This window comes from Chelonoidis abingdonii, chromosome 5, assembly GCF_003597395.2.
Source record: "Chelonoidis abingdonii isolate Lonesome George chromosome 5, CheloAbing_2.0, whole genome shotgun sequence".
Classification (NCBI taxonomy): domain Eukaryota; kingdom Metazoa; phylum Chordata; order Testudines; family Testudinidae; genus Chelonoidis; species Chelonoidis abingdonii.
This window is the reverse complement of record NC_133773.1, coordinates 3,798,822-3,942,449: the sequence shown is the minus strand read 5'-3', so window position 1 is coordinate 3,942,449 and position 143,628 is coordinate 3,798,822. Positions and strand designations below refer to the sequence as shown.

Below are 143,628 nucleotides of genomic sequence, written 5' to 3'. Positions count from 1 at the left end.
ACAGCATCCCCGCCCCCATCCTGATTTCTGGGTTGAGAGCCAATCCTGAATGGTGGCAAAAATTTGTCGCGAGTGGTTTTGGTAACTGTCGTCAGTCATCTCTTCCCTTCGTGAAAGCAATCGCAAGTCAAATCATTTCCGCACGCCTTTTTCTCTGGATTGTCCTGGGCAGACCAGCCATTAGCACGGCAAACCAATGCAGCCCGTTTGTCAGCCTTTTTTCACAGGTCACCGATATAGATCTACCTGAGTAAATGTGTAAAAACGCGGTACTAAGCAGCGCTTACATTGGGCAGTAGCCATCTCATTGCCTTTTCAAGTCAGCAAAGATGGTTATTCCAGCTCTTGTACCGTCGCTGCCGGGTTGCAAGTTGACAATGACGTTACGCAGTCATACTGTATTGTCTGCTGCTGTCGTGGGTGCTCTTTGGCTTTTGGCCTCCGGTGAGGTTGGCTGGGGTGCATGACAAATGGGAAATGACTCCCAGGGTCATTTCTCCTCTTTAGTTTGTCTAATGGAGAGTAAGATCCTAGCCTGCACACTAGAATATCAGGCAATCTACCCCTAAAAAATCCAGAGAGGCATAACCCATTGCTATCCCATGCTCCCTCACCCTATTCTCTGGGTTACCATGGCATTATCCCCTAATTTGAGTGTGATGAAGTGAATAAAGAAATGCATGAATGAGAACAACACCCCTTGAGAAATTATGGAGCAGAGATCAAAGGGAAGAGGAGCGGAGAGGTGGTTGGATATACAGCGAAAGTCAGAGTCCGCACCACCATTGAACTAGTTCAGCCTTGCTCGCCCTATACGCTGAAAATGGGAATCTTGTGAACAAGCACGGGAGGAAAAAAAGACAAACAAGGAAGGATCTGACTTCCATTCAGTGTGGTGGGCCTATACCATGGTTGACACTAGGGTAAAATACCAAAAATGCACCAGAGAGATGTAATTGTTGGGACAGTTCTAAACAACATAGCTTAAATTTTCTATTTGCAGCGTCATAATGTAGAGGTCTAAACTCGATTAGTGACCCCACGGTAGCTAAAGAAGCGTAGGCTGGGTAGGCGAACGACCCCTGTCAGTGCGTTGACTGGGAGGACGCAGCCTGAGGGCAGAAAAGCCTCCACTGCCCATGATATTCAGGCAGGACTGAATCTCATTAGACAAACTTAAAGAAGAGAATGCCTGGAGGCAATTTCCTTTTTGCCCGAGGCGCCCCCGGCTGACCCGTCACCAAAGGCCAAGCCAGGAAAAGCACCCATGGGATGACGATGACGGATATCAGTCCTATAGTAACCGTCTGCAAGGCAGGCATAGGGGATGCCCGCCGTATAGTGCCTGCAGCACCGAGCCGTCTGCCAAGCAGCCATCCAGTAGAAATACGGCTGACATTTTAAAAAGGCGAAGAAACATTTTTTCCCTTTGCTTTCACGGGGGGGGGGCTGATGACATATACCCTGAACCACCCACGACAATGTTTTTGACCCTTGAGGCTTTGGGAGCTCACCCCAGAATTCAAATGGTTTTCGGAGAGTGCGGGAACTGTGGGATAGCTACAATCGTCAGTTGCCCCTCCCTCCGTGAGCGTCCCTTTGATTCTTTGGCTTTCTGGTACGCTTGTCTCCGCTCCTTAAGTTTCACGCAACACTGTGGTGAGCCCCTGTTGTGGCCTCTGTCCATCATGGCCTTGGAGATTTTTTCAAATGTTTTGACATTTCGTCTTTTGGAACGAAGTTCTGATAGAACAGATTCATCTCCTCATACAGAGATCAGATTCAGTATCTCCTGTACGGTCCATGCTGGAGCTCTTTTTTGATTCTGGGACTGCATGGTAACCTGTGCTTATCAGCTCTCCACGCTGGGTAAACAGGAAATGAAATTCAAAAGTTCTCGGGGCTTTTCCTGTCTACCTGGCCAGTGCATCTGAGTTCAGATTGCTGTCCAGAGCGGTCACAATGGTGCACTGTGGGGTAGCTCCCGGAGGCCAATACTGTCAAATTGCGGCCATAGTAACCCTAATTCGAAATGGCAATACAATTTCAGCACTACTCCCCTCGTCAGGGAGGAGTACAGATATCGGTATTAAGAGCCCTTTATGTCAAAGTAAAGGACTTCGTTGTGTGGATGGGTGCATGGTTAATTCGGTTTAACGCTGCTAAATTCGAGATAAACTCGTAGTGTAGACCAGGCCTATGGGTATGTCTACACTGGCAGAGCTTCTTCACCGGCAGCTACGTCGCCACTCAGAGCACTGAATGGAAACCTCTGTTGTGTCTTTACATTGTCAGCTGCCTGCACAATAGCATGTTCACACTTGCATTGGCATTCGGAGCAGTGCACTCTGGGCAGCTATCCCACAGAGCATCTCTTCCTCTTCTGCTGCTAAGAGTTGTGGGAAGGCAGAGGGGTCGTGGGACTTCCTGGGTCCTGCCCCAATGCCCCGTGATGCATTGCTTCACATCCCAGCAATCCCTGTGCTTTCATCCGCATTTGGCTCCATCTTTCAACGGTTTGTGTAGTGCGCACTCTGCCTCTTTGGTCTGCAGGAATGGATCCCACATTGTTGACCAATATGCTGCTCGCTCTCACTAACATGTCACAAGTGGCAGTGAAGTTATTCCTTAAACTACAAAGGCCCTGCACACTTCCGTCAACACGAGTCCAATGGTCAACTTTCCCACTCCCGGACCAGAAAAATCATTGTAGGGAAAATCAAAATACCCATTGTCATCCTGGGAGACCCTGCCTACCCCTTAATGCCGTGGCTTATGAATCAGCAAGGAGTGGTTCAACAACAGGTTGAGCAAGTGCAGAATGACTGTTGAGTGTGCTTTTGGCTGTGTAAAGGCCTGCTGGCGCTGCCTATATGGGAGGCTGGACCTAGCTAATGACAGTATTCCTACGGTTATAGCTGCGTGCTGTACACTCCATATTTGTGAAGAGAAGGGTGAAAGCTTCACTCAGGGCTGGACCGTTGAGTCTCAGCACCTGGAGACTGAATTTTAACAGCCAGAGGCCATGACTGTTAGAGGGGCACAGCGTGGAGCCAAAAGGATCAGGGATGCCTTCAGGGAGCAATTTGAAGCTGAAAGCCACTAATATTTGTTGCTATGCTCAGAAGTGCAGTGCTTGTAATGCTTGGAGACAGGGTGGCAGGTTTGTAGAAAATTAGGTAGTCCCCAGAAACTGCCCCCCAAACTCCACCCCCACCTGTCTGAGGCTCTGGGAGGGAGTTTGGGTAGGGGGAGAAGGTCTGGGGATTAGGGTACAGGATGCAGGCTCTGGGATGGAGTTTGGGTGCAAGGGGTGGGTGTGCAGGAGGGGGTGAGGGGTGCAGGCTCTGGGACGGAGTTTGGGTGCAGGCTCTGGGAGGGAGTTTGGGAGTGGGAGGGGGTGCAGAGGGAGGGGTGCAGGCTCTAGGAGGGAGTTTGTGGATAGGAGGAGGTGCAGGGGTGAGGGCTGTGGGGCTGAGGATGAGAAGTTTGGAGTTTGGGGGGGGCTCAGGGCTAGGGCAGAGGTTTGGGGTGTGGGTGAGGGCTGTGGATGAGGGGTTCATGATGCAGAAGGGGGCTCAGGGCTGTGGCAGAGGATTAGGGTGCGGGAGGATGAGAGGTCTGGCTGGGGTTGAGGGGTTTGGAGCGTTGGAGAGACTCAGGGCTAGGGCGGCAGGGAAGGGTAAGAGCAGCCTCCTGGTGCTCCATGGACCATGGTTAGAACTAATTAATCCTCACAATGCACCCCCAGTGAGGAGGATAAATAAATATTGCTACCCCCATTTACTGCTGGAGAAAATAAACCACAATGAAGTTAAGCCCAAGGCCACAGAAGATGATGGTGCTGGAGCCAAGATAAGAACCTGGACATTCTTAGCGGTGAGTGCTGTGCTCCAACGATGCATCTCCTTTTAGATGAGCCCCATGAAACCAGGAAGTGCATAAATGAGCCAATTGTTTCTTTTTTAAAGATTGCTGAACCTTTTTTGATCTTGAGGTCTTCAAACCACAATTTGAGGACTTCAGTAACTCAGACATAAGTTAGGGGTTTGTTACAGTAGTGGGTGGGTGAGATTCTGTGACCTGTGTTGTGCAGGAGGTCAGACTAGATGATCATAATGATCCCTTCTGACCTTAAAGTCTATGAGTCTATGAGCCTGCCCTGCCATTAGGGTATGGGGGGCACTAGGACCCTGCAGCAGCAGTTGATGCCAGGAGCTGGCAGAGCAGAGTCAGCGTGAGCTGCAGGCTCCAGGGCCGGGGGAGGTGAGCGGGGGCAGCAAGTAAGGTCCAGGGGACACTCAAGGGAGGCGCATGGGGGCGGCAGGCAGGGCCAGGGGAGAGACCTGGCACCAAACATTGGTGGAGCCGGGCCTCTGGACCTTGAATATTGGTGGAGCCCAGGCACCACGAGTGTATATAACTCACCGCCCCTGCTAGGAGGTGACTGTGACTGGTGCGGACGATGCACTGTGAAGGTTTAAGAAAATTGCCTGTTACTTTTCAGAGATCTGTCTGTTTTCAGTTAATAGAATAAAGGTTGCTTTCAAACCAAACAATTATTTTATTAAAAAACAACAACCAGAGGGGAGAGAGAGCCAAAAAACACATCAGCACTGTGGGTGATGGTGGAAAGGAGGGTCCTAAGAGGAGGTGGGGTCCCAAGATGATTAAAGATTTGTGTCTGTCCAGGTATCATATGCAACCTTGTCCTTTGGAGTACAGTGCAGCAGGTACTGTACTTCAGCAGGGCTAAACTGCAGAGGAATTGGTGTTGAGTGCAGTGGGTACTGGGAGTCAGCAAGGCTGGACTGTGACAGGGCAGGAGTGGAATGCAGCGGGTACAGATTGGAGCCAGGAGGTTGATAAGAGTGTGTTGGCAGTGTCTGGGGGGCGCATGGGAAAAAGTTTTGCGACAGCAGCTGCAAGGGAGGGTGGGCGTGGAGGTGCTTGGTTTGCAGTGCTAGAAGTGCCTGGATCATGTCTGCTTGCCACTCCATAACATTTAAGAGCTGCTCCATGGCTTCGTTCTGGCATGCCGCATTCTCCTTTTGTTCCCTCTTCTTACTGTCCTGCTACTCCTTCAATTCTTGTTTTTCTGCCATGGAGTGCAGCATGACATCACGCAGAAGGTCCTCTCTACTTTTTCGTGGCCGCTTTCTAATCCTGCGCAGCCGTTCAGCCGTCTATAACAAAGAAGGAGGCTGGGCTCTCAAGGCCATATCTGTGAAGCCAAAATGCAACATTTTACAGAAGCTCTGTTGTTTCCAACACAGAGATCACTGTATCAGTGTTTTAAAACGCAACCGCTGTTCACACACCTGTCACTAACTGGCTGCCCCAGGCAAGCACACATGAGCCACAAGACCCCCATAATGGTGAGTAACCACAAGGGCAGGGGAAATCAGTGTCAGGGGAAATCGCCTGGCACACGGAGCAACCATGGTCACCTGGAAAGATGCCCGGAGACCACTGCACACATTGCCAAGCAAACAGGAAGGGGACTTTCAAAATTTCCAAGGAATTCAAAGGGTGGTGCTGATGGTTGGTCACATGAGGGCAGGGCAGTAGATTTCAAACCGATAGCCAGAGAGGTAAGAACAGGCATTGTGGGACATCTCCCGTAGGCCAATCATAGCACTGCAATCGACCACGGTTTCTATACTGGCACCGCAGCACTGTAGCCATGGCGCAGAAAGCTGTCCGCCTCTCGTCGGAGTGGTTTTTTTACAGCGTTGCAACTGCGCCGTTTCTGCGCACAAAGTGCCTTGGCAGTGTGTACACCTCAGGAGTTACACCGCAGAAAGCTGCTTTACTGTGCAGAAACTTGCCAATGTAGACAAGGCCTAAGTTGCAGGTCTAAGCAATCATGAGCGTGTTACGCCCACGCTGTGTTCTTCACACCAGCCGCTAGGAAAGAGGCAGATTGACTGATTGTAAACTTCATGGTGTAGGCTCTGGCTGCATTCCATCCCTCTTGGAGACTGTTTCTGATGTGGATCTGTGGACACCGCCTGAGGTTGACATGCCATTGTGTTTTTGCTGTGACGAGCCCTAGGGTGGGGCACTTCCTTCCCCACCCCCAAAATCCATTTCAATCCACCTGAACCACTTTGAACAGCTTTCTTCAATGATGAATGAGCATTCTTTGCCACCACTCTAGATTTATTGCATCTACCTCCCATGTCTTTTCCTCCTCCTCTTGTGGTGGACCTTCTAGTTTGACCCTTTGAAAATTCAACCCTTTTCATTGCTGGTGCCTGGTTGAGGGCTAGGGGCAGGGAAGGTTTTCTACATAAATTATGGCTAATGATTTTGCTTCTGGACAATGGGGGCATAAACGAGTGCTCCAAAAAGTGGGTTTGTACTTTGACCGATGGGTCAGTCATCCTTAGTTAAAACAGATTTTATTTCCATCTTCCCCAGTTGTGGCACAGGGTCCTTCTGAGCTGGCTATTAAAGAGACACCAGTGTTGAAAATTGCTTTTCCATCTGAAAACGTTGGAGCTGATATTGTTAGAAGCAATCCCCAGAGTACTAGAACAAAGCACAGTACGTGCTGTTAATGTGTTTTCTTCCCATATGTTGGTGCATATTGGCAATATGGACAACGCTTTAATTAGTGAGAGTTGGATTAAGGGTTGGAAAACAAAACCACCTTCTATTTTTCTACAAATAAACTTACCTTTGCTTAGTTACTGGGCCAGATTTCCCCCCACCCCCACCTCCAAGCTGGTGTAAAATGGCATAGCTCCACTGAAATTAATGGAGCTATGCTAATTTAGTCAATAAAGATACTTTTCTCTTAACACAGAACAGCTTGTGTTGAGTTAAGCTTTCTAGATGATTGAGTCCTTAACTTTCCTTTTCTCTGAATGACTGTGGTGCTCCCTTTTTTTGTTCTTTGACCTGATTTTATCACCCCTTGTTACACTGCCCCTAGAACAGATTAAAATCCACCTTCTCCCCGTGTTGGACTGTCAAACCACTGTGACAAACTAGACGAGGGGAAGAGAGAGGGGAGGGTATCCGGAAGTTCAGCAGCTCAGAAGGCAGTTTTCCAGATCAGAAAACAACTAGAATATGGAGAGAGTTAAATAAGAAATGATTAAATATACAGGTGAAAAAGGCTGACAGGATCTCAGTACCAAGCCACCTAAATCAGCATTAGGCCCTGATTCTGCTCTTGGATGCACACAGACTTACTCACCCACTCATTGCATGGAGCTATCTTGAGATAAAACCAGCATGAAGATATATTTTTCTTTCATCCAACATAGAGGTCTCCATTATAGATGCCCATGCAAGTTAAGCAGCTAGCCCAGAATTAATCAGACACAACAGAAGTGTTGCTGGTGGCAGGAGGGAGAAGGCTGCAGTGTGAGTGTGAGTGACTCGAGCTGTTCTGGGATTGTACCCCCAGACACTGTCAGCAGGCATGGCTTGTCTATGCAAAGTGCATTACTTAGCATTTATCAGTGCTGAATTTCATCTGGCATTTTGTTGCCCAGTCACCCAGTTTTGTGAGATCCCTTTGTAACTCTTCATAGTCAGGTTTGGACTATCTTCTCCTGGGGGAATTCTGAACCACTGTGCAATGCAGAATTTTGCAGAAATTAACATTGTGCGCACAGAATTTCTTTTCCCCCACAGAGGCTGGAATGCTGCTAGCCACCACTAGGGCCCACTGGCCTCAGCAGAGCCCAGCTTGCACATAGAAGACACTGCTGGCAGAATGGAGAGGGAGCTAGAGGGTTCCTGGCAGCTGCAGTTCCCAGCATGCCCTGAGAGAGGGAGAGGGTGACATGCAGGAAACTCCCTGCAAGCCTGGGACCCAGCATCAGGCTCTTTCTCCCTCTGGATCCCTTGGCTCTGTGAGAGAGGGGGACAGGTGTCTGGGCAAGGGGAGGGGTGCAACTGGGCTCTGGGGTGGAAGGGGATGCAGGTATCTGGACTGGGGGGGCCCACGGCTGGGCTCTGGAGAGGAGGGAGTTTGGGTGTATTGGCTGGGCGAGGCGGGCTCGGGGTGCAGGGGTTGTGGGTGTCTGGCCCCCTGGCTGGGCTCTGAGAGGAAAAGGGGGCAGAGAAACAGAAACTGGGTTGTCATAGGGGTTTCTTTAACTCTCTACTCCTGGGGGAATTTTTGTGTGTCTGTATTGTTAGACACACTTGCTGACAGGTATTTTGAAATAAATTACCAAAATAATTGAAACTGGCATGATTATGTAATGTTGTTTTGACAAATACAATGTGGAGAATTTTGCAGAATTTTAAAATATTATGCACAGAATTTTTATTATATTGGTGCAGAATGCCCCCAGGAGGAACTATCTTGAGTCATTTAGTATTGTCCGCAAACTTTGCCACCTAAACCACTGTCTACCCCTTTCTCCAAATCATGTATGCATATGTTGAACAGCACAGACTCTGCTATTTACCTCTTCCCATTGTGAAAACTAACCACTTATTCCTATCCTTTGTTTCCTATCATTTATAATCAGTTACTGATCCATGAGAGGACCTTTCCTCTTATCTCATGACTCCTTAAGTTCAGCCTTTGATGAGGCACCTTGTCAAAGGATTTCTGAAAGTCCAAGTATGCTATATCTACTGGATCCCCCTTGTCCACGTTTGTTGACCCCCTCAAAGAATTTGAATAGGTTTCCCATTACAAACGCTATGTTGACTCTTCCCCAACAAATAATGTTCCTCTGTGTCTCTAATTCTGTTCTTTACTATAGTTTCAACCAATTTGCCTGGTACTGAAGTTAGGCTTACTTGCCTGTAATTGCAAGGATAGCCTCTAGAGCCTTTTTTTAAAAATGGCGTTACATTAGCTATCCTCCGTTCACCTGGTACAGGGACTGATTTAAGCCATAGGGTCTTACCACAGTTAGTAGTTCTGCGATTTCATATATGAGTCCCTTCAGAACTCTTGGATGAATAATCTCTGCTGGTCATGGTGATTTATTACTGTTGAATTGATAAATTATGTTCCAAAATCTCTTCTACTGACACCTCCGTCTGCGACGGTTCCTCAGATTTGTCATCTAAAAAGAATGGCTCAGGGATGGGAATCTCTGTCATATCCTCTCCAGTAAAGACTGGTGCAAAGAATTCATTTAGCTTCTTTGCACTGGCCTTGTCTTCCTTGAGTGCTCCTTTAGCACCTCAATTGTCCAGTGACCCCCTGATTGTTTGGCAGGCTTCCAGCTTCTGATATTCTTAAAAAAATTTGGCTGTTAGTTTTTGAGTCTTTTGCTAGTTGCTCTTCAAATTCTATTTTTGGCCTGCCTAATTATATTTTTACACTTGACTTACAGAGTTATGTTCCTTGCTATTTTCCTCAGTAGGATTTGACTTCCAATTTTTCCAGGATGCCTTTTTGCCTCTAGCTGCCTTTTTTATTCCATTGTTTAGCCACAGGGGCATGGGTTTTTTGGTCATCCTACTCTTTTTTTTCTTTTTTTCTTTATGTAAGGTATATATTTAATTTGAACCTCTATTAAAAAAGCTTCCATGCAGCTTGCAGGCATTTCACTCTTGTGACTATTCCTTTTAATTTTCATTTAGCTAACTTCCTCATTTTTGTGTAGTTCCCTTTTTTGAAGTTAAATGGTATTTGGTATTCCACCCCCGTACACACACACCAGTATGTTAAATTCCGATGCAAAGAATTCAGTTAGCTTCTCTGCAGTGGCCTTGTCTTCCTCGAGTGCTCCTTTAGCACCTCAATTGTCCAGTGACCCCCTACACACACACCAGTATGTTAAATTCCATTACATTATGGTCACTGTTATCTAGGATGACCAGATAGCAAGTGTGAAAAATTGGGACAGGAGGTGGGGGGTAATAGGTACCTATATAAGAAAAAGCCCCCAAAATCAGGACTGCCCCTATAAAATCGGGACATCTGGTCACTCCACTATTATCAAGTGGTTCACCCATATTTACCTCTTAGACCAGATCCTCTGCGCCACTTAAAACTAAATCTGGTATTGTCTCTTCCCTTGTGGGTTCCAGGACAAGCTGCACCAAGAAGTAATCATTAATGGTGTCTAGAAGTTTTATCTCTGCATCCTGTCCTGAGGTGACATGTACCCAGTGAAAATGGGGTAGTCGAAATCCCCCATTTTTATTGAGTTTTCTATTTTTGTAGTCACTCTAATCTCCCTGAGCATTTCATAGTCCCCATCACCATCCTGGTCAGGTGGTTGGCAATATATTCCTACTGCTATACTCTTATTATTCAGGCAGGAAATTTCTATCCACAGAGATTCTATGGCACAGTTTTATTCATTTAAGATTTTGCTATATTCAACTCTCTCTGCTTTCTTTCACATATAATACCACTCCCCCACTAGCATGATCTACTCTGTTATTCCTATATATTTTATACTCGTATTACCATGTCCCATTGATTGTCATCATTCCACCAAGTTTCTGTGATGTCTATTAGATCAATATCCTCATTGACTACTAAGCACTCAAGTTCACGCATCTTAGTATTTAGACTTCTACATATGTATATAAGCACATATAAAATTTGTCAATATTTAGTTTGTCTGCCTTCATGTGATGTGATTGAATGGGACTCTTTCATCTGACTTTCTCTTCCACTCCTACCTGTACTTTATTAACTTCTATCCTCTGCTCCATAGGCACCGACTTCCTCTGTTCCCAGGGGGTGCTTGACACCCCCCCGCCTCTGCCCAAGGCCCAGCCCCCACTCCACCCCTTCCTCCAAGCCTCCACCCCTGTCTCTTCCTGCCCCACCGCTAAACAGGTGATCCATGGTGGGCGGGAGGTGCTGGGAGGGAGGGGGAGAAGCTGATGGACGGGGCTGCTGGTGGGCAAGAGGCGCTGGGGGGGAGGAGGAGAAGCTGATCCGAGGGGCTGCCGGTGGGTGCTGAGCACTCGCTATATTTTTCTGTAGCTGCTCCAGCCCCAGAGCACCCGTGGGGTCAGCACCTATGCTCTGCTCTTTACTAGGATATAGAGAATCCCGTTAATAGATTCTCCCCTAAGGGATGTTTGTCTGAACCATGTGCTCCTCTGCATTTATTGGCTTTCCCCCTGCCCTTTAGTTCAAAGACTCCTCTACAACCCTTTTAATTTTACATGCCAGCAATCTGGTGCCATTTTGGATTAGGTGGAGCCTGTGCTTCCTGTACAGCTCCTCTTTTCCCAAAAGCTTCCCCAGTTCCTAATAAACCTAAAACCCTCGTCCCTAGACCATCGTCTCATCTGTCCATTGAGACCCTGCAGCATAGGCGCCGACTCAGTGGGTGCTCCGGGGCTGGCGCACCCACTGGGAAATACTGATGGGTGCTTAGCACCCACCGGCACCTCCCCGCCCCAGCTCACCTCCGCTCCTCTCTGCCTCCGCCTCCTCCCCTGAGCGTGTCGCCTGCCTGCTTTTTCTCCCAGTGCTTGCGCTGCGAAACAGCTGTTTCATGTGGCAAGTGCTGGGAGGGAGGGGAAGTGGGAGGAGAGGGAACACAGCACACTCGGGGAAGAGGTGGGGCCAGGGCAGGGATTGGGGGAAGGGGTCCAATAGGGGCAGGCAGGGGACGGAGTTGGGGCGCGAACTTTGGAGAAGGGGTTGAAATGGGGGTAGGGGCAGGGAAATGGTGGAGTCGAGGCAGGGCCAGGGCCGGGTGGCATGAGTGCCCACTGGCGCCAGGGAAAGTTGGCGCCTATGCCCTGCAGTTCTGCCTGTTTACCTGGCACTGGACATGGAACTGGAAGCATTTCAGAGAATGCTACCATTGAGGTCCTGGACTTTAATCTCTTAGCTAGCTGCCTAAATTTGGCCTCTAAGACCTCTCTCCGATCCTTCCCTACATGTACCACGACCACCAGCTTCTCCCTACCGCTGCATATAAGTCTGTCTAGATGTCTTTAGTGATCTGCAGCTTCTCACCTGGTAAGCAATTTACCATGCAGTTCTCCTGGTCATCACAAACCCAACTATTTACACTTCTAATAATCAAGTCTCCCATAGCTATTGCCTGTCTCTTGCTAATCACTAGGGCTCCCCCCCCACTGCCCCGAGGAGTAGCCTCCGTGCGAGAGGATACCATGGCATCATCTGGAAGGAGAGTCCCAATTATGGGATCATTTCCCTCCTCTCCAGCTTGATGTTTTCCTTCCCAAAGACTTTCATCCTCCTCAGCAGCACAGAAGCTCCCAGATTGGGGGTGGGACTGTTCTACTGCATCCCAGAACATCTCCTCTGTCTATGTCTCTGTCTCCCTTGTCTCCTCCAGTTCAGCCACTCTGGTCTTAAGAGCCAGAACTCAGTCTTGGAGGGCCATGAGTTGCTTCCCCTGGTTTCACACACACATGCCACCTGCCCGCAAGGTAGGTAATCATACTGCTACATTCAGTGCAAAAAAGTGGAAAGCCCCCAGTCTGCTGCTGGGCTTCTGCCTGCAGTATTGTTACTCTTCATGTTTTTTTTATTTATTGGGGGGCAGGGAGGTTATTGACCTAAGTTTAGAGTATGTTTGTTTGTCTGTCTATGGGGTGTACGTGGCTTTCACGCTCCCTTTTTAAACTCCCTCACAAATCCTGCCTGTTTGCTGCTCCTGCTTGCTAGCCCTCTGGTTGCTTAGGAGCTGGCTTCTTAAACTCCTGTTCTCTCCAAGTAGTCCCCACCTGCCCCCCCATCAAAGGGTCCTGATGGGATTAGGGATCAAAGGAGAGGGAGGAATCCATCCTGGGAGGAGAAAGAACTTTTTATTTCTTGACCACATCTTGGCAAAATTAAGAGTGATCCAAAAACATAAATCAGATCAGACCTCTGCTGATATGGAAGCTCCAGCCTTGATGACTGTGCAAGCTATCTACCCTCAAGCTGCTGAACCAGGATTCAGCTTGTGTGGGGAGGAAGAGGATGGCAGAGGAGTGTCATTCTAGATTCATAGTGGCCCCCAAACATCCATTATTTTTCGCCTGTGACTGGAAAGGTCTTAATTAGTCACTTCACCTTAAATGATCCCTTGAAATATGTGTTAACTATTTATGCTAAACAATCTATTCTATCTTGTATTTAGCTGTGACACTCTGACTTCCTTTCCCGGACCTGAAGAAGAGCTCTGTGAATGCTTGTCTCTCTTACCAACAGAAGTTGATCCAATAAAAGATATTACCTCCTCGGCCTTGTCTCTTTAATATCCTGTGACTGACATACCTACAACAACACTGCATGAACCTTCAGAGACTGAGCCAAGCCTTTCCAACCAGCAAAACTACCTTCTCTAAGCCATTCCAGCTAATTGATTTGCTTACTTAGCATCCCAGGCAAGAGACCGGATTCCTTATCTCATTTTTTCAGCTTATCAAGTGTCTGTCCAAAGCAGCAGGAATTATACACCACTGCAATTAATTAAGCACGTTTTCTCTTTTTTGCACCATGCCTCTCACTCTGCAATATTGCGGTGCAGGAATGAATGATCCTCGTGCGAAATGGCAAAATACACATATGAAACTGGCGTTAATTTCAGCCATCACTGCAGTACCTCTACAGCTTGGCAAGGAGAAACAGGGCTGCTTCCACGTCAGCAGAGGTCTTATTTACATATTCTGATCACTCTTAATTTTGCCAGGCTGTGGTCAAGAAATAAAAAGCTTTCTCCTCACAGGATCAATTTCTCCTTATGCATGAGAACTTGGACACTCCCATATATTCATGAAAGAATCATTGTCCCTCCTGCAATTCCTTTTTCATCTGATCTCCTCCAGAATACTCGGTAGTTTTGCTTAACACAAACGATTGTTTAATTATGTTAAAATACAGCCACTTTCTAAAGATTCCATCCCACTGGATTCTCGTGCTTGGGCCTTAGTTTCTCAATGCCAGGCCAGCAGAACCGCTACAGCTCTTAGCATTTTGACATCTGCTAGCAGCGGTGGAAGGACTGAATGCAGCCATACCCATTACTGTATTTCATGCATGTCACCATCATAGTTATAAACTCTGCCCTCCCAATGTCCTGGTCAGTTTCCTCTTGACTGTCTTCAGCAAAGAAGCTCCCATGCTGCACTTCTGCCTGGTTCCAGCTCCTTTCTGGCCCCTCCTTCCAGTCGGTTCTGAGCTTTGCTGAAAACGTGAGGCATTTGCTGGTGTTCAGCCCTCTTCTTTGCACCCTGTAAGCAGGTACTATTTGCTGCTCTAGCGCTTTGGGAGCCCCACATCCTCCCTCCAGCACCCATTTGGCATCTAATTGTTCTCCCTGCTTTGAGATTTTCCTTTTGAGGCAAGTCTTTAAAGGAAGAAAGAGGACAACACAGCAACTTCAAGCCATGGCCATGCAGCTGGACTGTGTCTATGACCAACAATCTTGTCATCTGACTGGACATGATCATAGAATATCAGGGTTGGAAGGGACCTCAGGAGGTCATCTAGTCCAACCCCCTGCTCAAAGCAGGACCAATCTCCAGACACATTTTTGCCTCAGACCCTCTCAAGGATTGAACTCACATCCCTGGGTTTAGTAGGCCAATACTCAAACCACAGAGCTATCCCTCTCCCCAGGAGATGATGGGAGAAGACCACAGTCACATTCAAAAGCATGTGCCATAAGCAAAACTTGATCCCACCATGCATTGGGCAGTGTCCTTTGCCTCAGTTTCCCACTTTGAGAATGAGCGAATGTCCCTTTAACACATCACTCCCCTCTCCCATTGGCTGTCCTTGTTAGTGAACTCCTAGAAGGGCATTCATGAGGGATCATCTCTAACCCCTGGGAGGGAGCATCAAGCAATGCCCGTACTGCTGCCACTGCAACTGGCTGCCGGTGTCCTCCTGCTGTGGCTGACCTCCACTGGCTGCAGTATCTCTGCTGCCCCCACCACTGCTTGCTGCTCCCATGACATCCCATTCTGAGGTTCCACCACTTCACCCAGCTCTCAGTGATTTCAGCAGGTCGTGGGGAACCTCACAGCCAGTGCAGTCTTGGTATTCACTGTCCCCAGACTAAGGCTTAGCCCCTAGCCCTGATCAGCATTGGTGCCAGCTCTTGGAATCACCAGCCAGAAGCAAAGACTCTCAATTTAGCCTAGTCAGCTCTGGTACACACTGGAGAGGGGCAGGTCAGGTAGTGTCTAGGGCTCTCTAGGCAGCGTCCATACCGTCAGGTAGAAACACTTGTCCTCAGCCAATCTCCGCATCACTGAGGTTTGGCATCCCTACCCACTGCTTAGCAAGTGAATTTCAGTTTAATGGGAACACCTCAATCAGGGCAGGCTAAGCACAGTTCTGCTGCCCTTTACTCGTACAGTAAGAATAACAACGTTTCATTACCCCTGCATTCAAATATTAAAGTGATTTGTAACCCCAAACCAGCCAAAATTGATCATTTTGGCAAAGCAGCTCCATCAGCTGTGCACCTAGGCAGAGTAGATGTGTCTGTGCAAACACGGTCTGTGGCTGAAGTCTCTTCCGCTAGTGCACCACTGCATGGCGGGGAGAGCTCATTCAGACCTCACTTACATCTAGTTAGAAAGGTTTTTTTCCTAATGTCTAACCAAATTCTCCCTTGCTGCAAATAAAACAATGAACCTGAGCATCATATGTACTGCATATGCGCCTTTGACCCGGGGGACCTGTTGCATTTGACATAGTTTTCCTGTTGCAGAGTGATGTGTGCATTTGTAATTCGAATTTGTGCCGAATAGAGGGGAATAATCACTTCCCTCGATCTGCTGGCAATGCTTCTACTAATACAACCCAATATGCCGTTGGCCTTCTTGGCAACAAGGGCACACTGTTGACTCATATCCAGCTTCTCATCTACTGTAATACCCCTAGGTCCTTTTCTGCAGAAATGCTACTTAGCCAGTCAGTCCCCAGCCTGTAGCAGTGCATGGGATTCTTCCGTCCTATGTGCAGGACTCTGCACTTGTCCTTGTTGAACCTCATCAGATTTCTTTTGGCCCAATCCTCCAATTTGTCTAGGTCATTCTGGACCCTATCCCTACCCTCCAACATATCTACCTCTCCCCCTAGCTTAGTGTCATCTGCGAACTTGCTGAGGGTACAATTCATCCCATCCATTAGCCGCTTCCTGTCCTGCGTGGTGTGGATGATGCATACTCCATCACATGCTATATCCTCAATTCTAGTAGCCTTTCTTTGCACTTTCTAAGAGTAAAGGACATTTACAAAAATGGCTGCCGATAGGAAGGCACCTTTAGTCATCAAAGGGGTCTGGTTTTCAGAGGTGCTGGGTGTTTGCAGCTCACATTGAAGTCTGCAGGAACTGTAGGAGCTCAGCACCTCCGCAAATGAGGCCATGTATTTAGGTTCTTGTGTCAGCCAGCAGAGAAGCATGGAGGTCACACCCAGAGTTTTTGTGTGCTGTACATCCCTGGATCAGCAACTCGGATGCTCAGGGTGTGATCTGCATGCTTGTCTTGTGAGCCCTAGCAGCAGAGCATTTCAGGCACCCAGGGTGACATGGCAGGTGGTGACACAAATGTCTCACTGGGCTGGATTGCATCCCAGAAGATGACAACCTGTAAGCCGGTAGGGTCCCCACCCAGCTCCCAGACAAAGCTGAGTACTCAGAGAATCAAGTGACTACTCCTGGGATATGATTTGATTAACACAAAGGTGATTCTAAAATAATACTATATGCCCCCCACCTAAGCCTTTCCCAGGGCTGGCTGCTCCTATGGTTCCTTCTGTCAAGGCCTGCCTGGTGCAGATATCTGGACCTATTAATAGCAGGAAAATTCTGCTTACGTAGCCAAAATAGGAGTCTTGAAAAATGTCCTAGGTGCCCAACCCTGCCCCTAATATTCTAGGGGAGGGTTAACTTAATTGTTCTGTCCTTCACACTATTGTAATGCCCCATTATTCCTCCCGTATGGTTCTCCTTCCTGCAGAAACTGCCCTGCCTCACTTTCCTGATATTGCGCAGGAAGTCCTCTGCCTCTACAAATTAGGTGCCAGATTGTGCCACTCCACTGCCTTCCCGCTAGCGTCTTAACCTGCAGGCATGCCTAGATGGAGTGCTCTCAGAGGATGACATTACTCTACAAAAGTCAGGGAGGTAGAATCTGGCCTCAGATTTGAATTCTCTTTTGTCATTAGTTCTTCCCAAGCACATGAGTTAAACTGCATGGGCATCCCACAACAATGAATTCCATTTATTCATTAGCCTACTTCCCCCATCTCTCTCTAGCCCACCTGGTTGTCTGCCTACATCCTCAGCTATATCAGTTGTCTCCCCTATCATGAGATTATCCGTGACTATCACACAAAGCAATTTGTATCTGCTTCAAGATAAAGATGTCAGTTAACTCGGGTCTGGGCACTTTTCCCCTTGATATTCTTTGTGTTGTATAAGACAGTGCCTCTATTCCGCAGCCACATTTTAACATTACAGCGTTAGAGTTTTAAAAGGGAAAATTTTGAAGGGAAGGACATTCAGTTGCCCATTCCCTTGATATTCTTTCCCACTTTCCCATCTCCTCTCTATCACTGTATTCCACACCTTTCAGTCTACGCTTTCCCCTCCTATCTCCACTTACTAGTAAGAAGAGAAGCTGTTTTCTGCAGGGCCGCCTAGAGGATTCAGGGGGCCTGAGGTCTTCGGCAGTGAGTCCCAGAGCGGAAGGACCCCCCGCTGCCGAATTGCCGCCGAAGACTCATAGTGGAAGAGGCTCTGGGGAACCGCTCCAGGGCCCCTGAAAAACTCTCATGGTGGCCCCTGCGGTGCCCAGGGCCTGGGACATATTGCCCCACTTGCCCCCCCAGGTGGCCCTGGTTTTCTGATTCATAGTAGAGGTCAAGTGGTTTGACCAGTAACAACCTATAACCTAGCTTGAAGTGTAAGTGAGCAAAAGGAAACCCTTGCTTGGAGTCTCTAAATTAAATTTTACTGCAATCTTAAAAAAATTATGTTTAGGGGAATGAAAACCTCATAGGCTAGATTCTGATACCCTAACTCACATTGAATGGAAGTTTAGTTCATGCTTCGGTGTATTTGTATTCCAGCGTTACTGAGACTGGGGTCCCATTGTGCTAGGCACTGCACAAACACAGAGCAATAGATGGTCCCTGCTTGAAAGGGCTTACAGTCTAAATTGACAAGACTGACAGCGTGAGAGGGAAGACACAGAGGTCAAATGACTTGCCCAGGGTCACACGGCAGGTGACAACCCAGTCTTATGTTTCCATCCATAGACAATGCTGCCTTTCATTGAAGTGAGTGGGACTACCTGCAGAGCAGAGAACGGTGCACTGGGAACAAGTATGGCAGAATCTGCCCCTATGCTTGTACAGGGACAAATTTAATTAGCCATCTGTTTGTATTAGACTCTTTTCTCTTTTGCTCTTTTATATCCATGATTGCTTTTACTGGAATACGCCATGTACTGCAGTTCTAACTACTACTCAAAGTGGTTCTATTTTTAGCCATGTAATAATGGATAAATGCATGACTCTTCAGCTAACAAGCCGCTTGTTAGCTTAGATTACTGTCTAATTTGAATTGAATATTACTTTATATATGGAATCAATGATAAATATTAACTAATGTATAAGGTTTTGGATGTAGCAGGCTTATAAAATCAAATCAGGAAGAACTTTTTCCATTTCTTTTCTTGTCTTCTCTTCCCTCTCCTGTCTTTGTGTTTTTACTGTAATGGGTTATTCCTGTTTCAATGGAAGCCAGCTATCTTCTGAACAAAACCACAGCTTACAGTTGCTGAAGTACTGCATGTAACGTATTGCTCCTGCTTTGTGTTGTGCCAAGGGGCTAGCCAGTGACTTCAGGCACAGCCCTGAGTAAGTGGCGGAGTGTGAGCTGTGTCACCCCAGGAGTTACACAGCACTTACACACACCCCCAGAAGAACCAATGATGCAAATACGAGAATGGACATTTTTAACAGGCTACAGAATCCAGTCACATTTTTTGCTTATTGTTTAGAAAGTAGGCAAACCAGCGAGCAGATGAAATCGTTGAACTGATGTGAAAAGAGAACAGCTCTTAGCTGTATCATTCTCTGACTTAAATTGGACTGGGTTTGCTTTGGAAATGGGGTGATTTTACATTCTTCAGAAAGACTGTATTAAACCGAGGGGAAAATCTATCATGGTGATTGCTTCTTTTCGACTCCTCTAACATGCATAGCGGTGCCAGCACACATCCTAGCCAATCCTTGTTAAAATAAAAAACATGCTGTCATTCGCAGGCAGGTTTCCATATGAACAGAAACAAAAAACTTGCTAGCATAATCCTCCACATTGTTAAGAAATCTCTTTCTCTCAACAATTCTGGTAGGCAGTACTTATTTTTCTGCTTTTCATCTATGTCGGAGTTTTGGCAATACTAACTTACGTATATTTTATTTCAGGAAACTCTTTGTTTTAGAAGGATAACTGCTCTAAAAATGTTGTCTTTGTGTCCACTTTGAGTCTGACTTGCTATATAGAAAAGTCAGGTACCTTTATGGTGGAATTACAAATGCTGTGGCACTTTAGCTTGTTACCGAAGTGTGTGTTCGCAACTTTGCATGTAATGCTAAGCATACATTTTTGTTTGTAATTTAAAGTTGCTGTGAGATGCTGTATTCTTAGGAACCTTTCAGGAAATGTTGATTTGATTGCGGGTCATATTTGTCCTGTTTTCCACAGTAAAAAAATAAATAAATCCAGCTGTTACTGGAGAAGGGAAGTTGACTCTCTTCCTTTGGGAAAGGAAGTCTTGATTAGTAAAGCAAGATGTCACCTGGCTGAACTGCTGATATTTCACTCCGATTCTATGCTGAATCATTAACAGTTTCAGGAATTTTTTAAAATTCTTTTGTGTAAACTACAGTTATAGATTTGGTGTTTTTTTTTAAATCTGGAGACAGATGAAAGCCAGTAACTTAGGGAATTACCAAAATCTTGGTGCTCTGCTAGAATTTAAGACATTTAGGTGACTATTATTGGTACAGTGGGTTATGCAAGGTTGATCTTGGGTAAAATTTTCAAAAGTACATAAATGACTTAGCAGCCTAAATCCCGTTTTCAAAAGTGACTTAGACCCCTAGGGAGGTCTAAATACCATTGGCTTCCAGTGATACTTAGACTGCCAAGGGCCAGATATTTAGGTGCCTAACTTCCATTGAAATCAATGGACTTAGGTGCCTAAACACCTGTAAAAATCAGGCTCCTACTAAGTCTGTTTTGAAAATGAGACTTAGACACTTAAGTCTAGCTGGTTGAAAATGTCATTGAAATATTTTTCCACCGGAAAATGCCATTTTGTTAAAAAATAAAGATTTTTCCATGAGAACATGTGGATTCAGAAATGGAACATTTTGACATCAGAATGGAGCATTTTAATTTTTCATTTTGAAATATTTTTCATTTAGAAATTTATTTTATATTATATTATTGTAGTTTATCAAATAAAAAATTGAAATTGGAAAGAACGTTTCAATTGCCTCAAAGCAATTTTTTTTTTTAAAAAAAAATTGTTTTATGGGCAATTTTTGGAATTGTTGGTTTTCTGATTCGAAATAAAAACAAGTTTTGAAGAGTCAGAATTTCTGATAGTATGGAAATTCCAAGTTTTGACCAGTTACACTCCTAAATCACTTACATGCTTTTGAAAACTTTACCTCTAGTCATGCTCTTTGTTGGAAGTGAACTATCAAAGATTTCCTAAGGCTGTGTGGTGGCGGGAGCAGGGAGGGAGAGAAAGAAGGAACAGTTTCTTATATATAGTGGAAGTGAGAATATCCTTTTGGAACAAAAAAACTCAAAATGGATAGATACACAAATACACAATTTTAAATGGAGAAAACTTCTCTCTCTCCTCCAAACCAACCTTTGCTGATCAGCATTCTCTGGCCACCTCTGTGGTTCATCTGTTTTTTCTCCAACAGTTACAAACTAGTTAGTACAGCTTTCCTGTTTCAGCATTGTCATGAAAGTGAGCAGACAATATCTGATTATTATATGAGCTTTAAAAATAATGTAGAAAAATGAACCAGATGTCTGAGAATTAGAGCACTCAAGAAAAAGATTCTGCTGAGCTAAAATAATGACAAGAAGTTACTAAATATCAGAGCTTTTTATGGCTTCTGCCCTGCCCCTCCCCAACACCTTCCCCTTCCTGCTTACAGTGGGACTGGTGCAGGGAGGCATAGAAGATAGCTACACTCCCTCTAGTGGCTTTGCACCAGCAGAAACTCCCACTGTACAGGGGAATCTCCAACTCGTGGAAGCATCCTGGAGAACCCAGCCCTGTATCACTATCCTCACTCCTCTATTGTTCTTTAAGGATTGTTTGTTAAAAGGATTTTTAATGAGTATCTAATATAGAAAAACAATGCAAAATCTTTTTTCAAGGCAGTTATTTTAATTCTCTGTCTTCGGCTCCAGCTAAAATGTTGATATGGTGGCATATAATTGAGCGCTATCTGTCACTTCTCTAAACGCACTCCAGAAGTGTACTCAGCATTCCACTCTGCATAGAGGGATGGTTCGGTTTTCCTGCTTCTGGGCATGGCTTATGATACAAGATCTATTCTTTTCCATGTGCTGTGTGTGCCTTGTTCATCCAAGTATGCAGAAAGGCTTAGATGTTTCTTCTGTAGTTTATCTTCCATCCCAAAGTGCACTGAAGTCAATTAGAATACTCACAGGCTTAAAGTTATGTGTGTGCTTAAGTACCTTGCTGAATCAGGGCCTAAACCCTGGCCTTATACGTATACTCAAGGTCTATATTTCATCCATGTTCTGGCATAGAACCTTGAACATTTATCTTCTGGTACATTATGATGTAAAGTTGGCAGAATCCCTAGAACCTCTGGCATAAAATGCACTGATTCAGTATATGCAATTTTTAAAACAATTCTAATTTATTAGTAGTTACAAAAACACACACTACAAAGAGAAAAATTGGCTATAAACCATGAACAACAAACCTGCTTTCCCAGATGGACTTTAAGTCCTTCATTTTCTACAGATCCTATCTCTACCAGGCTTTGCTATTTCTGGTAAGATTAGTTGTTCCACCCTGAATACTGGGTTTCCATCATGCCTGGCTCTTAAAGGAGCCACAAATTTCCTTCCTTGATGGAGTTCATCCAGTCTTTCCCTGTCCCGAATCTCACCATAGAGGCAAATAGAGTAGAACATTTTGTGATTGATAGCTGGGGGGAGGGAAACCACGCCATGGTTGTACCTTTCTCAAGGCAAAGGGCCACCTCCCCATCGGAGACCAAACTAAATATATACCTAAAACCTGCCCCAGGATGATTCCTTCCTTTAACAAGCAGAGGTAAAAGAATTTTGTCTTGTTTTTAAGGTGCCCTATTGCAGCTTCATCCACAATGACCATCCAAGAAACTCAATTTAGCTTGACTTCAACCCTTTTGTAGATGGGTGGCCCTGACTTATAGATTCATAGACTCTAGGACTGGAAGGGACCTCGAGAAGTCATCAAGTCCAGTCCCCTGCCCTCATGGCAGGACCAAATACTGTCTAGACCATCCCTGTGTCCCAAAAGAAATTAGATAACTGTGTATTCTCTTTTAACAGAGCAAGAATGATGAAAACCCATCTTTAAGCTTCGGGGTTCTCCTTAAGGTCATTGATATGGTTGATATTGTTACAGAAATATTGCTGTGTGCTCTTCCTTTTTTGGGGTGGGAGTTACATTGGACTGGGGGTTCAGCTCTTCTCCGTGGCACAGAGATGAATTGAGGTAGCACCCATGCATTGGCTCCACCATGTGAAATCTAATGAAGGGGTTGGCTCTGCAGTTTTCCAACAAGACAGATGTCAGTCAGCGATATCAAACTGCAACAAATCAGCCAAATAGTTTGTTAAATTTGGCACCTGCCAGAAGTTTATTAAAATTTACTCTGGGAACAACGCCAGCCAAGTGATTGACTGACTTGGAATTTAGCCCAAAATCCAGATTGTGAAAAGTTAAGGTGATAAATAATGGTTTGCAACAGTTTGGGAACAATCTAGTTATTAGACCCTCTGATGAGACGTTGTTAATCAGAAATAGGCATTTTATAGAGAGGCACCGTCATTGTTCCATTCCCATATTTGCTAAGGGCTACAGCATGATAGGCATCTCTGAGGCAACCAGCCGCACTTTTTATATGTTGTACACATGTTCCTTGGAGTTGCGGAGAAGATGTGCTCTCACACACTACAGAGTGGGAATGAATGAAGAAAGTGGCTGAAACTTCCTGAAAATTTTTTTGACAAGTTTGGTGTAATGATGTAATGCCACATGTGTTGACTGTGCGTATTGAACCTGAGACCTTTGGATCTTTAGGCATGAGCCTCCACTTCTTGAACTAAAATAGCCACCTCTGTTAGCCAACACAGGAGCAGACTTATTAACCTCTGTCTGTGGCTTGGCCTGCACCTGAAGGAAACAGGGAACTACATGAAGTGTGCTGTTTTGGGATTCTCTGGTGTTCAGCTGTCCATAGCTTACGAGGTGGGAGAAAGCTGGCCAGGGCTTAATTTTTCCAGTGTGAGCAATGTTCCTCCTAGCCTCCTCCATGTTGCAAACGCAGCTTGGAAATGGTGCAAATGCCAGGCAATTCCTATGAAACACTCTAGGGAATTGGGAGTTTCCTAGAGAGTGGTGGGAGTTTGACCTCTTCCACCCACAATTCTCTTAAAAGAACGCCTTAAAATGATGCCTGTTGAAAATCTTCCAAAATACAGCTGGCAAGGAGAGGTGCTGAGACTTATGGGGGACATATCGGGGGGCACTGAAGCTCAGTGAGTTTAGCAGAGCGATAGTGTATCCAGGTGCCTTGATCACAGTTCAACCTGACAATTGTGGATGTGCCCACCTGTTTGTGCTTTGAGCTGTGAAAAACAGCTGAATCCTTTACAAACAGCAGCATTGTGGTGTGAAGGTTGTAATTTAGAGGGTGTCATTAAGATAAAATAATAGCTCATTTTGTAAAGTAAAGCTCATGTTGAATTATATGGGGTGGAGGGACCACACACAGCATCTAAATGGAGATACCTTCTGTTTTGGAGGGGTCTGATTAGGATTTGAATCATCTCCCCCTAAGCATTTGTTTTTCTTAGCCTTAATTTTGAATGGCTTGACTTTCACACTTCTTTGCCTTTCAACATTCTAATAATGTTATTTTATCCGAACAGAGTAAATGCTGCAAACAAAAATCTCCCTGGATTGTAAGATCACTGAGACAGGGTCTGTCTTTTTTGTTAACTACCTGTAGGGTGCCTAGCACACAGAAGGCCTGACCTTTCATTGATGTTTTGTAATAGAAAGAGTAACAAAGCTTTTTTTTTCTGGGAATAGTATTTTTTGCTTTTCTTGTGAAAAATGTTTTTGATATTAAAACCAACTTGTTTATTGAAGGACGTCCAGAATGGTAGCACGTTTGCCCCTTTGCTGCCTGTGTCAGAGAATTGCTTTAAGAAACATTTAGGCTGTATCTCATCTGAGCAGAGTATGCACCTGGCCTCAGAACTATAATCTCCTCTGCAACTCTGCAGCAGACAATGTAGTCAAGATAAAGTTACAGCCCTATCTCGCTAATGGGAAACCAATTAAATTAGTAGCACAAGAATATAGAGTATTGATGGAAGGAAAAGCAGCGTGTTCTACACTGACTTGTTGTGCCTCTCAGAATTAGAAACCCATTACAGTATGTTGAATTTAAAACCATTGTGTTGACTTCCAGTTTCCTCCCTGGACAAAACTCCACGATAATACTTCCATGGTCAACGACACACTTGTGGGGATTTTTTTATTGTTTTAAGAACCGCATTATATCTTTCTTTGGGAGGAAAAGACCCGACCTTAACTGTTACTTTGTTTTCTTCCTATAAGTAATTGTCTCTCTGTGGGAGGAGTCAGCTACAGAGCATTTTAACACACAGCCACAAGCAGCGACTTCTCCTTCTCCTTGGGGTTAGGAAGGGCAGTGCATAGTTTGTCTTTGGTGAAGAACTCTGGCTCCAGAGGTTAAGAAGTCTCTGTACAGTAAGTTTTTCTCTTTTCTCCAAGGGTATGGCATGTGCTATTTATACTTCGATTCTGGACAGGCAATTTTCATAACTAGCCTTTATCTGCATTTCAGTGCTCTGTTGATTCCAAACCAAGTGTGGTAGAGTTTGAAGTGTCCAGGGGATCAGGGCTGCGTGTCACTGTGAGAGATCAGTATTCTTGTGCATAATTTATTTTAATAACTTTTTATCCCTTATCTAACTTGTCCTACTGCGTTGTGAATAGAGCAAATATTGTTCTAGGGACAAACCTCTCAGAAAATGAAATATGGGACAGAAAAGAGACTTCTTACTTTTTTTTTAATTATTGCCTGCAGTCAGACCCAAAACCAAAAAAGCTGGAACAACGGAGAAAACACTTTTTAAAGGTATGGGGGTGCTTTCATTTTACATTGTGATGGCAAATGTTCTGTTCTGTGTGTTCATGTTACTCAAACTAACCATATTATCTGTATAGTTTCATGAATGCATTTGGGGCTTTTATGGATTGCACACTAGGAGAAAGGGCCGAGTACGGTGAGGGTACAGTAAATTTATCAAAGAGTTACCTTCTTTCCCCTGCCTTCTGTTCAAATTCCTACCCCTCACCTCTGGACAGACAATTTAGACAAGAAAGACAGGACTCCCTTGGAAGAGACTTGGAGGGAAAATCCCTGGCCAGCCAGTTAGAAAAAGTCTGTAAAGATTTTCGGAAGGTTTTCTCACCTAGTGAAGGTACGTTTATGTTCTTTGCTCCCAGCGGGTCTGATTCTGGACCCGTTACTCATAGTGGGTAGCACCTCACTCCATAGAAGCCCAACCGGCTCCATTTTTCACGTGGGCACTGTGCATCGAACTGCTGCATTTTGTTAGAATGTTTTAAAAGTTCAAGCAAAATGCCAAGTGCTTCAGGGTACAGTACAGTCCTAGCCTCTGGAGGTTTGGCTGAGTGACATGAGCTGAGAGTTGGGAGGCATTATCACTTCCTCACTGATCTTTTTACTCAGAGATACTGATGTGTGCCGTTCATCAGTCGAGGTCTCTCAAACACCTTGCCCCCCTCCCCCATATTAATCACAGCTTCTCTCATCCTGAGTCCTTTTACCAGGATTTCAGAAGCTTTAGGGGGATAAAGTGAGAGACTAGCAGTGGTCACTTGGGGCAGTGGCAGAGCTGCCAGGGCCCGAGAGCTGTGGTGTGAGCAGCAGTCACTGTAGGAATTACTCTGCTGAGCCCGTTAAAATATTTAGCATTCTCTGTGTCCCAAGGGCTGGGAGTCTGCCCTGCCCTGCAGATAGCATTCCATATGTCATTGGATCTTCAGTGGAACAGCTACAGTTTCACTGATAGCATTTTCCTCTGGGCTGACAACGACTTCACAGTGATAACACTAGGTCATGTGATAAATTAGTATTCTTTATACTATAGTAATCAGGGGCGGCTTCAGACCCCAGCACGCCAAGCACGTGTTTGGGGCGGCATGCCTTGGGGGGCGCTCTTCCGGTCACCGGGAGGGCAGCAGGCGGCTCCGATGGACCTCCCGCAGGCCCCGTGGCTCCGGTGGTCAACCAAAGCCATGGGACCAGCGGAGCCTCCGCAGGCACGCCTGCGGGAGGTCCACTGGAGCTGCCTGTCGCCCTCCCTGCGACCGGCAGAGCGCCCCCTGCAGCATGCCACCCTGCTTGGGGTGGCGAAATTTCTAGAGCCGCCCCTGGCAGTAGTACCTAAAGACCCTGATCAAGGCCCCTTCGTGCTAGGGGCTGTACGCCATAATGAGAAGGAGGTCTCTGCCCCAAAGAGCTCACAGTCTAAACTGAGGGGAACCTGCTCACTAGAAGGCACAACTTTGGGAATTAGAGGCATTTGTACCTCTCATGGAAAAGTTGTTGTAGAGAGAGTGGAGAGGTTGTGGACAGTCCCAGTATATCTGCTGGGAAAGCCATGCACAGTCTCACAGCCCCCAGCCTGTTCCCAGGGATAGCCATCGGCTCTGTGTGGACCTCTGACCCTCTTGGGAGCTTCCATTGACTCTGTTCCATGCTCCTGAGACCTAGCTGTCCCCTCCAAGCAGTGAGTCCCACTCAGATTTCCACTGGGAATCCTGCTTTCTGTGGAGGGAAGGAAGCCAAGCCGCCCTCCTATTTCCATCCCTAGAACACCCCTCTGGGTCCACAGAACCATGCAGAAGGTTCCTGCACTGTTTGGGGACAGCAGGACTGTGGCTGCCCACTCTACCCCGTAGCAGAGGGTTTGGCCTGCAGTTCTCAGTTTGTTTTTCTTTCTGTGATTCCGTGGTTGGTATTTGGAGCCAAAATTCTGATCTGAAATGCATGACTCTCTACATCATTTTTAACCTCCTGAGACAAATCCCTTGTCATTTGAAATGCTTCTAAAACGCCACATGCTGGAAGGAAGCAGCAGGGGGTGTGTGTGTATTACCCAGAATTCCATGGAAACAAAATGTGGCCCAGATTCCGCTGCTGAGCAGTGCCTTGTGCTATGAACAGACCCATTGATTATAGTGAGGCTATTCGCAATATAAGGCCCTACTCACGTGGGTCAGGGTGGCTGCATCTGGCCCTATGCTGAGAGCAGTGCTGTGCACTGCTCTGTGTATGGTATGCAAAGTATATGAAAAACACAGGGGACTACCTGATTCCGTGGTAAGACTGTCACAGTGATCCAGGAGTTCACATTTGTTACTGGCTTGGTGATATCTAATCAGAGAGTACACCATCAGTTGGGGGTGTCTGTCCTGTTTCTGGCAGTCTGCCCTGAGACAGGCAGTCTCAGTGGTGAGCCACTCCACACAGCACGATGGTAGTATTAGTCTATCTGAAGCAAGCAGCACTAATGAAATCTCATTGATCATGACTAGCGAATGAAAGTGTTGATGCTCTAATTTAATTTCACCCAGTATATGCAGGAACATTTCCCCTATTACTCTGTGCTGTTAACTGAGACCTGGAAGATCAGCATTTTGGTACCCTAGATCTTACACCGAAGGCAATGCTGGTAGCCAATCCTATAGTAAAGTAACTAAAGGTTTATTAGCTAAGAAAAGAAAAGGAAGGTTTATTAGCTAAGAGTTATTGAGAGGTTAAAGCAGGTAAAATATATATATGGGTGACTCACAATCCATAATTCCAAATGGTAGCAGAGATGTAGTAATCTGCCAGTTTCCCAAAAGTCTCTCAGGGCTACCCAGAATAATCCTGTGGATCTCTGTCTTCTCGTTCAGTTAGAATCCAAACTGTCCCGAGATGAAGCATCTTTCCCTGAATCCATACTTATAGCTTCTTCTCGCAGAAAACAAGCTGCCAGGGTCACTACCCATGTGGGCTCTTCCTTTGATGATGAAGAGTGAGGAATGGATTTAGTCTTTGACCTCCAATCCTCTCTTGTTTTGAAATTAGCACTTTTCTGTTAAAATTCTTCATTTGCATTCCACAAGGCTTCTTTCTTGCTTGGTGGGTTATTTAGTTGCAGGGACGTACACAATGTAAATGTTTGCTATTATATTATAATGAGATATAGATAAATGAAAATAAAGCCAGTAACATCTCATTAGTTTTCTTGAAGTTTAAACACTAAATACACTCTTATACATTTAACAATCACTTTGAACTATGCTAATACACAAGTAAATTGGCCTGGGGCTTTGGCATGAGCTGGTACCCGGTTTGCTGGAATCACAAGTATACGGACCCTTGCTAGAATGCACGTCTATATAGCGCAAATGTGCATATAACGCGGTCATGGCCATGGATCCCAAATTTAATTACTTTAATTACAATTCATTTTAACGTGGTCCCCGCGCTAACGTGGTACTGCGCATGGCTCCCAAATCTCGTATTAAGTACACCAGACCCTCGCTAGAACATAATTAGATATCGAGCACCGCAAAACACACATTTTATGGAAAACCTGAGACTGCAGTGCATGTGTGCTGCAGCCCAGGCCCCCAGCTGGTGCAAATTTGCATAGCGCCAATGAAATCAGTGGAGCTCTTCTAATTTACACCTGCTGAGGATCTGGCCCTACAGGTCTAAGGGTATGTCTACACTGCCGTCAGAGGTGTGATTGCAGGGGTGAGGAGGACTGGCTACCCTCTGTGTTCCTCCTGTCCATATGTGGGTGTTATCACTGGAGACATTGCTGCTCCTGTTAGTGAGAGAGGGTAACACTTCCCTGATTGATTTCTGGGGGCCTTGAGGTCTGCACTCAGGGTTGCCTGACTGTTTCCCCAGCTAGAGTCTCTCCATGTTCTGTAATCTGCTACACGTCTTGTCCTCCTAGAGATCCCCCCACAGTTCCTGCTCTAAGCTTGAGGGCTGCTGCCCAGAAAATGGTACCCTGTCACAGAGACAAGTGAGCAGGGCCAGCTCCAGGCACCAACATTCCAAGCTGGTGCTTGGGGCGGCAATCTGCAAGGGGCGGCAGTCCCTGTGTTTTTGTCCGCAGGCAGCGCGCCGAATTGCCGCCGGACGGTGGGGGCAGTCTGTGCGCTGTTAGGGTGGCATGTGCGTTTCTGCGGTGGCAACAATTCGGTGGCAGCTTCTATGTTTAGCTGTCCACGGCGGCGCAGCTTCTGTCTTGCGGCTGAAGACAGAAGCTGCCGCCGAACTGGCGCCGCCACGGAAACGCGCGTGCCACCCTAACCGCACACGGACTGCCCCCTCCAGTCCGCGGCGGCAATTCAGCGTGCTGCTTGGGGCGGTGAAAACAGTAGAGCCGGCCCTGCAAGTGGATGGATGCTCCTTTCATTTCCTCCTGCCAGCTGTGCAAGGAAGGCAGCAGAAATAGCGCTTGTAGCCTGCAGCCCTTGACTGATATAATAGGACTGCTCAAAAAGTTGGGCTAATCAAGGAAGCCGATACGTTTAAATGAGCAGATATGACATGTTGTGGGCGATAGGGGACAGATGTGTCCTGTCTGTCTTCCCCACACGCTCTCTCTCCCATACAGCATAGGTCAGCGTGATACCATGATGGAATTCCGGCAGCATCCATTTCTCTCTTGCTATTGCAATGCTGGTTCAGTGAACAAATCAGTCAGACGACAGTATCCGTGAAGTGCATTTAAAGATAGATGTCTAACAAATGGATTAAAAAATCCACAAGAAGGAGACCAGGGAGCAGGCCTATTCCACCAGTTCCCCCGAACTGGGGCCTGCGCCTAAGAGGGCCCCATGCCCAGTGAGAATCACTTCCCTGGATAGACGTGCCTTTTTAATTTTTACTCACCTGGTGGCGCTTCGGGTCTTCGGCGGCACTTCAGTGACAGGTCTTTCAGTGCCGCTGAAGACCTGGAGCAAGTTAAGGACCCACCACTGAAGTGCTGCCAAAGACTTGGAGCACCACCCGGTGAGTACAAGCCCCACGTGTTGTTTTACATGTGTGGTTTTGTTTTTTTTTAAGTCATCCCTTCCGGGGCCCCTCGAAACTGTTCGAATTGGGCCCCGCATTTCCTAAAGCCAGCCCTGCCAGGGAGGAGGGGACGCCCTAGACAAAGAGCTGTATGTTTGAGCAAGCATAGCCATAGATAGGTATTGGAGGGTCAACCAAAACCCTAGGCCGATGCCTCTTTGCAAACTAAAATGGTGTGTTTATCTAAGACATGGAGATGTAATTTCGGTTTATGCTCTGTTAGCACAACTAATCCTTTCACTGAAGTTCAGCGTATGCCAATGCAGTCAATGGACTGATTGTGCGAAGTGAAGCATACGTACACAGCGGTTTTTTATGTACTACATCCAACCATTTCCTGCCCTTGCCTCACTGCCCACTCCCTTCTTTCAGTCCTTTGGCCACATACGTTCGAGAGTTAAAAATGCCCAAATTAATTCCTGTGCTTTGAATAGCTCCCTTGCATTTCAGGAGACCTGCTTTCATAGCGCATCTGTAGGAAGCAGCTGCGCTACAGCCTTTCGCAGAACAAAAGGCAAATTGAAGAGGTAGGCAGTTGACAAATGTGAAAGGAATGAAGAGGTGTTACCATGTTGACAGCACCAAGTACACTATGTGCATTTTCAGTGTGAGTGACGGGAAGTCAATTACAGAAGAGATGATTATGACCAAGGAAGGATTAGCTGGAGCTGGGTGAGCGACTCTTGAGAAAAGATCATTGAGAAAAGGCAAGGAGAGTTGGATCCACAAGCTCCTCTGCACTCTCTTCCTGCTGCTCTGAATATTTTCATCTATTGCAACAATTCTCCACTGGAAATCACTGGCATTTTGTGGGAAATCTTATAAATATTTTATCAGCAGTTCAGTGTCACTGAAAAAGTAGAGCTGTATTTTTACAACCTTTCCCGCAAACAAACCCACACACCTAAGTGACACCGCACAGCTGTTAAATACTGGTTAAAAACTTAAGGGCCAGTCATTTCAGTGGAGAATCACTGTTGCACAAGGCACCAGGGACAAGAGAGAGATGGCAAGCCAAGGTTAATACTACAGGTAGCTTTTGTGTATTTTCTTTGTGGCTGTGCTTGCAAGACAATTTCACAACCTTCCCATCTGCTTTCTGTCGAGGAATGATCATGTGGGAGATGGCTTGAGCAAACAATCCATGAACTCACCTGCTGAAAGTCATCTTGAACTGATAGCTTCTTCCTCCATGATTTAAGAGAAGAATGGTTTGTACCTAGCTCTTTAAGGTGACCCCCTCGAGTCAGATTGGCAGGAACCTTTGGGGTTTTTTTCCCCTCCTTCCTCGGTGGCACGGGGTATGGATCCCCTGCTGGCATCTTCTGGGCATATCTCACCTAATCTATTCGACCTTGGGCCTTGGTGGCACCTTGAGCCCGCCTGTTCTCTGTCTGCGGCACACAGTTTAGTTTCCTGAGGACTGAAATGTTTTGGTCTAACTAAATTGTTTGGGTTCAATATAGAGATATGAGGATGAATGTTAATGGCCTATAGGCTGTGATATGCAGGAGGTTATACTAGGAACCTCCTGACTAGATGATCTGATGGTCCCTTTTGGTCTTAAACTTTATGAGCTATGAAACTCACATCCACAACTTTTTACTCATTGTCCCTTAAAGTCTGCTCCTACCTCCCTGTCTCCCTCCATTATATGTATTGGCCTGATCCAAAGCCCGTTGAAGTCCATAGAAAGAACCCCATTGTTTACAATTGGCTTTGGGTCAAGACCCAGCAATGGCCCCAGAAGTTTTATTATTCTCAGGAGTAAAATATGTTTCTCAGGACCTGTCATTGTGGGGATATTTGTAGCTAGACTGATGCAGCTGCAAGTAACTGAAGACCATACCACAAGACAGACATGCAAGGGGATAGAGTTAAGACTGACTCTGATTTCATGACTTCTGAGAGCTTAGCAAAGCAAATGTAGAGTGGAATTTTCAGTAGCTCTCAGCTCTGCTCCCAGTGAAGTCAATGGTAAAATACTTCAGTAGCAGCAGAGTTAGGCCAACACTGAATGAGTTGGAAAGTCCCATCCATAATCTTTTCTTCACATAATTTTTTGTATAGCATTTCCTAGGATTATTTTTTTTAAAGAACAAAATAATCAAAAGATACCTCCTTTATTTACTTAGACAATTTTATTTAGACACTACAGAATGCCACAAGAGAAACTGGGGCTGCAAGCCTTGCTGTTGAAAATGCTATGTACCTTGCACATAAAATCTGGCCAGACACATCACAGTGGGATTGGCTAAGTGCTGAGCTCCTTTGAAAATCTTAATTAGGAACCTGTGTAGAAGCAGAGCTTGCTTGGAAATCTGGTGCTGATTGTGGGTACTGAGGACCTGAAAATGTGAATTTGTGCTCTTTTGAAAATCTGGTCATGAGATGGCAGCTGCAGGCTTCCTGAAGTGTTTGTAGGATTTAGCAGACTTTTAGGCCTGGGGCGGCTCCAGGCCCCAGCATGCCAAGCACGTGCTTGGGCAGCTAGCTGCGGGGGGCGCTCTGCCGGCGCCGCGAGGGCGGCAGGCAGGCTGCCTTCAACGGCCTGTCTGCGGAGGGTCCACTGGTCCTGCGGCTGTGGAGGACCTCCTGCAGGCTGAAGCCGCGGGACCAGCAGACCCTCCTCAGGGAAGCCACCAAAGGCAGCCTGCCTGCCATGCTTGGGGCGGCAAAATGCCTAGAGCCACCCCTGTTTAGGCCCATACCTTTTGTCCATAGTCAGTGGGCTTGTCTCCATGGCACAGCAAGGTGCACTGCTGAAGAGCAGCAATGTGTTGGAATCACAGAAGATTAGGATTGGAAGGGAACTCAGGAGGTCATCTAGTCCAACCCCCTGCTCAAAGCAGGAGCAATCCCCAACTATTTCTTTGCCCCAGATCCCTGAATGGCCCCCTCAAGGATTGAACTCGCAACACTAGATTTAGTGGGCCCATGCTCAAACCATTGAGCTATCCCTCCCCGCAACATAGACCCTGCTAGCAGGCAGTAAGAGTTCCCTAGTGTGCTTTAACTGGGACTACTCAGTGTGTCTAAAGCAGGGGTAGGCAACCTATGGCACACGTGCTGAAGGCGGCACTCGAGCTGATTTTCAGTGGCACTCACACTGCCCGGGTCCTGGCCACCGGTCCGGGGGGCTTTGCATTTTAATTTAAATGAAGCTTCTTAAACATTTTAAAAACCTCATTTTCTTTACATACAACAATAGTTTAGTTATATATTATAGACTTATAGAAAGAGACCTTCTAAAAACATTCAAATATATTACTGGCACGCGAAACCTTAAATTAGAGTGAATAAATGAAGACTCGGCACACCACTGCTGAAAGGTTGCCATCTCTTGGTCTAAAGTTTCATAGAGGTTAATGCGAAAAGGGGCCTCGAGCTCATTAGCTCATCTACTCTGACCTGCACATCATGGGCCATTGCATTTCACCCAGCTAACCCTGTGTTGAGCCCAATGACTTTGGTTAAAATAAAGCAATTTAGTCTTTAGGAGACAGAGAACAGGAGAGACCAAGGTGCAACGAGTGCCCGAGGCCCCTGGATGGCAGGGAACTCATGAGGTGAGGCCTGCTCAGATAATCCTAGAAGGCGATCCATTCCTATGGTGACCAGACAGCAAATGTGAAAAATCGGGACAGGGGATGGGAATAATAGGAGCCTATATAAGAAAAAGACCCAAAAATTGGGACTGTTCCTGTAAAATCAGGACATCTGGTCACCCTATCCATGCCCCATGCTGCAGAGAAGGCAGGGGGGAATCCCAAGATACCACACGTGTGTGCGATTTCCAAGGCCAGTGCCTTAGCGCCTCACAGATTTAGCATTGTCCACAGCTGACGAGTACTTCACAGCATTCTGCACTGCTTAGGCAGCTGTACAAGGCACAGCAGGAAACACAGCTACTGCACATGTGCAGGCTTACAGCCCTCGTCCCTTCTCGCCACTGCCCAGACTATGTAGCATATGGATCCATAACTGGCCTTTGTTGCTTGTCTTTCAGGGTCACCCTTTGCCGACTGCTGCAAGCTGATAAGATAACAATGGGAGTGACTGTGGGGAGTGGCGGGTGTCACTTGGCTCACAGCTTCTCCTTTGCAGCTGGGCTCTTAGCACTGCCGAGTACATGTGAGGCTGCACCTGATACCCGAGCGGAGCGTGCACTTTAGAAGGAAGCTGCCAAACCCACTCGTGCACATACATGCATCTGTTTCGGGGCTCTATTTGGACACACACAGCAATGTAGGAGCTGATGTACCCACTCCTGCCCCCGGAGAGATGATGGTTCGGCGAGGGCTGAGTCCCTGGCTTCCTCGGATGGTCGTTCTGCTTGTGGTGCTCTGCTCTGCCTTGTCCGTCCTCTACATGTTGGCCTGTACGCCGAAGGGCATCGATGAGCAGCTTGCATTCCCCAGGGCCAACAGCCCAACAGGAAAGGAGGGGTACCAGGCCATTCTGCAGGAGCGGGAGGAGCAGCACCGCAATTACATCAACAGCCTCAAGAAGCAAATTGCGCAGCTGAAGGACGAGCTGCAGGAGCGGAGCGAGCAGCTGAAAAGCCTGCAGGACCACTACACTGACTCGCTGGGTCCAGGGCTGGAGCGCAGCAACCCAGAGAAGACCCCTGCCGACCTGCTGGAGTTCCTGCGCTCCCAAATCGACAGAGCTGAGGTGCACGCCGGCGCCAAGTTGCCCACGGAGTACGCGGCTGTGCCCTTTGAGAGCTTCACCCTGCAGAAAGTATATCAGCTGGAGACGGGGCTGACACGCCACCCCGAGGAGAAACCCGTGAGGAAGGATAAGCGGGACGAGCTGGCGGAGGCTATTGAGTTGGCCCTGGAGACTTTAAACAGCCCAGACAGTGACAGCAACGCAAATCATCACATGTACACAGCCTCAGACTTCAGAGAAGGTTTGTACCTGTGGGAACAAGACTCCTTGTTAATTAGGGAGTTTGGTGCTGGTGAAGGTCTCTGGTGTTGCCATCTGGGTGTCTGTCTACCCTCTGTCTATCCATAGAACACACACAGTTCAGGCAGCTTCAGCCACAGCTTCCCAGTGCTATCCCCAGCCAAAGTGCCTCACCCCTGCCCTGAAGGGCTACCTCTAGAGACCACGGGTAATGTAAAGGGCATTTCTACTCTGAAAGGTGACTTCATAAAAATTGCACCTTCCCCCCCCATGACAGATCTGCTGTCTGTGTGTATTCCCAGGCTTTTACTCCTGCTAGCACCTCAGAGCCAGTGCAGCAAGGGTGAGTGAGCTGGACTCACTCCTGGCTTGTACATAATCAATAACAGAATTGATAGCTAAATTTCAGAGTTTAAGGCCAGGAGGGACCACCAGATCATCCAGCTTGACCTTCTGTACATCACAGGCGGCCACCACCACCCAACACCCAAACAGCAAACCCAGCAACTGAAAATCAGACCAAAGCATTACAGCCCCCAGGAGACTAAACTATTGTGTGGCACAGGCAGAGAATAGGAGGAACAAAGGTGCACCAATGCCTTAGCTTAGCCCTTAGATCCCAGGTTGAGTTTTCAGGGCTGGCAGTTAGAAACCAGCTTTTTACTCATTAATTTGAGATGGTGACTGTGACGGGTTTCCCCCCAGGGTGCCACCTGGAACTAGGGTACCACTGAGCCCCCCTGACTCACCAGCCTGGGCTCCCTTTATACTGTATTGTTGTGACCAGCCTGCACGTTCACCAGCACACATACAGGTAGGGGCACACCCAGCTCCAGTTACATGCAGATGCTGTGATCAGCCCTTCATGGGAAGGCTCCAGCTCGGGAACTTTCCAGCTACCCAGGCATGCACCCCCTCTGGAGTATAAACCCAAAACTATACCATGTTGCGCGGCACAGGGAACTGTACAGTGTAAGCTCATGAAATTCGCCCCTCCCTCAATGTGGAGAAGAAAATAGAACAGCTTTCTGCCCCGAATTATGATTCCCACACACTGGTTTTAGACAAAGCAAAAACAAGTTTATGAACTACAAAAGATAGATTTTAAGTGACTATAAGGGATAGCAAACACATCAAAGCAGATTACCTAGCAAATAAACAAACATGCAAACTAAGCTTAATATACTACAGAGATTGGATCTGAATAACAAATTCTCACCCTAAGTGATGATACAAGCAGGCTGCAGATTCTGAAGGGGCAAGCTGCACTTGCTTACAGCTTGGAATCCCCAGGTGTTCCATTCACAGACTAAAAATCCCTTTAACTTGGTTCCAACACTTCCCCCAGTTCAGTCCTTGTTCCTCGGGTGTTTCCAGAAGTTTTCTTGGGTGGAGGCAACTGTGAAGAACCAGGATGATGTCACTCCCCTGCCTTATATAACTTTTGCATATAGTGGGAACCCTTTTGTTTCAAAGTTTGGTTCCTATGCCAGTCAGCGGAAAAATACTGATATCCCAAGATGGAGTCCAGCACCAGGTTACCTGGTCACACGTCCCTGTAGTGTGACAGCATCCATAACTCGAAGGCTGTCTGCAGCCTCCTCAGGAAGGCCCCCAGGTAGGAGATAAGCTTCTCCTAAGACCTATTGTTTTCCTAATAGTGCTTCCCCACCCAGCTATTCAAAACAAAAGCATCTTGTCTAGTGGGTGTTCCCCAGATGTAAACACATTTGTAATGCAGATACATAGTCAATATTCCTAACTTTGGATTAAAAAAAAAAGATACATGCATACAAATAGGATAATCATATTCAGCAAATTGTAACCTTTCCAATGACATCTCACATGTCACATTTTATCTTGCATAAAATACATCATAACAATGTCTTAATCATATCATAATAATATCACCATGAAGAACAGGGGTTGCAGTGTCACAGTGAGTATTGAAAGCAAATGGTGCCATGGTTAGCCGAATTTCATGGTGCATTTGTCTGAATGTCTCCACCCATTTGGTCTCGGGCCTCTTTGCTGACTTTGCCAACAAGGGTGCCTGTTCTGGTGGCAGAAGTTTTGTGATGAGCATACTTGTTGTTTGTATTGTGGAAGTGGCCAGGAGCTCAATCAGGATCAAGGACACATTGTTGCTACTTAGCTGCCGCAGAAAGAGCTAGCTGAATATGCTCCCTGCCCTGACGCAGTTCCATTCAGCTAGAGGAATGTGACATATGAACTCTGATTATGATCAAGTACAAAAAATGATATTGACTTTGAGATGTTCAAAGGAGTCTAAGGGAGTTAGGCACCCATCTCCCATGGAGCTAGGCCCCTAATGCCCCTGGTCTCCTTTGAAAATCTCAGCCTTTATTTACCATGCAAATGAAGATACGTAATAAAACCCATCTGCTTTCCCCCAACTGCCTCTCAAGCTCTTCTTGGTGTAGCGGTCAGAGGAGAGGGTAGCAGCCATATAGATGAGTCTGGGCAGCGTGTACCATGCGTGCGCAGGAAGGAACGGAGAAGCAGCCAAGTCGGTGGTTGAGTGTCGTGTCAATTATGGAGTTATAGGGTGACCTGAAAATGAAGAAGGGCAAGCTGAGTAGTAAGGGACAGAGCTGTGAATGTCAGACTTGCCATACTAAGTGAGACCAGTATCCTGTCTCCAGTAGGGGCCTGTACCAGAGCTTCAGAGGCAATGTACAGAACAGGACAGTTGGAGTGATCCACCTCTGTCTTCCCCGCTAGGCTTTGGGCAGGTGGAGGTTTAGGGTCACCCCAAGCATGGGATTGTGTCCCTGACCGTCTTGGCTAATAACCGTTGATGGGTCCATCCTCCATGAATTTATCTAGTTCTTTTTTTGAACCCAGTTATACTTTTGGCCTTCACAACATCCCCTTGCAACAAGTTGAACAGGTTAATTGTATGTTGTGTGGAAAAGTACTTCCACTCATTTGTATTAAACCTACTGCCTTTTAATTTCATTGGGTGAGCCTTGGCTTTTGTATTGTTGGAAAGGGTAAACAACACTACTCTGTTCATTTTTCCATCCATTCATGGTTTTATAGAAGGGCCCTGAAGTCAAATAAAAGATCTATGGCTAATGTGCCAAGTCCATTCCCCAGCCATTACATCGCTAGGGTCATTTAAAACTAGGGCGTGACCTATGCAGCTGTGACTTGATCTCTAGGATCTATAGTGCTTACGTTCGGAGTGGGATCCAGCTAGCATGACAAGATCTGTTCATTACTAGAACTGACTGGGCTCTATAGGTGTTGTTTGATATTATTTAGAGGTCCAACCAGTTTTTGCAGTTGCAGTATTAACACACAGCACATGTAAACACACAGATGTCCTCTGTCAGCCTCCTTTCCATCTGTGCTCTGCTGAAGACTTTCCATCATCTGGATTACATCCCTATCTGTATCTGTATCTTAGGATGACATTTTAGGTCCCTCTACACTACAAACATAGTTATGTGGGAGGAACTGCTTATAACAGCATTGACCCAGCAGAAGCATCATTCTGTTCTCCAATACAAATGGCATCTATCAGGTTTCAGAATCATGCTGAAGTGAGGTCCTGGGTAGCTCCCATCTGCACTGAAAACCAGAACAAGGCTTTTACTCCTGCCCTTCTTTCCTTCAGGCCAAATCCTGGTCTCTTCTACAGTGTCACAACCCTGGAGTCACCCCTCTTCAGTCAGTGGAATTATTCCAGCCTTACACTGATGTAAATGGCAGCAGACTGGTGTCCCGTAACAGTGAACTTTGCTGGAGCATGCCTGAATGTACAGGAGGGACATGTAGAGCAGTGCCCGTGCCGTGGTGCACAAACCTGATTAGAAAGCCTGCCGGAGAGCACAGCATATCTCAGAACAGGAAGTTGCACCTGCCAAGGATCTGTATTAGTGCTCTGGGCTGTGTTGCAGCCAGCTGAGTGTCACTGCATGTCATGTTGACAGTGAGGCATGGTAGAAAAAGGAAGAATTGGCAGTGCTAGAAAGCAACCTCAACACTGGTAATACAGAAGCCCTGGATTCACTTCATTTGTGTGCCTGCATTCCCCTTTTTCTGTTTGATGCCAGTAGCTGTAAAGGAGATTTAAGATGCATGGCTAATTAATCCAGCTGAATGTAAGATAAAGGAGGAAATTTATCTCCTTGCTCTTCTGGTAGTTCGGCTGCAGGCTTCTAGCTGACATTTGGCGAGAGTGCTACATGCCTGCCTTTTCCAGCAGGACCACTCTGTCCCTGCATCTTGCAGGACAGGAATGCAGATTCAAGAGCACCTTTGTGGGGTCCCTGCCTCTCGGTTGAATAGCTTATGAACCCTACAGCCTTTGGATACTAAGGGATGTTTTCTTCATCTGATCTCGATTAACAAAGGCAGGGCTAACACATTCTCTGGGGTGGTGGAGGCAAACCATCTCTGCTTTAGTCATTGGTCAGTTGTTAATTTCCCAGCTGCCTCCCCACTGCCGGAGCCTTTCCCCACTACTGGAGCTTTTCCCCACTGCCTTCCCCCAGCCAGAGCTTTTCCCCACTGCCTAAGTCTTTCTGCACTGCCTTCCCCCAGTCTCTCACTGCCAGAGTCTCTCATTGCAACAGGGAAAGGCTCCAGCAGCAGAGAGGCAGTGAGATGCTACACTGCTACAATAGCAATGTAGCTGTTGGAGGCACTGTTTGGGCGTGTAGAGCACTGTACAGGATATATACCCTGGGGTTCAGGCAAGTAGGGCACTCTGCTCTACTCACGTAAGCCATAGCTCACGGTCTACAGTGCTATTTATACCCATGCTCGCTGGGAGTGCGATGTCTAGAACAAAATGTCATGAAACTGTTTGGCCCAAACCCACTATCGGTATAAAAATTCAGAGTGGCTGCTAGAGATGATCCAGGCCAGAGTCTCTGCTAATGTGAACAGGTGCAGCTCCACTGATATCCTGGGAAGGAAACCCATTTGTGCCTGCTGAGGATCAGTTGGCTGGCTTATTTATGGCATATCAGTGGTTACCTTAAATTCCAGAGCATGCTAAAGCTGCAGGGGAACTGCCTCTCTATTGGGGAGGGGAAGATGATTAGTAATGATTATTGATTATTTATTTGTATTACCAGAGCACCCAAGAATCCCAGCCCTGGGCCAGGACCCCATCGTGCTAGGCAGAGCAATGGTATAAGGCCACTGGCTCCCTGAAGTCACCTCAGAGGGCCAGGGCCAGGTGTAGGGGTCTAAAGTGAAGTGAGACTCAGCCAGGTCTAGGTTTGTGCTGGCTCCCTGCTCAGAGGTGGATTTCCCCCCTTTGGGCTGTGTCATGTTTGGTTGGTACCAGTTTGCTTGGTCTCTCTGCAGGCTGTGCAAGGCTCCCTCTCCCACATTGCAGGGCGGCGGAAGGGCAGAGCAGACTCAAACCCACAGCAAGTAACGGGAGCTACTGTACTGGTAGCATCATTCATTGGCCTAGCTAAGCCATGAATGAGCCCATTGGCCATGCCATTTCTCAGTGGCAGGAGCCCAGGGGTGAAAAAACCCGCTTCTTCCTGCTTCCTAGCAAGACAGGAGCATGTTAGCTTGCATCTCCAGCACCAAATCACTGCTCCAGGTTAGTTCTGGGGCCTGGCTTAGCTGCGCAAAAGAAGCACTCAGGGCTGACTGAGGAGCATATTTGGGGCAGAACTACTTGGAAAGTCCCTGATTCTCTCTCTTTTTTCCCATCCTTCAAGAATGAAAAAATGTAATTCATGCTGCCCAAAAATCAGTGGCCCTATATCTCTTAAAGGGGGCAGAGGAGGGGAGCTGGTGTGCCACTTTTCCATTTCAAGTGCCGATTAGAGTGCCGTGCTGCAGCCCACAGGAGACGTTAGTAACCAGCTAGATTCACCTGTATGTTCTGCTCTGTGCCACTCTGGCTGCACAGAGCACGGGTGAACAGGGTTTACGTGGCCAGTTAAGTCAGGTTTATAGCTGCTTTGTGTCTCTGGAGCAGTTCAAAGCAGCTGGAACCTGCCAGTGAATCCAGGGCTGCCCAGGGGTGGGGGCAAGTGGGACAATTTTCCCCAGGCCCCCATGAGAATATAATATTCTATAGTATTACAACTTTTTTTTATGGCAGGGCCCTCCGAAATTGCTTCGCCCCAGGCCCCCTGAGTGAATCTGACCCACTATTGTATTGATAATGACATTTAATGCTTTTTGTCTTCAAACTGCTTCAAAACCACCACGGAACGAACCATCTCAGCACCCTCTGTGGCGGCGTAGAAGAGGTTCTTCTCCCTGCCTGACAGCGGGGCAAATGGAGGCAGATAGTTCAACATGTCCAAGGTGGAAGGGTGAATTGGTGTCAGATCCAGGGTTAGAATTCAGGGGTTCCTGAGTCTGACTCTTGTGCTCGGGCCTCTTGATGCCATGGGGGAAATCCTGCCCTTATTGAAGTCAGTGGGAATTTTGCCATTTGTTTCAGTAGGGCCAGGGTTTCACCCTTTGACTTTCTCTAGGTTATATAGGCCCAGATTCAGCAAAGCACATGCTTGAATCCTACTGATTTAGACACTTTGCTGAATCTGGGCCTTAATGACACATCAGATGATCTAAAGAAACCTGGACTCTTTGGAGCTGTATTTACGGCTGGTATCTGTCACCTTTGTTGGCCACACAGGACCCAATCAATGATTTACAGCAATCGCTTGCCTTGTGTGGTGAAAGGTGATAACTTCATCAGGATGGCTCTCTTGTTCATTCCCTCTCTTCTCTTTCATCTTTCATGTGCTGTTACTGAAGGAGAGTTTGTCCAAGCAGCTCATTAAATTAAAACGTTTGATGGAAATGTTTCTGCTGCGTGGTTTGGATGTTTTAAAATAAATTAGTACAGCCTCCTCCTCAGTTCCTAGAGAGAACCACTTGTGTTTGGAGTCTGCATGCAACACTACTTCCTGGTGTTTCGGAGTTAAACTCCTTCTCTGCAGCTTCACTGTAGCCCGAGAATACTTTCCAAAAGTCCAGCCAGTTTGACTTCAGTAGTGATATTTGGCAGCGGTTGGAATTTTCCATTTTTCTTGTTCAAAAATGAAAGAGAACCATACCTCCTCTCGTCTGTTAGTAATTTAGCCTTTGTAGTTGCTGTCTGCTATCTTCATCTTTTCACACAGAGACTCATATTGTCTGCTTGTTACAATTCTCTATCTTTTTCTATTGTGTTCATTGGTTTTCTGCCATGTTTTGGAGTGCTAAGACGTGACAGTGAAAATTACCATATGGATCATAAACCTTTAATGTGTGTAGCATAAGCATGCAAAGGCATCTTCCCGTAAGGCCATAGTGAGTCCAGCCAATATGCGTTAATGAGAAACCTGTTGCTCAGTAGGGCAGGGCAAAATTCAGGGTCAGCTTGTTAATTTGCACAGTGGGTAGTGAAACTGAAAATATTTATATATCATTCACCTTCCTGGAGGACGTAGCTAAGAATAGCTATGACACCATCCTAAAACAGTGTGAGCACTTTGGCCCAAAAGAAAAAGTACTAACTCACTGGCCATGCTTTTATTAAAGGGGGCAGAGACCCACAAAAAGCCTGGAACCCCTTAAAAATGCACTTGCTGAATGAGCAGAGCATTGTGACTTTGTCCTCAGGGAGAAAGGACATGAGTGATTGTCTAGTAGTTGGGATTTTAAACAAGAAAGTCTCCAGCAAGTCCGATTAACATCTGTGCTCACTCTAGAGCAGGTGAGAAGGCAGGGTGAGCTAGTGAAAATGCATCACAAAAACCCTGGGACTCTTATAAAGGAATGAGTTTCTGCCTGAAGGGAGTGGAATCTTCTCTGACTAGCACTGAGTCGAGGGAACGTGTGAAGAAGAACATATGTAAGGTTAATATACATTCTGAAAACATTTGAGATTGTAGGGAGAAATGTAAACTACAACAAACCCAGTTATGGCTCCAAGGGCACGTGACAGTAAAAGAGGAGTAAGCTTAGGTCCAGAGAAAGCTAAAGCCAAGTACAGTATGTTTCCATTGACATCAGTAGAGCGTAAGCCCATTTTTAAGTGCTTTGCTGAACTGGGGTGTAACTTTCTTGCGCTGAAGTTATTTTGCTGGGATTCTGTGATTGTATTAGCCCTGGAAGGCAGCACCTTGACTATTAGCTATTATAACGAAAGCAAGTTTGTCTGAGCTGCAGTACAGAGAGCAGGTCCTTTCCACTTCCACAGCATGTCTGCACAGTTAGTTCACATAAACACTGATATTTTTCTTCACAGTCCTAGCTTCTCACAACCCACTCTTCCAATTTATTTTTCATCTTCCATCTGTTTCTGATTAGATTCCAGTTTCTCTTCCCGCACACCCAAGCTTCTATTTGTCCAGTCCAAATGAGGCTTCCAAGACTCCTCCCTGAGCCCCTATTTTTAACAAAGTGGCAAATCCTTTGTCTTGAAAAACCTGGGACTAATTTGCTTTGGCAGATTACTCCAAGCATTCTGGCAAATCTCAAACATGCTGCTTTGGAAACCAGCAGACATACTGAAACTAGTTAATGCATTAACAGCAGCAAAAATAACGGATTATCCTGTTCGGATATCATAGCTGCTGTCTAAGTTTTACAAAACTCGGTACTTTCTTGGAGAAACTTCTAAAGCAATGTTTTTTTAGCAATACTTTTTCGTAGGCACGGCTCATTTTCAGTAAATTCAAACCCACTTGACGTACACTTTTGAGTCACAGAACTTGTTAAAAAGGTTTTTGATGGTTTTAGGCATGGTAATGGCAATGAAGGAATTCCTCAGGGAATTGACTTCAACAGAACTACACTCATGCATAACTTAGCCCTACCATCAGAGCTTGAGAAGCCAGTGGCCCTTTGACCTATTGGAATTGATGCAGGAATCTTTGATAGAAGCATAAGCATGAGAGCGCCTTCTGGGATAGTTGTGCAGCTCAAAATTCCCCAGTGGCACTTCTGCAGAGCCTAAACTCCCAACCATGAGCTTGCACTACTAACAGGGCTACTCTCTGGTTTGCAGTATCCCTCCCCATCACTATTAAGGCTGATCCTGCTTCAAGGGTAAACACCGTGGCTAGAACAAACTGTGTTCCAACTGTTGCTGGGTCTGCACTTCCCTTCTTCATCTCAGTGATAACAACCATAATCAGAACAAATTAAACACAACTGCCAGGGTTGGAGATCTGCCTTCCTGTCTCACTCCTACATTAAGTGAGCTAGGCTAGGCTTAGGCAAAAGGAAAAGCTTTCAGTTTACTCTGGTTGCCACATTTTCCACTGGGTAAAGAGGCTGCCAACAGCAATGGGTGCACTGCATTTACTCTAGTTACTTCATTTACCTGCAGAAGGCAAGGGGGAAGAGACAGTTAAATGGAGAGATCTCAGTACAGACCCACAGTGATAAAAGTTTAACTGGATCTATATCGAGAGACCTCAGTGGGTGCTGAATGAATACATGTGTCTGAGACACTTGCCAATCCAAAGAGAAAAACAAGCCACAGCCTGGCCTTTGAGTACAGAAGTGGAAACAAACACGCACTTGAATTCCATCTCCCTTTGCAACTTGGTATATCTTGCCCATTCTAAGCCAGCCTCCCCCTGACTGTACTGAAGCAGAAGGTTGCTCTTGTGTTTACATCACTAGATTGTGACTCAGGAGAGGTAGGTTCAACTCCCAGCCCTCCCACTGTGTGACCGTGGGTAAATTACTTAATCTCCCTGTGACTCAGTTTCCCAGCTATAAAGTGGGAATCATATTTCCTTCATCTATTTATGGGCTTAATTTAACACACTCTGATTAGTGCCATTGACTTCAACAGAACTACACTCATGCATAATTTTTGCAGGACGGGGAAGCTCGGATTGTAAACTCCTTGATAGCAGGATGTGTTTTACTGTGTACAGCGCCTAACACAATGGGGCCCTGGTCTCTGTTGGGGCCTGTAAGTTCTACTGTAATACAAGTCATCAACAACAACAATAATGAGATATGAAAATTCGCATCTAGTTGCATGATAAAGCACCCTTCTTTCCGTATTAGTGAACTGCTTATCCAGGGAAAACAAATAGCAGGAGGGCTAAATTGTATTAAATGATCTAATTTCAGCCTTCTTTTCTATTAGAAGTATCTATTTTTCAAATGTATGCAATGTGCTATCAGCATCTCACTAGATACACAGTCAAGATTAAAAAAAGAAACTAATTAAATTAACATAATGTTTAAAAGCTAAAGAAAAAAACAGACACTAAAGGACCACCTTCCCTCTGATTCCAAATTAAAGTCTTCTTTCTCAAGCTATCCCTTCAGAAAAAGCCTAAATAAATAGATGCACCTTGCAGCATACTCAAAACATCAACAAACTCTGCATCAGAATAAGGGAGGAAGGAAATTCCAAAGCCACAGAACCTCCATTGATTCTACCTGAATCCCACCCCCTAGACATATATATTCAAGAACTATAAATTCAAGCCATTCAGGTGATCTCAGCTGGTCAGCTAAAGCACTGAGAGAGAAGAGAGGCAGTTTCTAAGCTATCCAGAGCCCAAATTATACAAGACTTTATAGATCAAAACTCACCTTGAAATGATTAACTTAATGAAGTGGCTGAGCTGTTAACAAAAACATGAAACTTCTCACTGAAATCAGCTACCACCTGGGACGGGAGCAAATGCTGAAACTCTTTATTTCTAAAAAGGGTCTGGGATGATCTAGGGTATTATAGGCCAGTAAATCATTCTTTTGTACCCAATAAGCTAGTCGAGATTATAATTAAAAATATATTGATAAAACACCTAGACGATGATGATACAGTGGGGATAACCCAGCGCAGCGCCTGCCACAGAAAATCACGCTTCACTAATATATTAGAATTCTCTGAACATGTCCATAAAATCAGAGATAAAGGACAAGAAGCTGCCATCATTTATTAGGGCTTTTAAAAAAAACTGTAACAAAATCTCTCACAAGAGGGTATCAAGGAAACTAAGTAAGCATGGGGGCGAGAGGCAAAAATACCATTTGTTAAGGATCAGACATTGGCTAGGAGACAGAAAACAAAGAATGCTAAGAAATGGTCATTTGGATAAGGTCATTCATACCAAGATTAAAAAAGAAGGAAACCCCTTTTCCTTGATCTCTTGCAGACCTCCATTTAATGGTGCATTCTGCTAGCTCCTGGAGTTCCTGAGAGAGAGGCAGAGAAATCCAACTATACTCTTCTGTGGATTATAATTGCTAGCATATTTGTTGAGGCTTTCAAAGTGAATTTAAGAAGTGGGTCTGAGAGAGAATAATTGAAATGCCAGTGAACCTGGGTAGGACAAAGTGGTTTGCTCAAACACCCAATGTGGGGGTGGGGGCGTCATTCTCAACGGATGAATTCTAAGGCCCGTGGGCCACCTACCATCCACAAATCCTTGAAACAGGCCTTTGAGTGGTGCACTGGCTTTGTGCTGGCTCCTCGGCATAGGCTGAATTTCACCCATTAAGTACGTAAAAAGTAACTTTCCTGCAGGAACCTAATAATACACCCCGAGCATTGGGAAATTGCCATATGATATTCGGATGCTGTTAGGAATGAGACAGGTGCTTCGGCACCATATGTAATGGTTTATTGAGACAACTCAGGTGAGGAATTAGTTCAGCAGTGCCACCTTGTGGTTCAGCAAAAATTACACTCCAGCTTCATGAGTTTGGTGCTACATGCCCCAGTGTATGGCGTAAAGAGAGGAAATTCACCACAGCAAAGTAATGCAACTAACGCCCCCCAATGGTATATGGAGACCCACCCAACTCATCCACAGGAACCTGTCCTGATGTGTCCAGGCCATTAACAGCCTCAGTGACAAGGCCCAAGGGTTCATCCATATAGGGGCTAAACCCACAGAACCCCTGTCCAGACCTGTCTGAGTTCACTCATGGGATGTGACCACCTACTAAACTCTAGCTTCTGGACTATCCCTTCAAGGGACCTAAGCAATTAGGGGGCACTCGGCCTTTGAGCCTGAAACAATCCTGACAGAAAAACACTTTTTTCCCTGCTCCAGCCAAAGAGTTGAAGGCCTACTACAATACAAATAAGCTGGAATTTTCCAAGAAGCCTAAGGATATAATACACCCGGCTTTGGTTGCATTTCAGTGGGACTTGGGCTTCCAACTCCCCTAGGCTTCTTTGAAAATCTCAGCCATAATCAATCTTGAAAGTACTTCCTAGCCCCAAGGAAAACTGGGTGTTTTAGGTTTATCCTAGATGTAAAGTGGCTCAAACAGTTTTTGAATTAGCCTCAAGAAAGAGTCCCTGAAATCAATTCTGGCACCTGTCCACACCCAGAGATTTCCTGGCCTCCATTGTTTTGAAGCTCATTACTGTCATACCAGAGATGTCTCAGATTCACAGCTGGTTCCTTGCACTCCAGCGCAGCCAGGCATATGCACCATGGATGGTTTCAGAAGCCAAAGTGGTGATCGCTGCAGCTGTGTGGCAACAAGGGGGTCTTCATGATGACATGCCTGGTCACCTTGCTTACCAGGGTGAAATCCCCTCAGTGAGCATCCCAAGCAATCTCCAGGTCTCTGCTGCACCTAAGCAAAGGGCAGGGTTCTGTAACATCCTCGTAGACCCAATGGACATTACTACCCTAGAGGGATAAACCTTCCACGTCTCTAGAGAGCATCTCAAAAATGAGAGCTCACCATAGTCACTTCCTCACTCTCTGGTTTTGCAATTTAATAATGAAGAAGATGGTGTCTACCAGGACCTTGGACACTTTCTGTATAGGATTTTTCATCTGTGCCTAATAAAAACTCTCCAGAGTGGAGGAAACCTGGTAATGTTGCTTCAGATACTTGTTAGTATCCAGAACGTGCTTCTCTGTGGGCTAGATGAATCAAATGTGTGGGGAGAGCTCCTTTCCCAAATCCTCCTGCCTTTTCCATCCCTTTGGACCCAGTGTTTTGGGGTATGGCTGGCAGCTGTGTGCATTTGGAACATCCTGAAAATTAAGGAGCAGGCATCTAACAAGTTCTACTGTGGATGTGCAAATGGTGATTCTCAGAGACTTGAAATCTGGGTGGATTTTTATGGGGATACAAAAGTCATCTTCCTAAAACCTGGGACTGTCCCCCGTCAGATTTTGAGTTCTGGTTTTAAACTATGGAAGAGCTGGTGCACATACTAATTTTTTGTCTCATTTATTTGCTGCTAAGTCTAAGTTACAAAAGCCACCTAATGTTAGAACTTCTTCCTGGGGAATCTAGTTTCATGCTAATGTTTCCCTTCTTTCATACTCTTCTGACAGGCATGTACCGAACAGAAAAAGACAAAGGCACGTTGTATGAGCTTACTTTCAAAGGAGACAGACCACACAAATTCAGACGAATCGTTTTATTCAGACCATTTGGTCCCATCATGAAAGTGAAGAATGAGAACCTCAACATGGCCAACACGCTCATTAACATTGTAGTTCCATTAGCCAAGAGAGCCAGCAAGTTTCGACAATTTATGGAAAATTTCAGGTTTGTTTCCTTTTATGGATCTATAGCTATCTTGATACTTTTATGCAGTATGATGCAATTTCTGCAAGCACCAGGGATTTTCCCACTAGAAAAAAAATTATCTTTACATGAAACCATCAATTTATCATTTAAAAAAATCCATTTGCGTTTGCTTGGATCAACAGATATTTCACATGAACAGCAATTAGCTTTAGCAGTGGAGACCAAGGGAAAAGGTTATTTTGCAGTCATCAGTGTTTCTGAAGTTGATGCATCATGTACTAGGTATTTAGTTCTATCGAAAACTTGCTATTTCCATCTTTGAGAGAGCAGGTGTCAGAACCACTTCAATGAGTGTGTCAGTTTCACTCCCTAAGTAGCACAGGAAGGTTTCTAGAAAATAAGAGTCATTGTATTATCTCTGGACTGCTTGTCAAGTTCTCATCAAAAGGATAGATAGTGACCAAATGGCAATAAGAAATGTGCCTGAACTCAAGAGTGTTCTCACCTTGTTACTTTTGATCAAAGCTCTTTCTTTATGCTCTTCTTCCCCAGCATGGCTGTAGTAATTGCAGGAATGGATTTAATCAAGATGTAGCTCCCAGTCAGAACTAAGAATAACCTGCCCAGCGGTGGGCCTTGGATTTTGATAAGAAAATTGAGAGATACTCCTATAACTTAGCTGTATAGCTGCCCAAGAAGGACACACGTCTTGACAGATACACATATTCTTAGGCTACGTGATTTGCTTTCTCTTAGAGATATGGAGGTGGGTCAGATGAGGTAATATCTTTCATCGGACTAACTTCTGTTGGTGAAAGACAAGCTTTCGAGCCACAGAGAACTCTTCTTAGGTCTATCTTGAGAGTTTAGTCTGAGTGAATACTCCTCACACATTTTTCAGGTACATAACTAGACATGCCAGTCCAGGGGTAGGCAACCTATGGCACACGTGCCAAAGGCGGCACGCAAGCTGATTTTCAGTGGCATTCACACTGCCTGGGCCTGGCCGCTGGTCCAGGAGGCTCTGCATTTTAATTTAATTTTAAATGAAGCTTCTTAAACATTTTAAAAACCTTATTTGCTTTATATACAACAGTAATCTAGTTATATAATATAGACTTATAGAGAGAGACCTTCTAAAAACATTAATGTATTACTGGCATGCGAAACCTTAAATTAGCGTGAATAAATGAAGGCTCGGCACAGCACTTCTGAAAGGTTTCTGACCCTTGCGCTAGTATATAGAAGAAATAGAAATGAGGGTACAGGATTTTATTTCCCTCTTTGAATTCCTCCTTCTCTCACAGCCTCCTGGGTGCTAAGGTAGCACCTGCTGGCTTTAGTAGTTTGCCACACAATTGCTGGCTTTTCTACAGTGGCTTTCTGTCCATCCTCCAGGTGACTGGATGGGCTATTCCAATAATGCTCTGCTGCCATAATTCAGGTAACTACTAGATGACAATTTATAGCCTGCTAATGCAGAACTATGAAGTATCTTAGGCCCCATCCTGCAAGCTCATTCGAATGGAGCCAATGTAGCTCTGGATGGGTTCAAGGATCTCAATGAAGTGCAGCAAGGATCTCACTGGAGTGGTGCAAGGATCTCAGTGGAGTGGTACCAGCAGAGAATTTGGTATGCAGAGTCCAGCACTATCCTGGATTCCCAGCTAGAGATGGCAGGTGTTTGGGAAAGCAAACTTCCAAGGGCAATGAATGACTTGTATTGATGTCTGTTCTAGGGAAATGGGCATTGAGCAGGATGGGAGAATTCACCTCACTGTAGTTTACTTTGGAAAAGAACAAATGAATGAAGTGAAAGCAATACTTGAAAACACCTCCAGGTGAGTATGGGTCTACATTGCTGCCTAGTGAGGCATTCTCCTCTCACGCACTGACAGCCCGAGAAGCCAGATTGCCTTTCTCTAGCACTGTCAGTAGGGGGATAGATCATCCTCCCTCTCCTTGTGTCAGTCAGAAATTACATTACCCTAATGCTCCCTGATCTGCACTTGTGAATATTGATATTTAGAGCCATGGACTTAGGTCAGCGTAACTCCCACTCAACATCTGTCACTATGATCAGGCCTGAATTCCTCTAACCTTTGCATGAGCACCTTCTATCTGTTAGCACTGAAGCTTAACTTGGAGAAATGTAGGTAGGCTGGGCTTTTCAATAGTGCCTAAGGGCATTAGATGCCTAAATCTCCTTGAATTTCAAAGGGATTTGGGCACCTAACCCCTTTAGACCTTTTGAAAATCCCAGTCTGAAATATTTCCTGCACATAGTGAACTGTCTCTTTCCTTTTCTCCACCTTCATTATGACATGATATTTTTATAAGCAAATGATGTAATATGGTCTAGATGAAATTACTATCAGGTGGATACACAACTGGTTGAAAAACTTCCTCAAAGAGTTGTTATCAATGGTTTCCTGTCAAACTAGGAGGAAGTATCTAGTGGGGCCTGACAGGGGCTGTCCTACGTTTAGTACTATTCAGGGCTTAAATTCAGCCGGAGGTGTCCGGAGCAGAGCTCTAGTACATATTGTTAAACCCGCAAGGCTGACACCCCAAGCCCTGCCGCCTCCTGTGGGGCACTCTGGGAAATACTCGTTCAGAATTTAAGCCCTCATACTAGTCAATATTTTCACGAATGACTTGGATAATGAAGTAGAGAGTGCATGTTTCAAACTTGCGGATGGCACCAAGCTGAGAGAGGTCTCTAGCACTTGGGAGGACAGGGATAGAATTCACACTGACCTTGATAAATTAGAGAATTGGTCTGAAATCTACAAGATGAAATTCATTAAAGACGTGCAAAGTACTATGCTTCAGAAGGAAAAATTAAATGCATAACTACAAAATGGGGAATAACTGGCTAGGTGATAGCACTGCTGATAGGAATCTGGGGATTATCATGGATCATACACTGAATAACTCAAGTGTGTGATGCTGTTGTGGAAAAAGCAAATCATTCTGGGATATATTCACAGGAGTGTCATATATCAAACATAGGAGGTAACTGTCCTGCTCTGTTCAGCACCGGTGAGGCCTCAGCTGGAGTACTGTGACCGTTTTGGGGCACTCTTCTTTAAGAAAGATGGGAACAAATTGGAGCGAGGCCAGAGGAGAGCAACGAAAATAAGAGATTTTTGAAAACAAGACCTAGGAGGAAAGTTTGAAAGAATTAGGCATGTTTAGTCTAGAGAAGGGAAGGCTGAGGGGAGTCTGTATCCATTTGAATGGAATAAATGGGCCCAACGAGTCAAAGGTCTGTAACATGACCCTGTCACTGACTGTCCAACATTAAACCATATTAAACAAGGTTTGGGATTGGATATACAGAGACTTTAGCCTGCTTAGTACCATGGCAAACACGCCATTAAACATTTTTAGCCTTTTATTAAAATACAGGAAAGGAAACAGCTAACGCATTTGAAATATAAAGTATTATGTTGAGCTTTCATTTTAACCATATCCCATGTTTCTTTCCCTTTAGCTGGAGAGAGTTTTTAGAAGGCAAAAAAAGCCTTATTTGACAGCCTTTTAGACGATAATGACAGTCTTCTTTGGAGAGAAGAGATGAAATTCACTGGAGTGGCCTGGAGCTGTCTTTGATGCTGTTGTTGTTAAAGTCTCATTCTGTTTCTTAAAAGACCAAACACGACAAACACATGCAAAGGGAAAAGGAAAGAACTGCAAAGATAGAATGTGCAGCTTCTGTCCTTGAGTTATTTCAGGAGGCCTTTTTGTTTGGACAAATTCAGTCTTCCTATTTCCTTTTGCTCCCTTTTCCCATCAACGTTTGTTGTTCTAGGTTACAGTGACATTTTGTGAACTGTTTCTCACTTTTCACAGCTGAGCTCACAGTGAGGGCAAATTTGTAGGGCCTGTTATCACGAGACCTGAGAATAACCTTCAAATATGCAAAGGGTTGTTATAAAGAGGACTGCAATCAATTGTACTCCATGTCCACTGAGGGTAGGACAAGAAGTAATCAGCTTAATTTGCAGCAAGGAAGATTTAGGCTGGATATTAGGAAAAATTTTGTAACTATAAGGACAGTTAAGAACTGGAACAGGTGATGCAGAGAGGCTGTAGAATCCCTGTCATTGAAGGTTTTTAAGAACAGGTTGGACAAACACTTATCAGAGATGGTCTAGATTTACTTAATCTTACCCCAGCCTGGCAGGCTGGACTAGATGGCTTCTCAAAGTCCCTTCCAGTGCTACATTTCTCTGGTTCTATCATTAAGAGCTATAACGAATTACAGAGAAGAAAAGGAGAGAGAGAGAGAGACTGCTGAACCAGGATCAAAGTTAAAACCTGGGGTGCTAGCCCAACTCAGAGCTTTATGCTTCTTCACACTGTTTCTGTTATGTGAACGAAACAGAGAAAACAAAATTATTGTGCCTTTTGAAAATCTGGCAGAAGTCACAGTGGGACTGATTCTTTCTGAAAATCTAGCCTTATCTCAGCAACCTGAGCTGTGTAGCTTGACAGTAGGCTGCCTCCCTACTGCTTCTTTTTTTCTTGTGCTAGAGATGCATTCAGCTAGTGCTGCTTTGGAAAATACCCGGCAGAAATACATGTGTATAATTCTGAACATTAGTGACTTCTATCTATTTTGCATTTGCAGTTCTAAGGAGAAAAAGTGTGTAGAGGCCTAGCTTGAAGTAATGGATCTATTAAGTTAACCCTATGCTGTTGTCAAAGGGCAGTTCAGTTTGGTAGTTGATTATTTCTCTGTTATTATGTTGTTCTTATGCTCAAATGGCAAGAAATGGGATTTCAGGAAAAGTTCACAGAGTCATTAGCTTGACTCAAACTGTTGCACTGTTCCACAGCCTCAGCTGTACCTAGGTTTCAGATTTCTGTCCTATTCAGTTCTTAGTGCAATAACATCCATTGATGGCATGGAGGGTGGGGCAAGGTGGGCATTTACTAGACAGTTAGGCTGTATGAGACATTCACACTCAGGAGTGATGTTAACAAACTCCTCTGTGGCCCATGTTGGCACGGACAGTTGGTTTAACAATGCGTTAGCGAGTCGTGGTTAACGCTGTTTTCCAACAGGTTTTTAACTATATCCAGGTGACATGATGGAAAACACAATGGTCCCTTTCTGTGCTGACAGCTGAGTTGTGTTTGCCATGGGGTCTGTTACCATGACTCCTCCAACACAACCTAATTTTCTAGTGGTAACCAGCTCTGGGAGAAAGCGCTCTCTCTTAACGCCCCCTGCATGTGATATGGCTTTTCATAGGGAAGCTAGAAAGGCCTTGGAAAATTCACCTCAGCGTTACTTGCTCTTGTAGATTATCACCTTCCTAGCCAGATGACTGTTTCTGGGCAGGTCTCAGGATTCTTAGAACAAGTCTGGCCAGAAAGTGGTACCTGAAGGTACATGAGAGATGTAACTGGAGAGCGCATTCATACGGCGTTACACTAGAACATGGCAGAGGAGGCCGGTAGGGGGACTGTGGATGCTGGGCCAGATGTAAACATACGCAGGACCCCTGGAAAGGGCACAAGCAGTGTGGCTGGGTCTGCCACTAAATGATCACTCACATGGCTTGTCGTTAGGCATATCCTAGGAAGACAGAATGCGCCTCTCTGTTACTGTTGTTAGCAGCAGGATGATACAGCAGTGCACGTGGCTTCATGCTCAGATAGACTAGCCTTCAGGTTTGGTAGCAGCAGCAAAGGCAGGCTGGAGATGCCAGGAAATCTGAGTTGGGTAGAATTCATCAGTGGCACAGCCTGGGTCTGCACTCTCCTGATCAGAAAGCTGCTCGTGCATCCTTAAGGGCCAGCCCTGCTGTTCAGGAGTCTGTGGTTCCCACTTCACTGCCAGCATACAATGCTGGTAGGACAGGGCTGGGCGTGCAGGGAGCCAGGGGCCTGCAGGAGTCAGAGAAAACAGTGCTAATGACCCCAGTGTGTGGCCCTGCCCATACCTCAGTCGTGTCAGTGTTCCATTTCAGTAGGCTAAGCAGCAATTGGAACGTGATGAGACGGCAGTGGAAAAGGGCTGGTTTATAAATACCTGCTCAGCGTCATGACCAAGCTACAACAGCTTCTACCTCAGCTGGTGCTGCTGCTGGGAGTTCCTGGCAGAGTGCTGCTGCTGCTGGGGTGATATGTCTGGCCAAGGGGCAGGGACAACGTTAGACCCATCTGCACATGCCAAAAGGGAAGTTCAGAGCAATGGGATGGAAGACAATGGGCAAATCACCTTCTCTGAGCGAGAAGTACAGCCCCCCACCCATTACTGAGCCCCCACTTAGGTACAACCTCCTCCAGAGCACAGCCTCCAATCATCGCTCTGTGGCTGGGTGGGGCAAGGGACTGACAGAGGTCAATGGAATGCCAGGAAGCGCTTAGCCTTTGTCTCTCATGGGAGCGGAATGGGGCCGTTCTCCATCACAAGAGGAAGGATGTGGTGAGAGCCCTAATCTGGGATGACTCCTGTGTGATGTCAGACCAGTCACTTAGGCTTGGATCTTCAAAGGTATTTAGGCACCCGCTTTCCATTGATTTCAGTGGGTGTTACATGCCTACATAACTTTGAGAACCAGGGTCTCAGTCTTTGTGTGCCTCGGTTTCCCACCTGTACAATGGGGATAATAACATCTTCCTACCTCACAGGGGTGTTGAGGGATCAGTACTTTAAAGATTGTGAGGTGCTCAGATTGTAGGTGATGAGGGTGATCATTGTCAGCAGAATTAATTCCTTATTTCTAATGGGTTTGTTAGTTTAACAGAATACTTGTCTTAAACATACTGCCTGTTCAGGCCAACTGAAGTGAAAGCACCGTGTTCTTCCAGATTGTATTCCACAGGCATAATGTGTCAAAAATGCCTTCTAATGCTCCTTTCAGTCCCTCAGTAAGGCTTTGTCTACACTACACAGCTTTTAGCGACATGGCCGTCTCGCTAAAAGTGTAAATGCTGTTTTGTTGACAAAATACTTCCCCCCTCTATGAGTGGGGTTTGCGTTGTTGACAGGAGAGCGCCCCTGCCGACAACGAGCCATTTACACTGCCATTTGCCGCGCAAAACTTTTGTCTGGGGGGGGGGGTGTGGCTTTTTTACGCACCTGTGAACTACAAAAGTTTTGTCATTCAATTGGCAGAGTAGACAAAGCCTAAAAAGTGATTCCATTTGTTTGCCTATTTTGTAAGCTCCTTGGGACAGACACTACAAAACTTGTCTGCATCTCATACAGCTCCAGCTACACCGTGCTTAACAAATCCTAAGTGATAATAATTAAAAGGAAAATCCCGCCATTTGCAATTAGCAGATACATTTATAATCAGAGAATGATGATGCAGTAGCTTTGCTGTCAAACACAAATAGGATGACAAAGCAGCTGACTTGTGATTTAGCAGCTTGTTGGGTTCTTCCATCTAATGAGATCAGTCACTCCCCACCTTGTGTATCCTGATCGCTAATTAGCCTGAGGATTTAACCAATGTGCACCATCAAAGTGCTGTTTAATGGTCCTAAAATAATTGAAGATGATCACTTTTGGCATCTTTCCAGGAACTTCAGAGCAGACTGCTAGCGCTTCAGTTAGTTTGGATCATGCCAGGTTTTAGCACAGAAGCTTCAGGAAAAATAGAAAAATGGCTTATGGACCTGGAGTTGCAGCAAATAGTCATGTCCAGCCTGTCCATGTGGCTGTGTGATGAATTCATATGCAGAGGTGCCTTGGTTTTCTGGGGGGGATTAGAGAGTTCTGAGCTTGATTATTCTTTCATGTGCTTTGACTGTGAGCTGGCCCATGGCAGGTCAACCAGATATAGGGATGATGGGATTCTTTCAGCACGGGCACACGCTACAGCAGTCTAAAGTGTCAGGCTTCCAGCTCGCTGAAAACCCTTGCAGGGCTAGATGGGTTCCCTGCCTGTGTGTGTTCTGGTTCTGTAAATTCAGAGCTAGACTTTGCTGCTTTTGCATCACGCGGCATTCCCCCAGCTCATATTTACATTTACTTGGGTGAACTTTTTACCTTTCCTGTGTTTCCCTTTCAGACTTCACTACCAGCCTGCTGAGTACCATTGCTAGCTTACCTGATGGCTTAGCGTGGCATAGTTATTGCTTCATGAGCCTTTACATTTACCATTTAAGGGCAAGGACTTCAGACGGTTTCAGCATCCAGAAGAGCTCATTGTTCTCAGTGGGAACTGCTGGGTGCTGAGCATATTTGAATATCCAGCTACTTCAGTCAGGTGCCTCAGTGGGAGCTGAGCGCTTTTGAAAATCTGGCCCCTAACCTCCTGTCTAATTTAGTATGGCATAAAGGCCTCATTTGCAGAAGTGCTGAGCATTCGCAACTCCTACTTGTGTCAGTGGGAGCTGAGTGTTCCCTGAAGATCAAACTCTGAGGCTACATCTATACTGCGATCACAGACCAGCGGCATGGAGTCTCAGAGCTTGGGTCAACTGACTTGGGCTCATAGGGCTTGGGCTCCCCAGCTAAAAACAACCCTTTGGACTCAGGTCAGAATCTGGGCTCAAACCCGGTGAAGGGGGAGAGTCTCAGAGCCCAGGTTCCAGTCTGAGCCCAAATGTCTACAGTGCTATTTTTAGCACTGCCTGCAGCCCAAGCCCTGCTAGCCTGAGTCAATTGACCTGAGCTCTGAAACTCAGGTCTTTTATTGCAATGTAGTTGTATTCTGAGTCTCTCCGTATTGTTATCCTTGGCTAAGCATGTTACCAAGAGCTCAGTTTACCCATCACACACTTATCCTCTTTTTCACACACGAGCTGTTTGAAATAATCTGTTTTTCTGCACTAAACTGAGGACTATCGGACCACAAGCAGTAAATCCACATTAGGTTTCTCAAGATGGTTGGATTTAATCCAGGAGCCGTTTTAAGGAATACAGAGTATGTAAAATGGATGTGTTTATCTGGAGGCTGATCCAGAGTCCATAGACAGCAGTGAAAGGACTCCCAGTGACTTCTGTGCGCTTTTGTTCTTTTGTTAGTTTTTCAATCCAGCTCGGTACACTTTATTTTATTTTAGGCAATGGTACTTAGCATTAATGCACAATGATTTCTCTAAAAATATGAGTGAATATCTCTTTAAAATCTTAGTTTTCAAATTTACAACTTGGACATAAAATAGCTAGATGATTGTTTTATTAAAATGGGACCGAACTCCTTCTCTCTTACTACTGTTTGCTGGTTTCCTTCACAGCCTATGAATATTATCCCAGATATATTAAAAAAAAAAAAAAAAAGACCTGCAAAGTATAAGATCTGAGTTACAGATTCCACTCCTATTTTGCCTCGTGTGTCATGGAAATACACCCCCCATTCCTTTTTTAAAATATGTTGTTCAGTAAATACAATGACATTAATGACGACTTGACTGCCCCTTTTATTTCTTAAACCTCATCTCACATACTGCTGCTCCTCCTAGATCAGCTAACTTCAAGAATTTCACCTTTATCCAGCTGAATGAAGAATTTTCGAGAGGGAAAGGATTAGACATAGGTGCTCGCATTTGGAAAGGAAACAACGTCGTTCTCTTTTTTTGTGATGTAGATATCTACTTCACTGCTGAATTCCTGAACACCTGTAGATTGAACACACAGCCAGGTATGGCTACCCAGGGCATTTACTCCTTTAAACAGACTTCTCTTTGTTGTGCAATAACCTTCACTAACATGTTCCCTCTTTCAGGTGGGTAAGGCATTCTTAACATTCAGCTTAACTAAGGCTTGTCTGAGGGCTGGTCTATACTGGGGGGAGGGGCAGGGTGGATGTCGATGTAAGATACGCAACTTCAGCTATGGGAATACCGTAGCTGAAGTCGACATATCTTATTTTGACTTACCTTCCATCCTCACGGTGCGGGATCAACGGCCACGGCTCCCCTGTCAACTCCGTTTCCGCCTCTCGCCCTGGTGGAGTTCCGGAGTCGACGGGAGCACGTTCGGGGATCAATTTATTGCGTCTAGACGAGACGCGATATATCAATCCCCAATAGATCGATCGCTACCTGCCGATCCGGTGGGTAGTGTGGACGTAGCCTAAGAGTAAAGACGTATATTGCTGATTGTCACATTTTAGATAGAGTGAAAAGAAAAACAAATTGTCGGCTTCCACTATGATTGAATTCCTTGCCTTTGTCACCTTGTTTTCTGGGGCCCATCTGGGTCATTTTATCAAACTACATCCACATGTTCACATTCTCCATCTAAACCACAACACTCTGAGACTGTGGGCCTTCTCTAAAACCCAGGGAAGGCAATGGAAGTCTTTCTATAGATTTGAATGGCATTTGGATCAAGCCCTAAGTCTGTTTCCAGTTTCACAGAGAAGCACAAGTTTAATCTAGTTTTAGAGCATCAAACAACTTTATCGGTAATAACTTTCTTTTTTAATCCATTTTGATTTCTAGGGAAGAAAGTATTTTACCCAGTTCTTTTCAGCCAGTATAACCCAGGTATAATATACGGGCATCATGGTTCCATCCCGCCCTTAGAACAGCAGCTGGTAAGTAACTGGCTCTAAAAATGCATGCTTTGAACTGTGCATAAAACTTCCCCTTGAGGAAGACATCTGTGCTTGCGAATAGAATTTCACCATCTCGGGTCCATTGAGATGGGGTGTGCGGAATATGTAACTTATTGTGTGGCACGTTCTGTAATAATGTTTCACACTCTAGCAGCTTAGCAAACAGCTTTATCTTAAAGCATATTTGATATTTACATTTGTAAATTAAGAATTTAAATGTAGGCTGTTTGTCTGCCAGAAGAGACATTATGTTGACCAGATCCCACTTCAGGGAGAGTACAGCTCTGGGGCTAATGAACCCTGTACTTTTCTTAGCTTCCTCGTCTGTCTAAGGTAACAAGACTGTTTCCCTACCTTGTGTTTTGTGAGGCCAAATGATGTCCATAAAGAGTTTGGAGCTCATTGGACTGATGGTGCAGGGAAGGTAATTAATCATTTGAACAGACTCCCACAGGCAGTAGTGTGGATTCTCCATCACTTGAGGTTTAAGTTGAAACTGGATGTTTTTCTAAAAGCTAGGCTCTAACTCAGGGGTCAGCAACCTGCAGCATACGTGCCAAAGGCAACCGGGGTCCCGGCCACCGGCCCTGCTCAGCCCGCTGCCGGCCACTCAGCCCACTGCTGGTCTGGGGTTCCGGCTGCCACCCGCACTGCCGGGCTGGCACGTGAAACCTTTTCTCGGCATGTGAAACCTAAATTAATGAAGACTTGGCACACCACTTCCGACAAGTTGCTGGCCCCTGATCTAGCTCAACCCCAAGGTGTTCGACTCAGTGCAACAATGGCTGGGTGCTATGCAGGAGATCAGACTAGATATGATCCTTATGGTCCCTTTTTGCCTTAAAATGTATGGGCCAGAATGTTCACAGGTGTAAATCATTGTAGCCCCATTGACTTCAATCCGGCCCCATGCATGAATAAGGACAAAGAGTTGCTATTTTAAAATGCTGTAGTGAGGCATGCAGTGTGAGTTAAGGCCAGACATCTCTGGCGGGCCAGAGGGAAGGTGGGGGGGAGTGATAGCTCAGTGGTTTGAGCATTGGTGTGCTAAACCCAGTCTTGTGAGTTCAATCCCTGAGGGGGGCATTTAGGGATCTGGGGTAAAAAAAATAGTTGTTGTTTGATCCTGCTTTGAGCAGGGGGTTAGACTAGATGACCTCCCGAGGTCCCTTCCAACCCTAATAAAAAAAAAAACCAGTTGGGGAGGAGTCAGAGTGAATCCCCTCTCCAGAGAAGTTACTTTACTCGGGACAGAAAAGTTGCTTTGCAGCACTGTTCTGGAAGCAGGCGGCAGAGGTCCAGCTCCTTCACGCTCTTGCTCTGTCATGTGCTGATGTTATAGGAGGTGCTTGAGAATTTGCTCCATTTGCACACACAGTCACTGCACTCCTGCTTCTCCCTAAAGACCCTGCTCATCCAACTGGGTCTCCACCCGTGGGCCCACACACGTGCCCCGGCTATGGTGACCCTTGGAACTCATAAACCCAGAGCTGTAGAATCCAGGAATTAAGAAGCCTTGTGGCTTCAGGTAGGTTCCCCTCTGCTCAGGTCCGTTCTGACCACAGCCAGTAAAGAAGCCTCCAGGGCTTGCCAGAGCTCATCCCACCTCTGTGTCAGGGTTCAGTGTACCCCCGCACCCCAAGGGCCCAACAAAAGCTATAAGGTGGGATTTTGAAAAGGACCAAAAGGCCAGATCTGCGAAGGCATGTAGGCATTGCTGCACTCAGCATTGCAATGGCTAACAGATTTAGATGCCTCATTCTCATTTTCAAAAGTGATTTAGGCACTCACAAGCCTAAATCCCATCAATTGTCAATGAGATGTTGGCTCTTAGGTGCCTAAATCCTATTTGGAAAATGTGTTAGGCTCCTAAATACATTAGGCACTGCACTGCAGCAACACCTTTACAAATCTGGGCTAAATAACCGAGGCGCACACGCCCCATTGACTTTGCCTGTTGAAAACACCATCCCAGGTGTTTTAAAATCCTTTCCTGCTGTTACCATACTTATCCTATCTGAGACATTATACAGTGGCTGGCCATATTCATCTCAGATAGAAGCAGGAGACTCTCCTATCAGATGAGGGGGAGAAAATACAAAATAGGGCTTGTTTACAAAGCAGACGATTTGTATGGTGAACAGGAAAAAGCTTTTTCCTCATTTACAGTGGGATCAGTGAACAGACAACAGATTCGCGAAACTATTCCGTGTGAAATATCCTCTGTGTTATTAAAATGAGAGCTTGGAAAAATCCATTGAACTGTTTATTCCAAACAAAACCTTTCCTGATACCACCACTGAATTCACACTAGCGCTTATCTTTCTGCTGCAGCCTGGCCAGAGAACCCCAAGCTTGTCAACACTTTGTATAGGGAAGGAAACAAAAATGTCATTATAAAACTAAAGTTACACCCCACTGTTCACTTTGTCAGGACTGCACAAATATTTATAGCTAACATCAGAATTGCACAGTGTGATGCCTGCCTCAGAGAATGATCTTGCTATAAAGAAGAGACATTGCCAATATCATTTTTATGTAGTTAATCATATTTTCATTCCAGCTTTCTTCCTGGGCAAATGGCCAGATCAGTGCCATTAAAATAAGAACACTGTTGGCCGCCTACCGTGCTGCTTGCGCAGCTGAGGAAGTTGCCCTCACAAAGCTTTGAAAGAAATTGATTTGTGCTGTAGCGGCTAGTTCTAATGGGAAATTATAGTGCTAATGCAGACAAAGAATGTGCTGTAAAGCTACTGCTATGGCCATTTCCTGTTCCAGTGCAGGCTTGTAACAGATGGCTTCTTAGTGCCTATTAATGGATTTGCAGTTTATGGCTATTACAGGGGAAGAAGTGAGATCAGAGATGGATGCAGTAGTGGCAGAAAAGCAAAAGAAGCAGACTGAAATAAGACCAGGCTAGTACTGAAAATGGAGATATGAAAAGAACCAGAAGGGTGGTCAGTGGGCTACAGGGGGGCTTGCCATCAGGGGTGAATTCCCAGCTCTGACACAAACATGTGTAACCTTGGGCAAGGCACTTAGGCCAAGATTTCCAAAAATAGGTGCCTAATGCCAGGACCCAACACCCATATTTAGGTGGCCATGTAGGTGGCTTGATTTTTCAATAGTACTGAGCACCTGGCAGCTCTGCTTGATGTCATTGGGTGCTGCTGGATGCTCAGCACTTGAGAAGATCAGGCAACTTACTTAGACACCACAATACAAACTTAGGCCCAAAACTCTAGATCCCTGTTTTTGGAGATCTTGGTCTTCACCTCACTGTGCCTCAGTTTGTCATCTATAAAATCAGGACAATGGCACCTCTGTTGTCTGTCTCACCAATGTAGATGGTTAGCTCCTTGGGGGCTGTGTATTACTACGTCTCAGTGCAGCGCCTAGCACCATAACGCCCTGAACTTGGTTAGCTCCTCTGGTCCCTGCTGTATTTCAAATAATATTTCACTCTCACAGGCTCTCCTCATTTTTTATCTCAATTTGTAGGAGGTCTTAAGTCATTTTGTTCCACCAGCCAAATTGCGTCTGTAAACAGTGTCACATTAGTACTGAGTCATTTTAGAAGAGCCCTGAAGTCATTTTGCTAGTGCAGCATTTTTGTAAACTGTAATCAAAAGGTGCCACCCACCTGTCCCATGCATGAGACTGGCGCACTTCATGATGTATGAATACATCCCCAAGAAAGATTCGGATCTTGTGGAAAATAAACTGTCATTTAGAATAACAACCTTCCTGGTTATGAAAATAATCTTCAGAAGGTGACTGTTGTGATGCAGTGTTTTCCTGAGTCTGTAGCCAGCCAGCCTGCAGTTAATTTTAGCAGAAACTTTCAGCGGAAGTCTGCCACTATTGAAGTCAGTTAGAGCTGGGTCAGGCCCTTATCCACTGATAGGGTATAATGTAGTAAGGGATAGAAGAAGGTGGGGTGGCTGTCCCCATTCCCAGCCACCCTGTAGGAGTGTCCCTCTTTTGCTCAGGTTACAAATTCTGCTGCTCTGATATAAATGTTCCTTTCCCCCCCAGGTTATAAAAAAGGAAACTGGATTCTGGAGAGACTTTGGCTTTGGAATGACATGTCAGTACAGGTCTGATTTTATCAACATAGGTAAGAACGTGCACTTAACTAAACCTGCTTCAGAGATGCTAGCTCAGATCCTCTTCCCCAGCGCAGCCCCTTTGTGCAGGGCTGGCTGACAACATTTTGGCACCTGAGGCAGGGAGCTCAAATGACACTTGGGCCAAAACTTTGAAAGGTCTCAATTCTGCCTTCTTTCTGTTCTACTCCTCTCATGGTGCTGCTCTGCTACCTACCCCAATAAAGGAGAACTAACACCTTAAAATGCCTTGTTCAAAAATTGAAAGTAACGCTTACATTTGCTGTTCAGGCGTTTGAAAGTTAACTTTTCTTGTCTGCATAGTAAACACTGGCATTTTTATCTGTTTGAATAATCAAAGTGGTGCTTTCCGTGTCTTCTTGGTTGCAAAGATTTTAACTGCTTCCTGCTGAAGGTCCACCGTCTGGGCCAGCTCATGCTCTATTGAGATGGTTGCAAGGCTGACCAGCCTCTCCTGTGCGTTGTGGAGTGTAGATGTGTTTTTATTAACTTCAGTTTGGAGAAGCTGCATCCACTGGGAACTGTTACAGGAAGTGTTAGAAGTATGCGCAGAGCAACAAAAGCATTTGGAAATAGGGTGGTCATCTTATTTGTGCGCATATATTCCAGAACAGCCTTTGGAGTTGATCCTCCTGAAATGTATCTTGAAAGTTCAGTTCATCACCTAAATCACTCGCATCAATATCATGCACGTCATCATGTGTCAACACTGTCTCTAGTGCCCTGCATTGCTGGTGTAGGACTTCTTCAGGTAGAGTGAGGAGTTTTGGAATATCATATAACATCCCAAATATACTGCTGTGTTCCTTGAGCTGCATGAAATGTTCTTCAACTGACTGTATTGCACAATCTAGCACCTAGTTAAAGAATTCAACTTTGAATTGTTGTTTGGGGTCTCTTATGGGATTATCCTGTGCCTCGTCATCAAAATGTCATCTTCGGTGACTCTTGTATTCTTGAATGGGTGGGAAAATAGCTTCGGTGTGAAGTTCCTCTGCCAACTTCTGTGCACTCTTCAGAACGTTTTGAAATCCCTCATCTGACCAATAAGACTGTAGGTAGGACTTTGCTTTGTCCAGTTATCATAGAATCTCAGGGTTGGAAGGGAACTCAGGAAGCCATCTAGTCCAACCCCCTGCTCAAAGGGAGACCCATCCCCAGACAGATTTTTGCCCCAGATCCCTAAATGCCCCCACAAGGATTGAGCTCACAACCTTGGGTTTAGCAGGTCAATGCTCAAACCACTGAGCTATCCCTCCCCCCAAAAATCAAGGAGGGTACTTAAGAGCTGCCTCTTGAAGTTCTTGGGGGATTCCACAGAGGGAAATGATCCCCCCTATACCTGCTCAGGGACTTGAACCCTGGACCCTCAAAAACAATTGAGTCCAGCCCCCTGCCTTCACTAGCATTAGTTGATATATCTGGAGCAATGGAACAAGGCCAACACCTTGGAGTCTCTTGCTTACAACATTTATTTCAAACAGTATGTGATGCCACAACATTAAGCCACACAGAAATTTGAAGTTATGTATGTTTCTGGTGATTCCATTTCCCTCTGCCACTGTTCTCCCACAAACAGTCCCTGTCATAGCATTATCCTCCATAATGGCAACTATGGCATCATCTGTCTTCCCAATTTGGTGTTTGATAGGCTTTATCGCCTCCATGTGACTTTCCCATTGTGTGGCACTCAGTGGTTTCAGTGTCAAAGAGGATGTTCCCAGGTGTTGCTTCAAAATTTGCCATTGATGAGTTGATGCAGAGAAAAATACATAGATGCTTTGAATTACATTAAAAAATTCAGCAGCCTCACTAGAAGCTGATGCTGCATCACTGGCCGCCAAGTTCAATGGATGAGAACTGCATGGGACAAAAAAGCTTGAGGGTTTAACAATCAGATCCGTGTCTGCACTCTGCTGTTCTTTCCTCTTGTGTTGGCAACATTATCGTAGCCCTGACCTCTCACGTCAGCTATTGCAATTCCTGTATCCTCCAGCTTTTTAAGAAGCATATTTGTCATACCAGCTCCTGTAGTATCATCAACGTCAATAAATTCTAGAAAATGCTCTGTGACAGTCACCATTGCAGGGACATTTTAACTAGATTCTGTTGTTGTTACAAAACGCACCATTAAAGTCATTTGTTCCGTATGGCTGATGTCAGGTGTGCAGTCCAGAAAAGCAGAGTAATATCTTGCTGACTTCAGATCTGCCATAATCTTCTGTTTGACTTTTGTTGCCAGTAACTGTATGATCTCATTTTGAATTGTTTTTCCAAGGTAGTGGTGTGTGCACATTTCTTGGGTGGTGACTCTTCTTAGATGCTCCTGGAGTACGGCATCAAACTCGGCCATCAGCTCCACAATTTTAAGGAAGTTTCCATTGTTTGGCACGTACAGCTGATCTGAAGTGTCATGCAGTGCTAGGTTTTGGGTAGCAAGCATTCTCACAATGGCAATGAGCCTTTTCAGAACATTTTGCCAGCAAAGAGACTCTGGTGCAATTTTCTTTTGATACTGATCATCTATAGTAGCCTTTAACCTTAGTCGCATCTCAAGCTCTTTCCACCTATGAAATCATAGAATCCTAGAATATCAGGGTTGGAAGGGATCTCAGGAGGTCATCTAGTCCAACTCCCTGCTCAAAGCAGGACCAATTCCCAGCTAAATCACTGAAATGCTCTCTGGTGATTTGCTGCCTTCTCATGGCATGCCAGATTTCTAGCCAGATTTTTCCAATCATTTGTTCCTGTAGAACCCATTGTGGCTGGAACATTAGACTGGAAGAGTTTGCAACAAAAGCAGTGTGCAGCATTCTGGGTTTTTGAGTACATAAGCCATGGCCTCTCCACTTTGTCACCATTGGGGATTTCATGCCCGTAATGTGTTGGATGGAAACTTCTATTTTCATTGTCTTTGGGGAACATGAAGTTTTTCACTTGCTGTGGCCCATGCAGTACAAGGAAGTCCCTCAGGCTACTGCTCAAGTGAGTCCATGGTCCTGGATCATCTAGACTTAAGGAACTAAACTCAGCAGCAGCTGTTTCTTGTGCCTCTACCACACTCTTCTCTGATCTACACTTTTCTTCAGGAATGTGCATGGTTCCATCCATTTGAGGTCAAGCTATGGATGCTGCAGTAGCTGCCAGGTCACCTGCACTCTGACTAACTGGAAGATCAGGCATCTCCTCACCACTCACATCCTCACTGTGGCTGGAAGGCTCACCATGAACATCTGTCTCTATGTATCTCAGGAGAGCTCCTTCCTGCTTAGATAGAAAAGCTTCCTTTGCTTACTTGCTTTTTCTGAATGCTGCCCCAGAGGGGTGTTTTCTTCTTTCGCTCATGACTGCTGTTCCGTGCCAGCTATAGTGGCTCTCAACACTCAACTGAAGGGGACCGATAAGCAGGCTGGTAGCAGGGCCTGAGTGAGGGAAGGTATCAGCGTCTTAAGGGCCTAACTGGCTCCTACTACTTCAGCTGTCTGCCTGTTCGCCTCAGGTGGGTTCAGGGAAGCAGCAGTAAACAGGAAGCTCCCTGAGAAATTGGTATGAATCAGTCCAGGCTCCTGGGGGTGCTAGAAAGGTACATAAGAGGCTCCTCCACACTCTCTCTCCCTGCAGCTCCTGCTTTTTTCTGTTATTCCCTCTCACCTTTTCTCCTGCCTGCCTGTTATGTCTCTTGTGCCCTCCTTCCTCCAGCATAGCACCCCACCATCTCTGTGCATCTAGAGCAGAGAGAATACATATGCACCAGCAGCAGACACAGTTTTCTACACTCTGGGTCCTATCGGCACCCCCTCACAGTCTGGAACCTGGGGTGCCCGCCTCAATTCACCTCATGGTAAGGCCAGCCCTGCCTTTGCGCCACTCCCCTGTGAAGGGGTCGTGGCCTACCACTACTGTACTATGGCTATTCCTACCTGCCATATGGGGCCCTAGGGGCTGTATCCAGCTGGCACACTTTAGAGCAGCCCCAAAGCTACTCTAAACTACTCCAGGACCCTTTGGTCTCCCCAGCCAACTATTAGTTGTGCCCAGTCGCTATTGGGCACAGCTGAGAATCTAGTTCATTTACACTATTCAGGGCTAATTCCGACTGGGTATCAGAAATGTATTATGATGAAACAGCTGTTTCCAATATAGTCCTTTTAAAATTCTCTATTTAAAATGGCCCTTGGGCCCAGGGCCAGTGCAACCATTTAGGCGAACTAGGTGGTTGCCTAGGGCGACAAGATTTGGGGGCGCCAAAAAGTGGCACCCCCAAAAAATTTTTTAAATGGTTGCAGCCGCTGCTGCTGGAGGGGTTGAGCTGCCGGCGGCAGCAGCTGCCTGCCGCCGGCAGCCCAAGGTGTCCCCCGGGTCAGTGGCGCCGCCGCCGCAGCACGGGCAGCCCAAGGTGTCCCCTCCGGTCAGTGCGCGCGTCGCGCGCAAGCCCGGCCAGCCAGTGCCGCCCCTACCGCCCCCGGGGTCAGTGCCGCGCCGCCGCGCCGGCAGCCCCAGGGGCACCCCCTCCCGGGATCAGGGCAGCCCCTGGGTCAGTGCGCTTGCCGCCGCAGCCCGGCAGCCAGGGCGCCCTTGCCCCCGGGTCAGCGAGCCGCAGCGGCACACCAGGCACCCCCCCCCTCGGAGTCAGGGTAGGCCCCCTAGGGTCAGTGCGCCGCTGCATAGCGCATGGCAGCCAGGGCGCACCGCCCGCCCCCATGGTGTCAGCACAGGCCGCTGCCGCAGCCGGCAACCAAAGGGGGTCCCTGGCCCAGGTGAAAGCCCGGTCTGCGGCATGCCTGCGAGGCGCTCTAAACCCTGGGTCAGGGTGCCGCCAGCAGCCCGGGGTTTCCCTGGGTCAGGGCACCGCCGGAGGGGGCAGCAGGCAGCTCCCGTGGAGCTGCCGTAGTGGTGCCTGCGGATGGTCGGCTGCTCGGGCGGCTCCGGTGGACCGCCCGCAGGCACCACTGCGGCAGCTCCACCAGAGCCGGGACCAGCACGGGGGGGGGCGGCGAAATTGCCGTCTGCCTAGGGAGCTCAAAATCCTAGCGCCGGTCCTGCTTGGGCCTTTGCATTTGGAAGAACTGAGGACAGAGTTGTTGATGGAGAAATCTCATTAAGTATAACAGAACTTCCCTCCTTGACATCTTCAAAGACAGAGGGTGAAGAAACAGTGCCTGAACTCACTTCTTTCTGCACTGTTTGCAGTCAGAGCGAGCGGCCAGTGCTTGGTTAACTGGGGTGTGGGGAGAGGGATGGGAGCTCCTGGAGAGCCTAGTGAATATTTTATAGTGAATAGTGGGACCCAGTGACTGTTCCTGGCCCTCGTGCACAGGAGTCCCCTCTCCATCAGATGGGCATTCAGCTGCAGCTGGCGGGAAGAGTAAGGCATAGCTGCTATTTATGCCTGTGAATGGCCCATGGGTCCTCTGCTCTCTGTAGGCATGCACAGCAGGTACCACGCAGCCTCTCAGACCATTATCTTTACCCTGCCAGCCACCAGCTGCACCACTGACAAATCCTGCACCATTGGCTGCAACTGCAAAACACCCATTGGCTTCATCCCCAACGGCACAAACTCAGCAGCATCACCTTCAGCTAGTAGCCCAGAGCTTTCCTTATAGACAACACCCAATTGCCGCCCTGCGACCAGTGCAGGTGCTGAGAGAGGAGCTGCATATGCTGCCCTGATGGCAACCCAACTCTGACTGTGCAAGGCCTATTTCAGAGCTCAGGGCTCTCCCAGTCCTTCCACCTCTCTAGTCTCCCATCCCAATTCATAAACCAGAGTCAGAGTGTGCTCACCTATATACTCTCATCCTGCAACCAGTAGAGACAGGCCCAAAGATGTTAGGGGAGTCCAGAGAGCCCCAGTCAGCCACGTCAGCATTTCACAGGACAGTAAGCCTGGCCCACACCAGCCTCAAGCTCTTAGTCAACACTCCCCTTCCCACCCCAGAGCTGCTGTGAGTCCAGAAGAGGCAGGGACAGGTGCCTCCTTCCTGCCTCCCCCCCTCAACTTCTCCCATTTCATCTTTCTTCTCTCCCCCAACCCGCAAATCGAATGGGCTACCAAGTTCCCAACAGCTGCAGGAGGTGGGTGACATCAAGCGAGCAGGATGGCTGCTGCTTGGCTAGAGCTCTCCTGAAATACTTTATGGCCTTAGAGAATCAGGAGCCACCAGAAACTCAAGTATCTGGAGCTCTCCAAGCTCTGGGTGCTCTGACATTTCCTTCTGGTACCAAGAGCGCCTCTGCAAGCTGCCAGAAGGGTGCAGAACTGCCCAGGGGGCCTGGCTGTCAGAATATGGTGGAGAGGGGGAGCCCTCTGCTTGCCCCTGATGAGCCCTTCCAGAATGACCGTCTGCAACCCAATCAGCAAGGTCAGAGCCTGAGCCGCCACCCAGGAGCAGCCGCGGAGGCAGAACTGGGAGATTTGGGGTTGATTCAGGCATTCCAATCTGCTGGCTGCTTTAGCAGCTGAGAGCAGGCACTAAAAAAAGTGCAGGAGACTGGGGAAGAGAAGAAATAACATTAGAGTCCCAGGCTATTGAGTTTATGCATACATAGGAAGGAGTGTCATCTGGCCAAAGCTCTAACATACCATTACACTAATAAGCAGCTTCCTTCCTGACAGCTAGCAGAACTAAATCACTCCCCTCTACCACAACCCCCCAGCTCTATCCCTCTCCTCCATACCAGCCCACACAAACAGATGCACTTTGCAGGGTACCCTGAAGGTCAACACACCTTGGCTAGTTTAGCCCAGGTAGGGAAGCTTGTTCACCAGCCCTGCATGGAGGATGTTCTGCCTTTGACTCCAGCAGGAGCTTTTGAAAATGAGAAATGCAAATCACAGGCAGTAATTTTTTCTTCTTGGCTTCCAGTGGCTGACTTGCTTTCTGGCTCTGCTTTGCTTTGCAGAGGTCAAGGCTTATAAAGGAAACGCAATTGCAACCTTAAGCTGAGCTCTCATTTAGGAAACGGAGCATGCACGTAAGAACTGCTCGATGCAAACACAGAGCAGTTTGGTCTGCGGTGGCAGGTCAAGGGAAACAGACGTCTACAAATGTAGGAATTTTTGGCATTTCACGCTGTTTGCTGAAATTGGTCTAAATGTAAAGTGCACCAAAGCTGACAGCCACAGAGAAGAGCTGGGGTGTAATATGACAGCAGAACCTCTGTTTTACGAACTAATTGGGGACTGAGGCATTCATAAAGCTCCAAACGTTCATAAAATTGAACAGCTCAAAATAATAGTAGGCGCAGAGCACAAATTGCTGTGGGGTGCATGACACTGCTTTCTTTTTGTCCTTCAAACCACTGCCAAGTGAATTCCAAATGTACTGGGGGCATCAGAATATGATGGGCTGGCAACTTGTTCTTCACTGACCTCACTTTCATGATGTGATCTTTTTTCTTCTGGTCAGGAAAATGGTTCATGTAACTGCTCATTTGTAAGACTGGTGTTGGAGGGATGATTTTCCTGGTTGCAGTTTCCATGTACAGCCCATATATTTCTAGCATTATGTCTAATTTTCTTTGCATTAGGTGGCTTTGATCTGGACATTAAAGGCTGGGGAGGAGAAGATGTTCATCTCTACCGCAAATACCTTCACAGTAACCTTATCGTGGTCAGGACGCCTGTCCGAGGCCTCTTCCATCTCTGGCATGAAAAGCGCTGCCTGGATGAGCTGACCCCGGAGCAGTACAAGATGTGCATGCAATCCAAAGCCATGAATGAGGCTTCTCACAGCCAGCTGGGGATGCTCGTCTTCAGGCATGAGATTGAGGCTCACCTACGCAAACAGAAAACCAGCAGCAAAAAGACGTGAAGCCAAAACCCAACTAGTTGGTTGTATTTTCAAAAAGACTATAGCTGCTTAAAGAGAGTGTGGGAACCGGAGCAGAAAAGCGGGAGCTGGCAGGAAAAGGAAGACAAAAGGAAACGCTTGCGCTCCCTTTTCTTACCTTCCTTAGCAGAGCTTTTGAATATGCCGTTTAGCCTGCTGTCCCCCACTGGCTCATGCCACGAAATTGGAGGCAAAGGCAGAGCAAGATGGAAGATGGCAGAAACTAGTACCTTGTGTTTGATACTTGTGCGCCCTAACAAAGGGTTTGTTGCGGTTCATTGAAATATCCACGTGTGATGACAGCTGTCCTGATCCCGCAAAGACTTCTGGCCATCTTTCATATACTCCAGTGGGGTTGCTCATACACGTAAGTGTTGGCAGGACCAGGCCTCCCATGGCCTATGTATTCAAAAGTGAGGAGTGATTTTAGGGGTCCACTTTGACACACCTAAAAGGGGCCTGATTTTCAAAAAGCATAGAGCACCCGCCCTTCAAAAAACACTCGTTACAGGTGGCTCAAATAATATCCACAATCAGTAGTCACATTTGAAAATCTGGGCCAGTCTTTAATAGTTAGACACATTCACATTGAGTTTTCTAGAGATAAGCGCCTAAGAAAAGGCTTTCTGGAATCTAGAAAGCTAAAGATCAAGTAAAATATGAAATTCCAAAATGCTGGATAATGGTGTTATACTCCATTCTGTACATTAAACCAAAAATGAAAAGCCAGAGCTTGGAGCTTTCTTTGGACTAGCCTGTTGTTCTAGAGAACTTTAAGTATCTGGGTTGGTTTGTTCTAAAGTGAACATTTTTTTGCTTGTGAGTTATTTTGTGCCGATGTAAGTTTCCTACTTCAGGCCTTACTGAGAAATAGCACAACCTTCCTGTACGTTTTGAAAATGGTTTGCAGTTTAGATCATAGATCCATTTCTCTCACCAGTCAGGTCTCTATCCTGAAACTGGTTACCAGGTTGAAATGCACACCTTCTTTCTACTGGAGACAGAGCAAAGAGAATTCACTTATCTGAAGGAGAACACAAATACTGAAATGGAGAAACTTTTTTATTCCAATAGAAAAGGGAACATAATCTGCAATCCTGATTTAATGAGAGACTCTAAATAATGAATGTTGTACATAAGAGCAGCCATTCTGGGTCAGACCAAAGGCCCACCTAGCCCAGTAGCCTGTCTACTGACTGTGGCCAATGCCAGGTGCCCCTGAGGGAGTGAACAGAACAGGTAAATCATCAAGTGATCCATTCCCTGCCGCCCCTTCTCAGCTTCTGGCAAACAGAGGCTAGGGACACCATCCCTGCCCAGCCTGTCTAATAGCCATTGATGGACCTAATAGACACCAAAATGAATGAAGGACCTCTTTGTGACTTGTTTAGACCAAAGTATTCAGTATAAACCAAATCTAGCATTATACCCAATGCATAGTGGAGTTTTTTGTAAGAAATATATTTCTATGAAGGATAATTGGAGCCGCTAAGACTTGATATGCTGACAACGTTCCTAAGTGCTTCCCAGAAATTGATCTGCTTTTTAATTTTAAGAGTTTTCTTTGACATGTCTTATTGCTATCATAAAATATGTTCTTTTCATGCTGACTGTTGTTTCGTTCATCATTTTAGATTTTATTAACCAACAACAGAGGCATGGGCTGGCTGGCTGCTTTCCTAGCTTGATCTCATTGTTCAATAGCTTCAGAGTCTTTCAAGCCATTTGAGATACAAACTTGTATTGTCATTATTTCTGCATTTACCAGGTGGGAAGGCAGAGTGTAGGACAGCAGTGTAGCAATGACTAAGAGAGGGTTTATATGGCCATTGTACGGTAGGCGAACTACCCCCCTACCTCTTTGAAAGCGTGCTTTTGCAGGGGGGGGACATACTGAAAACACCCTATCATAAGTACCTTTTTTTACTTGACATTTTGAGTTATAGAAAGTGTGCTCGGTTTTCTTTAAAACTTGGTAGAAACGAGTACTAGGTTTTGTGAGACAAGACGTCAGAACACACCGTCGGCCTATTGAGTTAAAGGGACACCATTCAAAAACTTTATCCCTAGACCCTCAGTGTGCTGGAGAAATACCGAATGGATTCTAATGAGCTCTTTTACAAAGGGGTAGCACTGTAATGCTTAGAGGAAGAATTTCAGAGACGGTTGTAGGACCTACCAAAACTGTTTATCTAAGCCTGCTAACACTGCATTACCAGCTGCGCAAGACATCTGTTTTCAAACCTATGAAAATACGATAGCTAAATCAGTGCACCAGTAGAGGGGAAAGCAACAGGCTTATTTAAATCACACCCTTTGTACACAACCGATGTCTCCACAGCCCCTGTGAAGTGACTTGAGACTAGGTGCAGTGTCTGAGAGAGTGTGCCTCAAGCTCCCGCCCCCCAAAATGTGATTTGCCTGACAATCCTACTCTGCTTGTGCCCTGTATGTAGGATGGAGCTGAGCACTTTAAGTCTTAATCTGTCCTTGCCCCTGCAGGGGCATCTTCATCCATCCCCTTTTGTGCCCTTGCAAGCAGAGCTTTAAATTGACTGTGCTGTAATCCTGCTGCACCTTGGCCACAGCACCACTGTTTCAATCCCTCTGCTGCTCACTGCGGTGCCCCCTTAATGCAGACGCAGCTTTGGAGAGCAATGGCACTGCATGAATGAGGAGGGAAGGAAGGCAGCCGGCACGTAGGGCCTGTGCTGTTCTCTGGACAGTGTGATTGATTACAGCAGCTGGAAATTGCAGCTTGCACCTCCCTGGAAGTTAGACAAGGCAAGGACAGGAGCAGGGTGGGGAAGGGGGAAGAGAGAGCACGATCCTTATTAATTACACTCCTCCAGAACAGGACATAAAACTGGCTCTCAGAACAAGCTACAGTGAGACACAATACAGAAAGCATCTGCACCACAGGGGAAAATTGGTGGGTGCTCTGCACCCACTGGCAGCTCACTGCCCCATTCACCTCCGCCGCTGCTCCACCTCCTCCCCTAAGCACGCTGCTGAGTCCTGCTTCTCCCCCTCCCAGCGCTTGCGCTGTGAAACAACTGTTTCACACTGCGAAGTAGGGGGAGGAACAGGGCGTGCTTAGGGAAGAGACGTGGCCAGGGTGGGGATTTGGGAAGGGGTCCAAGAGGGGCAGGGAGGAGGGGGGCGCGAGCACCCAGCGGCACCAAGGAACGTTGGCACCTGTGACAGGAAGTATCCACACTAACTCTACAATGCTAGCTGTGCCCATCCTCCTACTGGGAACTCCTGCTCCTGATCCTGCGGAGCTGAGTCCCTGACCCTTTCACCTGGGTGCGCTACTGAGGCCTGGTCTACACTACGCTGTTAAACCGATTTTAACAGCGTTAAATCGATTTAACGCTGCACCCATCCACACTACACTGCTCTTTATATCAATTTAAAGGGCTCTTTAAATCGATTTCTGTACTCCTACAAAACGAGAGGAGTAATGCTAAAATCGATATTACTATATCGGAATAGTGTTAGTGTGGACAGAAATCGACATTATTGGCCTCATTATTTTACAGTAGCTACCCCCAGTGCACTGCTCCAGAAATCGATGCTAGCCTCGGCCCATGGACGCACACCACCGAATTAATGTGCCTAGTGTGGATGCGCACAATCGACTTTATAATATCTGTTTTATAAGATCGGTTTAAGCTAATTCGAATTTATCCTGTAGTGTAGACGTAGCCTGAGAGTACACAAATCGCCAAAGCAAGAATAGAGCTGGAGCTGCCTGGCCTCCCTGCACAGATGCTGGCACATCCTTGGGCTCTGCAAAGGGGCAAAAGGCTCTGAGGGGAAACACCACCTCAAACACCTGGAGCAGCTGCCACACTCATCCTGAGGGCGCAGCGAGGACCCAGGCTTGTACCTTGCACAGGAAGCCCGTGGTTATGGATATGATTTTGTCACAGTAAAATTAGGCAAAATTCACAGAACATCCATGGCAACAATGTACAAAATCAGGGTGTAGTGATAGCAACAAACAATGTGACACTTTAACAAAGTCTGACAGTAACATTTACACACAACAACATTAATGCACTTCTTTTCTTTGCCCTATCAAAGTAAACTGTGTTGAGTTTACATATGCATATCGTGCAATCATTTTTCAACCAAAAATAATGAAAAGCTATATACTAAAAATCAGTTATTTTTGTCCAATCCCTTTTGCAAAGTGTTGCCATTTTGGTCTGACAAGTTATACCTAGACAGCTTGTCATTTAGGCGGCGTCTGTTGTCCCCAAGCACATTTTTACAAGATGAGAAGGAGGGTTCATCGCCCACACTGTAGCCTGGTACTGCTAAGCATCACAGGCGACTCCTGCCAGAGCTAGGAATCTGGCCACCATGCTGCTCCAGAACTGGAAAACATCCTTGTTCCGTAATTCTTGACCGGCTCCAGTCAGCTAGATACTCACTCTGTGCTGGAATGCTGGCTTCAAGCAGTGATGTATTTTCAAATCCTGTGGACTCACAAATGTCAAGGTGTTTTGCTTGATTTGGCTCAAATACACATCCTGCACTGAAGTAACTGGCAGGTTGGTAAAAGCAGGCAGTTGAGTCAGTGGCCACGTATGACTTTTTTTTTATTAAGTTTTGTGAGAGGGCTGTTTTTGCTGGTGCATGTTGGCAGGTTTCAGAGTGGCTCTCTGCCCAAACCACAAGCTCAGGCAGGTCATTTTTCACTTGATGAGTATGAACTGTGGGATCTCCATAAGCTGTAAGCCTGTTTATGAGTCGGGATGCAAACTTTTAGAGCCTGGAGTGCGTCAGTAACTGCTGAGGATTGGTAAAGAGCAACAATCTCTTAAACACTTGTACTGGTACGACCATTCTCCTCTGTAAAACATGAAACGTAATCCTAAGCGTGTTCAGTGTGATAGAGGTTGGAACGCAGGCTCCCCTCTACCGTGTGGCAAGTGGTTATGCAGCATATACATTTTAAGACCAGAAGTGCCCCATGGTGATCATCTAATTTGCCCTCCTGCTTAGCACAGGACATAAAAACTTCACCCAGTCCTTCCTGCTTCAAGCCCATCTCTTGTTGCTGGGCTACAGTGCATTATTTTTAGAACGACATCGTCCCTTGATTTGAAGACTTCAAGTGATGGCGAATCCACCCCATTCCATAGGACACAGAATAGGAGTAAGGCGCCAGATACTCTTTTCAAAATGATCTGAAGGACTTTGTGTTGATGGCTTTCTTAAGTTGTGCAGAACAACCCCAAGCCACATGGAAGAAGAGAAATGAACTGGTAATTTAAACTGAAACTGGACTGATTTTTTGTTCACAATTTTGAAGATTGTGGAGCTTGCAAGTTGTCATTAGTGGAGGGGAGGGAGATAATTTATCTGATTTTCATAATATGCACCACCAATCCTGGTACTGATGCTAAGACACGTTTTAGCATCTCCTCAAGTCTATGCCTTGATATTTCATAGTGCAGCCCTCTGGAACAAATACTACAAGCTCAGCTGTTATGTCAAAGAAAAAGTAGAAGGCCCAGCTACGTTCAGCATGAGTAGTTAGCTCGGAAATGTGCCTTTAATAAACAGTTACATTAGGGTAAAGAGACTGGGTACTTTATTGGCAGGCATCTCTCATTTTTCACGTCCACACTGGAGTTGAGTAATACTGATGATTAACAGTAAAAGGCTGCCCAGGAGGCTGGATGTAAAATAGCCCAGGCTCTGTGTGCAAGAGTTAAAACTTCTCAGCCAGATTCCAACTTGGTTTCTTTATTTAACAAACTTGCAGTTTCCCTCCATCTCCAAAGGGCATCATTCCTCCTCCCCCGATGCAGAGGGGCCAGCACAAAGCTTAGTCACCGAGTAAGCCCCACTGAAGCCCTATATTACGGGATTATGTGGGTTCATGCACTGCACAGGTCTTGTGCTGGCCCCTATGCATGGGGTGGATTTTATAGTGGACCCAATGCTACAGCACATTGACTGACCTCTACTCCCACTGACTCCAGAGTATTCAGCCTCTTGCAGGACTGATCTGCAATTATGCACCTTACCACTAGGGGCCAAGTCCCCTTCTTGATGTGGCTTCACCCCCTTTGAACAGAGGCGACCCCTTTCTGAGTTTAAAATACCAATTTCACTGCATCTCTGGCAAACATCCCACAACATCCCTTTAATGGCAATTTGTGCTGCAGCAGTTGAGGGCAAAATGCAGCTTAATCAGAGACAGCCCAGAGTCATTTATACAAACTATCACTCTAACACGTGGCAGTATCTTCCTTCAACAGGTTCATTCCTGAGCTAACCCTACAACAATAAGGTTGAAGCTGCTAGCGCTCCTTCATGGCTTGCTAGGCTGCTGAATGCTGCGGCCTGCTGCTGCGAACAGAGAGCAGCGCCCAGCAGTAATCGCCTTTTCGCTGCTTTGCTGCGAAACATTTTCAGATATGGACACTTGTGCGGAGGAGGGGGTCCGTTCATCTGTTCGTTCAGGGGAAGGCCCGGGTGTGTGCCACAAGGTGGGAACAGAGGCTTTCACTCAAAGAGATCAAGGTAGTCAGGTTCCGGGCCCTGTTGGCCACATGGGTAAAGCAGCAGTTCCTTCCCCAAAGAAGTGATGGGCTCCTCCTGTTGGCCAAAGGACATTGGTTAAATGCCACAGTCTGAAATTAACACAGCTGCACTTAGGGGCTGATTGACAGCCTGTTAGGGGCAAGAGACGTCTTTCCATGGACTCTGAGCCAGCACAATTGTGACTTAGGCCAATCATCTTTCATTGATACGGTTCGGGCTCAGTTCAAAGCCTGCCAGAGTCAATGCAAGGTTCCCAGCGATTTCTGCAGGCTTTGGATCTGGGCCTGTATTGCCTTGAGCGGGGCCTCACATCACACTTTAAATGACAAAATCCAACACCCTCAGATTGAGAGGAGCTTTAACACTTGGCTCTGCCTCTTTCTGGGCAGCAGCCTCCTGCCAGCCGGTCACCACTTTGGAGAGGGACTGTCTTCTCCCTCTGCTGCCCCATAGGTACCGCAAGGCACCAAGCCAGCCATGATCCACCTCCCCTTGCTTACCAAGGAGATACAAAAGTGAGCCAATTAACCCAATTACACTGCCCCCCACTTCCCTTCACATGCCACAGTGTCTCATTCTTCCCCACTTGCTGCTGCTGCTGCTCTGTCTTGCTCTGCTCTCATGAACTAGTAGCAGCAAATGGATTCTCATCTGTTAAAGCACCGTGCTGGGGCGGAGGAGAATCCAAAGACACCAAGGTTTCTCTTTGCTACCAGTGCTGGCTTAGCTAGCAGGAGTGTCTTTTTGAGAAGGGTGGTGTTATTTAAGGGAGTTTCATGCACATCTCATTTAATGTGGGGTGAAATTCACGCCAGGAAGAGGGACCGGATGAGGCCCAAGCAGCATTTAAGTGCCCTGTTCTGAGAATGTAGGTGGAACAAGCACGTTGGTTTTGTGCCAGCTCTCTGCCCAGTGGTGAGCTTCCCTGAACACCAACAAATTATTTCTCACTGAAATGGGCTTGAAAACAAGTTTTAATATATTCAGTGAGTTGGCGCTGTCAGTAGGAGCTGTACCCTCACCAAGTGACTCCAGCGACCTGGGAGGCCCGTGGAGACAAGATCTGCTTCCATTCTTGCTTTGAACACCAGGCAAACGAATGGCTTTACAAGTTGGCTGTCTAGTCTGATTATCGCAAGCCAGGAACCAGACTGTTGTGCCCCAGGAAACACCTTCTCAGAGCAGCTGAATGTTTTAGAAGCGCTCAGCTGGTGAAATCCAGTCCTGTGCAGAGAGGCACCACAAGGCCAGTGGCCCAATAAGTGCCACCTATGTCTTCACGCTAGGACTGATATGCTGCATGACCTGGGTGCTGCACCTGGGCATCCCCCACCCCAAACACACATTCCTTCCAACTGGCCCTCTGCTGACCACAAATGACCTTCATTATCTCCACTAACTGAGACCCTCGGGTGGAGCCTGGCACATGAGAAATGCCGACTCCTGAATCCGAAGCAACGGGAAACTATATTGAAGAGAGGCCCGGCTCGCTTCACTCCACGCTGCTCTGCGCTACCTTTGCTGCATGCAGTGCCTCGCTTTTATCAAATGGAAGGTGATTTATTGGTCTGTAACCCTACAGTTCCCAGCACACAGTTGGTTCACGGAAGGGAAAATGTAGGGACAGTCCCAAATCATGTACCAAGGTTACCAGAAAAGCTGGTTTGCTGATAAACTTGCCTCTGCCTACTGGTGGCTTTCATTTGCATTATGGTAGCCTGTGCTGGGTGTTGTGCAATCAAAGAGACAGCCTCCACCCCAAAGAGCTTTAGGCCAATGACAAAGATGAATTGTCACTACAAGCATTGAGAGGGGCTCACCTTGTGGTAGTCGACAAGGTCGGCCAGTGTCGAATGCTGCAACTGGTCCACTCCCAGGAAGCTGTAGGAGTTCCTGGAGGCATCTATTAGGAAGTGCTTGCAGCCCTCCGGGGACAGAAGGGAGAGTGCGTAGCCTTTGATTTTCTCACTGACCCGGACCAGAAAGCTCCCGGGCACCGATTTGCTCAGGAGCTCCTCTGCTTGCCTGAGGGTTACGATACCTGCCAAAAGCAAACCAAAGAGCTTATAGGGGAGAAACAGTTTGGGGGCAGTGGAGAGCTGAATGTAGTAATGCTAAGACGGATTCTGTTTTAACCCTCTAAACTAATCCGTAGCACTTACATCATGCTGTACATCTCAGAAGCATTTCACAACCTAACCACTTTGCTCCAGGCCAGATTGCGGCCCAGCTCACACGGCTAGGCTAGCAGGAGCTACACGGCAGTCCAGCTTGCATGGCCAGGTAAGGGGAATAAGAAGGGAGGCAGATAAGTACCTTAGCCAGGGCCAGCTTTATGAACGGCAGAGCCCGATTCAAATACCCGGCAGCGGTCTGGGGCTTCAGCGGGACTTCGGCAGTGGGGAGTCCGCTCTGAGTCTTCCACGGTACCGAAGGACCCCCCCCCACTGCCGAAGCCCCGGAGTGGACCCCCGCCCCCCGCCGCCAAAGCCCTGGAGCAGACCCCCTCCCCACCACCGGGTGAGTAAACAAAATTAAAAAGATGCCTAAAGTGCAGAGCCCTCTTAGGCGCGGGGCCCAATTCCGGGGAATCGGCTTAAAGCCGGCCCTGACCTTAGCTAGCTAGATGAGGCTTCTGTTAAAGCCTGCACATACTGAAGGACATTGGAATTACAGAAGCCCTCACTTACCTATGGTTTATACTTTCTTTTAACTGCTTACTCCTCTCCCAGAAACGCACTGACAGGCCAAGCCAAGTAAAGAGACCGAGCGCACGGCTAGGAGAGATGCTCGCGCCTATTCTGTTGTGTATGGAGCTCATTTGTCTAACATTCTTGTTGCACCTGCAGAGTCTTTCATTGCACGTTAGTTGGTCCTGTTAGCGCTGGCTGTCCCATCAGCCCAGAGAACAACTCCACTCATGCCCATGTGCGGTGAGTGCACGATGTGTGGGATCTAGTGACTCGGGAAATGTCTGTACTGCAGTGAGAGGTGTGACGGCCGCTCGGGCAGGCCGCTAGTTTAAATCCAGTTAGCATGACTCAAAGCAGTGACGTCACAGCAATGCAGGCCACGAGCAGGTAGTCAGGGTTCCCCCCTTCACTACTATTTTTAGCCACGCTGCCTAGATTATAGCTAGTGCAGGTAGGGCTGCCCAACTGCAGTGTGAACGTACCCGTAGGTGCAACGTGCATTAATATTACATGATTGCAGATATGCTCTACCGAGCAAACGCTCCTCACTGAAGTGACCCAATGATATTAACATTGTTACGGTTTGTTGCTTTTGCTTGGTCTAGAATTGCTGGATTAGCTTCTGCATGGCCACCCCACCCACCTCCTTAAGCCAGGACATGTGCTTGGGCTCACTTGTTCCCTTAGCGGTACAATAAATACAACCCTTGGCTCTTTTCAGCTGCAGATCTCAAAGTAGTTAACGGAGAAGAGCTGGGAACTTTAACCCCATTTTACTGGCGGGAGATGGAGGCAAAGAGGGGAGATATCACTTCCCCAGGTCAGTGGCAGAGGAACAGAACCCAGGTCTGCTGAGTCCTATGCTAGCTCCCTACTCTTGATGGCACTGCCACCTGCCAAGCGCCCTGCTGATGCTTAGCTTAGAAAGCAGCACCTTGTGTACAGAATGTGGAAGGTCTTTTAGGCCAGAAGTATCAAGCTGTGAATTACATTTGCAGTTTGGGCACAAGTTTCCTTCCAGAAGAAAGGACTAACTGGGAATGCCCTCCTGGTGGGGTAGGAAACATACCCCTCCTTTTCTGATAGGCTGTCTCCTTGCTTGGCTTTGTCGCATTAGCAGAGGGGGGCACTGCAGACCCACGGAGCCTGTGTGATTGGCACAACATTTACAAAACAGCTGGCCAGGCCTGACGCTCTTGGTTTGAAATCATTTTCCTTCTCCCACGTGGCTTGCCTGCCAAGGCTGATGAGCCCCGTCTGCCTGATTAGAGGGGCAGAGAGAGGAAGTGACTTGGCCAAGGCCCCCTCAGCAGGGCTCCCGAGTGCCAGGCCTGCACCCTCTGCACTGTACCATGCTGCCTTGCTGACTAGATCTCCTTGCTGACTGGGACTATTAGCAAAGCACTCTACAGTCACTTTCTTTAATGGAGTGGAAGAGGTTGGTCAAATTTGTTCCTACCCACTCTGGGTCATCGCTCTACCCCACGTGCCTCTTGTGCCCTGACACTCTCTTTACGTGGTGTCTATTATTTGTATTGTGGTAGGGCCTAAGTGCCCCAGTCATGGACCAGCGCACCAGGTGCTGCACAAACACAGAATTAGCAGGCAGTCCCTACCCCAAAGAGCTTGCAGCCCAAGTGTCCGCACCACATGACAAATGATCTTTTAGGCCCTGATCCAGCAAGGCACTTAGCACATGGCTTTAAACATGTAGCTGCTCCACAGATTTCAAGTGAAGTTGAGGATCCAGCTGAAGATTTTCCACTAGCGGGAAGCTGGTCATGATGGGCACAGGTGAAGGGAAAGGTGCTATCCATGGGTCTGGCAGTGAAGATTTGGCAAAGGGACCCTCAATATGATGTGTGAGATGCAGTTTGTATGTGCTCAGCGTGGGTTACCATTGTGCTGTTGGGGCACATGCTGTCTGGAGACGTTTCTCAGACCAAGAATGGACTACCTGGAATGGCTTTCCTAAGGGCAGGAGAGGGGCTGGGAAGCTGTGGCACTCACCATGGAACCAGGGTGCTATCCTGTCTGTGGATTTCTCATAACCAGCCCGAAGAGGAAACTGCTCTTCTTTAAACCACCTGATGATGCTCTCCTGGGTGGAAGTGGAGATGGTCCTCTGCACGCCTGGATTCCTGCGGTTCCAAGAGACTTGTGGTTTGTATAGTGAGGTCACACCCCAGAATTCAAGTTCTGCTCTCTACAGGTTCTTCTACGGTGCTCATCACGGCAATGTCCAAGGCCCAGAGGCCCAAAGTATGTAGGCAACTAACTCCCATCAAAACCAATTGCAGTTAGACACCTAAATACCTCTGAGAGTCCAGGCCTGAGGACCTAAGTTAGCTTTGCCAAAGAGCAGCTGCTTAGATCTTGGGGCATGGATGCTCTCTGGTTAGATGGATTACAGCTAGCCTAATACGCCGGGAATCATTTGAAATCGTTGTGTTATTGGAGCTCCCACATCCATTGAAAGGGGCACTTCTGCCTGGCTCTAGGAGCACATGGAGAATTCTTAACTACACAGCTGGGACATGGACCTGCAGCTAGAGCCGGCTAGGAGAGGATTTATTCCCTCTCCCCTGGGGAAAACTCTGCTGAACACACAAGTTTGCCAGAATTTCTCTTTGAAATTCCCCAGATTTTTTGCCAAACCCCCAAGAACTTCATTTTTTAAAATCAAACTTAAAATTGACAAAGATGGAGAGAAACATTGTGAAGATTTCCACTTCATCACAAAGCCATTTTACACAGAGAAAAAAAGCCGAGGATAATTGTTGGCTGGCTCTATATATCCCTCACTCTCAATTGTTAATCAACATGCCCACTGACCTTCCCCCAGGGCCATCGCACTCACACAGCCTGGAGAGCATGGGGCTTTTGCAGCATGGCTGGCAGGTCAGTGATTGGGACTATTTCAAACTAAGGGGAGGACAAGTTCCCAAACCCAGGGGGCACCCTTCCAGCTGTTCCTGTCTTGTGGGGCCCCAGCAGATCTCAGCTGCAAGGGGGATCTCTCAGAGGAGATGGTCCCAGGCCATATAAGGCCTGAAAGGTTCAAAGCAATTCTGCCAGTGCAGATCCAGGAGCCCCTGGGGTCAAATGCTCCCATAACAAATGACTGGCCAAATTCTGCACCAGCTGGAGTTTCCAGGTAGGTTCCAGTGGTGGCCCTGGGCAGTGCACACTTCAGTCGCACATTAGCTGGGAGACGGTACATAAAAATGGCAGGGAATCCTGATACTGTCGGGAGAACACGCACCCTTCTGTGCAGCCCCAAAACAAATCCCTATTCGAGATGGCGGCTGCTAACCCAGCTCTCCCCAGAGGCGAGCTTACAGGGCGGGAGAGGGTCAGGGGGCAGTATTTCCCACCAAATGGAACGTGGAGGGAGCAGACGAGGTCCCAGCAGAGCAGTCCGCAATGCTGGGGGAGGCTGCCCATTTCAAGTGAGAAGAAGTGCAGGGCTGGGTGTCTGGGATCTCAGAACAAAAAAGAACCTAGACCGATGGTTCTCAGTGGCTGTGGTCCCAGAATCCTGTGGCATTTTGGTACCAAGTAGTGAAGTCAGCAAGAGTGTACCATGCACCCATCGGCCAAGTTCCATGGAAGTCAAAGATCCTTTCAGTTCACTGGGCTGCCTTTTACAGAACTTGCTGTGGATCTGGCCCAACGTGTTGTGCAGCCCCAAAATCTGGGGCTGCCTGTGGAATCTGAGGGAATATGCTGGAGTCACTTCAGGGGGAATATTGCCAGGGGAGCCCAAAGCATTCACTTTACTGAGACAGGCTGCTGGAATCATGGGGTTTATGCCAGCTGGCACTGATTTGTATCCTTAATTAAATACTTCAAAGAGATGAAGTCATTATCTTTGCTAATAAGGAATAGATCTGTCATGTCCATAGCACCTTGCCTTGGAAGAGCATGCAGCGCAGACAGATCATGTCTGATGAAAGGTGTCATGGTAGTGTATGACGGTTACTAATCTAAGTCGTAGGAACACCCCTACCACCCCGTCCCACAACAGAAAGATCCCAGACCCGTTCATCACCGGGGGCAGTTCTTACCTGTGGGGCCTCCCATTGGCTACCCCAGAGTTTAGGGTTTTAGGCTTGGGTGGAAGGGAAGGACGGGGGGGCAAGCTGCACTCCTTGCTCCCAAAATTCTTGGAAACTTCAGCTACCTTCCCTTTGCAGATCCCTTGTAGCGACAGCCTGTTGTAGTCCTCCCTGGCCTGCTTTGCCATGGAGCGTCTCCTCTCATCAGCGGCTTTGGATTTCCTCACTGGAACAGAAGGGAAGGGAAGCTTTGAAATCCCTTTACACACCCCCAGGCTCGCTGAAGCTAAGTAGTTGCCTATTTCATATGGGCTAGATCGTGCCCTGAGGCCACCTCTAGACCCAGCTCCTCCATCATCCCCAGTTCTCTCCTGAGGACACCTTGGCTGTGCAGTAATCGGCGGGGGGGTGCAGACAGATTTCATTACTGGTAAGGGAGGGAATGACAGGAAAAGTTTGTGCACCACTGCTGTATAGTCTGTCTTTCTCACATACACACGCACACACACACACACGCACACACACGCACGCGGGGGATTTAAGGGCTGTTGTAGGCTCTCAAACTACTTTTGAAACTGACTAGTTTCCAGGGCGACGATGACCTTGGTAGCAGTCCACTGCTGCGTAGCGCTGACGCCAGAGGTGGTGGAACGTAGGGTGAAAAGTGCCAAGCCGGGGTACGGTGGCATAAGGCTGGCATAAAATGCCCTGGCATAGGACTGATGTCAATGGGTATGCTACCGGGGAAGGGTGAGGGCCAGTGCAGGCACCTCCTGGGGGTTTTTAGTCACCTAAGTGGCACCTGATTTTCACAAATATGACACACCCAGTTGGGAGCTGCTAGAAGCTCAGTACTTTGACAATCAGACCAGTTATTTAGTTCCCTTGGTATGGCCTAACTTTAGGGACCTGGTTTTTAAAAATCCTAGCTTGAAGTGAGACATATTTGTAATACACCATCACCATCTCCTGGACACCCAGGGACACCGCAGCTTCTGGCCCTCAACCACTAACTGTAGGGCAATGCCCCCTCGCAAGGCACAGCAGGACACACCTGCCCCAGAGCACTAGCAGAGTTCAGGAATCATTATGGAACCACAATCCTAGACAGAGGGGGCAGCTCTGCCCTGCCCTACCCTACAGAGCCAGCCCCCCAGACACACTGCAGGGCTGAAAGTATCCAAGCACCTTCCCAGCCAAAACTTCTCAGAAATTTTTGTTCCATTAAATTTTTTGACAATTTTTACCGTCTGCTTCAGTTCTGACTAGAAACTAAATTTCAAAACATCCATATTTCCCATGGGACAAAAACCCCCTTTCCTAACCACCTGTAGTCTTCATGCTACAGAGCCGGGTGACACTGGGCCAGCTTAGCTATCTAGTGACGTTGCATTAATCAAGAGAGGCCCCGTACATCAGCCAAGTGACCAGCTCCGATTCCACAGAAGAATCAGAGCAGTTAAAGGAAGGGGAGACACAAGCATCTCTTACAGGATTCCTGCCACTCGGGATCGTCCTTGTCCGATTTCTGCCCTGACTCCTGGGCCTCCTTCCGGACAGTGTTAGTGTGCAGCGCCCTCTCCGCAGATGCTCTCATCCCTCCTGGACTCCTCCTTGCTAAATCCTTCCCCTGTTAGGAGACAATGTGTGTAGTGCCTGGTGCCCGGCTTGGTTTCTGCTGACTGCCTTTAGCAGTCTCTGGACTCCAAGGATTCATTTCTTAAGGGTCTCCTGTGAAATAAGTGGGGTTCCCCAACACACCGACCCTCCCTCCTCCCCGCTACATAGGAGCCCAGGGCTTCTGGGGTCCATTCATGGGCGCAGGCTACGCAGATCATCAGGCCAGGGCAGGCTGAGCTTGAGGGTTAGGAAGTGACATGAAGTGACTCTGAAGGCCAGATCCTGAGCTGTGGCCAAGGAACGCTCCGGGACGGACGGGAGGGGGCTGTTTTATCCTCGGCTGGCTCAGGACCAGCCCACTCCTCCACACAGACCAGAGCAGCTGCCAAAGACCTGCGAGGCCCCATTCTGGGGCTCACTGAGACCTTACAATATCCTATTGATTCTTGTTTCACTCACACCCCGTGACATTGCCAGCTTTGCTTTAAGATCCTCCTGCAACAGGTTCAGAGCAGCTTGTGGAGAAGAGAGAGTCTGGAGTCAGCCTGGAAAAGCTCTTTGGCTGTATCTGCCCTGAGGACAGCTGGACACAGGAAATCTATGAAGTGTTAACATGCTGCAATGGCCTGTTGGACAACAGTGCGTCCCCTGCTACCGTCCTGAGTCCCAGTCTTGGAAAGCGGAGATCGGAGGAGGCCAGCGAAGGGCAGGAGCTACTTTATAGCATGACTGTCTGGCAAAACTGTAATTCTGCAAAAAGTGGGGTTATTTAGCTTGGAGAGGAGAATTAGAGGGGACTCTGCTGACATGATGGGTGTGCCCCTCCTTTGCTAGCCTGAAACCTGGGCTGCTAGCTGCAGCGTGAGGCCAGCAGTTTGAGCATAAAAGGCATTCTGATGCAGCGTAGAACTCACTGCTGCAGGATGGGGCACGGGGTTTCAATCATGGTGGGCTCAGACGCTGTCTTTTCCTTTTCCCCGAGGGTGCTCAACCCCCGCTTGCCCCAATACCTGGCCCCCATTCTGCCCCTTCCCCCAAGGCCCCATCTTTGCTCTGCCTCTTCCCACCCCCCACTCCGCATCCTCCCCAAGGCCACCACTCACCCACCTCCCCTAAATCCCTCCCTGAGCCACCAGACAGCTGTTTGGTAGTGGTTCCACCCCCTATTGACTGTTGGGAGGTGTCGCGCAACAGCTGATGAATGGGGTGGGGAACAGCTGTGGGTGGTGGGTGCTGAGCATACACTATCATTTTTCCAGAGCACCCATGGAGGTGGTGCCCTGCATGGTGGAGGGCAGAGACATTATGTCTGTCTGGGATGGGACAATGGTTCTTGCTACCTAGCTTTTAAGAGAGCTATTATGCCAGCTGTGGGTCCCAAGGAGCCACCTAGGCTGGGTGAACGTCCCTGGCCAGCTCTGCCTGCTTGAAGGGCTGCAGAGCAGAATCTAGCCCCCTGCCTGGGCATGTGAAAAGGATGCGGGCTCACTGCTTACCTGCTGAAAGTTGTACTTCCTCGTCTGAGCCTTGGAATCAGCCAACATCTGCTGCACGTCTCTGCCTTTACTGGGAGCAGCCTAGACGTTCAATGGCAAACAAACCCAGCGTTAGCGTTGGAGCTCTTCCCATTCCTCCACGGTTCATATACACGTCGGCCCAGCTCTGGCCCCCGTGTTGAAACATCATGCTGGAGGTTTCGTTTAAAATCACATTCTTTTTAATATCTCCAGATAGTAAGAATGCAGTGGCCCTTTTAATGCCCATCTCATGGCTGGTCCCTGGATGCACTGCTTCCCTCTTGGTAATCTCACACCCGTCATTTATTCCAGACCCTGCAGTTCATCATCACATGGGATTGGTCCCCACTCAAGACCGAGGTCTGATTGTGCTAGGAGCTGCACGAAGTGAGAGACAGTCCCTGCGCTGCTGAGTTTACAGCGTAAAGCGACAAGAGAGGCAAAGGGTGGCTGACAGACAGAACCAGCATCCCGATCTCAGAGATGAGGAATTGAGACAGGCAGATTAGGTGACTCCAACTGGGACACACACGGACTGTGTGGCAAAGATGGGACCAGGCCACAGCTCTCGTGAGCCTCATTCCAGTGCCTGAGCCCCAAGCCCAGCCTTCGTTTCTACTGCATCTCACTGAGACTGGGGCAACCCTTAGTCCCTACACCATGTGTGGTGGTGGTGGTGGTGGTGGAGTTTGAGGACCTCACAACTAGAGCCTTGGACACCCCTGACTTCTGACTTAGAGAGATAAGGAAGAAGGCACCCCTGTAGCCTGAAAGAGCGCTGCACATATGTGAATGAACTCCCTTCTGCATTCTAGAGCCCTTCCCTCTGAATACAACTCTCCTGCAATAGTCTCTATAACCAAGGCCTGCCCATGTCAAGGCCTGGCCCTCCTAAAGGCAGTGGCTCTGAATGGAGAGGAAGGAAGGTCTCGGGGTTAGGACTCGGGAGACCCAGAGTCAAGTGTCTGCTCTGCCACCGACTCCCTATGTGAGCTTGGGCAATTCACTTAGCCCCTCTGTGCCTCAGCCCCCCAGTCACGCAATGGGATAACAGCAGTGTCCTACCGCACGAGCTACTAGGAGGATTAGTGTGTTGAAGAGTGCGAGGTGCTTGGATCCTGTGGTGACAGGGACCATGTCAGTCCTATGGATCGATAATTGGAAACCGTTGTCTCTGCTTGCTGAGAGAGTTTGCCAGCGGCCAGAATCCCGGTTATCGAGCTGCGTTATCGTGGGTTTCTTGCACTTTGAGACAAACACAGCTGAGCTTATCTCTGAACCCTCCTGCACACAACTGAATGTGCAGGTCAGAGCCAGCTCTGTCAGCGTGGGAGATAATGCTCTTCCGGAACTCCACAGTGGGACCTCCTCAGAACCATTATTCCCCCTTAAATATTGACCCAAGCGCCTCTCCCTGCTCTGCTCAGACATGGAAATGGAAAACATGCACCGTTCCCAGGTGAAAAAACAACAACAAAATGCTGAGATGCAGTTACGGATGTAAATTGTTCTCACGTCAGTTATTAGAACAATGGAGATGTAAAAACCAGGACAAGCCTTAGACAGCACAATGCCCATCCCACATCTTGGCCTGCGTCTCATCTCAGGACTGACAGTCTCAGGCGTTCAGAAAACATTGAAGGGTTTGACAAATCATGAGAGTGCCTTACAAATCACAAGATTTAAAAAAAACTGGGGGGGAGGATTCTTTCCCTTCTGGTTTTTGAGCTTTTAGTGATCATGTTTTAAGCTCCTCTCATGAGAAACAGACATCTCCTTCAGTGAGAAAATAAAGCTGAGCTTCTCACCTAATCCCATGACTCCAGAGTTGAGACTAAGAAAACCACCACACGTTGGAAGACTTGCAATAAAACCCATGAGAGCTGGCAACACTGAGGTCACCTCATGGATGCCTTGCTGTCAACTCAGGCCCGATGTGGCCAAAACCAAGCCTCGAGTTACCTTGCTTTTCTACACTGATGACAGAGCCACATGTGATTTTAGACACTTGCAATTCTACAGAACAGTAACAACTAAGGACCTAACCCAAACTCCACTGGACTCAATGGAAGTCTTTCCAGTAACTTGAACGGCTTTTGGCGCAGACTTTAAGCATGCCAGTGATGTGTGTGGATAATAGATATTTAGCTCAGCAGCCTGTTCAGGAGTCCCAGACCGAGAGATAGTGCTCCATTGTGCCAGGCAGTGCACACGCACAGAGATGAACTGAGAGACAGTCCCTGTCCCAAAGAGCTCACAGTCTAGACAGACAGACAAAGGATAAGAAAGGAAGTATTATAATCTCCATTTTACAGATGGGAGACTGAGGCACAGAGAAACAAAGTGACTTGCTCATTACCACAGAGAGAGAGAGAGTGGTACGGCTCGGAACAGAGCCCTGATCCCCTAACTCCCATGCTAGTACTTCAGCCACAAGTCTATCCTTCCTCTCAAGAAGATTGCTCTCCTGAGCTGCATGGCTTCTCCAAAACATAGACAAAAGGAGCCTTTAAAAATCAAATGCCTTTTTCCAATTCACGTTTCAATTTATCAAACACTGGCCCCATTCAGCACAGAGTCTTTGCAACCCCCACCTCATGAAGTTATGCACTTCTGAGCAGTGCTAGGGGAACAGAAAACAAGTACCTGAGCACAATCCCAGCTTCTCTCCTTTTTAGCAGCTGTTATCACATCTTCCTTCTCCCTCTCTCCAGTTTCTTCCTCCTCCCTTTTGGCATCTGCCCCACCCAGGGCTCCTGGCTGAGAATGCAGGGACCGTGGTGCAGCCGGTTCAAGGAATGTTTGACTTCCTCTGTGAAGACACCAGGCAGGAATTTTGGAATAGAATCAATAGCCTTCAGCCTTCCGCCTTCCAAACTACTGGAAGGAAATTACACGGCAATGAAGCAATTCCGCAGCCCAGCAGCAGCTCACAGAGATGAGCACTATGTCCATGCTCCTGGTGCTGACACAATTAAAGTAATCACTCACTGCAGTTAATTGTGCACCCACATGCAGGCAGATACCTGTTGGCATAGAAATCACTCCCGAATATCAGCTGCGGTGATGAGCAGGAGGCTGCCCACCCGAGCTCTCACGGGACCATCCCATAGCACTGTAAATAGATACCGTTCAAAGGCCGTATTTTCAGGAGCACCAGCACAGGGTTGGGGTTAGAGCAGGGGTGGGCAAACTATGGCCCATGGGCCACATCCGGACCACAGGATCCTCCTGCTCAGACCCCTGAGCTCCTGGCCCGGGATGCTACCCTGGCCCCTTCCTTGTTGTCCCCCTCCCCCGCAGCCTCAGCTCGCTCACTCCGCTGCCGGTGCAATCCTCCAGGCAGCAGGGCTGTGAGCTCCTGGGGCAATGCAGCTGCAGAGCCTGGCCTGACCCAGTCTCTGTGCTGCATGGTGGTAGTGGCGTGGCCCAGCCCCAGCCACCAGTCTCCAGGCAGCACGTTAAGGAGGCAGGGAGCAGGGGAACGGGTTGAATAGACGACAGGGGAGTTCAAGGTGGTGGGCAGAAGGCGGGGGTGTGAATGCTGGTCGGAGGGGAAACGGGGTTGAATGGGGGCAGGGGTACCGGGGGGCAGTCAGGAAGGAGGGGGGTTGGATGGGGCAGCAGGAGGCAGTCAGGGGAAAGGGAGAAGGGTTGATTGGATGGGGCAGGGATCCCAGGGGGGCTGTCAGGAATGAGAGGAGCGGTTGGATGGGGCAGCGGTGATCTGGGAGTGGTCAGAGGACAGGGAGAAGGGGTGGTTGGATGGAGCAGCCGTCGCAGGGGGGCTGTCAGGAATGAGAGGAGCGGTTGGATGGGGCGGTGGAGGTCTGGGGGTGGTCAGGGGACAGGGAGCAGAGTGTGTGGATGGGGCAGGAGTCCCAGGGGGGCTGTCAGGAATGAGAGGAGGGGTTGGATGGGGCGGTGGAGGTCTGGGGGTGGTCAGGGGACAGGGAGCAGAGTGTGTGGATGGGGCAGGAATCCGAAGGGGGCAGTCAGGAATGAGAGGAGCGGTTGGATGGGGGGGCAGAGGCCCAGGGGCAGTCAGGGGACAGGGAGTAGGGGTGTGTGGATGGGGCAGGGGTCCCAGAGGGGCCATCAGGGAACAGGGGGGTTGGATGGAGGAGGAGTCCCAGGGAGGGGCAGATAGGAGGTGGGGGCTGGGCCACAACCCCTCCCCTAACCAGCCGTCCATACAATTTATGAAACCCGATGTGGCCCTCAGGCCAAAAAGTTTGCCCACCTCGGGTTAGAGTCCTGGGTCAGTGTGCGTGTGGCAGCAGGGCTAAGAGGGGCTCCTGCATGCTGGGAATCAGGGGGCATCTGGACCCCCCATGTTATCCCTAGTCTGCATCCTCTGCCATCTGCAGATGGCCTGGAACAAAGCAGGTGCCCATGGAACCCCCTCCCCCAACCGCCGTGTCAGAGCAGGTAAAACAAACCAACCAGCTCCTTTCCCCAGCGCTCAATCCCCCTTTTATCTAAACTGATGGTCAAGGCCATCTGCAAATCATTCGTTAGCAGGCAAATCTACTCTCATGATTTGCATACAATGTTAGCAACCAAGCTTCCCCATCCCCCTACCAAAGGGCCAGACCTGACCGAAGATCACTTGGCAGCCTCAGAGCCCTTCCCAGATGGCTCAGGCCTCATCTCCTCAGGGAGACACCCAGGACCGGTGCTAGGGTTTCTGGTGCCCTAGGCACCGGGACATTTCACTGCCCTGCGCGCGGGTCTCGCGGCTCCAGTGGAGCTGCCGCAGGCATGCCTGTGGCAGGTCCACCGGAGCCGCGGCTCCCTGACCCCGGGGGCGGGGGCGCCCTGGGCTGCCGGCTGCGGCGGCGGCTCCTGACCCGGGGGGGGCGCCCTGGGCTGCCCGGCTGCGGCGGCGGCTCCCTGAGCCCAGGGAGGGGGGTGCCCTGGCTGTCGGGTCGCGGAGGCGGCTCCCTGACCCCGGGGCGGGGGGCGCCCTGGGTTGCCAGGTCGCGGCGGCGGCTCCTGACCCGTGGGGGGGCGCCCTGGGCTGCCCGGCTGCGGTGGCGGCTCTCTGACCCCGGGGGCGGGGCGCCCTGGGCTGCCGGGTCACGGGGTGGCCCTGACCCCGGGGTGGGGGGCGCCCTGGGCGCCAGGTCGCGGGGGCGGCTCTGACCCGTGGGGGGGCGCCCTGGGCTGCCCGGCTGCGGCGGCGCTCCCTGAGCCCGGGGGGGTCGCCCTGGCTGCCGGGCTGCAGCGGCAGCTCCCTGACCCCAGGGGGGGGCCTGGGCTGCTGGGCTGCGGCAGCAGCTCCTGACCTGGGGCGGGTGGCGCCTGGGCTGCCGGGTCGCGGCGGCGGCTCCCTGACCCGGGGGGGGGGGCGCCCTGGGCTGCCCGCTGCAGCGGCGGCTCCTGAGCCCGGGGGGGGGCGCCTGGCTGCGGCGGCAGTGGCACACTGACCTCAGGGGCGCACTGACCGGCGGCGCCCCAACCCGGGGGACACCTTGGGCTGCCGGCGGCAGGCAGCTGCTGCTGCCGGCAGCTCAGCCCCTCCAGCAGCAGCCACTGCAACCATTTAAAAATTTTTGGGGGGCGCCACTTTTTGGCGCCCCCAAATCTTGGCACCCTAGGCAACCGCCTAGTTGGCCTAAATGGTTGCACCGGCCCTGGAGACACCCTGCTGCCCTGCCTGGGAGCTGAGGGCCAAGGCCAGCATCTTCAAAGGGCTTGTCCAGGACACAGCCCGGCCGCATGATGACCTCCTGAGGCCCCTTCCAACCCGAATACTCTACGGTTCTATGCCCACGTGGAGGAAGGCACAGACACGGGCAGCTGGTAGAGGAGGCAGCAGCCTGCCAAAGGGATTCTCAAGAAGCAGCTCACTGGGGCCCGTGAGCCAGCCAGCAAACTCACCAGCCAGGAAGGCTGAATGAAGATCCCCAGGACACTTCAGTCCAAGGCTTGTTGCCCAGGGTTGGCTTTATTTTCAAACAAGAGCAAATGCACCCAGACCACTGGGTCACCCACTTAGGGCTTTCCCAGCTTCCACCAGCATGGACGGGAGGGCCACACCCTTCCCAAATGGTGCTTCGCCCACACATTGCTCCCTGCCCCCGAGGCAAGAAGCATACATCTGACTCCCTGTAGGCCATGTGCTCGCTCCCAGGCACATGGCCTGCGACTCCAGTGCCCAGTTTTAGGGCCCAAGCCCAGATCTTCCTAGATATATTGGAATAGATATTCCTAGGTATAAATCAGTGGGAATTAGGGCCTAATTACCTGTGAGGATCTAGGCCCAAATCCCTAACAGACACAAGCACCCAAGACCCAATGCCTCTCTCTAGATGTAGTGTGGGTGGAAGGAGGCTGTAGAAATCCTCACAGACCGCAGGGGAGAAACACACAGAATTTTGCTCCATTCCAGCTCTCCCTTTTAGCCGGCGCTGATTACCATCTATTAAAAAGCACCTTCCCCCTTAGCCACCAGAGGAGCCACCACCTGATTAAGTGCAAACCTGTCCAACCGGCTCCTGGGGCCAGGGCTGAGTGCTGCCTTACCTAGCTTCCCCTGCTTCCTGCTGAGTCCTCCGTGCCTGGATTTCCTCACAGATCACATCGTAAGGCTTATCCGACGCGTGCTCGCCCATGACCCAGACCCAGACTTCGCTGTCCGCACCGAGCTTCCACTTCACCGACTTCCCATGTGCTGCAAGACAAACACTCAGGGCACTGGAGGGAGGGATAGCTCAGTGGTTTGAGCATTAACCCCCCCCCAAACCCAGGGTTGTGAGTTCAATCCTTGAGGGGTCCATTTGGGGAACTGGGGTAAAAATCTGGGGATTGGTCCTGCTTTGAGCAGGGGGTTGGACTAGATACCTCCTGAGGTCCCTTCCAATCCTGATAGTCTATGCTCATGCCCCTGTATTTACACACTCCAGTCATAATCTTAGTTTTCAAATGACACCTCTCCAGGCATATTTTGTACAAATCGCTCCCTGATCAACAACAGGGTGAAATGTGTGTAGCAACTTTCCATGGAAAGTTAGGAACATACACTGAAATCGTGCCTGATGTATTTTATCAGACAAGTCTGGGGAGGAGGTAAAGTAGTTTCTCAAAGACAAAGGAAAGCTGGCGCCTCTAGCCAACTGTCATCAATGTTAACTGGCAATCACCTGTCAAGTGGCAGAGAAGGGGGGGCAGGAACAGATCGATTTGCATTTGAACAAACAGGGAACCACCTTCACCACAAAACCCATATCTCCACCCTCACAGAGGGAAGGAATTTTATCTAGTGGTGACCCTCAGGAAAATGCATTTCAAAGGGTGACTGAACTATAAAAGATAGGGCCAAACCCCCCTCCTAAGGTATTCTCTCTTTCTCTCCCTCTCACTTCCTCTTTCACCTAAGATGACAAAGGTACTTGGGAATTTAGTCAGCCCTGTTGCTGAGAAATGTGAGAAGAGTTTCACCTTGAACTAGTCTAGCTGGTTTAGTTACTAGAAAGTGGTTATCTTTATTTCTCTAGGAACCATTTATGACTGTAATGCCTTATACTCACTTAAAATCTATCGCCTTGTAATTAAATAAACTTGTTTTATTCATTAATCAAAACGAATCCAGTGTTGTGTGTAAACTGACCTGTTTGGGTGACTCCAGTTACAGTACCAAATTGGTGTACACTGACCCCTTACAGAGGCAACAGACCCTAACATCTGGACTGCCGAGGAGAGGGCTGGACAGAGGACAATGCACATTTTGGGGGGAATCTGGGGACTGGGAATGTGTTGGGGTCACCCTGGAGGTGGCAAGCAAGGCTGCTGGACTGTGGCTGGTGTGTGGCTGGCAGGTGTGGCTATACGCAGACACTCAGGGTGTGACCTGCATGCTGTCTGGCTGTGTGTGTGGCACCCAGGTTGGGAACAACAGCAACAAAGCATTTGCAGCACTCAAGGTTGCAGGGCAGGGGGTGACAATGCCTCACTACTCTGGATTGCACCCCAGAATGTGATACCCCCAACCCCTGGTTACCCAGGAGCTAACTGCTTGGCAGAGGGGCAGGGCAGTTATTCAGAGGAGGAAGCTGCTAGCAATTTGACATGATTTGCCAAGCTATATTCAAAAAGCCACTCTTAGTTTGAGCAGCAGCAGCCCGGGTCAGATTCGGGTCCCCTCCCCCACAAGTAGGGCCTTACACCACAGGCAGATAGACTAGGGGCAGATAGTCAATGGTGCTATTTGTGGAGTAGGGAGTGATCCCAGATACAGGGCGCAGGAGTAGACCACAGAGGAGACAGTGTGGCCTAGTGGATAGAGCACTGGACTGGAACTCAGGGGACCTGGACTGTATTTCCAGCTTTGCCACTGGTCTGCTGGATGACCTTGGGTGAGTCACTTCATCGACCCGTGCCTCAGTTTCCCCATCTGTGACATGGGAATAGCGACACTGATCTCCCTTGTAAAGCACTTTGAGATCTACGGATAGAAAGCTAGATAAGGGCTGGGGTTGATGCTTATTGTTATGGCCTCCTGGTCGTGGACTCCTCCCCTCCAAATCATCTTCATCAAATTCTCCCCTACCCCATTCATGTCCCCTTCTCTGGGGCTCTCTGTAACCCTGCCCACTCTGAGGAGCTCCCTGTGGCTCCTCAAAGCCCATTTCTCCTACTTGCTAATTCCAGGAGAGCACCTGACTGGAGAGTCCGGCCTGGGGAAACAGAGCTGCTCTCTCAGCTGCTAAAATCAGTCTCAGCTGCTCCCTGCCCCTGTGACCCTGAGGCCTCTGGGGAGTGGGAAGGCAGTGACAGGGAGAGGTATTTCTGAAGGAGGGCTGCTGCAAATCCTAAGCTCAAGGCCATCTGGGCTAGGGAGCCTCTTGAACACTGGGTGTCCCCACCCACCCATACAGAGCTAGATAGTGCAGCCATCATCCAGCCCATGCTGACCTGCTTCAAAAATCCTTCAACCATCTGGCTTCCTGAAGAAGGTCAAAAGTAACACAGTCCATTAGGCTATGCACGGCCTGACGCCCGCTACTGCTTCAGCCGAGAGCGTGGGGCCTACAGAGCACGGCACCTAGTTAATTATTTCTGTTACAGTAGCACAAAAGGCTCTGTTGTGAGGGGGCCCTGCTCCAAAGCGCTCCGTCTAAGCAGACAAGGGAAGCATTATGGGCCGCGTGTTACAGGCAGAGACATTAAGGGATTTGCCAAGGTTACTGAGTGACGGCTAGGACTTGGGCCCGGCTGTTAGGGATAACAGTGCAGTGTCTGACTCCCTAGCCTTGGCTGTGCTCATTAGCCACCTCCTCGTAGAAAGATTTTTTCCTGCACTAACCCTGGCATCCCCCCTGGAGCTGTAACTTGAGCTGTAACCACTTTTCATCCAACAGCAGGTTGCTTGTAACCCGGCACAGCTGTATTTACCAGGCAGCAAGCCCAGCGCTGGGGAGCCAGTTACCTTTCCTCTGGGTCACTTTCTTCGCTGAGTTCTTGTCTGTGGCAGCTTCTGTCTCCTTCCACCGTCTGACCTGCTCCTGCCTCATCTTGAGGAAAAGGATCTGTTTCTGCTCCTCACTGAGCTCTGCCAGCAGCTCAGGATCGATGTACATGTCTGCCAGGATCTGCTGCAGCATGGCCGCGGCTCTGGCACATCAGCACTCCTGGCAACACGCTTCGAAGACAGGATTCTCCTTCCCAGACCTGGTACAGCCGCACCACCAACAAAAAACTCCCTCCACACCCAAAGCAGGCAGCAGGAACTCAGACTCACCATGGCAATTATAATCCCATCTCTCCACCTATATTAGCTCAGACTTCCTGCACAGACTGAAAAACGTAAATAAGTAGCTTGGAACCTCCAATTATGATTCACGGAAATCACAGGAGATCTGAACTTGCCGGCAGAGTTTAAAGAAACGCCCTGTCCTTGATCGTCCAGGGATGAATTGCCAAGATTTATAGTGAGAACATTCTTTTTCTGCCCCAGTAAATTTCACTGATACTGTGTGGAAACAAGTTCCCTGTATCACAAAAATCAGAGGTGTGGCTTACTTTGAGCTAGGCAAACATGCCATTACCTGGTGAAAGAGCAATGACCCAGCGAATCTACCACTTCCTCTCCCTCCCCCTCCACAAAGGAACTCCTTTGGGAATTGACTGGCACACTCCGATTTGTCTAATACAGAATGGGGTGACATGGAGGTTTTGGGAACCTGCTCTGCCCAAAAATCTCTCAAGTTACAACAACTTTTTTCAGCTAGATGGGCACTAGCAGCACAGCTAGTCCGTCTGCCCCAGCTCTCACCAGGACTGAGCAGCTCAGGGTGACCCCCAAGCAGACAAGGCTGGAGCCTGACAGAAGTGGGGAACGATGTGGGAAAGACAGGGGAACACATTAACAAACTCAGTGGGGACAAGGAGAACCTCTTTCCCCAGAGAATTGTGAAAGCTACTTTTGATCTTTGAACACTTTAAGGGCTCTCTCCGCCACACTCACGTGGCGTCTCCCTGCCCCACACTGCAGCCCACTCCAGAACTCGCTTCCTATGCCCTGCCTCAGTGGTTCAAATGATAGGCAGCATCGGAGCCTTTCAGAGCAGCTGGCAGGCTGCTTTTTACTTCTTGACCCACACACACTAAGGCTTTGTCTCTTGAAAGGTTACCTTGGGTTTGCAACCCAGGCAAGCGCTCAGCACAAACCCGTCCACCCCCTCTCATGCCAGACACCCACTGCACATGCTCTGCTTCAAGTACTGCTGGGAGTCAGTCAGTCCCCATTTGGCAGTCAGATGCATTTGCTGAACGGTCCCTTTCTTTTTATCACACCTGCCAGACGTGAGAAGAAAACAAGTTCCTTACCTTTCACAGTCACCTCTAGAGCTAGCTGGGAGAGGCTTGCTGGCCTCGTATGCAGGCAAGACTCCCCGGTGTTTCGCCTTTATTGCCGAGAGGAGGGACTTGGCCAATTAGGCACCAGAGGACATCTCAAGGGCTGGACAGCATCCTGAGTGTTCAAACCAGGCTCAGATCTCCTTGGAGCTCTGCAGGTGGAAGTAAAACAGTATCTCAACTTCAATGTTTTTGTTTTCAAAACAAGGCACTGGTCAGCTCTCATCCAGAGGGGTGTGTCCAATTATGCTCACTCATGTCTGAGCCAGGTGGATTCAGCCAAAACTGGTAAAGAGCACGTCGATGAGGCTGCGCAGGGGAACGGATAGTCCGAGGAGAGGAAAACAGCTTGGCTTGTCCAGCCTAGCAAAATGCAGGCTGAGGGGCAGCTGTGCAAATACAGCAGAGAGGGGTAAACCCCGGGGAGGAAGAAGAGCTATTAAATGTAAAGGACAATGTTGGCACAAGGACCAATGGGGATAAAATGGCCATGAATCAATGTAGGCTGGGCAGTGAGCAGAAGGCTTCTGTCCATCAGAGGAGTGAGGGCCTGGCACAGCCTCCCCATAGGAGCAGTGGGGCAAACGACCCCACTAGCTTTAGGATGGAGCTGGATACGTTTATGATGGGGATTCATGACAGGGCTACCTGTGAGCGCAGGGGACTGGATTCACTGACCCACTCCTATGCCCTTGTGATGGGATACCTACCCCCCACACATGGGGAACCTGCCCAGTGGCTCCTGGAGGATCATCCTTGTCTAATTAATGATGAAACCCAGCGGGGGTGGCTGGGTGTGCTACAAGCAGAGGAAGTTTAAAGCAGAAGGGTGGCAGGGAGAAACCCTGCAATCACTCTGTGGATAGCAGGGAGTGAGGAGACTCATAGGAATGGGGAGACAACTGCAGGGTGAGGAGAAAGCCCAGGGAAAGTCTCAGTAGGAAGTCGCCCAGGGAAGTACCAGCACTGGTGGAGTGACCCATGGCTGCCTGCCCTAGGGTTCCTGGAGTGGATTCCAGCATAGGACAAAGACCTGGGTTCTCCTACCAACCACTGGCAGGGTGCTGTGCAGGCCCTCAAAAGGGGAACTGGACTGCAGGGCCCAGAATGAAGGGCAGCAGTGCAGGCAGAGGGCTCAGACGTTTGTTTTCACTGTACTGTTATCTCAGAAGGACTGGGACTAACTGTGACCGGGCCAGAAGGCTAAGCCACGAGAAGAGGCACCTTACGTGCCCCTCCTCTGCTGGGCAGTTCTGCCCCAAACTTGGTCGATTGGGCCTCCTCTGGGCCAGAGTGCTTCCGTGGGGTTGGCGTCCACCACCCCGGTGTCCCCATCCACCTGCGATCTCAGACCAGACATGGTGACCAGCTGAATTTAAGCCGATTAGTCAGTGGAGAAAACAAAGTTAACCAGGAGTCCCTCAGTAACAGCAAGGGAAGAGGGTAGGTTGGGTCTTCACTGAAGTGCTACAGTGGAGCAGCAGCTGGGTATTAAGTGTGGCCAAGCCCGGGCACAAGACCAATAGTTAACAAGTACCATAAGGGAACACTGAAAAGAGCTTTGAAGAGAAAGTTCAAGAGGGTGTGACACTGTTAAGCAGCAAACAGGTGAGGTCTGTGCAGTCCGCCCAGTGAATTCCAGCCAGCGGGTTTGGTTGGCCGGCCGGCCCCAGTCAATGAATCCCCTTCACCCTAGCCCTAGGCCGGAGAGCCCTACTGACCTAAATAACCACCTAAGGAAAAGGAGCCCTTCCTTTTGTAACCCGAACCCTAGTATGGACAAGCCTCCTAACACGACCCCTAACCCTGTGACAGGAAACCATATTCTTTATAACCCTAAACCCAGATGGGGAGCCCTACTGACTCCAGCCTTAACTGCAGGCCGAGAAGCCCTGCTGATCCCAATTCTAGGCCCAAGTTGAGGAGCCCAACACTTTGCAACCCTACGCTGGATCTCTACTGACCTAAACTCTAGACTGGGGGTGCCCTTTACTCTACAACCTTAGCCCTAGGCTGGGGTGCCCCACCCTTTGCAAATCTAACTCCTAAACAGGGATCACTCCTGACCTAATCTTAACCCTAGGCCCAGGGATCCCTCTGACACTGGCAGACCAGGTGCCAACCTCATGCCAAGTCCCCCAGGCCTCACTGAACACTGACAATGCATAGCTGGAAACCAGGCTGGCTCAGCTGTCTGTTAGTATACTCAAAATAGGTACTACGTTTATAGAGATGTGTTTAGCGTTTGGACGTTATGAAATGCTTGTAAGCTGTTGCCTGCATTATCTCACTTATAACTTCTGTATCTCATGTTATTAGGTAATGTCTAAGTGTTTGCTCTGTAACTATAGAAGTATTTGCTATGAGATTGGGGGGCAGGAGGGGAGGGAACCCAAGTCAGGAAAGCAGCATTACCAAGTGTGAAATACTAGTTTACCACAAGAGGTGTCATCTCCTACCCAAGCCTAGAGACACCAGACAAACCATTGTGGAACATCAGTGGACAAAAGACTGTGTTGATTGTTTTCCCCACACCCAGGAACAGGGGACATGCCCAGACATTGGTCCCATCACACCCTGAACACTGGGGAAAGAGAATAAAGATCTCTGACAAGAAGAAATTGTCATCACTCCGCTACTTCTAACTATCTCGGGGCTGGGAAGCCCTACCCTTTATAAACTGAGCTCTAGGTTGGGGAGCCATCCTAACCCTAACCGTAGACCAGGGACCCCTAATCGTCAGGCACTGCCTCCCAGTAGTCAGGCCCAGTGGTTGGAGTGGAGGCTGAAGCCAGATACAGGGTCAGACTGGGCCAAGGGTGGCACTGCAATTGAGACCCGGGGACGGACCAGAGTCAGAACCGAGATCACAGATAAAGTCCCGCTGCAAGCCAGGTGTCCAGATTCAGTACTGTAGCTAAAGCCCAAGTACAGGCTAAAGAGTAAAGCCGGATGATGCGAGTCCAAGGGTCAGGGAGAGGAGGAAGGGTTGGACCAGGGCTCAGGTTAGGCTGATGCAGAGACAGGCTGGGAGTGTTGAGAATCCAATACACTGCGTGGCTGCAGGAGGGTTCCTGGCTGGGTAGTGCTGTTCAGGGACAGATCTGCAGCTTTGGTGGAGCTGGGGAAATAGCTGGGGGGGGGGGGGGGGGGGTGTCACCTGACTCAGGCTCTATGGGATAGGTTGCTACCGCATGCCTGAGGGTGGAGCTGTGGGCAGGGTACATGAGCACAGCTGGGTTGTTGCTGCATGCCTGAGAGGTGGCTCACTGAAGCACAGGGGATGAGCAGGTGTAGGCTCCCCCATTACTAAAGGTCCCTCGGTTTAAGGGGAGAAGCCGCTGGAGCTAGGCATCAACTAACCCTGGGGGACAACAAATGAAAATACGGTAACGGGAGTGAAGGTTATAGGGATAAAAATCAGGATACAAAAGGGAATGCCAAGCAGAGAACGCTGGATGGGAGCCTCTGCTGCTTGAAAGCATCTAGGGAGCCCTACCCTTTGCAACCCTACCACTAGCCCAGGGAACCCAACTGATCCCAACCCTCGCCATAGGAAGGGTTGGGCTCTGCAGTTTAACCATAACTCTAGACCGGGGACCCCTACTGAACCAAACCACAATTCCAGAGCGGTAGGGCCCTCTGCTTTGTAACCTTAACCCTAGGCCAGAGAGCCCTACCCTTTGCAAATGTAACCATAGACCAGTGATCTCTACTGATCCAACCTTCATCTGATGCCGGGGCCCTACCCTTTGTACCCACAGCCCTATGACAGAGAGCCCTACCTTTTGTAATCCTAGCCATAGTCTGGGGTGCCCTACTGAACCCACCACTGATCCTAGGCTGGGGAGCCATACGCTTTCTAACTCTACCGAAACCAACCCTAACCCTAGAATGAGGCATCCTACTGACCTAACAGTAACCCTAGGTTGCAGACTCTTTCCATTTGTAACCTTAACCTGGATAACCTAGTAACCCCACCCCTAACCATACACAGGGGAACCTTTAGTGTAGCCTCATGTAAATATCTTGCGACACTGGCTACAACAGTGCCATGTGAATGCCTGTTCTCACTTTCAGGTGATATTGTAAACAGGAAGCAGACAACATTATCTCCTGCAAATTGTAACCAAACTTGTTTGTCCGAGCGATTGGCTGAACAAGAAGTAGGACTGAGTGGACTTGTAATCTAAAGTTTTACATTGTCTTATTTTTGAATTCAGGGGTTTTTTTTGTACATAATTCTACATTTGTAAGTTCAACTTCCATGATAAAGAGAGTGCACTACTATATTAGATGAATCGAAAACTATTTATTTAGTTTTACAGTGCAAATATTTGTAATAAAAATATAAAGTGAGCCCTGTACACTTTGTATTGTGTTGTAATTGAAATCAATATATTTGAAAATGTAGAAAACATCAAAAAATATTTAAATGGTATTCTATTATTAACAGCGCAATTGTTTTAATTGCTTGACAGCCCTACTACAAAGAGATTGATTTTAAGTGAGTATAAGTATATGGCATTAAAATCAGAAAAGGTTACAAGAGAAATAACTTCCTGGGACTTAGACTTGGTTCAAGATAAAATTATTACCACATGGTCCCAGCAACAAAGGTGACCAGATTTCAGGTCAAGATCCCAGTGTCAAATGGGATGGTTTTGAAAGAGCAAGAGGTGAATAGGACAAGAGAACTTGATGTGTTCCCCCCTCACTTTTAATAGTTCAGTATCCCTTTGAAATCCATTTTCCTGAGGGTTAACCCTAGATAAAGTTCATTTCCGCTATGAGGTTGGAGTCAAGGAGTCTGCTGGTGAAAGAAGAGCTGCTGGTGGCTGTTTGCTAAAATGCAGATATTTTTGTTCTTGCCTCCACCCCCCTTTCTTGCCAAAGAATGGCCACTTGACAGGTGATGGCCCATCAGCTTTGATGACACCTGGCCAGAGCTGTCAGCTTGTCCTTTGTCTGAGAAACACGTTTACCCACGCCCAGATTTATCTGGGAAACACACTTCAGTCATGATTTCAGCTTATGTTTAAACTTTACATATAATTTTGCTACAAACATTTCTCTGTGATATTATTGACCAGTGAGTTTAATTTTCAGATGATACTTCACAAGGCATATTTTGTACAAGAGTGTGTAGGGTGCAAATACAGGGGTGCATTCCATCACACTCATCACCATTGTAATCCCCCACGAGAGGCTGGAAGTCAGGACTCCAAACTGCATCCCATAAACCTTATGTCTCAGTCGCCTGGAAGTACTTCATACAAGAGGCAATAGCCAATAGGAGGTCTCCATGGTGTTCTTACCCCTTCCATCTCAGGAATCACAAACTGCAACTAGACAGTCCTTGTAGGGATTTCAACTTACAAGTTCATTCACTGGCTCAGATAAAAGGCTTTGTGGAATTTCCCGACAAGACTTTCCTCGCAGAGTCAATATTACCATCTCCACGACTGGCAAGCTTAAAATAATAAACTTTCAACCAATTGGCCACCTACTTAAAAAAAACAAAACAGGAATTTATGCCTTAATTTAGAACCAACCATAATTATGGAGCCTCCATAATTCTACATTAGAAGAGTGTAGAGAGGACTGAACCAATATCACATGCCCACGAGGAGAAAGATACTATTGTCCCTACTTTACAGCTAAGGAGCTGAGGAACAGAGAGTATGACTTGTCCAGGGTTATACGTGGAGACTGTGACAGAGCCAGAGAACTGAACCTAGAGTTCTTGAGTCCTGGTCAAACGCCTCAGCCACAAGGCTAGCCTTGCTCATTGAGGGTATGTATTCACTGAAATTAAAAACCTGCCAGCGGCCCATGCCAGCTAACTGGGGCTCAGGCTAAGGGACCATTTAATTGTGGTGTAGATATTCAGGCTTTGCTGAAGCTTGAGCTCTGGGACCCATCCCCCTTGCAGAATCTTAGCGTCCAGGCTCCAGCCTGAGCATTGGCACCACAATTAAACAGCCTTTTAGCGTATGCCCTGAAAGCTGGAGTCAGTGGCACAGGCCAACTACAGGTTTTTACACTGCAGTATAGACATGCCCTGAAATTCCTCCTGCAGATCGTAACCCAGGAATAGCTTTTCTGTGCACACAGAGCCATGCTGGGTAAGAGAGGAGGAAGATTATTCTACATGTCCACATGAAAAAAAACAAATGGTTAAAGTAACAAAAACTGGAGACATCTCTTTTGCACCGGCTAGCTCAGCCAGCCAGGACATGGGCTTTGCTAAGCTAATGAGGCCTGAGATAATGAAGCAAGAACCAAAGATTTTAAATCATTTTGTTTATTTTTCACTCCAAACCAATGAAGCTTCAAGAAACCAAGCTGTTTGGATGAGATGAACAGATGCTGCTGCTGGTTTTTTGGACATCTCTATGATTTTTTCTACACACATTCATAGATTACAAAAACAGAAGAATCTGATTATTATCTGGAGTGTCATAGAAAAGGAAGTTTGTAAAAGTGGCACCAAGAAGAAAAATCATGATTCTGCAAGTCTATTTAGTTTTTTGGCTGCCACATTACAGATCTGTTTGCAAGCACCAGAAATTCACCACCTTTCAACGGAGCGTCACCAGCTCTTCTGCTGAAGTTGGGTGAATGGCAACCGTCTCATCAAAGCTGGCCTTTGTTGCTCCCATTTTGACTGCTACAGCAAAACCTTGCAGCATTTCGTCGCATCCTAGGCCCTGCATGTGTAGTCCCACCACCTTCAAACAATAAGAAACTTCATTTATTAAAGATGAGCAGGTAACGACAGTCATCACTGCACCCCAGCTACAGAATCTTCATCACCCTGATCACTCATTGGCAGAGGGGAAGCGACTGCTGACCCAGTTGACAGCCTTTTAAATAACAAATCTACATATGCTTAGATGTTCAAAAACATTGTTAATGTAGAGTTATGGTTCCCCAGTGCTGTTTCCAGCCTGCGGAAAGCAGCTTGCTTCAGAATGTGGAAAGTGGCTAACGTAAGCCTCTGAAAACCAGCAAATACAAAAAGTTAAGGTCCCTGGCATCCCCCCAACACAACCATAACGTGGGTCAGCATGGATATGGCAAAGGTTAAACTACCAGGAAAGTAGAGGGTTCTCCATCTCTTGAAATGGTCAAATCAAGACTGGATGCCTGTCTCAAAAATATTTTTGCCAAACACATATTAGGCCCAATACAGGTATAAGTGGATGAAATTCTATGGCCTGTGTTATACATGAGGTCAAACTAGACGGGCATAATGGACCCCTCCAACCTTAAATTCTGTAAGTAGATATGACGAAGGACTAAGACCGTGCCATTGTTTGTGTTGTGTTCTATAGATCTGAATTCTAGCAAATCTGCATACCCTGCCCAGGTATGTTCACTGTGTTAGTTGCAACTGTACCGAATGGTGGAGGGATTGGCTGGAGCCACTTGGCAAAGCTGACTGATATGATTAGAAGAGTGTGTACCTTGAAGGATCAAAGATAATTTTACCACTCAATTCCGTAGGTTATGTCAGCAGAAATGCACTAAAGAAAGTTACTTACCTTTGTAACTGAAGGTTCTTCTAGATCAGAAGTGGGCAAACTATGGCCTGCAGGCCAAATCTGGCTCGTAGGACCGTCCTGCCCAGCCCGAGCTCCCGGCCAGGGAGGCTAGCCCCCGGCCCCTCCCCTGCTGTCCCTCCTCCCCTAAAGCCACGCCACACACGGGCAGCACTGTGGCCCGCCACTTCTGCAGGGCAGTGTGGCGGCATGGCTGGCTCCGGCTAGGCTGCGAGCTCCTCCTGCTCTGAGTGGCATGGTAAGGGACCGGGGAGCCAGGGGTTGGATAGCAGGTGGTGTCCTGGGAGGGGTCCCAGGAGGGGGTGGTCAGGGGACAAGGAGCTGTGGGGGAGGGTTTGGATGGGTCAGGAATTTTGAAGGGAGGCAGTCAGGGGTGGGAAATGGGAGGGGGTGGATGGGGGCAGGGGCCAGGCTGTTTGGGGAGGCACAGCCTTCCTACCCGGCTCTCCATACAGTTTTGCAACCCCAATGTGGCTCTCGGGCCAAAAAGTTTGCCCACCCCTGTTCTACATGTATAGTCCCCATCTGTATTCCATTGTGATTGCACATGAACTCCATCTGTCTGGACTGAAAGAATTCTTGAAAGCACCGTCCACTGGTCTGTGCATGTGCCTCTAACCATGGATATAAAGGGCAGAGCAGACCATTGTTTTTCCTGCCGCAAACAGAAAAATGACCGAAGCAGAGGGGAAGGAGGGTGCATAGTGGAATACAAATAGGGGCCACACATCTTGAAGGACCTCCAATTACAAGGGCAAGTAACTATTTTGTCATCTTTGAGTGCTGGTACCTATGTAAATTCCACTGTGGATGACTGACACACAGTACTTAAGTAGGAGGAGGGTAAGAGGATGCAGGCAGCGGAGCCATTTGAAGGATCAGCATCCCAAAGGATGTGTCAGCACAGGAGTCCTGAACTGAAGCCTGATGTCTTGAAAATGCATGGACAGAACTCAATGTAGCTGCTCTGCAAATGTCCAGTAGAGGTACTTCTTGGAGTGATGGTACTGATGTTGGTTGTGCACTTGTAGAATGAGCCCTAACCCCGTGAGAGGAACTCATATTAGATAACTTGAAGCAGTGTAAGATACAGGCCAATATCCATTTAAAGACACTCAGAGGATATAGTCTGACCTCTGTTATAAACAGATGGTTAAGGGTTAACGCCTCTTTTACCTGTAAAGGGTTAAAAAGTTCACCTAGCCTAGCTAACACCTGACCAGAGGAACCAATGGGGGAACAAGATGTTTCAAGAGGAAGGAGGGAAGTTTTTCCTTTGTTTAGAGTTTCAGTTTCAGCGGATGAAAAAGATCAAGGAACCAGCCTCTGATGAGAGTATAAGTTTTAGAAAGGAATAATAGGTTTATTCTTTGTGCCTGTCTTATGCAAATTGAGGTAGAATCGAATTACGTATTTGAGTATTTTTTTGTGTAACTAAATTTGTGCCAGGGAACTCCTCTGTGTTTGAATCTGTTGTCTGTGAGAGTACTCCCAGAGGGTTCTCTTTTACCTTTCTTTTCTTTAATTAAAAGCCTTTTTTTCTTAATACCTGATTGATTTTTCCTTGTTTTTCAGATACAAATGGATTGGATCTGGACTAACAAGGGACTGGTGGGGGGAAAGGAGTGGAAATGGTTAATTTCTCCTTGTTTTAAGATCCAAGGGGCTTGGATCTGGGTTCACCAGGAAATTGGTGAAGTCCCTCAAGACTACCCAGGGAAAAAGGGGGTACTTGGGGATGGTGGTAGTGGTGATACCAGATCTAAGTTAGTAATTAAGCTTAGAAGTGTCCATGCAGGTCCCCACATCTGTACCCTAAAGTTCAGAGTGGGGAAGGAACCTTGACAACCTCGAACTCTTTTCACTCAGCAATAAGCAATCTGGGAGATTTTCTGGTTGGTTTTGTTTTTGTACATAAAAGGCTAGGGCTTGATGTACATCAAGAAAATGAAGTCTCCTCTTTTTTTCAGATGTGTGTGGTTTTGGGAAGAAACACAGATATATGAATTGACTGGTCCAAGTGAAATGTTGAAATTATCTTGGGGGTGAATTTAGGGTGTAAATGCAATGAAACCATGGATCTATGGAATATGGTGTAAGGTGGATATGCCAGAAGCTCTTTGACCTCACACACCATTCTGGCTGAGTTGATGGCCACCAGGAATGCAACCTTCAAGGACAGGAGAGACCATGAAACATGTAGATAGTGGTTTGAAGGGAGGCTTAGTGTGCACTGAAAGAACAAGATTTAAGTCCCATTAGGTTGTAGGTTTCCTTACTGGTGGAAAAATTCTGATTAGACCCTTCCAGAATCTGGTAGGTAGTGGGTGAACAAAGACTGAGTAACCATCTGAAGCTTTGTGTTACACACCGTTTGCTGCCAGGTGGACCCATACAGACCTGATGGAAAAATCTATGGGTTTTGAATGAAAGATGATAGTCCAGAATAATAGGAGTACCTTAACCTTAGAGGCTGCAGGGAAGTTTTTGTTGAGCCCAGAGAGAGAAATGCTTTCATTTGGTTGTGTAGCATTTTCTAGTGGAATCTTTTCTATCATTAGTAAGAACACTTTGCACAGCTTCAGAACAAGAACCGTTCATGCATGTCAAGATATGTATCCCATAATATCCTGCAGAACTGAGGTAATCTTTGGTACTAGACAATCCAAAACCTCTCAAAAACAAAACACTTTAATTCTATGTCTTGGTACAGGGTGGCAGGTGCTTTCATGGGCAACTAGTTTGGAATGTAGTATCCAAAACAGGGAGAAGGAAAGGTACCCTGGTACCAGAAGAACAAGGTAAAAAGCTGATTGGATGACTTGTGCGCTTTCAATTTTGTTATAAATATAGGTAGGGTTTGGGTATTTTTGGGAGGAGAGGGGTATTTCAAAAACATTTTCTGTGTAAGGGACACTGCACATTGCAAGAGAACAGTTTCCCAGAAGGAGTGGTAAGTATATCTCCTTTTCATATTGTACTATTTTGTCTTTAGACAATAAATTGGGTAAACTTGCTTGTTTGGTCTCAAGCATTTTTAATCTCCCCTCTCCTCTGCAGCCTTAAGTCCCTCTCTCCTCATTTCTCCACTCCTCCACCCTAATATCCCTCTCAAGAGGCATTCACATGTCTAACCCTCCCCCGCCCACCACCAAAGACTGATTACATCCCCTTCCCGCCCAAAAATAACATTGCCATCCAGGCCTCAAATTGTAGTAACCTTCAGCCACTTAATCCAAAAGTCCCTTTGTTTTAGGTGAGGGGTGGTGATGACTTGGTCCTTAGTTATGTTACCTGAAGGGTGAGTTCACAGCCATCAAGAGGGTCTGTGAACCATCCAGTCATTAGTATCTTTCAGTTTAACACTACAAGACATAAGGAGGAAATCAGTTTTGGGGGCTGGCCAGTAACTCGAGAAAACCAGTGGCCAAATAATCCCAAATGTGGATCGACACCACTATATCTCCCACCCCATGAGGCACATAACATTTCAAAGCAATCAGTGTCACCATTCAGATTTTACAGCACTTAGAAAAGTCGAGCTTTAAAGCATATAGAATGGAGGGAATGGAAACCCTCTAGCTGTTTTTCTGTATTGGTGCATGTCTAGTGTAAAAATGTCCATTTTCTTAAATATCATTCCCAATTTTGGTCCCTCAAAAATGTAGTGAGTGCCATGCACTACCTTGGGTAAAACTCAAGAGACAAACTATTTAATATCTAGAGCCCTGCGCAGATACACAAATATGCATCTGCATCCGATCTGCAAAAATTATCTACGGATAGCCATGGATGTGCAGGGCTCTACACTGAGGGGTGGACTGAGGTACCACCCCCCCCCCAACCCACTGAGGGAGAGATGTGCCTGCAGCTGTGGGGAGCCATCACGGACCCTCTACCTGCTGCAGGCACGAGGCCTGAGCAGCCCCCCTCCCTAGCATCGCAGCCCCCCGCCCAGGGCAGGTGGAGGGACCCAGACTCCCTGTCCTGGCTCCATCTGGGGAGGGGGGCAGCTCAGAGCCACAGCCCAGTCACGATAAGACAGGCAGGCAGCTGTGCAGAGCCGCAATGGACCCTCCACCTGCCTTAGTCATGCCGTGGTTCCTCACAGCTGCCTGCCTGCTCTTACCATCAGAGCCCTGCATGGATACAAAATTTGTATCCCCATCCACGCTGGCATCCAGAGAAATGGTCCACGGATCTCCATGAATTTGCAGGGCTCTACTGATCTCTAGCTTTGAGCAAAAAAAATTCCACTTGATAACTTTTAAGTGGCTATTTTTGGGGAGGGGTGTTTATACCTCTGGAACCCCTTGCTCATATGACTCCGAATTTGGGTCACTAAGCCTACCCTGCATGTTCCGAGGCACTCCAAATTTCAAATCTACCCAGGCACACGGACCTTAGAGGACTTAGAAAGCTCACTCTTTAAACAGACATCACAATGTAACCTTAAATGGTGGTGCTCCCATGCCACTATAACATTCATATTATACATGGAACTTGCAACAACCTCTATAAGAGGCTGCTTAAAACTTTCCATTATAGAAGATTCTTTTGACCTCTTGTTAAAGTTGTACATAATCAAATTTGTTTTTACCTTTCTCCTTAAAAAACTAGGAAATGACCTATAAAAAACTTGTTAGAGGAACATTATTTAGGTTACAAAATCAAGCACTTGAAAGTTAGCAAATGGCAAATCCCCTTTGACACATGCATTACGATGTCTTTAATTTCATTGTCACAAGCTATTTTTTCCACATTACACCTGCTTCATTCAGTACCAAGGCTGGGCCGAATTAAGGTCATGGAGTCACAGGGTCTGGTCTATGCCCCCGCCTGTAAGTACTCTCCTAGGAGTGATCCTTTAAAGTGTGCTGGGCTTCAGGGATCCACACAATTCCACCAGGGCAGGACCATGGCCACCAAGACAGGGCCTTCGGTACCAGCTAACCCTCTTTCTCTGTGGCTCCCTGCAGCGAATCCAACCAAGCTAGACTGCTGCAGGTGTGTACTGTAGCCCTTCAGGGCAGAATGCTGTCAGTGAGTATTCACAGCAATACAGGCAGCCTTTTCACAAACCACCACCATTTATTAGTCACCTGGCATACAGAACCTGAATGTCCTCAGGTTAGCAAAGTGAGGCAGAAGCCAAGCCATAGTCCACTCAGGTCAAATCAGTGCCCATCGTCAGCCAGCCACGCTGTGACGGACTCCATCTCTTGCTCCCTTCCTTCCCTTGTCTCCCTGGTTTGGACTCAAGTCTTCCCCCCGCCCCGAAAAATAAATAAATAAAAAAGCCCACCCCTTCTGGCAGTCATATGATACTTTGTTCTCCAGTTCAGTTCTCAAGTCCTACCTGCTGGTGTTTCCTGCTGTTAAGCTGAGTGCTCAGTCACTGGCTATTGATTTGGGTTGGTTTGAGCCAGTTCTTTAATGAGTGTATTTATTCCCTCCAGATAGCAAGGTCTCACACACACACACACACACACACCCCTCCTACCCTGATCCAGGAGCAGTTGTTAACCCTTCTGCACCCACTGGATAGCAATGCAACATTCAGATGGAAACAGGCATGCCAAGGATTCATACATATATTACAGAAAATTTTCCACTTTTCACAGTTTGACTTTGCAATTTGAATAATGTTTTTAACGTGTGTTTGTATGTAATATTTAATGTAAAGTATTCTTTTTAGAAAGGCAATTTATGTCTATGAACAAAAACACTGTAATGGAAGAGCTGGAATTAAATATGCAAAGTCAGTTATTTTACCTTTAGCTAAATAGACTTGGATAACAGCAGAATACAAGCTGCTGCATTTTCCTGAACATTTTAGCTATGAGTTCTTGTTTCGTTTTGCTCACCTTCTCTTCTTTGCCGGTACAAACCAGTTTCATGACACACTTAGTTTTTCTTTGAGTTACAGCATGATACATGGGGGTAAAAGAGGTGGTGTAGATCTTCACATTCTCTCTTCCATATGTAGAAATGGCTTCCTCTGAAACGCACAAAAGAGACATTTGACTCCACAAAACAAAACTGTTACACAGGCTGCAGGGACTAAGGGCTAGTTTACACTACTGCGCCACCTCAACACAGTGGTCAATAGTAGCTGTGGAGTCGGCACTGGGGGCGGGGGCAGCGCACGGAGACCCCCTGCCCCCATCAGAGGCCGCAGGGACGTGCCGGCCACTTCCAGTAGCGGCGCAGAGCCAGGGCAGGCAGGCAGCCTGCCTTAGCCCTGCTGCACCGCCAGACTTTTAGTGCCTAAAATCTCCCAGTTTGGCTTCGGTAGCCTCCGGGAGATTTAGCCCGATTCTGGGAGACTCCTGGAGAAACCAGAAGGGTTGGCAACCCTACCTCCTTCAAAATGGCTGTCATAACCTTTCACTATAAATGGGACTGAAGTACCAGATGGCTTCAGTTGGTGGCCATTTTGAGAAGGAAGTCTCTCTCTGTTCTCAGTGGGACTGGGTGTCTGCCTGCTCATAGCCTAGACTCCAGGCCTACCTCTCTCCTGAAGGCAGCTGTGGCATCAGTCTCACTGAGAACAATGGGAGATGGTGGCCCACTTGAAAAGAGTTAGTTCTTTGTGACAGTTAAGCTTTCAATTATGAAAAACAGCAAAAACTGACCTTTAATCCTAAATATATTCAAAAAACTACCCACTGTGTCAGATCTACTCAGATAAACCATGATTGAGGGAGAAACAGGGAAGTTCCCGAGGCAGGGGAATTTGGAGTAGGGGTGCCAGAGGCAGAGGAATGTGCGAGTGGTGAAAGGTTGCGTGTGTGAAGGGTTATGCATGTAGGTGCAGAGGAAAACCGGGGACCTGTCTAGAGGAACACAGGAGGTCGGGGGAACTGCAATATACAATCCACCTCCTTTGCACAGCTCTGACAAAACAGAGGAGCTGTAACCCAGTTTATCTGGCCTGTAAATCTGGCTGATTTGTGCTGTTCTTGAATAGGATAAAGGGTACCGGTGAACCTAGCTATTTAAGGTATAAAAAATTTAAAAGTGATTTAAGATTGATACTTCATCCTTTCATCTCATTAGAAATATCCCAGAGTAACATTCCTGTGAACTGTTCATGTATGAAAATTTTCATTGAAGACTCCAAAAAAGGAAATTCCCAGACAAAAACCTACAATGAGATGCAGTTACGGTGGAGAGTACAACTGGGTAATTTAGGGTAAACTAAACTATTCACCCTAAGTGCCCATGTATTCACACCCTACACGCTACTGCAAAATGTTGCTGTACAACATATACCTTGTAAGGCATCATCTGAAAACTAATAGCTCTCTGGTCATTAATATCATTGTAAAACGCAGGTATTAACTTCATATGTGAAGCTATGAATTCCCCCTGTATAATGTTACTAGAACAGCTTTAAGAAGACAGCCTGACCTAGGCCAAGGTGATAAACTGATTTGCCCTAGATAAAGGAATGTGGTTTACCTCAGTTTACATATTAGCTGTAAAAAAAACTATCAAGCAGACCAGCAGGGTTTATCTTGAGCCTGAACTCAAGCGTCAGAGAATTATCATAGCTCCACCTAGGCCAGTTAAACATAGGAGAACAGTCCCCCCAGGAGGCCTTCCTAACTTGGAGAACAAAGAATAGAGAGTATCAGAGGGGTAGCCGTGTTAGTCTGGATCTGTAAAAGCAGCAGAGAATCCTGTGGCACCTTATAGACTAACAGACGTTTTGGAGCATGAGCTTTCGTGGGTGAATACCCACTTCGTCAGACGCAGGTAGTGGAAATTTCCAGGGGCAGGTATATATATGCTAGCAAGCAAGCTAGAGATAACGAGGTTAGTTCAGTCAGGGAGGGTGAGGCCCTGTTCTAGCAACAGGGCATCACCCTCCCTGACTGAACTAACCTCGTTATCTCTAGCTTGCTTGCTAGCATATATATACCTGCCCCTGGAAATTTCCACTACCTGCGTCTGACGAAGTGGGTATTCACCCACGAAAGCTCACGCTCCAAAACGTCTGTTAGTCTATAAGGTGCCACAGGATTCTCTGCTGCTTTTAAAGAATAGAGAGACCCTTTAGGTGAAAGATCCAATTGAACACATGGGAAACCAACATCTTGTCTTCCGTGGAAGGTCCTCCGGACTGAGAGAGACAATCAGGGGTGAAAGTAGTTTAAAGGACTTACCTGTATGCTGGAGTCCTGAGTGGAGTGTGGCCTCAAAGGGAAGAGGCGGAGGATTTCAGGATTTAAAGGTCCTGGGGCTCTGGCTGTGGCTGGGAGGCTCAGGGCATTTAAATCACCCCAAAGCTACCAGCTGCAGAGGTGGCTGGAAGCCCCAGGGCTCAGGGGTGAATTAAAGGGCCCGGGACTCCAGCCACCGCAGAGCTCTAGGCCCTTTAAATCACCGCGGGAGCCCTGCTGCTGCTACCCCAGGGAAACAGGGCTCGGGCTAGGGCTGGGGTAGCGGCTGCAGGGCTGTGGAAGCGATTTAAAGGGCTTGGGGCTCCAGCCACTGCGGGGAGCCCCAGACCCTTTAAATCCCCAGCGGAGCCTGGCTCCCCACAGAGGCTGGAGCTCCAGCAGCAGGGCTCAGTTGGGGATTTAAAGGGCCCAGTGCTCTTGCCACTGGGGTAACAGCGGCAGGGCTCCGGCAGTGATTTAAAGGGCCCAGCGCTGGGGTAGCGGTCGCAGGGCTCCATCAGCGATTTAAAGTGCCAGAGGCTCTGGCTGCTGTGGGAAGCCCCGGGCCCTTTAAAGCGCCACCAGAACTCCGGTAGCTGGGTTCGGGCGGCGCTTTAAAGGGCCCAGGGCTCCCTGCAGGGGCTGGAGCTCTGGGACCTTTAAATCCCTGCTGATCCGGTCTGGCATGGCGTACCAGCTCTTGCCAGTAAGCCATACCGGACCGTACCAGCTAACTTTCACCTCTGGAGACAGTCAGCCATGCTGGACCAAAAGTAATGGGTGAATAAAACCATCTTAAACAGAGACTGTGCCTTGCTAGGTAAGTTTTAGACTTTTAGATGTATGTATATTTTCATTTTTATTTGCTTGCAACTATCTCTATTTTATTTCTTTTACTTGGCATCACATTACTTGCATCTTGTTGTTAATTAAGTTGTTTTATTTTAATCTAAACCAACCCAGTGCTGTGTCTGAAGTAATTGTTCACTCCAACTAATGTAGCAAGCTGCTGGGTACTGTCTCTTTAAAGGAACAAACAAACCTTATTATTTATCAAAGTGGTTCAGGAGAGGGCTGGAGATATCAAGGCAGATGGTTCTGGGGAAACTTGGGACTGGAAGTGTCCTGAGATCACCTTGCCAGGTACAACTACAGCTGGTGGAAACCAGGGTGAGGCTGTTGCTTTGTGGCAGGCTGCTGGGGCAGAAGCGTTGGAGCAAGGCTGCACAGCACACAGACACTCAGGGGACCCCATATGTTTGTCTGCTGACTGTGTGTGTCCAGCCTATGAGCCACAACAGAAGAGCATTTAAGGCACCACCCATGGTTACAGTGCAGGAGGTGACAACCCCTTATTGGTCTGGATTGCAATCCAAATATGACCATAACTATCCCCAAACCAAGCAGTGTCAATGCAGGAAGTCACAGTTAAAGTTACAAATAAACAAAACCAAACATGTTAAGGTAAGAAATGTAGTTAAGGACACTCCAACAACCATAACCCTGCTCTGTCAGACTCATCCAGCAACCCATGTGATTAAAACTCACTGAAATCTTGTGCACAGGCTACTTCTGAAGATTTTTGTAAGACGATTAATAGTCTTGTCTCCTATAACTTAGAAGTTTTTCTTTCAGCAGAAACCTTAACTCTGCCCTGTAGTGACACCATGCAAAAGCCATTCAGCTATGATTAAGGCACTTTAGTGTTTGTGGACCTAGATGAAATTAAACCGATTTTGAAAGAATATTAGATTTTGCAACTTCCCCACTCACCCCGATGGTGTTATTACTGGGCAGACTTAAGGTTGTTTGGGTTCCCTAACTATATTTTAATACCTAAGGTTAAACTTAAAAACAAATTCAAACAGGCTTATCAATGAATCTCCTGGTTTGGGGATAGGTAAATTGTAGTATCTCTTACATTACTGATAGGCACTTTCAATGTGTTTTTTGTCTGGAAACACATAAGTCAGCCTGACTAATATTAGGTAAGGACAAATGAACCCCAACTGTTTAAGAACAATTCCTTCCCAAGGGAAGTAGTAATAAATATGGATCTCTTATATTGGGCTTAGCATGTTCAAAGCACTTTACAAACACTAACTTAATAACAGGGTGGATAACTACCAAAGATTTACATGATTTTAAAAATTCAAAAAAGCTGGATTTAAATCAGATTTTTTAAAAATTGAATACAAGTGTTTTTTTTAAATAAACCTATTGAAAATTAAATTTGGAATTATAACATCATGTATTAAGGCCTAAACTTATTATTTTTACACTTAGTTTAAATTATGTTAGTAGATTATAATATTAAGCAGTACATGTTTGCTGCAATGTTTTAAAGAAAGTCAAACCACTATACTGATGGAAATCACTAGCTAAAGCACCTGGAACCAAAGCTAACCCATCTTTTGATAGCAGTGACTCCTTCCGCAGGTTCACAAAAAATATTTTCTTCTTTCAATTTACTCAGCTAGTTCAGCTGATGACTAGTTCAGTCAAAGTTAAGAAACCAGCTGGAAGCTGCAAAGAAGGAAAGCCTGTTTTCCTCTTCCAATCTATGAATATAAACTAAGTGCGAGGGGATAAGATCTATTAGTTCAAAATAGATAAAAAAAAGAGTGACCAGAATCAATCAGTTTAATCAACTACAGACAATACCTTTTGTTTAATAAACCAGTTAAGTTTTAAATGAAAAATATGTTCAGATAGACTCCCCCCCCCCGTTATGTATCCAGCACATTTAAGGGTAGTTTTGTATAATAAAATTAAAATATTGTTTTTGTACATTTTAATTGAATTTCCACACAAATACAGTCTGACACAAATTACAAGTAAAAAATTAATCTAGTAAAAAGTTAAGCTATATTGTTGAATTAAATATGTATAGATCTAGCATATTGTCCTGGTTAGCAAAAAGCAGCACCAGATCGGTCCAGTGAAGGCAATCGGAGGATTCAGTGGGACTTGAGTTAGGCCCATAGCTAGACATAAATCCAGACTAAAACTCCTGCATCACCACATGCCTCCATCCCTGACTTTCAGGACCTACCTGCAGGTTGAATATAGTCTCATATCCATTCTAGTCTTGGCCTTGTTGCTCAAACTGCCGTAAGTGTCAGTGCCAGACAGCGATGGGGGATTAAGTGCTGCACATGTCCACTAGCTGAGTTGAGGCCATGTACTTGCTGCCTTTCAAAGAGGGTGTGACTTCTGTTCACTACACACCTAACCTCAACATAAACATGGTACTTACAGGTGAAAGGCACCATATCCTGTTATAGTCCTCCCCCCTAAACTGAATTTTAAGACAACATGATTCAGTCAATTGTCATGGCTATCATTACTGAAACACAGAATATTAATAAGGAGACACCAAAGCAGTGTTTTCACTTGGACCCTACCTTCCGTGAGTCCCACCGTTCCAATTGGCGGGTGGCTGAAGACCACGGTAGGAATGTTGTTGTAGTCAAGTTTGGAATCCTGCTTGCCTTCGAACAGTCGGTGTGCCAGTTTCCTTCCAGCTGCTATTGCAACTGTAAGTATGGAAATAGGAATTCATGCTTACATTATCTAACACAGGCTAACACTAGTCAGGTATCCTGTAGCTAATTAGTGGCCTGTACAGGATGCTTTAGAGCAGGATCCAACCTTATATTTATAGACTGTAGAGGACAAAAACACAAGAAGGTTGCAACTGATGGACAGCTTTTTCAAAATCACTTGTCACTTACGGGCCTAAGCCTCACTGAAAGCCATTTAATGACTTGTCACGACTTTCAGTGAGATTTTGGCTGCTAAGCTGCTAATTTACTTTTGAAAATGCCTGATCTACTCTTAAATTATACCTGAACAGCTACACTGGGTAATGGGGCATGGATGATGTTTTACCAATATAGCGGTGCTGCTATAAGCCCTAGTGTAGATGAAGTTATACTAGCACAACTGTTTATGGCAATATAGCTTATGCTGGTTTGGGGACACAGCAACTATTCGGAAATAGCCAAGCCCACTCAAGTAGGATTTTGCCAAGACAGCTATACTAGGAAAACTCTCCTAGTGTAGACAAGGCCACAGGTGCTTTTAAAAATTTCCCCCTTAAACTCTGCAAATCCAGGGTTAATCTCATCCCTGGCTGAGAGGCTCAATGTTCGAACCAGTGTGCCTCTGCAAAAAGAGTTGTTTTTCTGCTTTGGAACTCTGCCATAGGAAGTCATTGTGGGAGTCATCAGCGCATGGATCATGTTCCTCTTTGTGATGTGCGGGGCAGCAGCTAGTATTATACCCACTGGGCACAAATACAACTGTAAACAAGCAAGGTCAGGGTGCGGCTTCATCCCTACTTTCAATAAGAAAATAATTCCTTTCCCAATTGCTTTGCAAATTTCTATATCTAGCACCTACATCTTCTGGGTTTTATGCTTGACAACAAATGGAGTTTTCCTAGCACTCAGATACTCTTAGCACCCGAATAAAGACACCACCCTGAATCATGGGAAACTGTATATGAGTGGTCCCCATTCTACACGGGCTCTGACCTGTTTTCTTTCTATACATGCTGTTCTCCTCTTCCCCATATCCTACTCCATGTAGCAGTGAATACAGGTCGTCTACATCAACTCTGTGCACACACATCCTTACCACTTTGCACACACCTGCAGCTAGCCCTGGGCAAGTGATATTTCCTCTCCCAAGAGCTATAAGCTCCCTCCACTGATAGTGGAGGGGCAGAGTGGAGAGGAGAGACAAACCCTGCACTACCGTGGCCTTGAGTGGAGAGAGGCAGCATGAGGGACTCTGCAGAAATAATTTGTGTAGGAGCAACGGGAAGATCAGTCATCCAAAAAAAATATGTTTGTATGTTTGCGAGTTAAGTTATGTTAAAGCACAAACATTAAATTCAACATGACATTAATGAGTGTGAAGGCTCGATAATAAGGACACCAGATGGAGACGGCAGCCTGTTGAACCATGCCACATTACACACACCCTGCCAAAATACCTTACACAGACGATACAGGACAAGGACCTTTGGTGTCTTATCTGGTCCTAAAACAGTCAGTGTGCTACATGTATGAGGTGACATGCACCTTGACCACCTCTGCCAGCTTGCATGTCAGGTGGCTGCCAAATTCACACAGTGTAGCGGAATTATAGTAGCCAGCCTCTGAAAATGTTGGAAGGAGTTGAGCAGCAGGGACAGGAAGAATGGATTCTTCCTCACCCACCCCCACACTTTAAGCAGGGGGAAGGAGAGGAGTTTTGTTTTTAAATGAGATTAGAAGTGAAATTCATTTGTTTCTCTTGGCCACCCCTGGGCTCTCTGGGGACTTGTGCTCCTAAGTCACGTAGGCAGTTCTGAAAATCCCACTAACTTTTGGCTCCTATTTTTGAAAATGTTGCCCCTAGTGGCTAAATGTAGGTAAGTGAGTATATCACAGGTATGGGATCCCCTAGGCGGCAGTACAGCAGAATGTAATACAGGCCTATTACCTGGGGTCAGGAGTGCTCTTCCACATACATCCCCGACAGCATAGATCCCATCCCTGCTGGTGTTCTGGAACTCATCGACTATAATGTGACCTTTAGCATCTAACTTAAGACCCTAATATTGGAAACAGCAAACATGTTAATATACACACTAGACATTATTGGGGGGGGAGGGGATGACAGACTGAAGAAACATTTCACAGTATCATACCCTGTTCAAAGTAACATTTACATTCCTACGAGATATGAAGCCTAACTCTGCAATATGAAGTTTAAAAATAAACACAGGAAAAAGTTTCACATATTTACCTTAATTTTTCACATCGTTTCAAAAGGCCCAACCAGTGTAACAGTGGTGCTAAGAATAGGTTGGTCTCCCACCCTCTGCAGCGGTTACATCATTTTCAACTCCAGCCCAGGAGAACAATGATTCAAGGACGAGAGTTATTTTATAATGCAGTGTCATCATTCATAGATGATTTGGCTATCAAAGGCACTGAGTTACTCCTGCTATAATTTATCTATCAGGTCTCCAGTCAGTGCTGGAAGATGCAGTTACAAACTTCATCATACTTAAATATTTGTGGGTTTGTTTTCATACTACCCTCTTCAGCCCAGGGGCTTTTCAAGTGTAGATTATTATATGGGATTATATTATAATCTTGGGTATGCTCCTGCCATAAGCTCCATGCAGATAGAGGGTCCTGCAGAGGTAGGTCATGGAAGAACTGGGGCCATATATGCAAGGAGTTAATACAATGTGCATTTTCATAATTACTAGGATATAAAGTCTTTCACAGTCTCACCAGTTTGTCTAGATTAAGCCCCTCAGTGTTTGGATCTCGTCCAGTGGCCCACAGCAGACAGTCAACATCCGGGATTGTGCTAACTGTGGGTTTGTGACCAGGTGCAGTGGATATTACCGTTACCTCCAACAATCCAAGAGGAGATTTTGTAACTGATTTGACCTATAGGTAACCACAAATACAGATTAAGATTAAAGGAGGAACCTTTGGGGTGAGTGTCTGTCACCAAAAGCATCTTAAAGTAAACATGAAAGATCAAACCCAGCTGTTTATAACTGAAGCACACGTCAAATGCAATGCCAATAATTACAAAATGTGTTTGTGCTTTTGCAACAAAATTTAGAGAGAGACTTGTAGGTAATGTCCCAAATCGCACATGGTAACAGACTTTGAGCTGAGTATGAGGTGTTTGTAGGCCATGCTTACAGGATGGGGTACTCTGTCCTGAGAATCAGTGACTTGGAAAAAGATTTGGGGGTTGTCATGGATAATCAGCTGTACATGAACTGCCAGTGTGACACTGTGGCAAAGAGAGCTAATGTGATCCTTGGATGCATAAACTGGAGAATCTCAAGTGAAAAAAAGAGAGGTTACTTTACCTCTGTTTGGCATTGATGTAACTGCTGCTGGAATACTATGTCCAGTTCTGGTGTCCATAATTCAAGAAGGATGTTAAATTGGAGAGGGGTCAGAGAAGAGCCACAAGAATGATTAGAGGATAAGAAAACATGCCTTTTAGTGACTGAGCTCCAGGAGCTTAGTCTATTTAGTTAACAAAAGAGATAGTTAGGGATGACTGGGTTACAGTCTGAAAATACCTACATGGGGAACAAATATTTAATAATGGGCTCTTCAGTCTAGCAGAGAAAGGTATAAACATGATTTAATGACTGCAAGTTGAAGTTAGACAAAATCAGACTAGAAATACAGCATAAATTTTTAACAGTGAGAGTATTTAGCCACTGGAACAACTCACCAATGGTTGTAGCAGATTCTCCATCAGCGGCAATTTTTAAAATTAAGATTGGATTGTTTCTTCAAAAAATCTGTGCTAGGAGTTTGGCAGAAGTTCTATGACCTGTGATATACCAGAGGTCAGACTAGATGATCCCAATGGTCCCTTCTGGCCTTGGAATCTATGATTTACCATAATGTGTAGGAGCCTGTCTTGAACTAGAACCCCACTTTGGTAGGTGCTGTAAGAACAGAACAGACAGACACTCCCCACACCAGGCAATTTACAGTCGAAGGCGCTCAGGACCATGGAAAAGCAAGTCTATGGTGACATGGCTTTCCTTCAGTGGGTCAAGGGCCAGAGCCAAGATGGTCTCTGCATAGCTACATCTGCAGCCACTGAGCAGGCAGCCATATTAGATGCGTCCTCTCTGTTTTACAGTCATTCAGGAATTTGTCAAGGAGCTGATAACCAGTGCCAAGGGAGAGTTATACCTGCCTGGTGAGTAAGGCCAGGTAGTCTGCAATCCTCACCTGTAAGGTTGCAGAGAAGTAGGCCTCCCTGTCAAGCAGTCTAAGGTCTACACATCTCCCTCCTGGGGCACAGATCATGACTAAAGCTACGATTTTTTCACTGAGGTCACGGAAGTGACAGAATCTGTGAATTCCAGGGACCTCCATGAATTCAGCCCTGTCAGCCAGGAGCTGCAGGGTCCTGTGGTCGGGGCCCCCCCAGAGTTCACAGCCGCCATGGGTGGTGGGGCCGTAGCTCCTGCCCACCACGGGCAGTGGGGGGCCGGGAAGTCCGAGCCACCATGGGTGGCAGGTCCCCAGATTTCCGAGCCACTGTGGGCATCAACATCTTCAAAGCTCCCAGCTGCTGCATGTGGCAGAAGTACCCCGGAGCTCTGAGCCCTCAAAGGCGTTGGGAGCCCCCAGAGCTGGGAGCAGTCCCCGCAGCTGCCCAACCTCTGAAGGCGGTGTGGGAACCCCGCAGCTGGGCTTCCCATTTTCTCAGCGATATTTTTAGTAAAAGTCAGGGACAGGTCACAGGCTTCTGTGGGATTCTTCTCTATTGCCCGTGATCTGTGACTTTTACTAAAAATATCCATGACAAAATCTTACCCTTAATCATGGTGCACCTGGATGTTTCAATTTCTCATTGACTTCTGGAACAAGGTAAGGAGGGGTGGGGGAGCAGTGAAGTGAAGACACAGTCTTCTGAATGTGAAAAGAAAGCCTTTCTGAAGGGCTCAATAGCATCCACTCGTCCTCTTACATATTGGTCTGTGACTGGTCTCAGGGAACCCTTGGCTGCTGTGGTCAGTCTCCCCGGTTGTCGGGGTTTGAGAGTATGTGGAATTTCTCCTACACTGCAGCCAGGATGACAGAGGGTCTCTTACCCTGCACAGGAGATCCTTGAAAGGTCAAGAGGGCACAGGGATACTTTGAGTCACCACTTGGTCTGGTGAGAGGGAACAAGAAGAAGAGGACACATGACAGGGCCAGGAGGATCATCATATGGTGGTCTATTTAGACGTGCTCTCCATCTCACAACCTGGTTTTTCTCCAAGGCAACTTAGAACCTGGTCTGGTTTGTCATGCTGAGATTAGGAGCTCAGACTGCCCAAGAGGGGACAATTCCACAGAGGCCCAGAGAACCACCTGGTATCTGCAGAGGGTGACTCCAAGGTGGCTCTCCCCCACACCACTGGAGGAGATGAGGACCCCAAAGCCTGTGTCTCTGGTGTCTTGGGGTGCTGAGGATAGATCCTAATTTTGGCTCCAAGACAACTCAAGGAGGAGAGAAGCTCTAATGTTTGGCCTTGAGACAGGAAAGCGATGCTTTGGAACAGCACACGGCCAATGGGGCAGAAACACAAAACAGTGTTGCAGTGTGATAAACCACTAATAGGTAAGAACAACAAAAGCTAAAGAGCAGGACTTTTCCTTCAGGAGGAGCCATTATAGAAGCAGATGGACAGATGGACTGATATAAGAGAGAACTGAGACAGACAGGGGCCACATTGCCTTATATGCCCTTGAGTGTAGAGACAAGAGGGCATGCAGGGCACAGGCATGGCTCCACTGGTTGGTTCCAGACCTGCAGGCACGAGGCACATGCACACCATGCATAAGGTTCACATAAATGACAGTCAAAGCACTCTTATAGTGTGTTCCCCTTCCCTCATCTACTACCTAACAATATTCCAGAGACAAGAGCTGCTGTGGAATTACATAGCAGAAAATGAAATATAGCACCACACAGGGCATTTACAAAGCATTGATATAGGAGTGATAAACTAGCAATATAGTATTCAGATATGAATATCTCACCATGGCCATGATCAGATGCTATAACAGTGCTGAGGAAAATTAGGACAGTTTAAGCAAAAATGAAATAAAAAAAAATCAAGTTATGGGCCCATAGGATAGACTCAGGCCTAAATAATGAAGTGCGTGGATAATACCGTACCAGTGAATGCTTCCAGACTTCTATGCCAATATTCTCCAGTTCCTGAGTACAGTTTGCACTGATCATTGAATCAAAAGTCCTTAACACCTGCACGGAAACCCATACAATCCATCAAGATTACATGCAATTTATTATGTTCCCATCTAAATGCTACTTTCACACACATCTCCAATTTGTACCTATTCTTTTCTTGTCTTGTTGCAATCAAACAAAAGTTATGGATTGTGTGAACGTGCCCATGGTTCTGTAACTACATGGTAATTAGGGTAAACTACTTTAGTGAAAAAGTGGTTATTAACCTTACATCACGACTGTTCTTTGAGAAGTGTTGTACATGTCCATTCCACTCTTGGTGTGTGTGCAGGTGCACAGTTGCCAGAAATTTTTCCCTTAGTGGTACCTGTTGGGGTGGCTCAAGCACACTTTGCTGGTGCTAGAATGAAGGGCCAGCAGACCGTGAGCCCCCTCAGTTTCTTCTTTCTGGAGACTTCGATGAAGAGAGGTTGGAGGGGGGTCGTGGAACGGACATGTGCACCGCATCTCGAAGAACAATTACGGAAGGTTAGCAGATGTTTCTCTTCTTTGAGTGATCGTACATGTGCATGCCACTGTTGGTGACTCCCAAGCAGTTAAACAGACACCGGGATCAGAGTCCGTGCACACACAGAATGTAGTACAGCTCGACAAAATTTGGCATCATCTCTTCAGTATTGGCTCATGGTAGGGTGACCAGACAGCAAATGTGAAAAACAGGACAGGGGGTGAGGAGTAATAGAAGCCTATATAAGAAAAAGACCCAAAACTCAGGACTGTCCCTATAAAATCGGGACATCTGGTCACTCTAGCTGATGGGGTAATGGAAGGCAAAAGCGCACACTAATGACCAGGTAGCTGCTTTACAAACATTCAGAATAGGGCCTTTTTTGAAGTTGGGGGAAGGGATGCAATCCCCCATCTGACCTCACCACTCCCAAGAGTTCTGGGATTGGTACAAGTCCTTAGGGCTCAGCATCCCGCTGGCGTTCCTGCTTCTGACAGTGGAGTGGAGGACCCTTTCACAGAGAGCAGCTTCCTTGTACAACTGTCTGTTCCCTCTCTTACTAATTAGCTTCTGCCGGTGAACTTCCAGGTTCCAAAACATACATACATGTGCACACAATTTCTGGGTAGAAAGTCCATTCAAGGTCAGTGGCCCTTTGGTAGAACCCTCATTGTTCCTGTATGGGAGAGTTCTTCAGTGCTGATGTCCCTTGAATGCTCTGTCACAGCTTCCCAGACATAATCCTTGCTACAAAATGTATGCACTAATCCACAAGGACTATAATCACACATGGCATTCACAAAACAAAAATGGAGTTCCTAATCCAACAGACATAACCTCTAGACTGTCACAGAGCTCTTGTGTGGGCACTCACTTTAGCTTGAGTTAAGCTAAAGAAATACAAGGCACTCAAACAGCCTGAAGAGCATCCACACAAGGAGGTGGCTCTGATCTAACTACTGCAACTTCAAATCCATTTAATGAAGATGGTAGTAAAAGTGTACCGAGACAGCCCCAGTAAAATAACATCACAAAAGTGAGAGGAGAGGAATGCTGAGTAACTGACAGACTGTTTAGAGTTCTGGTTTTGTTTAGCTAGCATCTAATGAAAATTTGAGAGGAAGTGTGTGGATAGATTCAACACCCCTTGTGTTGTGCATTGTCAGTTTTCTAAATACATCTCCTAACAACCTCAAGAAGTCCTCCAGCAAAAAACAGGGAGGAGCAGACATGTCATTCCTGTTATTTCTAAAGAAAATAAGAAAAAAACTGACAAAAACCTAGACATTTTTTACTTATAGGGCTCAAGTGCAATGTTTAGAAATCCTTTAATAGTGACCTTTAAGGTTCCTACAGCAGTAATAAGTAGCCCACATTACAGACACCTTCTCTAGTATTTTCTGTTCTTTTCTGTCTAGCTCAGTATTATGTTTTAGACCATAGCATACAAAACATGCTACATGGCCCATACTGGAAGTTTAATTTTTGTATCTCTTGGTATTGAGATTTTAACTCTGCAACTTGAATGTTGCATTACATTTTTTTATATGTCATTTATATTACTAAGTCAAATCAACATCTCTAAATTAATGTGATCAGCCCCAACAAACTGCAAGTTATTCTGCCCAGCAATTTCGTTTGGCTCAGAGGCGCAAAATGCTTTCAGCCAGTTAGGGGACAGAAAGCATCTATGCTATTTTTAATTGGTACTGAGATCACCGGAGAAGTAAGCAACATTGGATATTATGATCTGTTGTACCTTGTCATAACGTATCAGTAAGGATGTCTTTGATCCCAGTGTGGAAAGGATTCCGGCTATCTCCACAGCAATGTATCCAGCACCAACAACAACACTGCGCCTGAGGAAAAGCAGCAAGATCACACATGCAGCATCAGAGATAACAGAACAGACCCTTAGCATAGGTTCTTACTGCTTGAACGAAAGGACAATGTGTCTCCTGTAATCCAGACATGTCTTGGTTCTGGGACTATTTCACATGTGACTTTGCACCCCACAGCTAATTCTAAATTGTATGTTCTTTCCCATGATCTCAGGCTTTAACTTAACGGCCACATATGTTGTAAATCTACTTTATTAACTATATGCTACAAGAAAACCAGCTCACAGAATGAGCCATCTTACACTTTGTTTTCATGGGGTATTGATATGGTTACCATGACCATTGTTTTTGGCTCACTACAAAGCTATGATTTTAAGTCAAGTCAATTTCCCCCCAGCCACGTAAAGGAAGATTGAAATGGAAAGCAAGATGCCATTTAAGGGTCAGGCACAGGTGTGTGGCTGCAGAGTGGTTATGTCAAGCAAAAGTTGGCATCCTCTCTTGGGCGGGCAGTGACACACTTGTCCATTGACATTGGGTCAGGCAGGAGACAGGATCAGTGAAACAGGCTACATAGCAGAATCATCTGAGGTATCCTTGGACAAGCCACCAGGGAACATGTACAAGATGGCTGGGCACAATGTCAATCCAGGGGCTGAGGCTCAGTTAGCCTGTCATCCATTATTTTCTGCTCCAAATAGAGAACTTAAGAAAAGCTGAAGGAAAGGCACAGACATCAACATAAAGAACAGGATGCCATGCCCTGGATGGAGCCTCTACAGTTTGATATTTTTCCCTCATTCATGGGAATGAACAGTCTCTCAGCCTTCCCATAATCCCAAGGGCACTGTCCATAGGCCTTAAATCATTGCAACTTCCTTTCTAAAGGCAGATTGTCAGCAGGTGGGTTATGTTGTCATAACATACACTGGGGGGCAGTGGTACATGTACTCACTAGCCAGTATTTTAGTCATGGGGACTATCCTGGCTGTGAAGGTTGCATGGGACTCCAATACGGCTTTAACAGTAGCTGGAAAGAATGTGGCAAAGCAGTGCCAAATAAGTCACTCCTGCTTCTCCTAGGGCTTAGATCAGCGTGAACTATTGTCACTGACGACTAAAGCCTTGCAACCCATTATGACCTGATTACAAGCGACAGGTTTAGGTCTGAAAACTACCCAACTTTCTTGGGATCAGGTCAGCTCTCCTCCTGCCCATGGGTCAGTGCAGCAGTGGCTGCATGCCCTGCTTCTGCCGCTCACTGCGCTGGGGAGTGAGTGTGACAATGAGTTGCAATGCCTCTCCACAGCACATGAAGAACAAGAAGCAAAGATTCAAAGAGTAGTGTGCTGCCCTAATGTAGTTATTTAAAAAAAAAAAAAAAAAAAGTCCTGTATTTTAATAAACACAAGGCAAGGGATAAGAATCACCTCAGTCCTGGCTCTTTCTGATCAGGCCGTGTTTTATACCCATTTTGCACAGGAATAAGTTACTGCACAGGAGCAGGGTACAACAAATTGAGTCCTGTGTGCTTTGCTTTGAGCAACATGCTGAGAGCAGCCTAAGATAGCAGATTTTGCTACTGAGAGTCTGTTTTTTGGTTTGCTTACCTGGGCAATTCTTCCAGTTCAAAAAACCCATCACTGGTGATTCCCAAGCTGGCACCTGAAAAGTAAATTTCACACAAACCATGACATGCTCTCTCCCAGTAACAAAACCCTGCTTTTTCTTAACAGCATTTGTGCATTTCAACGCAACACTGTTTAGTTTAGATCAGGGGTAGGCAACCTATGGCACGTGTGCCGAAGGCGGCACGTGAGCAGATTTTCAGTGGCACTCACAGTGCCTGGGTCCTTGCCACTGGTACGGGGGGGCTCTGCATTTTAGTTCAGTTTTAAATGAAGCTTCCTAAACATTTTAAAAACCTTATTTACTTTACAAACAACAATAGTTTAGTGATATATTAGACATAAAAAGAGGCCTTCTAAAAACATTAAAATGTATTACTGGCACGTGAAACCTTAGAGTGAAAAAATGGAGACTCGGCACAGCACTTCTGAAAGGTTGCTGACCCCTAGTTTAGATGTACACTTCTTGCTGTTAGCATTTATCAGCTTTACATACAAACCAATCCCAAGCATACAAACATTTGACTTGTTTTTAAAGCTCATTTCCCCCCTTCAACAGTGGAAGAGAAAGGGCACTCTTTACTTTGCAAAGCTGAGGTTAGGATTGAAAGAAAGTATTGTCAGCAGAGCTTGAAAAACCTCCCAGACACTGCTTGCCCAAAGAGACTATATGCCTAAGCCCACCACAAGAGCCATGTCCCTAAAGCTATGCAAATTTCATTTGCATTGACACATTTTCACTCTTCCCAATTAATCAGTTTGATCGCCCCACAAAAAATCAGCTGAACTCCACTCGTTCCTCTTCAAATCCCATCAATTCTGCCCTCTCTACCCCCTCAAAACCTCCAGTTCTGTTAACCCCAATCAATGCTGTCCCTCAAAGAGTGATTAACTCTGCTCCCTCATCCCTGTAAAAGAGTCAGTCAGTAAAATCTTGTCTTCATAGTAAAGAAAGTGTATTTTAACATGTCAGCTCACACACGTTACAGTCCTAGTGTACTTGTAGTTTGAACAAGGTAAGTTGTAGTTTAACACTAACAGTCACTTTGTGCTAGCTGATGGAGGTGAACACTAAGGGTATGTCTACACTACCGGATTATTCTGGTTTTACAGAAACCGGTTTTTTAAAACAGATTGTATAAAGTCGAGTGCATGCAGCCACACTAAGCACATTAATTTGGCTGTGTGCGTTCATGTACCGAGGCTAGTGTTGATTTCCGGAGCATTGCACTGTGGGTAGCTATCCCATAGTTTCCGCAGTCTCCCCCGCCCATTGGAATGCTGAGTTGAGATCCCAGTGCCTGATGGGGCAAAAAACATTGCCGCTGGTGATTCTGGGTACAGCCTCACCCTTCCCTCCGTGAAAGCAGCAGCAGACAACCGTTTCACACCTTTTTTTCTGGGTGAACTGTGCAGATGCCATACCACGGCAAGCATGGATCCTGCTGAGCTCAAGACAACAATCATGGACGTTGTAAACACCTCGCGCATTCTTGTGCAGTCTGTGCTGAACCAGGACCTGCAAAGCCAGGCAAGGAGGCAGCAGCTACGGCAGAGCGGCAATGAGAGTGATGAGGACATGAACACAGAATTCACTCAAACCGTGGGCCCCTGCGCTTTGGAGATCCTGCTGGTAATGGGGCAGGTTCTAGTCATTGAACGGCGATTTTGGACCCAGGAAACAAGCACAGACTGGTGGGACCGCATAGTGTTGCGGGTGTGGGACGATTCCCAATGGCTGTGAAACTTTCGCATGAGTAAGGACACTTTCATGGAACTTTGTGACTTCGTTTCCCCTGCCCTGAAACACCAGAATACCAAGATGAGAGCAGCCCTCACAGTTGAGAAGCGAGTGGCAATAGCCCCCTGGAAGCTTGCAACGCCAGACAGCTACCGGTCAGTCAGGAATCAATTTGGTGGGGGCAAATCTACCGTGGGGGCTGCTGTGATGCAAGTAGCCAAAGCAATCAGTAAGCTGCTGCTACGAAAGGTTGTGACTCTGGGAAATGTGCAGGTCATAGTGGATGGCTTTGCTGGAATGGGATTCCCTAACTGTGGTGGGGCAATAGATGGAACCCATATCCCTGTCTTGGCACTGGAGCACCAGGGCACCCACTACATAAATCACACGAGGTACTTTTCAATGGTGCTGCAAGCACTGGTGGATCACAAGGGACGTTTCACTAACATCCACGTGGGATGGCCGGGAAGGGTTCATGACGCTCGCGTCTTCAGGATCACTGTTTAAACGGCTGCAGCAAGGGAATTACTTCCCAGACCAGAAAATAACAGTTGGGGATGTTGAAATGCCTGTAGTTATCCTGGGGGACCCAGCCTACCCCTTGATGCCATGGCTCATGAAGCCATACACTGGCAGCCTGGACAGTAGTCAGGAGCTGTTCAACTACAGGCTGAGCAAGTGCAGAATGGTGGTAGAATGTGCATTTGGCCGTTTAAAGGCGCGCTGGCGCACATTACTGACTCGCTCAGACCTCAGCCAAACCAGTGTCCCCTTTGTTATTGCTGCTTGCTGTGTGTTCCACAATCTCTGTGAGAATAAGGGGGAGACCTTTATGGCGGGGTGGGAGGCTGAGGCAAAACACCTGGCCGCTGATTATGTGCAGCCAGACACCAGGGCGATTAGAAGAGCACACAGGGAAGCGGTGCGCATTAGAGAAGGTTTGAAAACGAGTTTCATCACGGGCCAGGGTACAGTGTGACTGTTGTGTTTGTTTCTCCTTGATGAAACCCACCTCCCCTTGATTGACTCATTCCCTGTAATCCACCCACCCACCCTTCGATCACAGCTTGCTTTCTAAGGAAATAAAGTCACTCTCGTTTAAAAATCATGTATTCTTTAGTACTTAACTATAAAAAGAGGGAGAGAACTGACAAGGTAGCCAGGGTGGGGTTTGGGAGGAGGATAGGAGGGAAGGAAAAGGCCACTAAAAAAATTTCATAATAATGACAGCCTTTTGGTTGGGCTATCCACTGGGATGGAACGAGCGGGTGCAAGGAGCCTTCCCCCACGCGTTCTTACTCGTCTGGCAGGTGATGAGGCTAAAGAACATGGTGAGTGGTGAGGGTGGTTACACAGGGGCTGCAGCGGCACTCTGTGATCCTGCTGCCGTTCCTGAAGCTCCACCATACGCCGGAGCATGTCAGTTTGATCATGCAGCAGCCCAGAGTTGTATCCCGCCACCGCTGATCTTCCTGCTGCCACCTCTCATCTACAGTGCCCCTCCTGTCCTCACGGTCACTGGCATCTTTCCTGTACTTTGCTACCACGTCCTTCCATTCATTCAGATGAGCTCTTTCATTGCGGGTCACTTCCATGATTTCCGAAAACATTTCTTCTCGCATCTTTTTTTTCCCATCCCCTTATCTGAGATAGCCTTCGGGATGGAGTAGGGAGGCTTGAAAAATTTGCAGCTGCATGAGGGAGGGGAAAAAAGGGAGAGAAGCAATTAAAAAAAGATACTTTTTAGAGAACAGTGGTTATATTCTTTCACGGTGAACGACACTATTCACCTTACATAGCATATGTGTTTTCACTATGAAGTCGCATTTCGCATCTTAATATTGAGTGCCTGCGGCCTTGGTGTTACAGATCACAGACGCAGATCCGAGCAGCAGAATTCGGCTTGCATGCCGCCATGGTAAGCCATTGTCTTTCGGCTTCTGCAGCCTTCATATATCCAGCGGCCTCCTTTCTCAAATAGCAAGCAAAGCCTGTTGAGTGCTGCTTCTTTCCTGTTATCATGCAGCAGCAGAAACCACTCCCACTTCCAATTTTCTGGGATGATCCCTTTCCCCTCGCCCCCAATACTGCGTGGCTGGTAGCAGAGAAGATCACTGCTAGCCAAACGCGGAAAAGCTCAGAGCCAATCGCCCCCATTTCCCCCCGCTTGGCTACCTGCAGGGAAGGATTTCTTTTAAGCCACAGACAAACAGCCCAGTAGGAATGGCCATTTCTGTCCCCTTACTTAAATTCCTGAATTTCAACCAGGTTACCATGAACGATATCACTCTCCTGAGGATAACACAGCGAGATAAAGAACGGATGTTGCTTGAATGCCAGCAAACACCAGGACTATACACAGCTAGGCTTTGTCATGCAATGATACCAGATTACTTGCTAAATGCATGGCGTGGTCAAGTGTCCTACCATGGAGGACGGAATAAAGCAACGCTGCCCAGAAACCTTCTGCAAAGGCTTTTGGAGTACCTCCAGGAGAGCTTCATGGAGATATCCCTGGAGGCTTTCTGCTCCATCCCCAGACATGTTAACAGACTTTTCCAGTAACTGTACTGGCCCCGAATGCATCCCAAGTCCTCCAGGCAAATTAATCATTAAAAAAACGCTTGCTTTTAAACCATGTTTTATATTTACAAGTTACACTCACCAGAGTTTCCTTCCATGGCTTCATTGTCTGGGATAGTTGCTTGGGAGGGCTGGGAGTGTAATTCCGTCAGGGTGAGAAAAAGCTCCTGGCTACTGGGGAGAACAGAGTGCTGTGTGCTGTCTGCAAGCTCGTCCTCCTCATCTTCCCCGTCCGCAGAATCCTCAGCCATGGCTGAGATTATCACTCCCACCTCGGAATCCATGGACAGGGCTGAGGAACTGGTGGCGGACCCCCCTAGAATTGCATGCAGCTCAGCGTAGAAGTGGCATGTTTTCGGCCCTCTCCTGGACCTTCCGTTTGCTTCTCTGGTTTTCTGGTAGGCTTGTCTGAGCTCCTTAACTTTCACACGGCACTTCCTGAGTCCCTTGTGTGGCCTCTCTGCATCATGGCCTTGGAAATTTTTTCAAATATTTTTTCATTTCGTCTTTTGGAATGGCGTTCTGTTAGCACAGAATCCTCTCCCCACACAGCGATCAGATCCAGTACCTCCCGTGCAGTCCATGCTAGAGCTCTTTTTCAATTCTCAGGAGACTGCATTGTTACCTGTGCTGATGAGCTCTGCAAGGTCACCTGTGCTGGCGAGCTCTTCACGCTGGCCAAACAGGAAACGAAATTCAAAAGTTCGCAGGGCTTTTCCTGTCTACCTGTCCAGTGCATCCAACTCCAGATTGCTGTCCAGAGCGGTCAAAATGGTGCACTGTGGGATAGCTCCCAGAGGCCAATACCATCGAATTGCGGCCACACTAACCCTAATTTGACACGGTAATACCGATTTGAGCGCTACTCCCCTCATCAGGGAGGAGTACAGATATCAAGAGCCCTTTATATTGAAGTAACGGGCTTCGTTGTGTGGACGGGTACAGGGTTAATTCGGTATAAACGCATAGTGTAGACCAGGCCTAAGATTGTAATGGGTTAGCTATCAGGCTTTAAACACACCTTTTTCCTAGTCTAGGCAGGGCCTAAGAGGCTGCTCTATTCCTTGCCAAAATAACCGAGGGTATGTCTACATTCTGAGCTGGGGATGTAATTCCCAGCATGAGTTGACATACAAACGCAAGCTTTGATCAAACTCATCCACTAAAAATAGAGGAAGTGTCAGGAGGGGCTAGTCACCCCAAGTACAGACCAGTCCAAGATGCTGAGCACATATCTGGGGTAGCTAACTCCTCCCACCACTCATGCCACCACAGCTACACTCTCCTTTTAGCATGCTAGCTCAGCCAGAGCTAGTGCAGGTATGTTTTTTCAAGCTGGAATTTACACGTCTAGCTCAAAGTGTAGACGTACTCTTAGAGATGCCAGTGCTGATATGCTCCTTATCTTTCCTCTTCCTTGGGTTAAAGAAAGAGCAGTGCAAAAAGCTGTTCCACTGTCTTCAATCCCTCTCCTTTCCACAGCGGGAGCCAGTAATTCCTCAGCTCCATTCACTCACGAAAACATCTCTACATACTCATGCAAGTTGGAGAGTTTGATTTTCAGGCTGCGGTTTTAAGTAACAAAACAGGAAAACGTAGAGCAGATACTAAATCCTAACTAATGACCTCTAATTTCTTTTCCCCCTTAAAAAACTAAACCAAAATAACACATTAAGATAATAATGAAAGCGTTTCCAAATATTTTTACTGAGGACATTCAGAAGGTATGTAAGGTTTCAAAACTACTCAGATCAATACCAGTTTTGCTTCTTTATAATATGTAAAGAAGGATTTTTTATTTTCTATTTTAGTAAAACCTTAAAATCATCAGGGATGTCAAGAGTGATTTCATTCTGTGGGAGGGCTTCCTAGAATTTTCCAGGGAGGTATAATGAGAGTGCTCACACCTTCAGTAAAGTGGGAATGGCCTTGAATTTTTAACAGAGACTTCCCACCTCTCAATTGTTAGTCAGCGAAGTTAAATAAGTGTTAATAAAAAAAAGTTTCAAGCAGGGACTAGAAATCCCTTTGCTCATCTTTCTACTTCTGGACTGTTGAAACTAGCTCTTCAGTCACCACACAACTACAGTAACTCCTCTATTAAAGCTGTCCCGGTTAACGTTTTGTGGTTACGTTGCAGATCATTAGGGAACATGCTCGTTTAAAGTTGTGCAATGCTCCCTTCTACCGTTGTTTGGTAGCTTCCTGCTTTGTCCACTGCTTGCAGGAAGAGCAGCCCGTTGCAGCTAGCTGGTGGGGGCTTGGAACCAGAGTGGATTGGCAGCCCCCCATCAGCTCCCTGCTCCCCTAAGTTCCCTGTGCAGCAGCTGCCTAGCAGTCTATCAATTGCCAGGCAGTTCAGCTGTCCCCCACTGCCATGTGCTTCTCCTGCTCTCTACTTGGAGCTACTCCCCGAGACTCCTGCTTGCTGTGCAGGGGGAAGGGAGGAAGGGAGGGGGGCTGTCAGGGTGTTCCCCTACCCCCTGTTCCTGCACCCCGCTTACCCCATCTTCCATAGAGCAGGGGGGACACACGACAGGGCTCAGAAGGGAGGGAGCTTGCTGGCAGCAACTGTGGTCTTAGCAAGCTGATCTAATTAACAAGGCAGTGTACCTAAGAGTAGAGTCAGTGTACTTAAAGGGGAAATGCGCATCTCTCTCACACACACACATCCTGTGTGTTTCTGTCTGGGATGCTGTCTCGCCTCCCTCCATTCCTGCTTGTAGAGTGTGAGAGTTAACCCTTGAGGGTTACACCAATTGCTAGTTCATCGTTTAGCAGTAAGGCATCCCCTGGGAAATATCCCACCATCTGACTCTTCCACCTCAACCAAGTTTCACAAGCATCATCACTGTCTACCAGTATTAAACTGTTCGTTTAAAACTTATACTCTGTGTGTGTATGTGTCTATATATATATATATATATATATATTTTATATATATATACATACACACACACACACACACAGAGAGAGAGCACGAGCGAGACACACACACGGACAGACTTTTGTTTGGCGAAAATTTTTTTCCTAGAACCTAACCCCCTCATTTACATTAATTCTTATGGGGAAATTGGATTTGCTTAACATTGTTTCGCTTAAAGTTGCATTTTTCAGGAACATAACTACAACGTTAAGTGAGGAGTTACCGTATGATGTCAAGAGTGAAGCCTGCCTGGTGTACGCAGTCCCCTTACTGACACACAGATTGTGCAGAATCTCAGCTTTCATTATTATGAAGTACATTTTTAGTCCTCATGGGTGCAAAAAATATGTTTAAAAATGTGAGCCAATGCAGTGAGCTCTGCCTGAGACTACAGGGAGCCAGAAACAAGGGTAGAGAGCTGTGAACTCTCTTGCCGTCATTAATCTCATTTGAACGTAAACGCTAAAGCCCAGAGATGGCACTTCACAGACAAAGGTAACTATTTTATTGAGGGTCATTCTAACAGCTGAAAAAGGAAATAGATTGGGAAAGAAGCTCTCAAAGCTGTGTAAATTAGGAGCAGCTGCCAGGAAAGAAATACCAAGGGAGGAACAGAGGATACACCCTCAAAGCCAGGGTAAGAAAATAGACAAGAGGCTGGGGAAAAGGAAAAAACCAAAGAGTAGAACAGCAGGAGTCCTCTCAAAAGGGAGTAGATTCTCCACGCAGTGATACTGAATGTGACAGTAAATAATCACTACATAAAGGGTACATTCTACCTCTGATCTTTGTGCAACTCTCATTGACCTCAGTTGGAGAGCCATTGTGTATTAAAAGGAATAAATGGTTATAAATTCAGACCCAGTCCATGAATTTGGAACTCTCTATCAAATGGGTGGGACACCCCTGCCACAGAGCCTTCAGTCTACTGAGGATCCAATTTTTCTAACAAACAGGACAAAAAACTCATGAGCTTTCAGATCTTTCTATATCATAAACAGACACAAGTGCCCCCTGTCACTCTGTGCACCCTTTGCAGGTATGCCCACCCTCAGCCTGCTAAGTCTGGAACAGTCTCTGTCATTTCCACAGCCGTAACAAACCAGAATACTTTCCATCAAAATGCAAAGTGATAAAAGCCTCAGGTAGCAAAGTTCAACGTCCGTGCTGAACCAAATGCGACTTCTGGGAAGATCTAAATGTTGCATCAGTTCCTTCCTATTTTATGGAAAGGTATTTGCAGTAAAAGCAGAACTGTTTAAAGGAGAACAAGCTGTGCAAGACCCTACGTTTAGTTTAGCCTGATATTCAATGACATGCATATTGGCCTCATAATAAGCAGATTAGCAGTTTTGAACAGGCAGATCCAATTTGGCTTAAGTGAAAATTGGCAAACATGGTGTCTGCCCAAGTCACCTGTGGAGGAGCTGGAAGCACACCTTACAAACCTTAACTGATGGCACCAAGGATCCTGACCTGGCACCTCATCCAAAGTTCACTGAAGTCAGTGGGAACCTTTTTCCTATAGAAAGACCTCTTTCTACATAGGCCAGAGTTCCATTTATATGAGGCAGGGAATAGTACAATGATGAGAACAAATGTACTTCCTAAGGGTACATTCTGTATAGACCACTGACACCAGAATGTACTGGAGCAACCCTATTTGCACTGGAAAAATAGGAAGTCTTGTTGTAACTCATATGAAATCTCCTCCCCTGGGAGTACTTGCATGCCATGAGGTTGATCACATTATTCAAAGACTTACCAGGGATTTCACTGTCACGGGTAATTGATGGTCGCCCACCTGTAGCTATAAGGATGTGGGGAGCTGTGTATTTTTTACCATTGACTTCTACCGTAGGCTCAGGATCAGATGTAAAAACTGCATGGCCACGAATGGTTTCTATGTGAGCCTATAAAAACAAATTTTAGATTGTACTGTTATTCTATAAATGACAGAACCGGATGCTAGAGAAAGAATGAACCTTTCCTAATTATCAAAGCAGAAGACAAAATTATTAGAGCAGAAAAGTAGTAAGACAGCTCTCAGATTCAGCATTTCAACTTCTGAGAAGTGCAACTAATGGCCTACGTTTTCAAAAGTGATTAGTGATTTTGGGTGCCCACTCCAGAAAATGCTCAGGAACCACCCTCTAAAAATCAGGCCCCTTTATGATATCTCACATGGCCACCTAAAATCATGAGTCAGTTTGAAAATGTAGGCCTATGCTCATCTAGTAATCTGAAATATCTGTAAATACAATGGAAGCCTTCAATCTGCATCACAAGCCACTGTATGTTCTGAAGAGCTAATGAAGATCAAACTTCAGCCAGCTAAAACATGACTAAGCTGGTAAGAAAGAGTTACTTACTGTAACTGTGCTTCTTCGATATGTGATCCAGACACGTATTCCACGCTAGGTATGCGTGCTCACCAAGTGCACCATAGCCAGATGATTTTGTCTAGCAGTATCAGTAGAGGGACAGTGCTCATGCCTTGCGGCCAAAACCTCACCCTGGCTAGATGAGGGAGTGCCACATTAACCCCCGATGAATTCCTTTGCACCAACTCCCAGAAACTAGACTCTGATGCAAAGGGGATGGAGCGTGGGTTGGGGAATACACATCTGCATCATATGTATACAAAAAAAAAGTCAGTCAGTTACAGATAGTAACCATATCTTCTTCAAGTAGATGCAGCCATGTATTCTACTTAGCTGACAAGCAGCACTCACAGAAGGTGGGGCTCAGAGTCTATTTAAACAAGGACTGCAGGATTGTCTTCCCAATATTTGCATCTTCTCTGGATGCTGCAGTAATGGCATAATGGGTGGGTAGATAGATAGATGACTACGTGGCAGCTCTGCAAATATCTAATATTAAGAGGTCACTTAAGAATGCTGTTGATGTAGCTCTCGCTCTCACAGAATGAGCTCGCACACACACAGAGGGGACCTACGCAAAACTGTTTCGTATGCAACCTTAATGCAGAAAGTTATCCACTTTAGAGACCACCTGCGAGGAGACTGCCTGTCTCTTCACAGTGTGCATACAACGCAAACAGATGCAGCAAAGCACAAAAAGGTTTCAAGAAAAGGCTAAACATCATCTGATATCTAACACGTGGCGATGTTGCCCCTGTGAAGATGAGTGCGGCTTAGGAACAAAAACACAGGAAAACATACTCCCTATTTAAACGAAACCGAGATACCACTTTAGATGCAAATTTTGGGTGAGGTGGCAATGTCACTTTTTCTTTGGCAGAGCCTCCTGATGTGTAATTCAAATGCCTCAGACACATGAGAATTGTCATGGAAGGTTGGGACTGCAGCCTGAGACAAAGGTGATAAAGTGTCTGGAAAAGGTCAGTCTACAAAACTATTCTTGAAACTCAGACTCTATTAAGGTACCAATTAATTCAATTTTCCAAGTAGAGACCAATGTTGATTTTCTAACACTAGTATGAAACCCAGACAATTGAGTAAATGCAGTGTGATGCACATATGAGAAAGGACTTCTTCTCTGGACCTGCCCGTTGGTAGCCAGTCATCTGGAGGTACGCCATCACCATAACCACACATTTGGTAAAGACCCAGGATGTGGAAGACAGACCAAAAGGAAGGAACATATACTGAAAATGATGGTTAGCCATGACAAACCAGAGAAATCTTTTGCTGTTTGGGCCAGAGCAGCACTGCCTCATATAGCCAGGGAAGGGGCTATCGTCATGAGGTGTGAGCATACCCCTCTACAGACACTGCTGGACAAAATTCTCTGGGTTCAGTGCACTTGGCATGCACAAACACCTAAGTAGAATACATGGCTGCATCTACTTGCAGTAGTGTGCACCATCACCTTATATAGACTGGGGAAAACAGGAAGAAAAAATGGCTTTCACTGGTTAATGAAGTGGGAATCATTTTTAAAACCACAGAAATGTGCTTTGACACAGGAGAAAGGTTTTAATAACTATTGCACTGAACGAAGATAAAAATCCAAGCTAAATCTCTAGGAAAGCCTTCATAGGTTCTGGGAAAATATGACAGTTTACAGAGGCATAGAAGAGGCTCTATAATTTTAAGATTTGTTACTTGTACATGGACCAAAATTTACAAACCTTGTTTAAGTTATTTTGATAGATCCCGTTCAGGCGGCTCACATAAGCATCACGCTTTTCTTTAATCACCCTGCAATAAAACGTAGTCACTGTCACTATATAAGCTTTTTCTCATTGCTAATAAGAATACACAGCAAAAAAAAATGGGGACTAGCTTTAAAATCCAACCTTATTAGATATGCAAACACATAAAGGTCATCAGATAAAGTCATGAAAACACGGCAGGGATGTGGAAGGTGACAGGGAAGGGAGGTTCAGGGGCATGGAGCACATGAAACAAACCACTATATAGCTGGTTATGTCATTAATGACAAGAGGTTTTCTTGACCAAGGCCCAGAGTTTGCTGGCAGCTGACTCCCCATCCTGTATGGCACTGGCAAAGCTGGCCCATGGGCCCAGGCATTCCACACTGGCTATGAGGAACATGGAACCAAATTGCAAGCAACTGAGTAAGCCTTGTTTCTCCCCCAGTGCCCCTAGGGCATTAAGTGGACATGGTCACAGAAAAGAACTGCTTATATACAGTCGCAGTGAGAGAACTGCTTATACATAAAGAAAAGACAATATTTACATAAAATGAATTGTGCTTTAAAAGGATAAATGTAAACTTAGACGTACCGCCAATTAAACTTAACATTGGGGGTTTCAAAGCCATAATCAGCATGATCATGGATGAATTCAAAGTGGACAGCTGTGTTCCACATCACCTGTCACAGAGGTAAAGAGAACAGTAATTCAGCATAGCATTAATGAAAAAAGCATCATTTGTGTCTATAAAAAGCCACAAAGAGTCCTGTGGCACCTTATAGACTAATAGACATATTGGAGCATAAGCTTTCATGGGTATCAATTGTCTCTAGTAATTCAAAATGGATTAGGTGGAACAACTCAGTTCCGTACATTACTATTTTAAATAGGCATTGTTTTATACATAAAGGCAACGTCAGGCCTTAAATACCCCAACACCATGCAGCAGGAAGCTCCTGGAGACTGGCACAGTCTGCTCTGCACGAGCAGGGCCACTACTGCACCATGCACTTGCCCTATTCAGGCCTACCTCTGCTTGCTGGTACAGAGGTGGGAGAGTTCCTAGGCCTACTCCTTCCCTTTGAGGAGACTTGCACCACTGTTTGAACAGCCCCGTGTTCACTTTGACTGCAAGAAGTCAATGGCGTCTGGCCCCTGTACAGGAGCATGGGGGAAGGAGACTCCTGGCACTATACTCCACCCTTTGTGTGCTCACATAGAACTACACAATCTAATACACAAAGATTTGGAGGGGATTGGGGAGAAGAAACCTCATATCTAAGGCCCTACTTAATTTGTGATATTGTGGATCCCACAATATTAGGCTTTCACTGTAATTTGTCAGTGAGAGCCCCCCGCTCTCAGCCACGGGTGCCTGATAGCAGGAGCCTCCGCTGCCAACCCTTTGCCAAATTATCACAAATAATATCATTACTTTTCCATGATTTTCAATGGATTGTCTGCAACTCAGCTGCAATTTTTTGACAATCATCTCGCGATCCAAGTAGAGCCTTACTCATATCTGTAGCACTAAGTTTATGCACACAGTAGCGTTAGGAAAAGTGGCCTTTTTTGATGTGTATGTCTTCATTTCTCATCAGACTTGAAATAGTACCATAGGAAAACAGCTTTTGTGAGCCTAAGGAAAATACTAAAACAACAAGTTCTGCTCACAGATACCCTGGTGTAACCTCCGTAATGCCAATAGGTGTGCATCCATGGACCTAAGAGCACAGTTTGTCCTTTGGATATTCATTTTACATAGTAACAGTCTAACCAGCCTATTCAGCCTTAGGCAAAAAAGCAAAGTAAGGATTGTGGAATGGAGTATTTTTGCAAGTGGCCCTAACTGTAGCTGCACCCCATTATGTTTATCTACTCTCTTAACAACATCTGTTTTGTGAAAAATCAGATGCAGACACATGCATTTCAACACAAAGACAATATGAAAGAAGAAAAAAATAATCTACCTTTTTTGGTACACATCCAACATTCACCTAAGAGAGAAGAATATTAAGTCTTCATTTGTCAATATGATAATAAAATCAATACTTAGAAAATGTTAAGTCCACTAAGTAAAGCTTCCCAAAATTGAAGACAATTCCACACCTTTCTCCCCCCCCCCACAATGCAGAAATATCAAAGTAATTTTGAGTTGGGCAAAGAGACATCCATGTTTGACACTTTAGTTCCTATTACCAGATTCAGAGGTTCCAATCTCACAGGGCGAGCTCAGCCCTTCACCCTTCTAAGGTAAGTTAAAAAACATGTATCATGCCCATTTTAAAGCTGTTGTCTTTCAAAGGATTCTTAACAGGATTTCCTGCTGCTCAGTATGGATACTAAAGATTGCATAGCACTTCTTATAAAGAAATACAAGTATAGCTCAGTGTCCTCAGCTAATACTTCCCCTCTCCCCATTACTGTGTAACTTTTGAGGGAGTGGCCAAGTGATCAAAGCACACAATTGGAAGCCAGCTCCGAGTTCTAATCTCAGTTGTCATTAGCTTTTTCAATGAACCCCTTTTGTGCCTCAGTTTCTCCAACTGTTAAAAATGTAACTATGCTAATATTGTATGATATCTTTCAAATGACTGGGTCAGCTTCTATGGGTTCACAACCTTCTGTCCTTGAAGCAAATTCATATTGAACACACCAGTGAACTCACACACACCTTTGGGGTGATAAGCAGTTGTACACAGAGCAATATACCCAGGTCCCAGTCTGACAGCCTAAAATGGCAAGATCCCACCTTGAGACAAAAGCAAGATGCCAAACAGCTGAGGGGGAGCACTCAGAGGCCAGAAAAGGGGCAGAGTCGCCTCAAACCAAGATACTTACCGAACAGACCTGTTTAAACCAATCACCATGAAGCCACTCCCTGCTTTACTTTCAGATTTATGCAACACTAGTTTGTTCACTCCTCAAAGTAGTTCTATTTCCTGTTTTAACTAGCTGCCAAGTGACATAAAATTCACCCTGACCTTATTTTTAGGAATGGCAGAGGTATAGAAAAATACTAGGAGCTCACAGGAGATTAAATGAGGATTTTTCCTTCCAGTTATTGGCCCTATAATACAAATGTATTCATACTTTTCATTAAAAGTTTTCTTCCTAAAGAGCTTCATCAAAACTTTGCAGTCTTTTTCCTGTCAATAGGAAAGCAAGTACACATACATTGCACAGATCCACCACCCTGTCTCTGTCTGAAGGAAAGGTACTTCAAAATACTTAAAATACTTTTTCAGGAGAAGCTGAAAACAGAAGTGTATTAAAATGCCTACAGTTGCACCAAAACACAGCTCTGTACTCTGCTATATTCTCTTAATCTCTATTCTTTGCTTTTGCCAGCATAAGAAAGATTATTTTGTGTGTGTACCATTTTATCTGAAAAACACAAATCCTCTATTTTATCTACTGTGAACTAGATCCTCAGCTTGTATATACTGACTAAACCAATTATGTCAATGAACAATCAGACCCTGTAGGTCAGAAATAAACTGATACTAACTCGCATTGTTTTAATAAAAACTTCTGATGAAACCTGAGTTTGGTAATATTTCAATGAAATTACACTAGCTTTCACAACACTGTAGCACCATCACTTTCTGTGTAAAAAGCTCTATAGTCTGGACTTGATTCTGTTTAGAAAGATCAGCAAATCTCTCTTAAATGTATGCTGATTTTACAAGATATCCATAATGTATCTCAGAGAGAGAAAAATCAGAGCCCATTTTTTTCTTAAAAATCCTACACTGTCTAATTAACTGGGGCAGAAGGGAAGAGTATATTGCTCATTCGGAATTCTGTAAATCTGTGCAAACTAAGGTGCTGGAAAGGCATCTGTTGTGTTCTGAATACACACAAATTATTTTACAATTGGTTGTAAGATATTTGGTGAAGTTCACATCTTCTGTGTGTGGAGAACCTAGCACAGCAGGACACTGATCCTACCTGAAACCTCTACAGTCTTGGTCCCACAACAATAAATATTATTATAAACAACATCAGCACCACACACACAAAAAATGGGGGTGGGGAATTCCTGGTCTTTCCTGGCTTTTGTCAGTTTGTTTCATGCACTTTA

At 46.8% G+C, this 143,628-nt stretch overlaps 3 protein-coding genes across 4 annotated transcripts in view; 1 reads left to right on the top strand and 2 right to left on the bottom strand.

Annotated features, from left to right (window-relative positions):
* The first annotated feature begins 34,463 nt into the window (after nucleotides 1–34,463).
* Nucleotides 34,464–75,220, top strand: CSGALNACT1 (chondroitin sulfate N-acetylgalactosaminyltransferase 1). Its single transcript, XM_032796607.2, has 7 exons — nucleotides 34,464–35,357; nucleotides 48,646–48,862; nucleotides 50,584–50,685; nucleotides 58,280–58,458; nucleotides 59,264–59,358; nucleotides 63,418–63,499; nucleotides 71,043–75,220. The coding sequence occupies exons 1-7, from the start codon at nucleotides 34,724–34,726 to the stop codon at nucleotides 71,324–71,326; spliced, it is 1,593 nt and encodes a 530-aa protein (XP_032652498.1). The 5' UTR covers nucleotides 34,464–34,723; the 3' UTR covers nucleotides 71,327–75,220.
* A 1,874-nt stretch (nucleotides 75,221–77,094) lies between these two features.
* Nucleotides 77,095–101,243, bottom strand: SH2D4A (SH2 domain containing 4A). 2 transcript variants are annotated; one of them, XM_075066039.1, is made up of 10 exons: nucleotides 98,639–101,243; nucleotides 97,239–97,606; nucleotides 94,337–94,484; nucleotides 90,452–90,617; nucleotides 87,785–87,865; nucleotides 86,160–86,298; nucleotides 84,678–84,894; nucleotides 82,618–82,748; nucleotides 79,735–79,955; nucleotides 77,095–77,968 (listed from the first exon to the last, which is right to left on the bottom strand). In XM_075066039.1, the coding sequence occupies exons 2-10, from the start codon at nucleotides 97,411–97,413 to the stop codon at nucleotides 77,876–77,878; spliced, it is 1,371 nt and encodes a 456-aa protein (XP_074922140.1). In that variant the 5' UTR covers nucleotides 97,414–97,606; nucleotides 98,639–101,243; the 3' UTR covers nucleotides 77,095–77,875. The 2 variants fall into 2 exon arrangements, with proteins under 2 accessions (XP_074922140.1, XP_074922139.1); XM_075066038.1 differs by having other exon boundaries at nucleotides 97,239–97,597.
* Nucleotides 101,244–104,959: 3,716 nt separating this feature from the next.
* GSR (glutathione-disulfide reductase) overlaps nucleotides 104,960–143,628 on the bottom strand; it is a 40,542-nt gene continuing 1,873 nt past the window's right edge. Inside the window, 12 exon segments of the mRNA XM_075066053.1 lie at nucleotides 104,960–105,402; nucleotides 112,104–112,237; nucleotides 117,815–117,946; nucleotides 119,904–120,015; nucleotides 120,707–120,868; nucleotides 124,137–124,223; nucleotides 126,437–126,536; nucleotides 128,129–128,183; nucleotides 137,162–137,309; nucleotides 139,514–139,583; nucleotides 140,133–140,221; nucleotides 141,512–141,538. Coding sequence (XP_074922154.1) covers nucleotides 105,253–105,402; nucleotides 112,104–112,237; nucleotides 117,815–117,946; nucleotides 119,904–120,015; nucleotides 120,707–120,868; nucleotides 124,137–124,223; nucleotides 126,437–126,536; nucleotides 128,129–128,183; nucleotides 137,162–137,309; nucleotides 139,514–139,583; nucleotides 140,133–140,221; nucleotides 141,512–141,538 — 1,266 coding nt within the window. The 3' untranslated portion in view covers nucleotides 104,960–105,252.

Excerpts from the sequence above, each read along its gene's own strand:
- CSGALNACT1 (XM_032796607.2), top strand. The coding sequence starts at position 34,724 with ATGATGGTTCGGCGAGGGCTGAGTCCCTGGCTTCCTCGGATGGTCGTT. Across the intron at positions 50,686-58,279 it reads ATACTTGAAAACACCTCCAG|ATCAGCTAACTTCAAGAATT; the intron begins GTGAGTATGGGT and ends TGCTCCTCCTAG. Across the intron at positions 59,359-63,417 it reads CGCCCTTAGAACAGCAGCTG|GTTATAAAAAAGGAAACTGG; the intron begins GTAAGTAACTGG and ends TTTCCCCCCCAG.
- SH2D4A (XM_075066039.1), bottom strand. The coding sequence starts at position 97,413 with ATGCTGCAGCAGATCCTGGCAGACATGTACATCGATCCTGAGCTGCTG. Across the intron at positions 90,618-94,336 it reads CAGGAAGCAGGGGAAGCTAG|AGGAAGTCAAACATTCCTTG; the intron begins GTAAGGCAGCAC and ends GTGTCTTCACAG. Across the intron at positions 82,749-84,677 it reads GCCAATGGGAGGCCCCACAG|GAATCCAGGCGTGCAGAGGA; the intron begins GTAAGAACTGCC and ends TTGGAACCGCAG.